The sequence below is a fragment of the Danio rerio genome, chromosome 25, assembly GCF_052040795.2.
Source record: "Danio rerio strain M-AB ecotype USA chromosome 25, GRCz13ab, whole genome shotgun sequence".
Lineage (NCBI taxonomy): Eukaryota > Metazoa > Chordata > Actinopteri > Cypriniformes > Danionidae > Danio > Danio rerio.
The window spans coordinates 30,919,769-31,042,538 of record NC_141045.1 but is presented as its reverse complement, the minus strand read 5'-3'; the positions used below and the strand labels follow the sequence as shown (position 1 = coordinate 31,042,538).

Genomic DNA, 122,770 nt, shown 5'->3' with positions numbered 1-122,770 from the left:
TGCACAGTGGTGGTAGGCCTATAATAAAATATTTAAAGACTCATTCACACCAAAGAGTGTATAAAATAATGATTCAGACCAAAATTTGTTAAAAGTATAAAATACTAGGAGGGCTTATATCCCAACTACAATGACGCATGATGCAGAACGATATAAAAATCAGTTTAGTTTATTTTTTATCAAATAAAACTTTGTCGAGCAATCTGAATCCATCCTGCTTTAACAAGCACAAACAATCCAGATGAAGTCCTTATTTTTATTAAACAAAAAGATATTGTGTGTTGGTGTGGGTGCTAATATAATATTATTATTGCTATCTTAGTCATTCTTTTTGGTGTAAACCTTTACCATAGCAGTTGCATATAATATGTCTATATTAGCCATATAGGCTGATATTGCATTACATTAAGTGTTTTTATTGAACTAATTTTAGGCTATTTTATTTTACTAATAAAATTTACTAATAAATTCAAAGCTGTTGATGTGCAGCAGAGGCTTTTGTGTTAGCGTTTTGATGCTAAATGCATTGAAAACCTTTCTATCTATGTATGCTTCTGCCATATATGCCTTTATCTAACTAGCTGAGTTTATGCAGCAACTTACAACTACTTATCTATAGCTATAGTGCTTTCATGACGCATCATCAGTCAGCCATTTTGGTCACACAAAATGTAAACAATGCCACTGAACCAAATGAAACTTGCATATTTTGCTGACTGTTGCTACTGAAAATGATAAACAGTTGTCATGTTTTGAGCTGTGCTAATCAGGTGAACTGTGGAAAAAGACATTTAGAGTACTATAGAATGCCAAAATGTATAACAAATCAAGCAGAAGAAAAAAATAAACTGTCTATTCATAAATAGTGTCAATTATTAGACTAATATCTTAAATAGTGCTCTTCATGCCTATATTTACAACCTATTAAATCCAGTTTGTCAAATTATGATAATTTCTTGATTCTAAGTCCCTATTTAACAGCTTCCACAGATCTCTTTCTGCATTTTAGACAACACAAACAGGCAGAGCATATTCAATACTACATACAATCCATGCTGTTGTTTACATCCGAGTATAGCCAGTGGCTGTATATAACTAACCAAAACTGGTTGTAAGTTCAAACCCTCTATTGTTTAAAGAAAGATTAACAGTACATACATTATATGAAGTAAATTTACCTGAATCGGTTGATTTTAACTGTTCATAGGTGGAGTTGGTATATGAACGTGATCCCTCTCGTGTAAATTTCAGTGATCAGGTCTGTGCTGAGAATGTAAATCTGACTGTTAAGTGATGAGTCAAGCAAAACCTGACTCTGTTTTAAAACTCTTACATTGTATATTTCACATCTGCAGCCAAGCACAGGGTAAAGGAATATAGTAACATCCTTTTTATGTCTAATAATGGCTAAAAGTGAAATGGCTTTTGTATACATAAATAAATCTTCTAATCTTGATTTGTTCTTGTCAACCACTTGAACACCTCATAGAATAAATGATTTAATAGCCTTTGGAGGTTTCAAAGTTTACATCATATTTAGACTTGATCGTTTAACTGACTTGATCCCATTTGTCACAATCAGTCTGTTTTCTACATTGTGAAGAGGTACTCAGTCCTTTAGGGTTGCACTCAAGGGTTCTCAATAGTCTGAATTACTAGAGGCCTCTCTGATAGTCCACTAAGTAGCTAAGACATGAATTATGTGAAGGATGACTTGTGAGTGCAATATTATCCAGTGTTGCATTTACTCATCCAAGTGATTTACTGCTTAAGGATAAGAGAGCATTATTCAATTTTGACAGGGAGCTAAATTTTATATAAAGTAGTCCTCAAAATGTTCTTAAACTATTAAAATATATAAAAAAAAAATTTGACAGATCATCATCTAACACATTTAAACAAAAAAGTGTGCTATTATTATTGTCTATTGTTGTTTTTTATTCATATATTATTATTAATAATGATAATAAATTGCACTCACGTGGAACATTACCCTTTTAATAACACATATTGACATAAAACTTAAAAAAAAATCAGTATGTGGTCAATGTGAAAAAAAGTCTATTATTTGTCATACTTTTTTTTTTTTTTTTTTTTGATGATGATTGAAATAACAGACTATCAAACTACCCACCAGGCTACAACATAAATTCCGATTGACGTCATACTCTACCATCACGGGGACGTTGCATTTGGAAATGAAAATCGGGTTGATGTCAGAACCTGACATCTAACCTAAAATCAACCAAATATCAATGTCTAACGATGTTTCAGCTTGATATCAGATGATGGTTGCCTTACCTAATATAAAAATGTCAGTATGTTGATGTCAGAAGTTGGTTTAAGATGTTGACTCAACGTCGGATTTTGGTCACTTTCCAACACAACCTAAAATCAACTTAATATCAACGTCATTTGACGTCGTTATTGGATGTCAAAAAACATTGTCCTTAGACACTGCTAGACATTGAATTTTGGTCCTCTGACGTCACACCTAATAAATCTTTCTTTTTATTAATATCAGTGTATGTGGTTCAGTGAAAAAAAAAATAAGTCTGCAAAATTGTTGCAAACACTTTATATGTGTTGAATTTAATCAAAAAAATAACATTTTGTAATGTTCAACTTAATTTGTTTGTTTAAATTCAGCCTAAATCAATTGTTTACAACCCCCTAACTTAAAAAAATGTAGAAAATCCAAGGAATCATCTTTAAATATTTTTTTATCAATGGAGGCCTAACGTTTTATCAAGACATTAACACACACACAAAAAAAACACTGTAAAAAAACATGAGTTCCACACGACTCCTTTGTGTTGTACCAAAACAAATCAATTAGGTTAACTTAATCATTTTTACAAATTTAAGTGGATTGAACATAAAACAATTAAGGTATCTCCACAAATTGGGTTGTATCAACTCATTTTCAAATATAATTTGAACAAGCAGCAAAAGTCTTTTCTGGAGTAAATTACATTTGCTGTTTGTTTAAACTACTTATTTATAATGAGCTGAAACAACACAATTCTTGAGGTTTTGGGGGGACAACTTAATAGTTTTATGTTCAATCCACTTAAATTTGTAAAAACTAATAAGTGAATTAATTCCTTTATGTTGTCCCAACAAAAATCAACTGTGTGGATCCGAACATTTTTTACCGTGCATAAATACATAAACAAATCAAACATACATATATATATGTTAAATGAAGACAAGAACACAACTATAAAAGAAATGCTTTTATTATCATTCAATTGAAATATCCAGACAAAGAAAAAAATCATGCTTTTGTGATAGCCCAAAACTACTTTAAATAAAATATAGACACAATATTTGGTACACTGTATATATTTTTAGCATGTTTTGAATCTTTTTAAGCTATGTACAATAACATTTTTCATCTGATGATTGGACAAACATATTTTCCATTCTTACTCTTAAAACTTTCCAGAGCGAGCACTTGACAGCCACTGCTGGCTTACCATAACCAAGTGAGTCTTATCTTTGGGGAGGTGCTTTGAAGTGCTCTCAGTTATGTATAAGTTTGTGACTGAGATAAGAGCTTAAATAGATGACCCTCAAATTCCTTTCCACACGACACCTTGAGGTTTGTCACAGCTCCACCTTCCAGCTCTGGAAGAAATCATTTAGCGGGATGGGGAGGAGCAAGCTGGATGTCATCTGGGGTGCTCTCAGCAACTAGCCGGGCAGAGGTGTCAGCAGAACACAGGAGCATCAAACACCACACGGCCACCAGTTTTCTTTTTTCTTTGAGATGAAAATACTTGAAGTAATGAAGATCAACAATTTGGCTACCTGGTAAGAAGGAAGACCTGTTCAATATTTTGTCATTTTTGCTTCATCTGGGGATTCATATCATTATAATCTTGACAAACCTTCAACATTGAAGGTTCAATATTTAGATTTTTTTAAATGCTCTTCTGTAATGCTATTTTAAGATTTGTTCTCTTAAGGTTCTTTGATGAACAAGAAATAGTTGTTTTGCATTTTAAAAATAAAAGTCATTGGCATTGACAGTAGTTGCAATAAGATCCTTCAACACTCATGTAGTATAGACCTTTCGTTGTGGAAAAGGGCTTTTATAGTCAAAAAACTCTTTTCAATTTTGAAAATGTTCTTTAGCCTGAGGATTTATTTTTCACTGAAAACGTTCCTCATTAATTAATGGTTACATACACAACCTTAAACATCCATACTTTGGATCCACAATTCTTTATTGACAATCAATGATTCTGTCAAGACCTTTAACTTACCAAGTTGGAAAAAAAAGGTTTCAAAAATAACCTTTCAATTGCAAAAAAAAAAAAGAAAAATTCTTTACAGTAAAGAAGGTTCCTTCTTTAGGTTAAATGTTAGGTTAAAATGTTCTTCAGACTAAGGAAAGTCTGTGTTAAATGATAAAAAAATGATTTTTAAATCAAATAATAATAAAAAAAAATACTAGCATACATATTTACTTACATGAATCCACTAAAAAAAGGTTTGTTTTGGCAAATCTTTTATTTCCATGTTTGGAGTGATGAACTTTCTCTGATGATGTCAGTTTGATGTATTCAGCCGCAATATTCTTAACAAAACTGTTCTTACTATTAGTTTGCCATGAGGAAATGATGCACAAAAAGTAAGCCCCACCCTCTTTCTTTTTCAGTTGAAAGGAAATTAACATAGTGAAATAAAAGTCTCAGCAACTTCCAGTTCATGCAAACTTTAATTTTTGGCATTGATGAAAACATGAAGAACTTTCAATATCAATAAAAACCTTCCATTGCCTGTTGAAAAATGTTTGCTAGATTTTAAGCTATTCTCCTGCTTTAAGCTGGAAACTTTCACTGGAAAGTAGAAGTGTTCACTGAAAGTCCTTTAGTAACCAAACTTGGTTGTTCTGATTTAGACTTCTGGAAAAAAACAACTACAACGACAATGGGTCTTGGCATTAATAGATCAACGATACCTTCATTCAGTCATTTATTTTCCTTCAGCTTAGTCCTTTTATTCAACAAATCTATTAACCTTTTCCGCTTCACAGAAGGTTTTAAAAAGGAAAATGGTTATGCTACAGAAAGACTCTGTTTGGTTTCATTAAAGGGTGTGGTGTCCACTCACTCCTGCAGGGCCGATGTCCTGCAGAGCTCAGCACCAACTTCCCTCAACAGACCTGTATGTAAATTCTAGTAAGCCAAGTATCCAACAAGAGCACCTTGATGTCAAATAGCACAAAAATAGCACAAAAAACTTTTACAAATTGGTTCTATGGTAAAAATACAAATTGGTTTAATGTTAAAATCTTGACATCCATTTGACGTCCACAAACTGAAGATATTTTTACCAATATAATAACATTAAAGTTGCATTCACCTGAAAGCTATATGCAATTCCTAATTCCAAATCTGCCTTTACCTATTGGTCAAAATGACATCAAATTGACAACTATTATAGGACAGTCCTGTAATCAATTTTAACATGTTTCCTGATGCCAATTTTAGATGTCAATAAGATGTCATATTGATATGAAGGTTTTTTGACATCAATGAACATCAACACTTGGTTTAGGTATCCGGAAGCAGGACAGAATCCTCGGTGTACACCATTGCTTGAAAAATCTCTTTCTGTAACTTAAAAAAAAAATATTTAAAAAACTTTTTTTTTCCCCAGAGACCATGATTTTGGGCCAAGAAGATGGGAAATGTTGTACGCGGTGCCATAGCCTTTGTGCCATCTGAGAGGTGTCAACGTTTCTTAGTAGGTGACTTAAAGGAAATGCCCCTAGATCGTACTCTGGACTTGAGCAGTCGACAATTGCGTCGCTTTCCAGTCAGAGCTTCTGCCTTTGATGAACTCGTCAAACTCTACTTGAGCGACAACCACCTGAGCAACCTTCCACTAGAGCTGCGCAACCTGCAGAAGCTCCAACTTCTAGCGTTGGACTTCAACTGTTTCGAGGAGCTTCCTCTGGTCATATGCAGCCTCGTTCAGCTGAACATCCTCTACCTCGGTAATAACCGACTGTACAGTTTGCCAAAGGAACTGCAGCAACTCACAGAGTTGAAAACCTTGTGGCTGGAGACCAACTGTTTCACCAGTTTCCCTCAAGTAATATGTGAGCTCCCCAACATCAAGACGCTCCATTTAGGCTACAATCAGCTACGGAGTTTACCCGCCGAGCTCGGGCGACTGGAAGAGCTGCGCAGTATCTGGTTAGCTGGGAACTTGTTAAACGACTTCCCTCCCGTGCTGTTGGAGATGCATTACTTGGAGGTGATGGATGTGGACCGCAATCGCATTTGTCAGTTTCCATCGCTCACCCATTTAAGAGGCTTGAAGCTTGTCATCTACGACCACAATCCTTGCATTAATGCTCCTGTGGTGGCCGAAGGTGTGAGACGGGTGGGCCGATGGGCTGACTGCAGTGATGATGAGGAAGAAGAAGGGGATGGAAAGGTTGCCAATGCAAGCGCGAAAGCTGCGGTGAACACTGGAAGTGAATGAGTGAATTAGTGACTTTTGTTTTTACATAGTTTTATGGAACTGAAGGAAGATGAAAATATGTTGTTTGTTTTCTTTTTTTTTTTTTTTTTACAAAAGTAGTATGTTTTATAATTTGTCTAAAATCTACGACAAATATTTGATAGATTTTTGAAGCAGAATGAAACATATTTGAATGTAAATAAAAGTGCTGGGCAAAGATTAATTACGTTTGTTTTGACATAAGATATGTGGGTTTATTATTTATATATATATACAATATATATATATACATATATATATATATGTGTGTGTGTGTGTGTGTATATATATATATATATATATATATATATATATATATATATATATACAGTATATATATACTGTAAAAAAATTCCAGCTGGGGTGCCGGAAAAAAACCTCGTAAAATAACGGCCGTTAAATTACAGAATTTTATTTTGAATTACAGAAATTTACCAGAAATTTAAGTGTATACACTGTAAAAAAAATCTGTAATTTTACGGTTTATTTCCATTAGCTAGGGTGCCAGATGCCAGACCCCCCCCTTAAAATAATGGGTAAAATAACAAATATTAAATTACAAAAATTACCGAAATTTCCTTAAATTTAAATTTCTGGTAAATTGCTGTCATTTAATTTGTGTTATTTTACAGTATTTTACCCCAGCTGCCAAAATTTAACCGTAAATTTACTGATTTTTTTTTTTTACAGTTACACTAACATAAAAACTAAACTGTAACAGCACCATTTTTATTAGATATTTAAATTTATATATAATTTATATAATGTACATATATATTTTGTATATGAATATAAATAATATTTATCTCAAATATAGGAATGCATGTTTCTATACATAATGAATACAGCACACACACATATATTATGTAAAAACAAACTTTTATTTTGGATGTGATTAATCGCCGTTAATATTTGTTCAGCAATCAATATAACTATTTATATAGAAAATAAATAATTCGTATACTCAGTTGAAGTCAAAATTTTTATTTAAAATTTTTTTTTTCAATTATCTCCAAGTGATTTTTAACAGAACAACTTTCCCCATGAATCTATTTTTGTTCTTCAGGAAAAAATCATATTTCTTTTAATTTGTCTAGAATAAAAAAAAACTTTATTTTTTTATATATTTTTGGGCCAATTTTATCAGCCTCTTTATGAATTAAAAAAATAAAAATAACAACAGAACAAACTGTTGTCCAGTGACTCAACTAATTTGCCTAACCAAGCTTTTAATCACATTTTAAGCTGAATGCTAGTTTCTTGCAAAATAATTCATTAGAATTTAATATTAGAATTTCTACTTACTTATGAGATATTAGTTATTGAAGCTAATACATTTTTCAAAGTGTTTAAAATTTGTTTTTTTGTTTTTTTAATTCTTCATAGCGCTTGGGATATAATTGAAAATTATTTCGTTTAATTTCAAATAAAGCACAAATAAATTTACCTTCAACTGTTTATAGACGTTTAAACATTATTAATTGAAACATTACACATTTATTGTATTTTACACATACTTCTTTCATTAACACAACATTTATATTATCCTAAATTAGATATGTATGCTAAATGCCATTATTTGTTTGATTGTTTAGTTAATTTCTTACAGTTTTTACTGTGATATTATTTTTAAGTTTCTTTCTTCATGTTCTAGTCTGTAGCACATCGATTCAGTGAATCAGTGAGGCTGGCCGTGTCAATGATAAATTGTACAATTCTAACTATGTGCCCCTGTTCATAAATAATGCAGGTTTCCTGTAACAGATTTGGGTCTCCATTTTGATGTAAGGCTCTTAATAGGTTTTAATCATCCTCTGCAATGCTCCTGCTCTGTAATGGAGTAAAGCAGGATATCGTTCACTGAATTTACAGGTTGAACATTTTGTGAAGACATTATGAACGATTGAACCATAATAACCGATCAAATGTTGCTCAGAATTGTGCACTTAAGTGTTTAAATAAATACAATGATAATGACAATGCTTAAATGTAAAATTTCTTAACGTTTTGTGTTTAAGCTTGTATACAGTATTCATATTCATTCATTCATTCATTTTCTTGTCGGCTTAGTCCCTTTATTAATCCGGGGTCGCCACAGCGGAATGAACCAACGACTTATCCAGATATCCAGAAGGACGGATGCCCTTCCATCCACAACCCATCTCTGGGAAACATCCACACACTCATTCATACACACACTCATACACTATGGACAATTTAGCCAACCCAATTTAGTTTTACCACATGTCTTTGGACCACGCAAACGCAGGGAGAACATGCAAACTCCACACAGAAACGCCGACTGAGCCGAGCCGAGGTTCGAACCAGTGACCTTCTTGATGTGAGTCGACAGCACTACCTACTGTGCCACTGCGTCGCCCCAGTATTTATATTTGTAAATAAATTAGTTTTAGGTTTACTTATTTCAGTATTACTTAAAGCTTAATTGTATCGGAACTGTTGTTGTGGATACTTTACATTATTTCTCTTGTTGTTTTATTGCTCTTGTTTTACTATATGTCCTTAATTTTCCAGAAAGGCACCTTTAAATAAAATGCATTACTATTATTATTATTATTTTTATTTTTATTTTTTTATTATTATATTCTTTAATGAGTAATATATTAGTATGAACAGGTAGGCTATTAAAATAATGGTATAATAAAAAATAAATATATATAGGCTTATATAAAATAATAGTGTTAATGAAATTTATAATAAATATACATACATAAGAACCCCACATATATTCAACGAATATTAATGTAAAGAACATAAACATGCTGATATTTATATTAAAGTTTATATTATAGTGTTTTATAAAAATCTAATGACTTATCTAATAATTATACCAATATTTTTACTAATAAACTATTGTTATTATTAAGAAAATAATATATGTTCTACAACATAAACACTGATATTTTTACCAATATATATATATATATATATATATATATATATATATATATATATATATATATATATATATATATATATATATATATATATATATATATATATATATATATATATATATATATACTAACATTTTTTAGCTATAGTTATAGCAGTAGAATTAGTATTAATTTATTATGAGACGAATCATTATTATAAAGAAAAATAAGAAGTCTAAAAATGAAATCATAAAGTATCAAACCACTTAATAATAATAATAATAATAATAATAATAATAATAATAATACTAATAATAATAATAATAATAATAACAATAATAACAGTGGCGCAGTAGGTAGTGCTGTCGCCTCACAGCAAGAAGGTTGCTGGGTCGCTGGTTCGAACCTCGGCTCAGTTGGCGTTTCTGTGAGGAGTTTGCATGTTCTCCCTGCCTTTGCGTGGTTTCCCCCACAGTCCAAAGACATGCGGTACAGGTGAATTAGGTAGGCTAAACTGTCCGTGGTGTATGAGTGTGTGAATGTGTGTGTGGATGTTTCCCAGAGATGGGTTGTATGGCGGCTGAAAGGGCATCCGCTGCGTAAAAACTTGCTGGATAAGTTGGCGGTTCATTCCGCTGTGGCAACCCCGGATTAATAAAGGAACTAAGCCGACAAGAAAATGAATGAATGAATAATAATAATAATAATAACAATAATAATAATAATATTTTTTTCGCAGCAGGTCTACGCGAAATTTTAATTTAAAGTTGTTCTCTTAATCATAATAACATATAAAAGGCTTATATTTTTTTTGCAAAAAATACATTTTACGTTATATCCAGCTGTTACAACAACAGCATTCTCGTGAACATATTTGTCAGGAAGAAAGCCAAAACGCTGAAGTTACGCAAGAGCTTTTATTTTGAAGAGCACGGCTTCAATCAGCCATTTGGAAAGAAAGCCCGATCGCTTCAACACACGGGGCTGTGATTGAGTGCGGAGCTCCGTTATTACAGCAGTGATGGGGAAGAAGACTCGAGCAGGCACCGGCAGGAGAACCATATTACAGCTTTCACCGCCAGGACCGAACCGTAGCGCCACAGGAGCTGCTCGAGAGGACGGGGCCGCTTCTGGATCTGAAGGTGGGAGAGGAAGCGATCTATAGATAGATTCAAATACACAATGTAACTTAGCTTGCTAACGTTAGATGAAACATTTTAGGAAAAATGAGCGCTCTAGTATAAAATTAATTTAATTAATAAAAACAGTAATTTGGCTGATCGTAATAAAAATATGTTGTTTGTTTTAAAAGTCTAATGTTAATACAAACTGTGGTTCAGTCATATCTTGTGAATCACCGTATGTCAAGTTAGCATTAGCCACCATTACCGACGAACCGAAAATTGTTCTTACAGATAGAGCTTGTCAAACAAGTTATGACGTAAAAAGCGTGAATCCACATTTTATCGGTTTATTGTAATATATTACGTTTGTTTGTTGATTGAGTCGTTTATAAGCCGTATTTTGAGTGAGCCGCGCTGGGCTTCAGACAAAGCGTTAGCCAACATGCTAATTCACTGTCACCTTAAAAGCCACAGCTTAGCTTGGTTGTAAGTGTTTTAATAAAACGTCACAAACTGTTTTTTTTTTCTTCTGTAGACGAAACAGATGGAAACACTGATGGGCAGAGAGAAGCAAACGTTAATGTAGTCATGAAGACACCAGCTGTGAAGGCCACACGTGAGTTATACTAACGTTACATTATTTTCACTAACGTTAAGGATGTATACTGTATGTATTGCATGCTTAATTAAATCACATCTATCTATCTATCTATCTATCTATCTATCTATCTATCTATCTATCTATCTATCTATCTATCTATCTATCATAACAAACATATACAGTTGAAGTCAGAATTATTAACCCCCCGTTTATTGTTATTCGTTCAATTTTTTGTTTAACGGAGAGAAGATATTTTTCAACACATTTCTAAAAATAATGGTTTTAATAACTTATTTCTAATAACTGATTTATTACATTTTTTTATCTTTGCCATGATGACAGCAAATAATATATTTTACTAGATATTTTTCAAGACACTTCTATATAGCGTAAAGTGACTTTTAAAGGCTTAACTAGATTAAATAGATTAACTAGGCATGTTAGGGTAATAAGTCAAGGTAGTGTATAATGATGATTTGTTCTGTAGTCTATGAAAAAAAATATAGCTTAAAGGTGCTAATACTTTTGACCTTAATGTTTAAAAAAAAACTTGTTTATTTTAGCCTAAATAAAACAAGACTTTTTCTAGAAGAAAAAATATTATATGACATACTGTGAAAATGTCCTTGCTCTGTTAAACATCATTTGGGAAATATTTAAATAAGAAAAAAAATTCAAAGGGGGCTAATAATTCTGACTTCGACTTACACACACACACACAAGGTTACATTATTATTTGTACATTATTAATATATTAATAAATGTATTGATGTAAACACATTTTTAAAATTAATTGTGATATTATATTAGTTTACTTTTATATCTATATTAGTTTGCAGTGCTTCCTACAGGTTTGAAATATACTTATGGTGGTAGCTAGATTGAAACACACCATTTACCTTAAGTACATAAATAGTTAACTTTATGCGACGCAAAAGATAATTAGATTCTGAACACTATTTTTATTTTTATCTGTTTTAAACTTTTTAAATGCTTTAAAGTAAAATAAAAAGACTGTTAAAATAAAAAAATAAAACCCACAATTTTTTTTTTTTTTTTTGAGATTTAGGAGCCACCTACAGGAAAAATCTCATTCAAAGTCAGGGGTCTGTTCTTCGTAGCTCGCTTAAATGATCTAAGATGATTTGGCAGATCCTGGATCTTTTAATATTGATAACATATCTCTGGCTAATTTGGTTCTTTAAACAAGTTTGTGAATCAAATAAAAATTTCTGGATGAACTTATCTGTGATCGCTGTGTTGTGAAGGACAGATCTATCATCCTCGAAATCAAGGTCAGCAATGCAACGATTGGCTGACGGCACAGCAGCCTAATAATGACATCATCTGATTAATATTCAATTATCCATGTGATCTAGTCCTGTTTATATGAATTGAACCTGCTCCCAATCAGGTTTGAGCTACCAAAACTGTTGCTATGACAACAACTCTTGGATCAGTTTTGAAGAACGAAACGATCCTGGATCATTTAAAATCGTCAGTAACCAAATCCAGCTAACTGAGTAATCCACGTTCGAAGAACGAACAAGAGGTTGCTTTATTGGCATGACATTTTATACAGTATTGCCAAAACATTTTAGATGTATAAACTATGTAATATATTGAAATCATCAAATTAATAAGATGTACAGCAATTAAGAAACAAACGACAGAAAAAAGGAATAAAAAGAAACATTCCCTAAAAATTACAATAATTGCAAGAATAAAACGTTTCTATTGATGTACAAATATTCTGCAGCCAATTTAGATGTAATTTCGTCCTCTTCGACTAATTAGTAAAGTTTTTCTGAGCCGTTTAGATTAAAGAATTCATTATTCATTGTTTCTCTCACTCTTGCAGCTGTGCCCATAAAATTAACGACAGCTTAGAAACCGCAAGCAAAACCAAATCCCGGCTGGCCAAATTTAGAAATCCCGGCCGGACACAAAAAGGTGCGGGTCTCTATGGGTCTGCAACACATGTGAGACTGTCTATGGGAGTGTAGACAGTCTTGCACACACAGAAAAAGCAGTATGAAATGGGTAAAGGAGAGATGATTTCTCACTAATTATTCGCTCCCGGATGTTTGTTTATATTGGGCAGATACAAAATAGTATAAAAGGTTTATAATAATAGAAAAAAAAGTGTCACGAAATATACTCGGGCGGTCGTTAGTATGCCTGGGTAGCCCGCCCAAGTAAAGTCTTGTGTGTGGGAAGCACTGGTATGTATTTATTTTAGCACATTTGCTTGTGTCATTTTAATAAAGCAATATATTTATCATAATTATTATAATGTGCTAAAAATTATTTTGTCATCTCTGTAGAGGGTTTATCTCTACTTGGAGCTTATGAAGACAGCGAAGATGAAGATGCAGTGGAAAACGCCTCTAAAGCAAAACATAACCAGTCTGGAGACATTGATAGCACACTTGCCAATTTTATGGCGGTGAGTGAGGTTCTAAATCTACTTTAGCGTGTATACATTTGGTTGTGCGCATAAACACCTGTCTATATTTTCTACTGACATGAGACATATTGTATGTCTCTCCCAAAGGAAATTGATGCCATTACAACCCAACCAACGGATGAATCTGGGACCGAGCCGAGTGCACCAGTCCCAACTCCACCTCGTCCCGAACCCAAAACAGACCCTCAGGCTCAAAACGGACCTGCTCAAGAATTTCAATACAACACGCAATATTCCCTCGCCGGAGGTGACATTTCTAGTTAACTGGTTTTGTTTTATAATGCAAGTGAAAAATGATTAAACCTAATTTTTGTTTTCCTGTACTTTGCAATATTGTAGCTGGGTTGGAGATGGGGGATTGGCAGGAGGTATGGGATGAAAATACTGGCTGTTACTACTATTGGAATACTCAGACCAATGAGGTGGCCTGGGAACTCCCGCATTACCTGGCAGACCAGATGCAGAATCTACATTACTCTGGCAGGTCAGTTCTTGATTGTGAGGTTGCCAAACAGACATTTTGCTGGCAGTCTAGTGAGGAATACATTTTTAGTAGTATGTAATAGCTGAAACTAATACATTTAAGCTGCAATATGCAGGTTTGTTCAGAAGTGAAGACCCTCTCAGTGTTTATTCTACATAATTCGACATTCTAGTTGACTATCCTACTTTCTTAATTACAGCAATTTTTTTGCATTTTTGAATTGTAATTATCTCACTCATGGAGATATTCAGCAAAGTGATTTTTAATTTAATGTTCATCTAAAATGACACATTCTATTGGATTGTTTTCCTTTTAATGATTGCAGAAATCTTTTATTAAATAAAATCACTCAAGCAGATATTCAGCAAAATAGTAAACATTTTAAAACATTTTTATATCATGCATTAACATTAAAAATCCCGTCTAATTTGTTTAAATCTAATCAATTTGTTTGTGGCTTTTAATTGTATATTAATAATTGAAATAAGTTTGCCAGGAAAGGTACTGTTGCTGAGATGGCATTAAAAATATTTGATGTGGAGCTTTTGGTAATGTTTATATGTTTGTTGAAGAACATGTAAAAATATAAACTCTTATCCTGAATTACTATGGGAGGCCTATAATTAGGGTTGGGCCGATAGACGATGCCATCGCCGATGGCCGACAGACACCACGATGCTGAGCCGGCATCGCGATCATCCCCTCGCGAAAAATACACACTCAGGCCCTGTTTACACTAATAGGTCTTAGTTTTTAAATGCCATTTTAGAACGAAAGTGATCCACATCCACTCTGGCGTTTCACCTAGAACTTCTAATCAGCACTCCTTCCACATACTGCTGAAAACGGACATCACGTGAACACAAACACAGGCACAGTCACACACACACTGTCATGCGCTTGCAGACAGCGGTTGCAGGCAGTCATTGGGTCAGTAGACTGGTTCAATCTTTCACTTTCACGCTTGTACTTAGTAATTTTAGCGAAAACCTCAGATACTGTTGGCTGGTTCCTGTTGGCTGTGCACTTTTTTTACCAACCAAATTTGTCAACGCCATTATGACGACACGGATCACTCATGCCTATTCACGAGTCCTGCAGAAAAAGTGATTGACAGGGGGTAATTATGAGTGTACTTTATCTTTATTCATTTATGATTTGGTTATGGGTAAAACAAAGACCATGTGGGTCAGGTAGTAATACTGTTGGCTACAAATAATTAAGTGGTTATAACTGAATTAACTATTCATAATTAATTCACTGTCGCCAATGAAGATGATGCCATCGTCCATCGCAAATTTTCATATTAGACATCGTACGATGCCAAATTGGTCGACATCGCTCAACCCTACCTATAATATGACAAAAGAAACTGTTAGCATGATGTAGTTATGTAATATTTCTTCAAATACATTTTAATTGTTAAGTATGAAAAAAAAGTTTAAAATAAACTGAATTTAATATAAATAAATATGTGTGCATATAAGGTTTTGCACATTTAGTTAATTTTGAATTGTATAATTTGGATTGAAGGTAAAAGTTTTAAATTGGTTCTAAACAAACAAGTCAAATGTATATTTTTGTATTACTGTTTATTGTATTATTAATATTAACCTATAATAATAAAACATATTTTTTATAATAATAAGCAACACTATTTTATTCTCCATATTATACATGTAATTGCATTAGATATGCAGTCAATTATTTGTAGTTGCGAAAAAACTAAGTAGGGCTAACCATTAACATGTTGCTATATAATATTTTATGTTCAATGTATTTATATGTTCATTCTGCTTTAAATGCATTTTTTACAGCTCATCTGTAAATGGCAATGGTGTGGCTCATAGCAGTTATCCTGAACCGCAATCTACTGCGGTTGCTCCTGCTGCTAAGAGAGAGCTCAAAAAGAAGGCAGGTGTTTTTTTTTGGCCCAATTTAACCTCTTTATTACATAAGATAAGTTTTCATTAGTTTCTCTATCCTCACAGGATGTAATCGAGAGTGTTGTGGCTTTGACCAGCGAGGAAGAAGAGCGGAGAGGGGTGGCAGCTACTCTCCTCGCACCTCTCATCCCAGAGGAGGTAAAGGAGGCAGAGGAGAAGTGGCGAAAGAAGACGCTGGGCATGGAGGAGACCCCAGAGGCCGCCCCGGAGCAAGAGAAAGACACCATTCCGTTTTTAGACTCGCCGGCGATCCGGGACACTGAGAGTCAGAGTAACCAACGCAGCAGGAACCAGTCAGCTGAATCTTCTGACCAGGAGGAGGAGGAACAAGAAGAAGACACCATGGAACTGGAACTGGCACTCGAAAGGAAAAAAGTGAGTTGCTTCTTGTGAACAAACTCCATCATCTATTATGTTCCTGTTCACTTTATTCTGCTGTGCCGATGTAACTTCTTTTTTGTGAAATTTATTAATTTTTTTAAAGATAGTGAATCATTTGCCTAGGAGCGAAATTAGTAGGAACAAAAGGGAGTAAACTGTAAAAAAAAAAAGTAAACAAATAAATATACAAAAGTGCGTTTATGACTATACATAAAAATATATATAATGAGAAAATGCTAGTTTGCAACATCCAGGTAACGAGCTGTTTTTGATGGGTATAAATAAATAGAAATTATGAAAAATTATGGAATTTGTGAACACTGAAATCTGCAGATTTTTTGCCGTTTATTAAAAAATTCATTTATTTACTCATGTAAATGTATGTTGTTTAATATACTCCAATTTTAGATTGTTTTCACTTCTATTATTGTCTAATATGTAAATGTTTATAGTTTTTTTTTTGCCCTACAGTTTGTAATAACATTTTCTGGCTTTTATGAGAGACTTTCTATATTTACCAAACAAATTAATCAAATTTCATTTGCATTGTAAACCTTAAATACATGTTAAAGTTATTGTTTTTAGTTACAAAAATGTAAAAATCATTGCAGATTTATTTATTTATTTTTTAAAACAATTATTTTACAGATTTACCAAAAAAAAACAGCAATTGGGAAGCACTAATACCATTTTTTTGGATCCGATCTCAACACCAAAATTCGGAGTATCGATCGATACAGATCCGATCCCAATACTGTGCTATTTATATATTTTTATTTTTTTTCTAAGCATAATAATTTTTCTATAGCTCTGGTGCTAAACTCAAATAATTTATCTTCTTTAGTAAAAAAAAATAAAAAATAACAGACCTACAGGCCTACTATATTTGACAGACCACACAATCTAACTAAAACATGCATGCTTGCTGTAAACCAGGCTACATTTGAGCATTCGTTATGACATTAATAAGATCTATTGTGGTCCAGCTTATGTTTCCTTTTCTAATATTAAGATTTTTCTTTGAAATCTGCAATAGGCTATCACTAGTGACACTAATTGTTGGTAAAATAACCAACGTTTTAGCAAAGCCTGATATTGTCCTGCAGGTTTGACGCAGACTAAACTAAACTTTCTGAGGCCAGTTTTACTTTATTCCCTCGCCAAATCTTGCCGTGAGTGAGATGGAGAAAATTCAAAAATAATATTTATTATTTAATACTGGTCTCCTATTTAAATGCACTGTTTTTATGCTGGTTTAACGGTATTAAAACTGACATGCTGCTATTTTTAGATCCCGCGGTATACCATATTATTGCCTAGCGCTAGGCCACTAGGCTATTGCGCCGACATGACCTTTTTAAAGCACATACTGGAATTTGTGCTGTAAAAGTGTTTCCTTCGTAGTTTATGTGCATCTTATCAAATAAAAAGATTATTATTATAATATTTATAATATTATTATTAGGGGTGTCACGATTTCGATTTTTAATCGAAATCGACTGAAATTTATGCTCAATTTCGATTATCGAATTAAAAAATAGAATTGTCAATGCTGCCACGCCCCCATGTCACGTCAGCTTGGCTTGCCAAGCGGGAAAAAAACAGGCTTGTTGAAGTGCTTGTTGAACTGCAGAAGCAGGAGACCCGTCGACAGAACTTAAACCCTCTCCTCTTTCAATGAAGTCGCCGGTGTGTAAGCATTTTGGATTTCCAGTGATTTATGTTGACAACATTCGTGTTGTTGACAAAAAACCCCACAGTTTTGCAAGCTCTGCTATGTACGTATTACGTACGGTTCGTCCGATAGACAACACTGGCATAGCGATCCTCCGCCCACCCCCGTTGCAAATCCACTCGCGAAAAGTACACACTCAGGCCCTGTTTACACTGTCTTTGTTTTTAAATGGCATTTTAGAACGACAACGATTTGACATCCACAGTGGCGTGTAGCATTTCCTGAGCAGCCCTCCTTCCTCTCTACCTCTGAAAATGCACATCACGTGACCACACAGACACAGACGCACACACAGCCATACGCTCGAGACAGCAGGTCCAGGCAGTCAGAGGACTGCTTCAATCTTTCACTCACTTGTACTTAGTCATTTTTGGTTGTGCCTCTTTTTACCGACGCCATTATAACGACACAGATCACTGCCTATTCACTACTAATAGCTACTAAAGGACAGAAAATTTTACTTTAGAAACGGTTTAATATCTAAATAATATAATCACTTGCATATTATTCAATAATATTACACAAATTTAATACATGTAAATTTACAGACATTTACATTTTTACACGGACAGATTTTGTGTGGGCTTACCCGTAGCAAATGAATTGGATGTCTGAAATCAATCCAAGAAAAGAACTTTGTGGTACACTGGAAAAAAGTTTAATTGTTTTGGAAGCTGATATTGCTATAATTCCAAAAAGGGCATAACATTTCCTTTAAACTATTTATTTATATATATATATATATATATATATATATATATATACACACACACACACACACACACACACACACACACACACACACACAGTTGAAGTCAGAATTATTAGACCGCTTGTTTATTTTTCCCCCAATTTCTGTTTAACTGAGAGAAGATTTTTTCAACACATTTCTAAACATTATAGTTTTAATAACTCCGCTCTAATAACTGATTTATTTTATCTTTGCCATGATGACAGTAAATAATATTTTACCTGATATTTTTCAAGACACTTCTATACAGCTTAAAGTTACATTTAAAGGCTTTACTAGGTTAATTAGGTTAACCAGGCAGGTTAGGGTAAATAGGCAAGTTGTTATATAACGATGGTTTGTTCTGTAGATTATCGAGAAAAAATATAGCTTAAAGGGCTAATAATTTTGTCCCTAAAATGGTGTTTAAAAAAATTAATAACTGCTTTTATTCTAGCTGAAATAAATCAAATAAGACTTTCTCTAAAAGAAAAAATTTTATCAGACGTACTGTAAAAAAAAATGTCTTGCTCTGTTAAACATCCTTAAAATGTCCATAAAAAAATTGGATGGACATTTTTTTTATGGATGTCCATCCATAAAAAAAGAAAAAAAAAAAGAAAAAAAATTCGAAGGGGGCTAATAATTCTGCATTCAACTGTGTGTGTGTGTGTATATATATGTGTGTGTGTGTGTGTGTGTGTGTGTGTGTGTGTGTGTGTGTGTGTGTGTGTGTGTGTGTGTGTGTGTGTGTATATGTATGTGTGTGTGTGTATATGTATGTATGTATGTATGTATATGTGTATATATATGTATATGTGTATATATATATATATATATATATATATATATATATATATATATATATATATATATATATATATATATATATATATATATAAATTTTTTTTTAGCTGGAACTATTTAAACACAGCATTATATTAACACTTAATGTTTTTTTTTTAGCAGTGACATATGACCTTTTCATTATTATTTTGTTCTTATAGTATATGATGTAATATTGAAGGGGTTTGTGATTATACAGGCTGAGCTTCGTGCCTTGGAAGAAGGTGATGCCAGTGCGGGTGGGTCGAGTCCCTGCTCTGAAGCCAGTCAGGATGGGCCCCGTACTTTACTTCTGAAGAAAAACAAATGGAAGACTGCTTTCCTCCGTGCACCAAGTCCTGACTCGAGCAGTCGGGGCTCAGACAAGGCAGGATGGGCCACTCCAGAGCAATCAGACACTGGTAAAGATTGACCGTAATAACTGAAGGGCTTAGAAATCTTATTAACTTGACTAGTTGTAAGGATTTGTGTATCATAAATAAATAAATAAATGAACGAGTGAACCATTTTGTTTCCAGCACATTCCAAAACAGCTGAGAAGCAAGGAGAAGATGATGAAAATGAGAAGCCTGTATCCAAAGCTGTTCAAAAGGAAGAAGAGGACCTCAAGGTAATTTCTATAAATTGAAGTCAGTGGATTCAACATTGACCCAATTTCATTTTAAGGGAAAGTGTGCCTAAAAACTGAAAATTGTGTCATTAGTTATCTTTTACTTGTTCCAAACCTGTCTGCTGAACCAAAAAAAAGAATTTCAAAAATAATGTTGGAAACCAGTAGCCATTGACTTCCAATGGTGTGTTTTGTTTTTTTCTATGGATGTCAGTGGTAACCAATTTCCAAAATTTTGTTTAGCATTAAAAAAAGAAACTTACTAAAAGGTTTAGTGAGGTTTAACTATGCATAAAAAAGAATAACTTAATTTTAGAGTGCATGAATAAAAGGGGGTGTTACTATTTTAAAAATGTAACAGTATAGTATGAATATGTTTGGTAAGTGTTTTTTTTTTTGTCTGTAAATGCTTTTAAAGATTGATAATCTGAAAAAATACAAAACAAAAAATAGGAAGTCACAAATCATTTAAAACTTATTGTGTATTTTAATTTATGTATTTTTATTAATGTTATATATTATTGTGATGGCAAAAGCAGGCATTAGTCTAATCTTATGCTAGTCAAACAAAAAGACAAAAAATTGTATTATTCTGATTTGGTTTATACATAATAAACATTTGTTTATTATTATTATTATTATCATCATTATCATGAGTGTTGATAACAGTAGTGCTGTTTTTCTGGCATAGCATTTAAATATATTTAAATGCCATGCCTTGCTTATTGTCACTTGTTCAATGTAATTTACCTGCACTACAAAAAGTAAGACATTGTAACCATAGACTGTAAAATATATGGACGTAGTATCCGTGACGTCACCCATAGGTTTCTGAAGAGCGCAAAAGAAGCCACAAGTAGGCGCGGCCAACCATCGCCATTTTGGTCACGCGTCATCACACCCATGGCGGGATACCAAACAAGGGCAAAGAGGCGGAGAGTGAGCGGAGCTACAGACACCTGCTAGCATTTAGCTTGGACCTGGTTCAGACACACTTTACTTTGGGAGAACGCTTAATACTTTATCACCTGTGACTCGTTTGTATTCTGACCACTTGTGCTTGGTTGTACACTACATCAATAAAGTGTTTAGACTTTTAAAAACACTGCTGTAATACACTGAGCCACTAAACATTGTTCTTATGACGTTTTTCAACAGGAGGAAAACGCGAATTACTTCCAAACACTTCAGATATAGTCTGTGTTAGTTAATGTAAGACTATTGATAAAATCCAGCATAACACTGTATGACAACGCTTCAGACGACTGTTCTAGAGCCTACAGCTAATCAATCTGACAGATTCTGGAGTGCATTACAGCTCTAAATATAAATATAAACGATAAATGATCTTAAATAAAACAAATACATGTACAGAGATGGTATATAAGTATATAACTTTACTCACATGGGAAACGGAGGCCACGTGAATGGTTTGTGAGCACAATTTAGTTCACTCAGCATGCCATGCCATCTAATAATTGTGGGAAACAAGTCCAAAAGGCAGTTGACTGTGTAAAGCCACATAAAACAACAGAAATACGATAAATATGCCGAGTTCAGTGGCTAATCTGCAGGATTTAGCTGAGGTGACGTGACGGCGACCAACGAGACCTAGCTGTCACTCAAGTGGCCACGCCCTTAATTATGCAAACTTAATATAAAGGAAACGGATGAGTTATAAAAAAATTCACCCCCCTCACAGTTGTCATGAAGGGTAATATTAGCTGTATTAACCAAAATCTTTATTTGTACCAGGCTGTAAACACCTTTTTTTCTGCTGTAAAGTTGGCCATTCTAACAGTGGGCTCAATTGAAATTTGCTCTGTTTTGGAGCCAGGAGCGGCCAGGACTAGCGGAATTTCGGATGAATTGCAGTTTTAGTTACTTCCGTATTGGCTTCCTGAGGGAGAGCGGGAGGTTGCCGCTTGATTGTAACACACTGAAACGAACATTAGTTTTCCCATTTTAAAATGTGGTTTTCCTAGTTTAATATTTTTGATTTAAAATTAACTTAGTATAAAATGTAGCGTGACCTAAATTATGTTTATCAAAACTTAACAACGTTCCTCTTTTAGTTTCAGATTGGAGAGCTTGCCAACACACTCACCAGCAAAATGGAGTTCTTGGGAATTGACAAAAAAGCCATCTCGAACTTTCAGCTTCTGTTGCTGCAAACGGAGGTAAGAAAACACTGCCATAATACTCATATAAACAGACTTTTTAGCACAATGTACTTTATAAGTGTAAGCTGCAAAGAAGGTCGTTTTAACAGGTATAATAGCCAAAAAATACTTTGAACATTTATCTTAAATAAAAGCAATACACAGAGCAAACTAATGTTTACAAAATGTTTACTCATTAATGCATTAAAATTAACAGTGATAATTATGTTAGTTTAGAATTTTATTAGTTAACTCTATTTTAAAATGTATATATTTAAGCATTAAAAAGAAATTACATTACTGAAGATGATGAAAAAAAAGCTAAATCATGAAAAATAGCTACAGATTTTTAAAAATAAATGTTAACAAATGGATTGTGAAAAACTGGCCAATGAATAGTAAACAAATAGCATTTTCAATCAATATTGTTTGCATGTCGTCAGACAGCCAGATTAACATGTGAAATGTAAATGTTCAGAAAACAACCACTGCCAATTATACAAATGAAATATTCTTAAATGTCATTTTAAAGTTTTAATTATACATTTTTTTGACAGTATTTAAAGCATCCATGATAACCATATTGTGTTCATGGTTATTGCTAGAAGAGATACAGCTGTGGCCTAAAGTTAATTAGAATTTTATATAATTAAATAAAATTGTATTTTATTAACGTTTACATCCAACCCTTACAGAAAGATAAAAACAGCAATTAAAACAAGAATTGTATTAGTTAATTTTTACATTAAATTGTATTGTATTAACATCTACTTCAATCCTAAACTTACATCTAACAGTAATTTAAAAATATCTGTTGTTGTGCGGCATCACAAAATGCTATATTAAGTGAAAATCTGCAGCGGTATCCTTTCTACATAACCACGATTTTGCATCATTGAATATCGACACATGTCTAAAGGCTGATTTATACTTCTGCGTCAAGCGCACTCGTATGCTCCAGTGCCGTAGTAGACGCTGACACGCAACTTTTAAAAAATGTAACCCGTCACAACGATGCATAACTCAAGCTCTGTGATTGGTCGGCTTGGTACTGGTGACGTGGGCGGTACTGAGAGCCGCGAGCCCAATGGAGTAAGTGTTTACAAGTGTCGAGCTCTAGATAGAGACGTTTGTATTTTGTTATGATTAAAGTTGCATATCCACCGGTTCCCGCCTCTGACTGAGCAAGTTTTAGCTACTTTAGGCTAGCGTTTCGGAAGTGTTATTGCAGAGCAACACAAACAGCACGCAGAAGTATAAATGCACAGCTACGTGCAAGGCGGGCACCGTGGGTCACATCAATTACTCAGAGTAAACATTAACCTCAAGTGATTTATACTGTCAATCTGCATATTAAAATTCGGCCTTTTTTTTTCCTTCTATCTAGACACGGATCGCAGACTGGCGAGAGGGCGCTCTGAATGGAAGCTATCTCCGACGCAGGCTGCAGGAAGCCGCCGAGCACATAAAACATTACGAACTTAACGCCACTCCCAAAGGCTGGTCCTGCCACTGGGACAGGTACGCGCTCCTTACCTTTCACATCCCTATCCCCCCTCCCCCCTCCTCATGTGGCGATTGACACTGCCTCCACCGCTCTGACAAACGCGCGACTGATTTGCACTTGTTTGTATTACTGGGGAGTGTTTTTTACGAGCACGGATAAAGACAGAAGGTAACCCTGATAAGGGAGCGCCTCTAAAGTACCAGCCCGGCCTCCACAGAATCAGGCCTCATCTCCTCCCCTCAAAGTCAGTCAAAAAGGGTTAGGAAGGTGGTTTTTGCGCGTGCGAGAGCTTTGAACTTTGCAGGACCACCCCTCAAATGATGGGAGAAATGAGTGACTCAGAGTGACCACATGGAAGCATCAGTAAAGGAAGACGATGCCTTGCCCTCGGAGCCTGAAGGTCAGACCAATCTATTTCATTGTTTACTGGATATCATTTTTCCATGCTCGATGCTATTGATGATTGTTAATTAAAGAAAATGTTGTCTTTTATTACCCTCCATTGAAGATGCCTACCTTAAGGCATCTAGCGGAGGGTTTTGTCACTGTAAGTGTGAGTATTGCCATGGCAACTGAGACTAAAATGAATTGTAACAATGTTGATAAACTTTTTCAGGATTGGAGATTTCTCTATTTTGTTTTTTGTTTTTTCCTGCCTTGTTTTGTTTTATAAAATAAGGTGGGTCGTTTTTCAGTGCACCCATTTTAATCTGGCTTCTCCTCTGGGCTCCCAGTGAGGCCCAGTTCAACATTCCCCTCATTAAGGAACTAGAGCCCTTCCCTTTGAACTCTCCAAGGGTCTCATGACCTTGAAAGCAGTCGAGAGAAAAGCTGTTAAGACGCTCTTGTGTGTTTGTTTCTCCACCTCTAGAGAGCACAGACGGTACTTCTACATGAACGAGAGGACCAGCGCTTCCCAGTGGGAGTTTCCAGTTGGGGGGGAGGAAGAAGAAGTCAAGCCGCCTTTGCCTTCTGCAACTGCGCACGGAGATAGTAGCCAACCATCTGCTGAAACCACTGGTGTTGTAACAGGTGAGAGTTGTGCGCTGTGACTTATTTAAAAATGCGTTAAAATATTATTTACATCATTGCTTGGTTACAGTTTTAAATGTAACACTACACAGTTTTTTTCGGAGATGGACTTCTTTTGCAACTCCCCCAAACAGTTTTATCATTCGTTCAGCTTTTCCCCCATGTCTAATTTGAACACTTTTAAATTAGCTTATCATAAATAATTGAATCTGATTAGACCATTAGAGTGTTGCTTAAAAAATGGATTATTCTGTAGACTTAGAATTGCATATTACACAACTGCTACCTAGCTAGTAGGGATGTGACGAGATCTCGGGAGACTAAAGGCTGATTTAAACTTCTGCGTCAAATGCCGGCGTATGCTACGACGTTGACACGTAGCCCTTCGCCATCGGCGTCACTGACATGCACCTCTGAAAAAAATTTAACTACACGTCGCAACAACGCGTAGCGCAAGCTCTGTGATTGGTCGGCTTGGTAGCGCTGATGAATCCGAGCTAGCCCAATAGAGCGATTGTTTACAAGTGTGGAGTCCCATGAAGGAGCTCCGGATGGAAAGTTTTGTTTTGTGTTTACTTCATAGTTAAAGTTGTTGCACGTCCGCATGTTCCTCCTCAAAATGAGCGAGTTTTAGCCACTTGTACAACCAGCGAAGAAACTCGAACAGCAGCGAAGAAACTCGACACAGGAACATTTACACCTCACTGCCAACTAGCGTTTCAAAAGTGTTAATGCAGACCAACAGAGACAGCGCGCAGAAGTATAAATGCACAGCTACGGCCGTTGCATGCGCCGTGGGTTACGCCGGTCACTTGACGCAGAAGTATAAACCAGGCTTAAATCGTGATGTGATTCCTCGTTGAGTTGGAAAGTTGTGATGTTACGATCGGCATGAGGGTGAATTTAGCATTGAGGATTGGAGGCAGGATTGGATTTGAACAGCACATCAAGTGCTTTGCACACACCTGGCAACCCAGGATGCCTCTGTTGCGCGTCACTCGTTTGCTTGGGCGGGTGTGACAACCGATTTTTTTTCATCAGAGCTCAGGGGTTGCCTTGTCCAAAAGCAAAGTCTGCTACAACTGCTGCTACACAAATTAACCGGTTCGTAACCATGCGATTGGAATTGCACTTTAGATATGCTTAAAGTCATAATCATCTTAAACACAAATCGAATGAAGTCGCATTATTGATGTGCAGTACAGACATATAAACGCCATAATCAAACTGTAACCATCATGTAGGACTGTTAGCTGCATTTTGCAACCGGATATTCCATACACACAAACGTGCAGCTGTTTGACCCTATTCTCTGCACCTGCGAGTCGGTGAAAGACCACAGACACACACATCTCCCCCGATGTGCACAAATCAGTCATCATTATCACTGAACACACGTTAAATTAGTAAAATATGTCATTAAAATTAGTTCTTATTTTTTTTATTTTGAACTTTCTTAGGAGATGTGCAGTCTTATTGGATGGTTCCCCCACCTCCTCAGCCACCACTACCTCCGCTTCCTCCAGAGCATCCGCCGCCTCCACCTACAGAACAACCACCACCACCCCCTCCACCACCCGAATCTCCTCCTCCACCACCTCCACCACCCCTTGAGGATGACGGAGAGATCGAGGAAGTGGAGATGGAGGATGAAGAGTCAGAGCCTCCAGCTCCTGGAACAGAAGAGTTCAAGGTCACTTTAAAATGTTTTGTCTTGATAGTAATGCTTACCTCTTAACATGACCACAGTTGATCTGCTTCTTCTAAATGCCTTCTTCAGTGAATCTGATCACTGCCGTTTTTGAGATTTACATGCAAACATCTCGATCAAATCCACCTAATTGAGTGAATTTTCTTTAAAAAAAATGTGAAGCCATCTTTCCACAATTTGATTAGCTTAATAGGTTTCAAATTTAGCAGGAAAGCTAAAGGAGTGCAAAATCCCACCTTCAGATCTTAAGCCAATAATAAAAGTCTATATTATCAACAAATGGCAAGCAGAATGGAATCAGTGCCCAGAAAATAAACTTTTTAAAATTCAGCCTAAAATAGGAAAAAAATCTAATTTATTTAAGTCAAGACACGATGAGATTGTGTATAGAAGATGCCGCCAGGAGAAGAACCACCAAAATATCTATATTGCAACAGAAACCAAACAGTTAAACATATTCAAGGTTTTTTTTCTTCACTCCCATCAGGTGAAGTTTTTTTTCCCTCTCCGCTGTCGCCACTGGCTCGCATGGCTCAGGATTGGTAGAGCTACGCATCGATAAATTTGCTCTTCAGTGTTTGAACTCTCAGTAATGTTTAAATCACACTAAACTGAGTTAAACTGAACTGAACTGAACTTAAACACTAAAAAACTGAACTACACTGTTCCAGTTACTATGACCATTTATGTGAAGCTGCTTTGACACAATCTACATTGTAAAAGCGCTATACAAATAAAGCTGAATTGAATTGAATTGAATTCTTGTGGAATTCCCCATTTTTAATGTTCTCAGACAACAGTTTTTATCTGGAGAGACTTTAAAGGAAATATTTTTAAATGTGAATCCATCTAAAATTGTAGAATTTTTATCAAAAGGAAATCTTAAACTGTTTTAGATTTTTATCTTATATATTATCATGACTATTATTATGTATTTTACCCTGTACATTATTTATTGCTGTTGATTACTTTTAATTGTTAAAATATTTTTCTAATTATAGAAAATTGCTGTTTTATAAAAAGTGATAAACTTGATCTATTTTCTTTTTGCCATGAAATAGCCATAAAAGCTAAAATGGCAATAAAATTTAAATTCTCTCTCTCTCTCTCTCTCTCTCTCTCTCTCTCTCTCTCTCTTTCTCTCTCTCTCAAATTTAGCCTAATAATTGCACAGGTTTGGCTAAAATTTTCTAGTGATTTTTATTTGCAAAATCATCTCAATATTTTATAATAAATCTAGAATGTCAATTTAAAAAATAAAATTATATATATATATTCATCCTCCATCTCCACATATATATGCACATTTCTTATGACCACATCAATTGATTTTAATGAAAATTACAAGCCTCAAGATTAATTTTTTACAGTTTAAACAGTTTGAAACGAGTGGGATAAACATTGCTTTAAACTGAAAAAAATAAAGTCTGCTGCTGATGCCAGTCTGGAAAAAAAATGGTGTGGAGCCCTAATAGAAAATTGATCAAATTACAAAACTAAATGACGTGCAATTGTAAATCATTCATTTGACTAAATATTATATTAAAATGTTAAATTGCATTGCCTTTACAGCACAGTAATGCTATTGTAAGCATATGTGTTTAATACATAGAAACGTCCTGTCAGCGCATTATTTCATCTGACTTTGTTTTACCAGTAAGCATGTTCAGTTCATACATAGATAAGTATACGTTTACATGAGCTGAATATCAACAGAGGGTAGAATATTGAACTATTTTGAAAATCTTTAAAAATTAGCTTTACTGTTCTTGCACTTTTCTCAGTGCAGCTACAAACAGCCACAAGCCATTGAAATAAATGGGTTTCATAGTGCAGTGCTTTCCACATCCAGTGTAAAAGCTGCTTCAGACCGTGAATGTCTGGAGGGAGCAAAACTAGCATACTGAACACTGTAAATTCGGCGCATCCCTAATAATCAGTCATTTTTTGATTATGCTGTGTGCAACATGGCAACCCTGGATGGTAAACTGATGCCCCAATTCTGTTTTTAATGGAACGTTTTCACATTTCTGTGTTTCTCAGCAGCGGACGTCTTCATAGTTGGGTGAACTTATAGCGCAGCAAAACACGATATATTTTCACAATCCTATTTGCTGAAATGATAAGAGAAAAATTCAGCAATAGTGTTATCAAGACTGCATATGTAAATACATATAAATGTACATAATTTTTTTTTTTTTAACAAAAATGTAAATATTTTAAAAACTTTTAAGCATTTGAATGCTTATCGAGAAGATTTTAAGGATGCTGATGACCATTATGAAAAGAGTCCACAACTACATTTTTTATTTAACACCTTTTGTTTAAAACTATACATGTTAATGACATTCATGACCATTTATTTAAGATTTATTATCTATTATTTATTATTTAAAGTATTATCAACAATTAATGCACCATAAAGCTGAAAATTTTGACGATTTTTCCCCCCTCAGGCTGCTGAGGCTGCAGCTTTAGGACTTGCTGCTAGAGCCCAGAAACGCAAGGCCCTGGGCTCAGTCCCATTGCCCAGCATGGCCACCATCGGCAGCAGCCCCATTCTTTACACTCAGACCATTGCCACGCCTGGTGAGGATAAACTGACTTTCTACATGTTATTGTTACCTTCAAAAAACTTCCTGTTATATGTGAAGATGTTGTTACTCATCTGTTTTCTCTTTCACAGCTCCACTTCTAGTAGGCAGTGCTTACTGGGGGATGACAGCAGCCATTGCGCCTCCTCTGCCTACAGAGAGCATAGTTCCACCAATGCCAGCTCTGCCACCACAACCACCCCCTCCTGTTTCACAGCCTCCCCCTCCCCTGGAACCAATAAGCAAAGTCCTCACAGATAAAACAAAGAAACTAAAGAAAGAGAAGGTGGGTTTGGGGGTTTTCAGATGTTGATGTTGCCTTTAAATGTGCAGTAGGTGATTGTCTTCAGAAGCATCTTTTGTTGTGCTGGTTGAAAGTCTCTTCACAGTCTAATAGTAATGATTAAAGTAAATGATCTAAATGTATTTATATGTATTTTTATATTTTGGGTAAGGCATACAACTAAAAAATGTTCATCCAATTAATAGAGTCGGACTGACTGAACTCTCATAATTCCGATAAGTGGCCCAATCTGTCTGTCAGCAAATGCAGATTTGAAGAACCATGCAGCCGTTTGTACGCAGCTCCACCGACCGCTGCACGTTCACGAGAGAGAGAGCATGTGTGCGCGCGAGGGGTATAAACCTGCTGAATCAAAACTTTTTAAAAACCTGAATCAATATTGGAGTTACCTTTGCACGCTGGAGAAAGAATGACACAATGTCTGACGGATTTCTCTAAGACAGGTAATGTTTTGTTTTAAAACATTCCTGCAAAGCTGATGTAACGTTAGATGATAAGACGGGTTATATCTTCACAGAAGTGTTGTTCAGCCACTAAAATCTTCCGATGAAAGATTGATAAGACTATTTTCAGTTTCATAAGGGTCCTTTCACAGCATCGATAATGCAGATTTTAATTAGTTTAACAACAAAACACAAGTAAATACTGCTATTCCGCCTAGTCTCTTCCTATATTGATTACCATGCAACTCTAAATATTTGCTCTGAAATAGCATGTCAGTTTGGCTTGCACGCCGCCGGACAAGCACTAGTCGCTTTTAACACATGAGAGAGGGTTCTTTTGCTGTGCTCGTGTTTCAGGAGGCGTGGCTCTAGACGGCAGGGGAGGGACTGTGGTTCAGAGATTTGTGCTAAGCTGTTAGCATTGTGGAGGATCACCTACTGCACCTTTAACTTATGTCTTAATTTAGATCAGGGAGAGTTTTGAGTTGTAATTATTTTTTGGCACTTATGTTTGTTATTTAGTTTTGTTTATATTTTATTTATTTTTATTATTATTTTTTGCTGTGTTTGGTTTTGTTTTAATTAAGGATGCTCCGATCAGGATTTTTGCACCCGATACCAAGTACCAATTCCTTGTCATAGTGATCAGCTGATACAGAGTACCGATTCTGATGCTTCAAGCTTTATAATACCTAAAGCACGTTTTCCCTCCAAGTATGATACTTAAGTGGAGATTTCTCCTCACCTAAAGAGAATAAATGAAGGATGTTGCATAAAATCCCTTAAACGCATCTCTTATAACCATTTAGTGTGGACTTGTTATGGTCAGATGCAGGTTTACAGAAAATAATAGATAAAACATGTTAAAAAATTGGTAAGAAATGACTAACAAAGCAATTTAGAGACACTACAAATGATGGAAGAAGAATTTAACATGTCTCAATCAAGAAAAGTTTGAAGCATGATGCAAAAGAAGTTAATGTACACCTATTAATACGTTACTTCTTTACTTTTTTACTGTTTATTGCAATAACAAGACCTATATTAGAAAAGGTTATATTATTAAATAAGTAAAGAATATTTATTTTATATTTGAAATAAATATTTTATTTTTTTATTATATTTAATACATTAATGTTTCCAGCCAGGTTTTAGTGAACTTGCAATACTATCAAAAACACAGAACTTTCAGTTCTTGTATGTAAACAGGGCCTAAATACATGCAGGCTATTCAATTATTTGCTCATCTCCAACTCTTGATAGCAGCTCTCTGATTGCAGTTGGATGAGAGAGCGGGATTTTCTTTACTGCTTTATTCGTTTCACCTAACAAATATAAAGCTTAGAACATCACTGTGCCTCTCGCGATCAGTTCTTTTGTTCATTCATTTCTGTCGCCATGATTTCTGGGATATTTATATTGCGGGCACCACAGCACCACTACGAAGAGGCCAATGTGGGAGAATCACAGAGCTTCCGTGTTTTGCATCGCTGCGGCCCAAAACACTGGACATAAAAAGGTTGCACTGGCAACAAACAGACCTTCTTCTTTTGTGGATTGTTGTAATCTTTTGGTCAACAGTTTGTTTGTTTACTGTTAAATTTTATTTTGCTTGTTTTTAGATATTTGTTGTATTGTGTTTTTTTGGAGATTTTATTTGGGAATGGTGCTTTGTAGGGTATTTTTATTTAGTTTTGTTGAGTTTTGAAGCTTTTTTTTTGTTGTTTTGTGGATTTTGTATTCTTTTTGGTAAACAGGTTTGGTGTATTTGTTTTTTTTAAAGGGGGTGGCGGCTTTTGTTATGTTTTTGTGTTTGTTTATTTCACTGTGTGCACATTTAGTTTTCTTTGATATGAATGTTTTGTCTGTAAAAATATTCTGTTTTGTTTGTTTTTTGTGTATTAGTTTATATCACAGTGTGTGAGTTTTGTGTTTCTTGATATGAGAGATTTGTCTGTACAAAATATTTTTTGCATGTGTTTCCATGTGCTACGTTTCCATGCGCATAATAAGCCAGTTGATGGAAACTCTAAGATGCTCATAATAGCATAAGCTTTTTAAAGATGAGCATAAACTTTGACGTAAACACCTTTACTGAACAAATTCCAGTATGCACAAAAAAGGACATGTGATTTTTGTTTTAAGAGATCATGTGATGATAAAAATGTGTGTGAATGGACAAACCAGCAGGCTGAGCACATTGTAAAACATCTGAAATGTTGTTTTGGTCATTCTAACACACCTTAATCGCTTTAGTATATGTGTTATTTTATTATTAATTACTTCCAGAATTGTTAAGAGCGTATGTGCTCTGCATCTGACACCTTCAATGGCCACCACATGTTCATTTATTCATTTTATTCAAGTAATTTATTAAATAATTTTCGGGTGTTTCATTTTTTAATATGTAGACTTTAACTGCAGTTCACTGTCATTCAGCATAATTTCATTCAGGATGTTTTAATGGAATTTGATACCGCATGGCAAACGGAAAGAAAAACCTCCGCATTTTGGGACTCGCGTGGTCATTTAAGATAATCAAAAATCGCTGTTTACGTGGTCTACTCTTGATCAGTATTATCTTAATCAGCAAAGCTGAGTATTGGCGTCCATTTGAATGAAAGTGCCAGATGAATTCGCAAGCTGTCAAAAACATTTCTCTGCCCTTAAGCTGCATCGCTCAAATGTTTCATTAAGTTTGACGTGTATCCCCCTTTTTGTAAAGCGTGTGCTTCATATTACTCTGTCAGAATCCTTGCTTCTTTTATTTTAGAATGCTTAGTTAAAGCAAATTTGATGTATGCGATAGTGCGTGTTGATGAATCTGAAGGGATCCCTCTCGCTCACCGGCACTGCGCACATTGTCTCTCTCTGTGTGTGCGTGTGCGTTTGTAGTCTACTTAGAACCCAACATGAAAAGCGCTTTTGTTTGTTATTGGCATGGATTGTTTTGAAATTTAAATGGCACTTACATGCCTGTGTTTTTACTTCTGTAATAAATACGCCATTTCGTGATTAAACATAATTATGTTTCGTGATTAATCATGATTAATTACAAAAAAGTGTGATTAATCACGTTAATTGTTTTATCAGTTGACAGCACTAGTTTTTTTGTTTTGTTTGTTGTAGTTAATATCACTGTGTGTGAGTTTAGTTTTTCCTTTATGATGGTTTTGTTTTGTCTGTTAAAATATTTTTTGTTTGTTTTAGTTTATATCACTGTGGGTGAGTTTGGTTTTTCCTTGATATGATGGTTTTGTCTGTTAAAATATTTTGTTTTGTTTGTTTTAGTTTATATCACTGTGTGTGAGTTTGGTTTTTCCTTGATATGATGGTTTTGTCTGTTAAAATATTTTGTTTTGTTTGTTTTAGATTATATCACTGTGTGAGTTTGGTTTTTCCTTGATATGATGGTTTTGTCTGTTAAAATATTTTGTTTTGTTTGTTTTAGATTATATCACTGTGTGTGAGTTTGGTTTTTCCTTGATATGATGGTTTTGTCTGTTAAAATATTTTGTTTTGTTTGTTTTAGTTTATATCACTGTGTGTGAGTTTGGTTTTTCCTTGATATGATGGTTTTGTCTGTTAAAATATTTTGTTTTGTTTGTTTTTTGTTTTAGTTTATGTCACTGTGTGCGAGTTTAGTTTTTTGGATGTGAGGGTTTTGTTTGTAACAATTTTTTTGAAAACAATTCATGGGAAGTCATTAGCTGTCACCTTTATTTTCTTAAAGGCAAAGAAGAGCAAGACAAAGATGCCGTCACTTGTAAAGAAGTGGCAAAGCATTCAGAAAGAGCTTGATGAGGAAGAAAAGTCAAGTTCAAGCGATGAAGATCGAGATCAGCTGAACAACAGACGCATCGAAGAATGGAAACAACAACAGCTTTCAACGTAAGTCGAAAGAAGGCTTTGCCAGTATGGGCAGAAAATGCAAGTTATAATGCCACTTTTGTCTTGATTTGCAGAGGGAAAGCTGGGAAGAACGCAAACTTTGAAGCGCTGCCTGACGACTGGAGGGAAAGATTGTTAAAGAAAAGAAAGATGATGCAGAGTTCATAACATTGGTCCTGGAAACACTAGAGCCTCTGGCAGGGCTGGACTGAACTGCATTGTGCTGTCGTGTCACTCTTACCATGTTTAAGAGGACAAATTTGAACGAATGTTTCTTTCTTTTTTTTTTAAAAACGGACACATTGCCCATTGGAGCCTATTTTAGGCCCACTTCATTTTGTTCTATTAAAATGCATCATCTTGTGACTAAACATACTTTGTTAGGGGTTGTTGTAAAATTATTTTGCATTTAACAGCCTTTAATATTCAGGCGTTCTCTTAAAGGTGCAGTGAACCTGAAACCAGTTAAAATATGTACAGAATATTATTATTGTTTTTTTAGTAACTCAAACTACAGAAGCTGTGCGCGATTTATCTTTAAATTAAACCGTAATGAAAACAATATTAAAGGACTGTCCATTACTTCAGTTTCTCCTACATTTTGTACATGCGTGCAAAGGGTATACAGTGAGCTCAGTACTACAGTGACATCAGACAGTGCATTAAATATTTTATACGCCATGCTTAACTATACATTTATCTTTTTATACAAACAGAAAGATCAATCTTTATCAGATCAGCTGACCACTGTTCAGAGCCATGCTTCCAAATTCATAGTTCAGACTTCCATGTTGGCCACTCAATCGCACTTTAAGGTTTGCTTCATATGTGAACTAATGATCTCCCCCCACCAACGATATTCTGTGAGGGTCAACTCAATTGTATCCGCTTTCTTTTTTCTTCAATAATGGCTCCGGTTCATAAATACAGTATGTCTTTTAAATTTTGTGACGTTCAGTGTAAATGTTTCTTGAGCTGGGCATTGACAAGCCATTGAACTTTTTTCTACACTGTAGATAATAAACTCTTTTCCACAAATATTTTGGTGATGTACTTTTTGACGATTTGGAACATTTGGTTTTACTTTAAATGTAAACATTTAATTTTTAGTTTGCTGTTATCATTACAGTTTTTCCTCAGTCACTTTGGTGCATTTCTCAGATTAGGATTAAAATTAAAACAAGGTGTCCAATTAAAGTCTCTGAAATATTGTGTAGGTCTTAAATCAATTTAAACAGGTCTTATTTTCCCTACCCAATTGGGCCAACATGCATTCAATCGCCAGTTATTCATTTAATAAAATCAGGGAAAGTAAACCAAAAACAATTACACAGTTCCTTGTGATAATAACAGAGCAACATACAGTGCATCTGGAAAGTATTCATAGCGATTTACTTTTTCCACATTTTTATGTTACAACCTTATTCCAAATAGATTTAATACATTTTTTTCTTCCAAATTGTACACACAAAACCCCATAATGACAATGTGAAATGATTTTTTTTTTAATTGTTGCAAATTTATTAAATAAAAAAACCTGAAAAATCACATGCATAAGTATTCAAAGCCTTTGCTCGATACTTTGTTGCTGAAACTTTGGCAGCAATAACAGCTTCAAGTATTTTTGAATATGATGCCACAAGCTTGGCACACCTGTCTTTGGGAATTTTTGCCCATTTGCAGTACCTCTCAAGCTTTATCAGGATGGACAGGGAACGACTGTGTACAGCCATTTTTAGATCTCTCCAGAGATGTGCAATAGGATTTAGGTCTGGGCTCTGGCTGGGCCACTCAAGGATATTCACTGAGTTGATGTGAAGCCACTCCATTGGTATTTTGGCGGTGTGCTTTGGGTCACTGTCTTGCAGGAAGATGAACTGTCGCCCCAGTTTGAGGTCAAGAGCACTCTTAAGCAGGTTTTCATTCAGGATGTCTCTGTACATTGCTGCATTCATATTTCCCTCTATCCTGACTAGTCTTCCAGTTCCTGCTGTTGAAAAACATCCCAACAGCATGATGCTGCCACCAACATGCTTCACTGTATGGATGGTATTATCCTGGTGATGATCGGTGCCTGGTTTTCTCCAAACATAACTCTTGGCATTCACTCCAAAGAGTTCAATTTTAGTCTCATCAGACCAGAGAATTTTGTTTCTTATGGTCTGAGAGTCCTTTAGATGCCTTTTGGCAAATTCCATGTGGGAATTCCACTCTGCCATACAACCTGATTGGTGGATTGCTGCACAGATGGTTGTCCTTCTGTTCACAGACGAATGCTGGAGCTCAGACAGAGTGACCATCATCTCTCCGTTATTGATCACCTCCCTGACTTAAGGCCTTTCTACCCCAAACACTCAGCTTAGATTACTTGCCAGCTCTAGGAAGAGTCCTGGTGGTTCCAAACATCTGGATTATGGAGGCCACTGTGCTCATTGGAACTTTCTGAGCAGCAGAATTTTTTTCTGTAACCTTCCCCAGCCTTGTGCCTTGAGACAGTCCTGTCCTCGTGCTAGGTTTGTGCTTTGACATGACTGTCAACCCTGGGACCTTATATAGACAGGTGTATGCCTTATGAAATCACGTCCAATCAACTGAATTTACCACAGGTGAACACCAATTAAGCTGCTGAAACATCTCAAGAAAGATCAGTGGAAACAGAATGTACCTGAGCTCAATTTAGAGCTTCACTGCAAAGGCTGTGAATACATGTACATGTGATTTTTCATCAACCAAACGCATTAGGTTGAATAGAAGTTATACTCAATCAATTTGGACCAAAAGCCAACAAATATATATATATTTTGATTCTGTAATTGTCTCCACAATAATTATACTTTTAACAAATTTTAAACGTGTGTGTGTGTGTGTATATATATATATATATATATATATATATATATATATATATATATATATATATATATATATTGTATTATGATGTATAAAAGTATATGCAAGTAGAGTTTTCTTGTTGTGACACAATAAGTCGCCCTTTTTTAATGAGACTTAATGAAACCTGCAGGAAACCTGTAGTATAGTTAAGACACTCAAATTTTTCTGGAGCCCATGGAGTGGACTCTCAACAGTGTACTCTAGAGCATTGGTTCTCAACTGGTTTGGCCATGGGACCCACATTTTTACATGGTCATCAACCCGCGACCCAAATTTTTAGGAAGTATAATATAATTTCAGGAATTATGATTAATAATACAATCAACAATACATCTCAATAACACTTAACTTTATATTTAAAAAATAGCATTGAATTACTTTCCTTACAGTAACATTTGCTTAAAAGTTGAGCTGACCTATATTTTTTATTTTTTAATTATAGTAGACTGAAGTCTTGGACAGCTATGTTTTGTTCTATTAATGGTAAGGGTTCTAGGGTTTGTGAATGGACATATTTGAAAATTATTTATAAGATTTATAAGATATTCACAATAAATTTTTATTATTCTATTATTAATTGTTTTGTTTTTAATAATTTTTGATAGGGTAAGTGAAAGTCTTTTCTAACTGGGATATTTGAAAAAATAAAATCAATCTTTAGCATTTGCAGGGCTAAAAGTCTAAAATTTCATTTATAATGGTCTTAAAACGTCTTAAATTCAACTTAGTGAAAGCTGTAGAAATCCTGCTCTGAGATGCACCTCCATTACAAAAAGTCAAGATTCACCTGGGAAAAATGTACCAATAGTAGACAGATTTTGGGGGAAAAATAGTAATGGAAATGTATAGAAAGATGCATTTTTATGCATTTTTATACTTTTATGCCATGAACAAATGATTAAATGCTGTGGGTGGTGAGACTATTCAACAGAGACCAAAATAATACATTTTGACCAACATGACATAAGCAACTGATTAATGTTGGAGGTATCAGAGAATTGCATCTGCATGGATGTACACAAGCATTTGCAACTTCTTCAAAGGAATGAGAAACTGCTTTTTTTGATGTGCACAGTTGACACGATGTGAGGATTGAACAGGTTGTTTTGAGAAGTTCAATATTGATTTGAGAAAGTAACTGAGAAAAATTAAATAAAAACGAGGCAATTCTTTAATTGATAAAATGTTCTAAGATACTTACTTAAAAATGATTAAATCACACAATTAATGCTGCGATAAAAACTGGCTCTTAAAGAAAAAGTAAATAACAGCCTACAAAATGACTAGTTATGGTGACCAGAGAGAGAGAGAGATAGATAGATAGAGGGATAGGAACACCCCTCACAGATCTCTCTTTTGAATTATTATTTTCTACAGGATGCTTTACATTAATATATTTGTGCATATACAGATTTTTCAGTACCAATGCAAAGTTTGGAAATAAAAAAAAAAAAAAAAAAAATATATATATATATATATATATATATATATATATATATATATATATATATATATATATATATATATATATATATATATATATATATATATATATTTAAATGGCATCAGAATATGGCAGGTGAATGTTAACATTACTTTGATTAGGCTTGAACTTAAGACTTAGCCTGAGAGTTAGCCTGCCCCGGACCAGGCTAGTTTCCCAGCATAAGTTGCCAGGGTAACTAAGTTTGAACTATCGTAAATTTGATTTATGAAACCGAATCCGCTATTAATACACCTGACTTACCAAAATAAGCCTGGCTTTTTCTGTAAGCTTGGTTTACGGAATAGCCCCCAGGACTCGCTGGTAGAAGATTGTATCTTAATGGGATTTGAATGAGTAAATAAATAAGAATCTAACTAGATGAACACTAGAAATGTTTATTTCAGTTGAGAAAATGATTTGACATTTTTAATGTACTTGATTACCCTATAAAATCACTGAAACATTTACTAAAATAAACAATCTAAGCAATTTCAATTTAATAAAAGACTACCCTGCTGAAAAAATAGCTTAAACAAGTCTAAGCTGGTTGGCTAGCTGGTCAACCAGCCTGGTATTAGAGGGGTTTTGCCATTTCCAGGTTTCCAGCTATTTCCTGCCTGGTCTTAACTGGTCAGGCTGGGAAATGATCAGCTAAACCGGCTAAAGCTAGCTTGACCAGGCTGGTTTAAGCTGGACATAGCTGATTTTGGCTGGGCTCCCAGCCTGGTCAAGCTGGTTTTAGCTGCATGGTCATCTCCCACTCCCAGCCTGATCAGCTAAGACCAGGTCGGAAATAGCCAAACCCCCTCTAAAACCAGCTTAGGCTGGTTTAAGTTGTTTTTTTAGCAGGGTGTTGAAAGGACTTAAAATTAAAATAAAAAAACATTATTACGTGTTTGATTAAAGAGGTGGCGTGGTGGCACAGTATTAGCATTGTCGTAGCATGCTCGGGTAGCATTGTCGCCTCACAGCAAGAAGGGTCGCTGGTTTGAGTCTCGGCTGGGTCTGTTGGCATTTCTGTGTAGAGTTTGCATGTTCTCTTTGTTCGTATGGGTTTCCTCCAGGTGCTCCAGTTTCTCCCACAAGTCCAAAGACATGCGGTATAGGTGAATTGGGTAGGCTAAATTGTCCGTATGAGTGTCAATGAGAGTGTAGGGCTAACGTTATATGTGTTTCCCAGTGGTGGGTTGCAACTAGAAGGACATCTGCAGCGTCAAACATATGCTGTATAAGTTGGCAGTTCATTCTGCTGTGGTAACCCCAAATTAATAAAGACACTGAGCAAAAAAAAAAAAAAAAAAGGTAAACGAATGAATGTTTGAGTAAAACATCTTTATTAAAGGTAAAGAAAATATCTAATTTAGAGGACGTGTATTCGTTTTTAAACAACACCGCACAATGTTTTTAATATAAGACGATGTATGAAATCAGATTTTTATTGAATAACTTTGATTTTTAACCAAAACTAATGAAAAGTTTGTTATTTTGACCTCTGAAACAATTACGTTAACTCTTGTTTTCTCTGTTTTAAATGCACAAGTTTGTCATATTTGTAATAACAACGAACTAACGCAAAATAAAGATTAACCGACAAGACTTCTGTTCTTTTCTGCGTGCTTCCTGCAGGAAACGTGCGTCGTGTCCATGGCAACCATGACACAAATGGCGCCTGAACAATAATTATAACCTAGAGATTTCCTTTTTAAAAAAACTGTAGTTATTTAACAGGCTACCAGGAACATATTAAACTCTTTAAAAAACTAGTTTAGAACAGTATGCAGCTTTTCTTATCGGTTTAAAGCAATGTGCTCTTAACTAAAGGAGCGCTGTCACTCGATATATTTTTCCAGGCGCTGGTAAACTGTAAGGTTATTTGGCGTTGTTTACAATGACTTCATGACTTGCGTGCAGCCGCTCTTACGGTTACAGGAATGCAGGTTAGTGAACCCACAAAATTTGCTCCTGCCTTTTGCACTCTACGGTTACAGTCTAATATTACCTTGTTGTTAACATACCAGAACATTGATACTCAATGCCTTTTAACCTTCTGCCCTATTTCTTGTGTTTAAACTCACTTCAATGTTCTCTTTTCGCGTCGAAAAGAAGAAATCAGACGATCCTTATGAGAGGTTACTTTTGCTGCATCTTCAGCATTATGGATTCCTCTCAGGTAAGCTCCACTTCTGTATGGTTTTACTTCATTTGACTGGTTTAAATTATGTTAATGTTAGAAAGCCATAATATTGACCTTTCTATGCTTATGGCGTAAAAATTCTGATGTCAACTGTAATTAAGTTGTAGGTCGTAATCTTGACTCAATTGTGTTATTTCTTTTTAATTTTAAATCAAATTACTTTTTCATTGTGTACTAACTTCGTTTTTAACGATGTAATTCACCTAAAACAGAAAATTCAGCCATAATCTACACATCCTTCTCTTGTCACAAATCTGTATAAGTTTCTTTCTTCTGCTGGACCTAAAAGAAGATATTTTGAAGAAAGCTGGAACCGGTAACCATTGACTTTCATTGTATTTGTTTTGCCTACTATGGATGTCAATGGTTACAGGTTGCTAGATTTCTTTTTTCCTGCTTTCTCCAAAATATGTTTATAAAAAGTTAATAATAATAATGTTCGGAAAAAGTTAATATGTTCACTTGGGTGAACAAACCTTTTTAATAATATCATCTTTAACTAAACTTTCACCATAGAAAGTCATGTATAATAGAAGAAGTTAAGCAATCATGGCTGTTTTGTGTGTTGGTTAACATTCAAACAACCACAGCATTACTGTAAATATACCACAGTAAACTATGGTGAGTGTGGCAAAACCATGGTTGATTTTGTTTATTTTTTGCTTAATTTAAAGTAAAACCATGATTAACTTTTGTAAATGTTTTGGTTATTTAAGCAGACAACAGCTCAGGCATTCCCATCAAAAGGGAATGGGAGGGAATCCAAGATTCTACTGCCTCAGACATGATTAACTCATCATCTCCATCTGAGAGCAGTGACTCTAATTTAGAAGAGGAGCAAGAGGAATCCAAGCCATGTTCAAGTAAATATGTTAAAGTCTGTCTTATATCTATTTCAGTTTGATTGCTGGAATTTCATTTGCAAATGCAATACAGTATCAGGATAAAATAAAATACAGTACAATCATTATAGGGTCAGACGATATGAAAAAAACTTGTAACAATGTTTCACAATGTACTGCATCTTCACATCAACTCTATTTTGTCTCATAAGCTAGAATATTTAAATTAACATTTAACAGACATATTATTGAATATACTGTATATAGTTATATACTGTATAACAAGACACAAATTTCATATCACTATATAATTCATACAGCTGGGAAAATGAGTATTGAGCACTTCACCATTTTTTCTCAGAAAACATATTTATAAAGGTATTGTTGACTCAACATTTTCTGTGATATTAGTAACAACCAAAAAATGAATATATCCAAAAAGAAAACCTAAACTATTTAGTTTACAAATTACGTTATCTGTAATTAATCATCTAAAATTAACCATGAATAAAAATGGAAAGTGTTGAACACATGAAGAAAGGGAGATGTAGAAAGCAGTGAAAGCCCAGATAGCAGCTGAAATCTCTCAGTAGTTTTTCAGCAACCCTCTGCTCTTCATCACTGTAAATGATTATCAGCTGATTCAATCCAACCTCTACATTATCAGGATAGTGAAGATGAAACCAGAGTGGACATTTCAGCAGGACATTTATCCAAAACACAGCCAAGACAACTCTCAAATGGTTTCAGAAAAACAAAATCAAACTTTACAATTACTCAACCAATCACCTCACTTGAATCCAATATAAAATTCAACTTAAAGATCATTCGATACCCTTGAACCATTAATATTTGTACACTTGTCTGTGAAAAAAAATCACCCCTGAATAATTCATGTGACTTCATTCTTCATATGAGACATCTTTAAGCTGCCATCACCAAAAAAGCCTTTTATATGAAGTATTAAATACATTTCAATAGTTCAGTACTTTTCCCAGAGATGGGTTGCGGCTGGAAGGGCATCCGCTGCGTAAAAACTTGCTGGATAAGTTGGCGGTTCATTCCGCTGTGGCGACCCCGGATTAATAAAGGGACTAAGCCGACAAGAAAATGAATGAATGAATAAATATTTGCAAACCCCAGCTGTTTATAAAGATAAATGTTTGTTGCTGATTAGTGAAGTATTTATGAAGTCTTAAAAATAGTTTGATAAGTTGTCTTTTAAAAAATGTGTGATATATTCAACAATACATCTATTAAATTTTAATAAAAATTTTCTACCTCATGAGACAAAATAGAGATGATGTAAAGATGCAGTATTATGTGTAAAATAATTACCACTGCCACCTTAATTATGGCATTCCTCTCATTTGTCAAGTTGTCATTCGAAACTTAACACTTGGGTCTAAGTAGCTAGTTCCCATTTGAAATTCATAGCCTTTATAAAAGATTCAGACTGTAAGAACACATAATAGTTTTAGGGAACATGTACCAGTGAATTAATTGTGCGTCTTGGTTACAACACAGCTGCAACAAATGCTCCTCGTATATCTTTTAACTGCAGCCTGTTTGTTGGCTGAGAAATTAGACTGCAATAATACGTCTGTGTTTTATTTATTTATTTTCCAGACTTTTTCAGTTTAAACAAAGCACTCAGGACCCGGCAGCTTGTGTTTGACTTTGATGGGGAGCGTCCTATTCCACGTCTAAGGGACCCTTTGGACCTCTTCACAATCCCATCTACCTCCTGTCCGTTCCAGGGCGTCCGCTGGCCCATAGAGTGTGATGTGATCTGTGACAAAATCCAGCATATCGGTATTAAGGCTTTTCTTCTATTATTAATGCAGTATATTGTTAAATTTGAGTTAGTGATAAAGTGTGAAGACAACACACTTTTTAACAACAGAATATTTAAATAGCAATATGTTGAATATTCCAGTAGACCTCTTTGATCATGGATTTTTATGTTTTAAAGTTGTGAATTGATTCAGGAAGTAGCTAAGTCATCACTCATTTAAACGTTTTTGTTTTGAAGTTTTTTATCACTTTACATTCTTATGAGAAATAAAACCACAAACGTTTCAAATGCCTTCCTACGTGTTTAAAGCAATTACACCCTCCACCCTCTTTTTAAATTGTTAATCACATTTACGTCATCAATTATTTAAATTTCAATCATTCGAAACATAGCCATGTTGTTTCCATATATGGACAAAATACATTATGAGTAATATGTTTGTTGCTGATTAGTGACAATGAAATTTTAAAATAGTTAATAAGTTGCTTTAAAAAATTAAAGAGGTATTGAAATCAGCTTATACAATGATATTCCACCCAAAAATGACATTTTTTTCATTATTTGCCCAAAGCTTTTGAGTTGTTTTTGTTTTGTTATACACAAAAGAAGATATTTTGAAGAATGTTGAAAACTGGTAACCATTGGTCTCCATTGTATTTGTTTATCCGGCTACGGATGTATCTGTAGTAAATATGTCTGAAATACGGATGTTTCTGTAAATAGAAATATCTTCAAACAGAAAATAAGATATCTTTAACAAAACAAAAAACCCTCAAACTGGTTTGGAACAAGTTAAGAATGAGTAAATAATAAATAATGATAAAATGTAATTATTTTGGGTGGACTGTACTGTAAATTAGTTTTAACACATGCAGTTGAAGTTTTTTTTTATTATTTCTGTTTTTTCATGATGACAGTAAATAATATTTTACTAGATATTTTTCAAGACACTAACTGGACTTAACTAGGTTAATTAGGTTAACTAGGCAGGTTAGGGTAATCAGGCAAGTTATTGTATAGCGATGGTTTGTTCTGTAGACTATTGAAAATAAATATAGCTTAAAGGGGCTAATAGTTTTGACCTTAAAATGCTTTTTAAAACTGCTTTTATTCTAGCCGAATGAAACAAATGAGACTTTATTCCAGGAGAAAAAATATTATCAGACATACTGTGAAAATTTCCTTGCTCTGTTAAACATTTCTTCATTTTTTTTTCGGCTTAGTCCCTTTATTTATCTGGGGTCACCACAGCAGAATGAACCGCCAACTTATTTAGCATATTTTTTATGCAGCGGATGCCTTTCCAGTCGCAACCCATCACTGAGAAACATCTACACACTCTCACATACAAACACGGGGAGAACATGCAAACTCCAAACACAAATGTCAACTGACCCAGCCGAGGCTCGAACCAGCGACCTTCTTGCTGTGAGGCGAACATGCTAACCACTGCGCCACCACATTACCCCTGTTAAACATCAGTTGGGAAATATTTTAAAAAATAATAATTCAAAGGGGGGCTAATAATTCTGATTTCAACTTTATTTAAAAATAGGGATGCACCGATAGGGATTTTTTGGCCGTTACCGATAACCGATAATTCTTCAGACTTGGAGGCCGATAGCCGATATATATAGGCCGATAATTATAAATAATTCAAAATGCATATTTTTATACAGCAAACTTCATAAAAGCTGAAACTCCGCTTTTTTGAACTGAATAGCCTATACTCAAAGCAAAAAAGCTATGATTTCAAAATTGGAAGGTGATTATATAGACCTGTATTCACAATTTCGCACAAATCAGCTTGCAAAAAATACATTATTTTATTTTCTTCATTGCAAATTAACATGCAAATTGACTGTTGCATAAAATTAAAAAGGTTAAATAACAAAATGACGTTTAATCAACAAGGAAGTTAAATATATTTTAAACAAAACGAAAATGAAAGAGCTAAGGACTAAGACCAGCTTATCACGTGTTACAGTGATGTACATGTGTACAAATATGTCATGTCCGAAAAAGCATTTTTTAGAGCCACAGTACAAGTGATAAGCTAGATACAGAATGTATTATTTTTTAAAAATGCGACATAAATTCATCGTATTTGGCTTTTTAGATTATTTTGAACACATGTAGCATCAACGCTTCTGTGTTTGTTCTTGCTGTCAATCGTGGGGAAAATGATCGATGAAAAGTTTATGATAAACCGTTGTGAGGGCACAGATTTGCCCTCGGATTTTGATACAAACCTGATCATTGAGCTCAGATGACTTTACGACAAACACAGAGCAGAATATAAAGACAGAACGTGTGGCTCGTATGCTGGATTCAGTGACCAGTGCACCTAGGCTCTCCCCTGTTGATCTGTGAAGGCTCAAGGCTGTCAGATCTATGTGTGTGTGCGCGCGGTGAAAGCTCTCACGCGTGTTCGTTATAATCAACATATTCCGATCAAACTGAATACAATCTTACATCAACAACACATGGGAAGCAAAGCGTTGATAATAACAAATAATTATGTTAGATTAAAAACCTTCAGTAAAGTTTTTGTTTAGCGTGTCACGTGTGCAGGTCAGTTTGGTGTGTGTGTATGTGTGCGTGTGTGAAGCGAAGAGGGAGAGACAGAAAAGTGGATCGCTTTTTTCGCAATGAGACCAAGTGACACGGGTCCTCGTTCATTCACCGGCTGCAACTAAAAGAGTTCACCCCGAAACTAATATTATTCGGCCCTGGAGTAATAAGTAAATCTCCCTGCTATCTCTAACACAACAAAGAGACAGAGCAGGAAAGGCTTACATATGTAATATTTTTTCCTGAGGCGATTTAAAGCAAAATAAACAATGACACTCAATCAAACATATCTACAATGATAAGGATAATGGTTACTTACTGAGTTATTAGCTCACAGCAATACCACGTGAAGAAAGGACGGACTTTGAAGTAATAATCAGTTTGAGGAGAGATCCATGAACAAGTCTGAACATGTTCCGGCCATGCGTGCGCGGCAACAATTACGTAATTTATCTGCTTAAATATATCAGCCTAATTTAGACATTGGATCGATAACGATAATTTTAAAAATAGCATTTATCGGCCGATAACGATATGGCCTCCGATATATCATGCATCCCTATTTAAAAAGTTATATTATGTCAAATCTATCACCCAAGTAACATGCCGCGTAAAAAAAAGATAGAAAGATAGAAAGCAAAGATATCATTCTGACGATCCCTTCTGACCCTCTTGAATGTGTCATTATTAATATTAGATCATTAAAAATTTTTATAACAAAGTAAAATTGCTCAAGTGTCATATGGTGCACGTTGAACCAATTTGCTGTTTATAAATTCATGGAAAAAAATCATAAAAATATTTTAATAACTATATTATATTAACTATATTAAACATAATATTTAGAAAATAATAAATATTGGGTTTTATGCAGTTTTAACAATACAAAATTCTGATATAGTTTATCTCTTGAAATTGAAAATAATTTGACTTCTTTATGACAAGACAATGGAGGTCTATGTGTTAATGTGGTAATGTGTAAATTGATGTTTATGGATTCAATTTAAAAAAAGTTTTTTTTACGGAAAATATTGTTAATTGGGCAAAATTTGTTCCCCTTTTTTATTTATTTTCACCGTACTGGTAATTATAACTGTACATATAATTAGATATAATTGTCTGTAGTTTTATGTTTCTAAAAGTTCTGGTACACGTAGACTTCAAAGTCTTTGTTTTCTGTTATGTTTTAGATAGCACTGCTAGTTTAAGTTTTTGTTTTGTAATTTTCCCCTCTATTTTTGATCTTTCTCCACAATTATTGCTACTTTTATGTGAATTTTTATTTTATGTATTTTTGTTCTAATACAAGTTTTAGATCTGATTAAGTTTCAAATAAGTGTTTTTTTTACATCCACACAGGTGTTTAAATGATTATAAAAATAACATATAATCTTATTTTAATGACAGTATTTTAGTGATTTTTTAAAATATCAGATTTATGTTTTTTTTTATAGCAGGAAAATGTGTTATGTGGTGATACAAAATTTATATTAAAAAATGATATAAAATATTTATATATATATATATATATATATATATATATATATATATATATATATATATATATATATATATATATATATATATATATATATATATAACCCTTTCAAAATGTCACCTGTTTTTTGTGTCTTAAATTTCTAAAAATAAAATCAGAATGGGACCCCTCAGAACCAGAGACGTTCTATCAGCCAACAGGCAATGAGCAAACTCCCATGCCAGTTGGAGAAGTGAGAGGAAACACTGTCTACTGCATAGACCCAGGTAAAAATATTATATTAAATACATTTTTGTGTGTATAAAACCCTTTTATTTTTATATCAATTACATTTTTATTTTTCTCATTTTAGCCACCAAAGCTTCCTACTTCACCTACTCCCGTGTAGGTGGAAGCAGAGGACCTATCAAAAGTGCCACGTCCTGTGCCAACAATCAGAAGGAGCCTACGCTAGCATTCGAGTCCCGTTTTGAGTGTGGAAATCTGCAAAAAGCAGTACAAGTGTGAGTCAGCTTTTTTCCATTAATAGTTATGGCTTTTCCGAAACATGAGAATAACGTTAAGCTTAAAGTCAGCATGAAGTGGAAGTTGCAGATAGTTTTCTTTTAGTATGGTAATTTACTTTTAACATAAGCGGAATATTGAGTAGGGGGTGGGGCTTTCTTTTAGCAAACTAATGGTAAGAAGGGCATGGTTAAGGATATAGCTATCCAGTTGCTATGGAAACCCTCAAGTTGACCTCAAGAGAAGGAGCGCCACACAATAGTTTGAGATATGGTAAAAATCGATGTGACTTAATAATTCGATTTTTTTGGTGTAGTGTAGTGTTCCTTTAATTCAAATTGCCTTTTAACATTCAATGGATGAACTGTGAGGAGAATAATAGTACCTCATTATACACCGTTTTTAAAGAAATGAAAGTTACTCCCATAATCCATGCAAAGCATTAGGGGGCATAGGCAGTGTTGAGTGTTACTAGTTATTGTAATTGAATCATTTATCCGCTGAAAATAGTAAAGTAAGGTATTGCTGTTAATTTTTGAGCAATCTAATTGCAAGTGTTTATAATGTACTTGCCTTAAATACTGTAAGCAGTTCTGCATAAATACATTAAGTGAAGCAGAATAATTTTTATCTTTATATATTTATTCATATTTTTGCAGAATTATTTTCTTTTTAACTAAAAAAGGTTACATTTATTTAAGACAATTGCACATGCTTAAGAAACAATCAATTCAGACAGAAATTAGTTAAAAGTAACTAAATATATGACATAAATTCAGAGATGCAAAGTAATTTCTTTATTTTTTAATATTTATTTATTAGGATTAGTAAATTACAATCAAAGGTTTTTATGAAATAGGGTGTCACTGTTTTGAAACATTTTATGTTTTGATACAAAATTTTTGGCCTCTATTTTAGCGATCTAGGTGCAAAGTCTAAAGCGAATAGCTCAAAAGCATTATGAGCATGTCTGAATTCACTTTTACTATTTTAAGGACAGAAAAATGCGCTTTACGTCCTGGCGCATGGTCTAACAGGGTTGTGCTTGTTCTCTTAATGAGTTTAGGTATGTTTTGAGCATAACAGAGTCTCATCTGACATTCCCTTTAAGAGTCAGTTGCAACGCGCGATGGCACATTTGCTATTTACATGGCGGACTTTGTTAGTTAAACAAACCATTTGCAGCGCGAGGAGAAAGAATGAGCTTTCTCCATTCGGCCTCTTTACTTTCTCTTTATTTTACTTTTATTCTACTCCTTTATATTTGTGGATAAAGAAACAGTGTTGTACGCACTCCACTGAAGACATTCATCAGCCTGCATATTTTATTTTGGTTGTTAAGAGCAAAGATTTGTTTCAAAACTAGTACTAAATTCACTTCTAATTTCCAGCAAATGAATAAATAGACAATAATAACGAAGTGTTTGTAATCAGAGTTATATCCAAACACGTCCTATTTCTATTCCCCATATGGTGATGCATACGTCTCCAAAACCGGACAAGTGGACAAATCTAAACTTGTTTTATTAAAACAAATAAAAATATCCATATAATAAAAGATAAAATAATAATAATAATAATAATGATAATAATAATAATAACATTATACAAATGCAAATTGTCATAAATAAACTGAATAAAATAAACAACATGGAGACATGGAGGTAGTGGTTTTTATATTTATGTAGAAAATTATCATTTTTGTAACTCTTTAATCCTTTAATTTTTTGATATGTAAAGATATTTGTGTATTGCTCTACATCCTGTGTGTATTAAGCAATGTGTAAGAATTTTAGACCTGCATCAGTGCATAACTAACGTGCTCTGTGGTGGACTTTAGACCAGGTATTAGTTGGTCAATGGCCCAGTCTATTTCAGTTCTTCAAAATAGCAAGCGCCAACAATGCACCATAACACACCTCCTTTTCAGATCAGCACACCGATAAGTCCACAAAGTAGCGCAAATGGATTTGCTATTTAAACAATGTGGTGCAAAAAGTTGAAAATTAGGGTTGTGCTGGTCTGAAAATAGCAACAAATTTTACTAAACACGTCTTGCGCCTTGTTGTGCCGGGTGTTATGATAGGACCCATAATGTTAGGCTTCTATTTGTTAAGTTTAGTATTAAATGCTCAAACATTCTAAATTAAAACAACATTAAAAGGCCATATTTGACTCAAATTTAAAGAATTATTAAATATTGTTTCATTTAAATAGTTTATGCATTGATATTTATAGGGATTTAGCAGTATTGAGTAAAGTAAAAAAATCTTTTTTCAGTAATTTAAATTACTTTTTAGACATAGTAAATACAAAAGTAAGTTAAATGCAACTTTAATAATGCAATTTGTGATTAATAGATTTTTTTTAAATAACTAAACCCAAACACTGGTCATAGGAAATATACAATATATAGGCTATATAGGCTTTATAGATTGATTTAATGTAAAGTACTGTCTCATCTTTGTCTTCCAGTGGTCAGTATGACTATGAGCTGACTTTGCGGACCGACTTGTACACTACTAAGCACACTCAATGGTTCTACTTCCAAGTGAGGAACATGAAGGCAGGCGTCACCTATCGCTTCACTATCATCAACTTGATGAAGTCCAGCAGTCTGTATGGTGCTGGTATGTGCCCACTTCTCTACTCTGAAAAAACTGCCTGGCTGAAAGGAGAAGGATGGAAGCGAACAGGAAGCAGTATTAGGTGACACACAATGATTTCTCAATGTTTCTCAACAGTAGTTTACTTAAAAAAATTAAATAAATCATCAAGTCTTTGTTTTGTATAATATTAATTTGATTTAAAATAGTAGATATGACATGTAAAACACAATTTTAGATATAAATTCTTTCAACTTTTGTATGTAAATGCGGTTGTCACTTCTGAAACTTTACAGAGTATACCTGACCTTTAGGTAATAATAATTAAGGATGCTTATTTTATCATTTTATTCGGTATGCCAGTTTTGGCATTCTTTTTTAAATCTCATAGTTGACATTGAATGACATATTTTTTTCTAGGCCTATGCCATAACTTTGGTTATGTCACAGCATATATTTTTCCATATGTAGTTGAAAAAGGTTTTTCAAGACAAGCTTCTTTAATGATAAAATATCATGTGGTGTAAAGCATCATGTAAGAAGTTAATATTGTACCATTTACATTTAAATATCATCAATTATTATTTCATAAATATCAAGTTTTGTGGAGTCGACCACATACCATTTAATATTTTTGTCAAAGTAGCTTATCTTTTTTTAAATTTTTTTAAAAAGATTTATTATTGGCCTTTTTGCCTTTATTAGATAGGACAGTATTGAGACAGGAAGAGAGAGAGAGAGAGGGGGTAGGTTAGGGAAATGTCGTCGAGCCGGGAATCAATCTCACGACGCCCTGACGTGCTATTGCACCATATGTCGGCACCAAGCGGCAACCTCCCGCTCTCTCTCAGGAAGCCAATACGGAAGTAACTAAAACTGCAATTCATCCGAAATTCCGCTAGTCGTGGCCGCTCCTGGCTCCAAAACAGAGCAAATTTCAATTGAGCCCACTGTTAGAATGGCCAACTTTACAGCAGAAAAAAAGGTGTTTACAGCCTGGTACAAAAAAAGGTTTTGGTTAATAAAGCTAATATTACCCTTCATGACAACTGTGAGGGGGGTGAATTTTTTTATAACTCATCCGTTTCCTTTATATTAAGTTATATTAATTCTGCATAATTAAGGGCGTGGCCACTTGAGTGACAGCTAGGTCTCGTTGGTCGCCGTCACATCACCTTAACTGAATCCTGCAGATTAGCCACTGAACTCGGCATATTTATCGTATTTCTGTTGTTTTATGTGGCTTTACACAGTCAACTGCCTTTTGGACTTGTTTCCTACAATTATCAGATGGCTTGGCATGCTGAGTGCACTTAATTGTGCTCACAAACCATTCACGTGGCCTCCGTTTCCCATGTGAGTAAAGTTATATACTTATATACCATCTCTATACATGTATTTGTTTTATTTAAGATCATTTATCGTTTATATTTATATTTAGAGCTGTAATGCACTTCAGAATTTGTCAGATTGATTAGCTGTAGGCTCTAGAACAGTCATCTGAAGCATTGTCATACAGTGTTATGCTGGATTTCATCAATAGTCTTACATTAACTAACACAGACTATATCTGAAGTGTTTGGAAGTAATTCGCGTTTTCCTCCTGTTGAAAAACGTCATAAGAACAATGTTTAGTGGCTCAATGTGTTACAGCAGTGTTTTTAAAAGTCTAAACACTTTATTGATGTAGTGTACAACCAAGCACAAGTGGTCAGAACACAAACGAGTCACAGGTGATAAAGTATTAAGCGTTCTCCCAAAGTAAAGTGTGTCTGAATCAGGTCCAAGCAAACTGTCTGCAGGTCTCTGTAGCTCCGCTCACTCTCTGCCTCTTTGCCCTTGTTTGGTATCCCGCCGTGGGTGTGATGACGTGCGAACAAAATGGCGACGGTTGGCCGCGCCTACTTGTGGCTTCTTTTGCGCTCTTTAGAAACCTATGGGTGACGTCACGGATACTATGTCCATATATTTTACAGTCTATGGTCGGCACGCTAACCACAAGCTAACCAAAAGCGCCGACACTAGCTTATCTTTTTAAGAAATTTACTGACATTAACATATAATCAAGGGATTGTTCATCCCCAAAATAACACTCTGTTATCATTTACTCATGCTCCACTTGTTTTCACACCTGTTTGTGTTTCTTTATTTTGTTGAACAAAAACAAAAAAATATATATTTTGAAGAATATTAGTAACTGTCTTCCACAGTATACACTGTAAAAATGCTGGGCTCTACACATTTTCCTTCATGTTATCCCGACACAAATCAATTAAGCTAACTTAATCATTTTGTGAAGTTTATTCATGAACTAATTTCGAGAGGATCACGCGCTTATGATTTATCACGGCCGGTCTCGCATTTGCTAATCACTATCTTCCAATCATATGAGCCCTAAGCTACTATAAATAGCCACAGTTTTCAGTTCACTTTATCTTCGTTTGGAAGAAACCCCCCTCCTCCCTTATTCTCCTCCTTTTCCTCTGATTGGGCGGCACGGTGGCCTAGCTGGTTCCACAGGACCAGTGGGTGTTTCTGTGGGGAGTTTGTATGTTCTCCCCGTGTCCGCGTGGGTTTTCCCCGGGTTCTCCGGTTTCCTCCCACCATCCAAAGACATTCAACATACTTAACAATCAAGCTTTTGTCTAACCCCTTTTGTTCCCTTAGCGACCGCAGCAGGGGAGTTCTGAGATCCACCGAGCTCAGGCTTCCCTCTCGCTCTGCCAACGGGAGGAAGCCCAGGGCTCGAGGAGCCCTTGAGCTCGGGGCTCTCTCCTGGGACAGCATGCCAAACAAGCTTTTATAAATCATCAGCTAAGTGTGAACTCTTGAATGCAAATTTAAGAAGATTGAGCATACAATTCACTTCAAACAATTAAGATGTCTCAAATAAAACCCTTAAGAACTATGTTGTTTCAACAAATTTTAAATCAGTTGTTTAAACAAGCAGCAAAACTCATTTTTGGAGTGTATTTTTCCTATTATGGATGTCAGTGGCTAACAACAATCTTTAAAATACATTTTCTTGTTGTTTCCAACATAAAAAAGAAACTCAAAAAGGTATACATTTTGGGGGGCAATATTGCTTAATTTAATTTTCCTTTGGCTTAGTCCCTTTTTCCACCATTGGTTGCCACAGTGGAATGAACAGCCAACTTATTCAGCATATGTTCGATGCTCTTACAGCTGTAACCCAGTACTGGGAAACATGAAATCATTCACACATATACACTACAGTCAGTTTATTAAATTCACCTGTACTGCATGTCCTTGGACTCTGGGGAAAACCGGAGCACCCGGAGGAAACCCACACGAACACGACGAGAACATGCAGACTCCTCACAGAAACGCCAACTGGCCCATCGCCCTTCTTGCTGTGAGGCAACAATGCTAACCACTGAGCTACCGTGACTTCCAAAATATTGCTTTAAATGATAAAAATGCAAAACAAATGGCATCAATAAACCAACTCTGTCTTCTACAGGTACTACAGAAACAACATTGAGCAAGACGGTAAAGCGCTGTACTCCCTCACCTGGACTCTAGAGTTCCCTTATGATGGTGACACCTGCTACTTGGCCCACTGCTACCCTTATACATATTCAAAGCTACAGCATTACCTGCGTGAAGTCATCTCAGACCCTGTTCGTGCAGCCTACTGTAAACTGCGGGTGCTGTGTCGGAGCCTGGCAGGAAATGCGGTGTATGTGCTAACTATAACAGCACCGTCCAGCAGCTTAGCAGAACGCAAGGCGAAGCGGGCTGTTGTTGTGACAGCACGGGTGCACCCAGGAGAAACCAACGGCTCTTGGATGATGCAGGGATTTCTGGAGTTCCTGCTGAGTGACTTGCCTGACGCTCATTTGTTGAGGGAAACTTTCATCTTTAAGGTGAGGGAAGGAGTGCAGGGACTGTGTGGAGAATGGGTCTTGGGGAAAATTCGATATATTTTTATTTCAAGTGCTTCATGTCATGTAAACAGCTGGATTTACAGATGTTCTGGCCACAGGTTATTCCAATGCTAAACCCTGATGGTGTGGTTGTTGGAAACTACCGATGTTCACTCGCAGGTCGCGATTTGAACCGAAATTACCGCAGTATGCTACGCGACTCTTTTCCTTGCATTTGGTACACTCGCAACATGGTGAAAAGGTGAGTAATGCCCAGAACACACCAAGCCGACATTAAGAAACAAGCAGTGATGAAAATCATCTGTGTTGTTGCCAGTGTTGGGTAAGTTACTTAGTAATCGATTATAAAGGTAATTTACTACTACTACTTGAAAATTGTAATCTGATTACGTACATTACTAATTACTACATGTAAAAAGTAATCAAATTACTACTTTGAAGTTACTTTTAAAACATATAAAATATACAAAATAAACTGCAGCTCTTTCAGTAATTTACCATCCACTGAAAAAACATTACAATGGGTTGATTACAGCAGCTTGACATATTCAAAAGACTTAAAGGGCCCTATCTCTATCTCTTTTGCTAGTTTCAGCTTGGCGCAAGAGTCGTTTTGAGGCAATGCGCTACGCTGTTTAAATAGCAAATGCATTTGCGCTCATATGTGTGCCCATAGGCGTTCTGGTCTAAAAAGGAAGGCGTTCTGAGGCGCACTGCTGGTGCGTTGCTATTTGAGAAACTAAAATAGATTTTTCATTAGACCAAAACAAAACCGGTCTAAACTCCAGCGCAGAGTTGCGCCTCGCTTACGCACTGCTAAATACACACAAGAGAGCAATAGGCAAATATCTTTACATATGAAAAAAATTAAATATTAAGCATATATATATATATATATATATATATATATATATATATATATATATATATATATATATATATATATATATATATAGGATATAATAAGAATAGATATAGGATATAATTATAAAGGATTAAAATATTACAAAACATTATTTTCTAGCCTACATAAATATGAAAAAAAAATGCTTTTATGTCTTTTATGAACTGTCTTCAGTTCATTCATAACAATTTGCTTTTGTATAATGTTATTATTATTATATATTATATTATATTATATTATTATATAATAGTTTATTATATCCACATTTATATTTGTTTTATTAAAAACAAGCTTAGATTTGCCCACCTGTCAGGTTTTAGACCATATGGGGCACAGCATGTGTTTTAGGATATAACTCAGGTTTTTGAGCACACTTTGTTATTATTGTTTATTTATTCGTTTGCTGGAAATTAGAACTGAATTTAGAAATAGTTTTGAAACGAATATTTGCGCTTAACAAGCAAATTATTTATTTATAGACTAATTGATGTCTGCACGTAAAGATTTCCCCTTTCCAAGAGCGAAAGTTAAAGTAGATTCATTATCTCTCATTCTCCCGCAGTAGATGCTCTGTTTAACAGTTTTCTGTTAAAAAAACTGTTAACTGTTAACTGTTTGTTAGTGAAAGGCTCAGCTTTTCCACTTAGACTTACTTTACGTCCTGTAAATAGCGAATGCGCTTATGGCGCAACGCAGCTGACTCTTAAAGGGAATGGGAGATGAGACTCTAATTGGTTTATTCTCAAAACACACCTATAACTCATTAAAAAATAAACTCAACCCTTTTAGAGCATGCGCCACGGCGCAAAGCTGATTTCCCGTCCTTAAATTAGCAAAAATGCATTCTGACACGCCCTGAAAGCGTTTGCGCCCTGCGTTTTGCGCTCTGCGCATGGACCGTCAAAATAGAGCCCAAAGAGTTCACCCAAAACTTAAAAATCTCTCATCAATCACTTGTTCCAAACCCGTTGGATTTTTTAAACATTTTTTGAACACATGAAGAAAACTGGACACCTTTGACCACTGCCATCCATAGTATGAAAAGCACTGCAGTGTTTGGGTGTTCTGTATTTGTCTGAAGTAATTAGTCTACCGGGTCACACTTTATTTTGATGGTCCGTTTGTTAAGTTTAAGTTACATTGCATAAACATGCCAACTAATTCTCATTAGATTATAGGTAGACTGTTACGTTGGGGTTATGGTTAGTGTAAGTTGACATGTACTTGCAAAGTTTCTTGTAGTCAGTTAAATCTCTGTTGAAGGAGCAGTATCAACAGAAATTAAGCAGACAGTTTATTAATACTCAAGTGGACCACTAAGTGTTACCAAAATGTGTATATTCCATACAAAGTATGAAGCTGATTGGTCAGTTCTTGTCACAATACTCACTGATTTCAACTGGGCGCACATGTAAAATGCACAATATGTGTTCCAAATTTGCGTGTGCGCAAAAGACGAGAAATGTGAACTGTAGCAAACAATACACTTCTCTTCACATTCAGAAGACATCTTCATTCCTGATACTGCACAAAAATCTAATTTAGCTGTTTTAGGCTGGGTTGGAACGTCATGTTTTTGGGTGCTGATGTCCTCCTAGGTGATGAGTTTTGTCTTTGCTTTCTATTCAATAGTTTGAAGAAGTTGCTGGTCCAGTTAAAACAGTCGAAAGAGACTAGACATAGACTCATAGGGCCCTATCATACACCCGGCGCAATGTGGCGCAAGGTGCGGCGAAATAGTCTTTTGCTAGTTTTAGCTTGGCGCAAGAGTCGTTTTGAGGCGTTGCGCTACGCTGTTTAAATAGCAAATGCATTAGCGCTCATTTGTGCGCCCACAGGCGTTCTGGTCTAAAAAGGAAGGCGTTCTAAGGTGGACCGCTGGCGCGTTGCTATTTTGTGAAACTATAATAGATTTTTCATTAGACCAAAACTCGCTCGGCGGAGAGTTGCGCCTCGCTTACGCACTGCTTAATACGCCCAAGAGGGCAATAGGCAAATATCTTTACGTATGAAAAAAAAAAATATATTAAGGATATATATAGGATATAATAATAATAATAGATATTATTATATAAAAATAAAGGATTAAAATATTACAAAACATTATTTTCTAGCCTACATAAAAAAGAAAAATCACTGCTTTTATGTCTTCTTCATCTCGGGAGGCTTTTTTAGTTCATTCATAACAATTTGCTTTTGTATAATGTTATTATTATTAGCAGTATTATTTATTATATCCATATTTATATTTGTTTTATTAAAAACAAGCCTACATTTGCCCACCTGCCAGGTTTTAGTCCATATGGGGCACAGCATGTGTTTTAGGATATAACTCAGGTTTTTGAGCACATTTTGTTATTATTATTCATTTATTCGTTTGCTGGAAATTAGAACTGAATTTAGAAATAGTTTTGAAACGAATATTTGCGCTTAACAAACAAATTATTTATAGACTAATTGATGTGCGTAAAGGTTTCCCTATCCAAGAGCGAATGTGAAAGTAGTTCCATTATCTCTCATTCTCACGCAGTAGATGCTCTGTTTAACAGTTTTCTGTTAAAAAACTGTTAACTGTTTGCTAGTGAAATGCTCATTTTTTCTACTTAGACTTACTTTGCGTCCTGTAAATAGCGAATGCGCTCTTGGCGCAACGCAGCTGACTCTTAAAGGTAATGGGAGATGAGACTCTAATTGGTTTATTCTCAAAACACACCTATAACTCATTAAGAAAATAAACTCAACCCTTTTAGACCATGCGCCGCGGCGCAAGGCAGATTTCCCGTCCTTATATTAGCAAAAACGCGTCCTGACACGCCCTGAAAGCGTTTGCGCCCTGCGTTTTGCGCTCTGTGCATGGACCGTCAAAATAGAGCCCATAGAGTCATTTAGCAACTTTATTTTTGTTTTTACGCTCAATGAAATCAAAGTAATGTCTGTATTTCTACTTGAAGAAGCAGCCACTCTTGACAACAACCATTTCAGGTCGCGTTTTCTAGCAATTTAGAAGCGTTTGCTTGCTAACTGACATTGCAGCGGAAAACGTGATTTAAAAGAAGTATTTTTTCTTCTAAACTATAATTGAAACGTAAGTAACAAAATTACATTGACTTTAGTAACTGAACAAATCACACAAATGTAAAATGTAATTCGTTGCATTACTGCTTTCCTCAAAAATGTAATTAGAATACAGTAACGCGTTACTGTGGAATGTGTTACACCCAACTCTGGTTGTCACCTCGCGTCATATCTGTCTGTTGGGAAAAAGCTGAGCATAAACACACCAATTAAATGACAGCTGACAAAAACGAGAACACTGCAAAAATGCTTTTCTTTATTCTAGTCCAAATATCTAAAAACTCCTAAATTAAGAAGATTTTTCTTGAAAAATAAATTGTATCACAATTATTCAGAAATAATGAGTAAAACTTTCCTTAAAACAAGCAATATAATCTGTCGTAGGGGTAAGCAAAATAATCGTATTTATTTTAAAGCCAAAAACAAGATATTTTTATGAGCAGATTGCACATGAGTGAAATCTGCATGGATTTTGTTCATTCATGTGACTGTACCCATATACCCAGCTAATTTCATCCAACAGGTTGCTTGCAGAAAGAGAAGTCGTAGTCTACTGTGACTTCCATGGTCACAGCAGGAAAAACAATGTGTTCATGTATGGATGCAATGAACGGAAAGATGCCTCGCAGTGTCTTCAAGAACGTGTTTTCCCACTGATGATGAGCAAGAACGCCAAAGACAAGGTTAGCTGGAGCCGCATAACCGAACATGTGGTCTATCATGTAATGATATTTGTATGAACGCTTTTGTCTTAGTTCTCTTTCAGGAGTTGCAAGTTCAAAATGCACAAAAGTAAAGAAGGTACCGGACGCATCGTCATGTGGAGGCTAGGCATTAGAAATAGCTTCACAATGGAGTCTACCTTTGGAGGCTCAACATTAGGTGCTCACTTCAACTTATTATAAATGTTTGACTTTGTGTATTTTACAATTGGTGATTACTGTTTCATATATATATATATATATATATATATATATATATATATATATATATATATATATATATATATATATATATATATATATATATATATATATATATATATGAGCAATATCACACAAGTAGCAGTGCGATATGGATGTATATCGGCACTGGTGGGAGGCATGCGTTAGTGCCCCCACCAGTGCCGATATACAGCCATTTCGCACTGCTACGAGTGTGATATTGCGTTTATACAACAGTTTGACGGCATAATTCAAACACAGAGAATTTCAAAAACCCTTATGTATGTGGAACTACTTTCTTTCTCATTGGATTGAAATCATAAGCTGACAGTTAAACAGTTGAGCGTGCATCTTTTAAACTTTAGATCTGTAGTGTCTGCTTTTTGCTGGCTGTATGTGGGCGGAGTAATACACAAAGGCTACAGAGGCTCTAGGAGTTCTGATATTGCAGAGTATCGCACGGCTATCAGCCAATCAGATCTGAGAACCAGACAGAACTGTTGTATAAATATATATATAATAGTATATAATAATATAATAATATAATAATAATGATATATTTATATATATATATATATATATATATATATATATATATAAATATATATGTATATAATACTCACACACAGTTGAAGTCAGAATTATTAGCACCCCTGAATTATTAGCCCCTCTTTTTTCCCCTAATTTCTGTTTAACGGAGAGCAGATTTTTTTTCAACACATTTCTAAGCATAACTGTTTTAATAACTCATTTTTAATACTTGATTTATTTTATCTTTGCCACTATGAAAGTAAATACTATTTTAATAGATATTTTTCAAGACACTTCTATACAGCTTAAAGTGACATTTAAAGGCTTAACTAGGTTAATTAGTTTAACTAGGCAGGTTAGGGTTATTAAGCAAGTTATTACATAGCGATGGTTTGTTCTATAGACTATTGAAAAAGAAATTAGCTTAAAGGGGCTAATAATTGTGTCCTTAAAATAGTGTTTGAAAAATTAATAACTGCTTTTATTCTTTCCAAAAAAAATAAAAATAAATCAAACAGGGGCTAATAATTATATATATATAATTTTATCATTTATTTATTTATTTTTTAAAAATAAAATTGTAACTTCAAACTTGAATAGATAAGAAGTGTTTGGAGTGTGCAGTATTGTAGCACACAAAAAAAATCAAAAATACAAAGACCGTTGTGTATAATGGCAGTGTTTTTGTTTTGTAGGAGACAGGAAGGGGACACATTTCAGCACACTGGACCTGAAATCAATGGGCTATTGCTTTTGTGACACTCTGCTTGACTTTTGTGACCCCGACCCAGCCAAGGTGGTCTGTCTTTGTGCTTCACTCCTTTTTAATACTCGTATTTAATCAGCTTTAAAACAGCACGATTGACTAAAAAATGCATTTTAAACAGATGACACGCTGCCTAGAGGAGTTAGGGGTGTTATTGAAACAAGAAATCAGACGGAAACTGGGAAGAGAAGTGGACTCTTTAGAGAATCTGTCTGACATTGATATTGAGTCCAGGTAAAACATATATATTTTTAATGGTTTAGTTCATGCCAAAATGAAAAGTCTGTTATAATTACTTAATTAGACATTTGTGCATATTCGGAACACAAATTCTAGCTCTGGGATTTCATCTAAAATGTCTTGATTTGTGTTCCAAAAATGACCAAATTTCTCAGGTGATTGGAACAACATAAAAGTGCCTAAATACTAAAAGAATTTTCATTTTAAACTCTTTAAAACGTATTTTAATCATAAAAGTGTCATTCATTTCACAATCTTCATTTTTTTTTGTGCAGCACAAGTGGTTCAAATAGTACTGAATCAGATGGACTTCCTGTTCATCTTTTAAATGTCACAAACCAGGTATGGCATGACACTGTGTGACCAAAAGAGAATTTTCTTTTAGTTGTCCTTATCATTTTGGGGTTTCTGTTACAAATCAGGGCAAGAAAAAGCTCCTGAGAAGCCGTAAAGAAAGAAACAGACTCCGGCAAGGACGAGTACAGAGCGCAGGACCCAAAATCTTTCAAAGGAACATCAAACATTTGGTAGGAATTCTTAATTTTGCTTATTGTTAATGATTGAAAGTTTGCAGAATAAAGAGAAATGTTTACTTACATATTTGGATACATAAATGCATCATTCTTTAAAAAAAAAAGAGGACTATACTATATTACTATTATCGGTTTTCTCAATAATAAGTATGATTTGAGTAAAATTTGTGTTTTATTTGAAAAAAAAAATGCTATTATTTAGAGCATTTATTTGCAGAAAATGACAATAGGTGATTCTAAAATATTATAAAGTGTGTATTTGTAACACATAATATCTAAAATATTTTTAGACTAAAATACTTGGAAAAGATTCAGATTTACATGTTTTATATTTATAGTTTTCTCTTTGTTTAAGCTTATTATTATTATTATGAAAAAAATTCTATTATTATAGGTTCCATGAAATTGATACATTTTTTTAAATGTTAGAATTAGTATTGTTCGTTTTAAAATATCTATAAGCTAGTGTGCTCCAAAACAGTGACACAATTTGTGTTAAGAAGATGTAATAAGATGGTTTTATTCATGTCAACCCATACTACGGTTTCCCATCACATTAAACCAATCAAATGCTCTCTTGTATCTGAAATACCCCACCTTCTTTAAGATGCTTCTCGTTTGCTTTTCATTTGACGCACTTGAGCTCAACCACTCTCACTGGCAGACCTTTGATAAAACAAAATGATTCATTTGAGATTGTCAAACATCAAGTAAAAATGCACATTCAAAAGCACTTCACGGGAGCTTTAAATTCTATAAATAGTAGTATTTGTATCTGATGTTTAAAAAAAATAAAACATGATGTAATGCTATTTTTGAAAACAGAAAAAATTAAATATTTTCTCAGAGGATCAACCAAAAATTTTTTCAAAACATGGGACCCTCTAATAATTCATATTGAGACTAATGTACTCCTCCAACCATAAATTCCCAACCCCACCCCCACCCACCCTTTTTTTTTTTCATTTATTTTTTATTTATTTATTTTTTCTGTAAATTTATTTTATTTTCATTTTTATTATTATTAATATATTTTTTATTTAATGCATTTCCTTTTCATCAATTTTTTTATTATTATTATTTTTTTTATTATGTCAATTTGTCTTTTCTTTTTTTCAATTTATGTATGGTTAAAAAAAGAAGAAGAAAAAAACGAAAATACCTTTGTAATTGAATACCTTTAATGTATTGTACCTTTTGTCAAAAACACAATAAAGAAAAATAAATAAAAAAATAAAATAAAACATAATTGACTCAAAACACTAACTGATTATTTAGAGCCATATCTGCTAATACCAACACCAGTAGTTGGATAGTTCAGCCTCTTTCATCTTTATTTTTAATAATGAAAACAAATGACACAGTTTGGAAAGAAATGTGATCAAAAATGGTTTTCCTCTTCCATTTCAACAGACTGTTTAAGAGTAACTGGTCTCAGCCTCTCGGAAACTTAATTCCCAAGATTAAACTAAACATTTTGAATTCATTTTAACATTGTTAAAAAAAAAATCCTTTTAAAAATTGCATTTATTCACCACAAACAAAAACATCTTAGTTTTTATGTAAACAGAATTTGATGTGTTTTTTAATGGCTTATATTGATTATTATTTTTTATCAATCAATATTTATAATTGGTTAATATATATATTATCATTATCATTATCATCATTATCATTTATATTTAAAAAAAGTAATAAGTGTAATGAGTAAAAAGATAATATCCCTCATACATGTAATTTGAATCCTGATCCCTACATGAAAAATAATAATAATAAAAAAATAATAATAAATAAAATAAAATACAATTGTATTTAAATAAACAAACAAATTAAAAAAACTAAAAGATAAAAATAATGGCATAAAAAACAAAATTATTTTACATAAAGGGTCCTAGGTTTGATAAAATAGAAAAAGTTTGTTCTTTATAGCTGTGGGGAAAGCCTCAAGTGAGATTATATTGCAGACTGCAAGCAGCCATTGATTTGAACTGGTGGTTCTTTATTAATCCACTTTACAAGGATACATTTCTGAGCAAAGTAAACCAAAATATGTTGAAGGTCTCTGTTCCGAAAATTATAAGGTATATCATCATTGAGACTCAGTAAGCAAGTCCTTGTGACAGTTATAGAAAGATCCAATGTCCAATTTACATTATACAAACAGCTAAGACAGACTTGGATTCATTTTATGTCTAACCTCAGGTGGTCTATGTAAAATTGTTATTGTCTTTCCTAAGCAGAAATTGAGGCTAACACACCAAGAGGGTTGCTACATAGATCCAGCCAGCATTAATTATCAATTAAACTACCCAGCTTCTCATTTACACTTAAGTGAGTCAAGGTTATCAGTTTTAATATGACAAAGTGTGTTTTAGGCGCATTGTGCATACACTTAACCTGTTTATCAATGACCAGAAGTGATTCAATTGGGGAAATACCAAATCCTACTGGGTAATCTCTATATTTTGTCAAAATAATATTTCGAACATGTAGATACATAAAAAAGTCCACATTAGAAACTGTGAACTTGTCCTTAATCTGTTGGAATTTGAGAATCGTACCATCCTGAATAACACCACCAATCACTCTAATACCCTTATCACTCCAGTCTTCCAGCCCAGCTCTAAGGCCTGGTGGGAAATCTGGATTTTCACGGAGAGTAGTTAACAATGGGAAACAATTCTCACAACCTTCCCATTTTCTAATTTGTCGCCACATGTCTAACATATTTTAAACTCTGCGGACCCGGTACAGGGATCAGATTTAAAGGGCTAGCGTTGCACCAGACCCCCGTAAGTGGTGTCGTTTGAAAGTGTAGAATCTATATTTTATGCACATATGCATCACTTTGGTTTTTATCCCACTGTATAAAAGTTATTTACACGTAAATACACAGTATTTTGGATACCCGAGCTAGGTATTTTACATTGGTTCATTTTCATATTTTTTTATATGACACATGTACAAGTTATAGCTCAAATATAAGCTCTTGCCGGTGCTCATACAGTTCTAGCATTCTTTTTACTGAATTATGTTCATATGCCAAACAGTTGTTGAATGAATTGTGGTGTTTCCGTGGCGCAGAAATGTAAACAATACATTCATGATCAATAAGCAGCCCCAGATAGCACAGACAGCTGTCATCTCTTACCTTATGCTGTACCCTTCAGGCCCATTCTCCTCTGTTTTTGAGGTGATGTACATAAGTAATCCTTTTATATGTCTGATGTGGTCCAAACACAGTGAATTATGTTTGATCAAACAAAAGAATAGTGAATTATGTAAACAAGGATCGGTCTCTGTGGCTTGTACAGCACCTCTCATCCGTTGGAATGCAATAACTTTTGCATAGATTATGGTAGAGACATTTTTCTTTTTTTCCATGATTACAGACATGTGCAGGAACCACCAAAATTAATTACAGCATGCTAGACCACACAGAACCTAAAAGGTACACTTTCAAATTTGAGTTTATAAAAAAAAATACAAAAAGCGCCTAACACAGACGACATATACAGTTATTTTAAACACTTTCAATTATGTTTTTTGAAAATTCAAAGGGTTTTCTTTAAAATGATACCAAATTTTTGCATTTACACCTTTTTATGTGGATTTGGGAAGCTTTTAAATTTGGGTAGGCAAAATCCAGGCAGAAATCCTCAAATAGCAACAGAGTTTAAGTGGTTAAAATACTATAACTTTTGGTCAGAGCAGAAAGTTTCGCAGTTGATATGTAAAGCAAATAGTAGGGGAATTCCATTCAGGAAATCCATTCCAAGTGGATCCTGGGTCATCTACAAACCATTCTAAAAGAAACCTAGACTGAACAGCCAACTAATAATATAAAAGTTTGATTTATTTAAAGTGTTGCTTAAACTGTATTTAAAGTAAAGTTTAATTTAGAAGTGTGGTAATAACACCTGTCTTTCCCAAGGATCCTGTACCCTCAAATGAAGATGCTGTTAAAGTAAGAATTCAAGAGAAACCCATGTGCTATGTGAAGGACGCTAAGAAACAAAAGGTGATTCCACATTTTTTGTTTGAGAATAAAAATGTTAAAATAATGAGCAAAAAGCAGTGTTATGTAATGTTTAAGATGAAAGAAATAAGATTTAGAGGAAGTAGACAGTAAGTGTACTTTTCTGTGTGAAAAGGTGCCATGTTCGGGGAGGGCAAATCAGACGGTGAGGTCTTGGATCCCTCATCCCACCACTCACATTGGTGTTATAGATAATGTTCCAGATATTTGGGAGAACAGACTGGATAAGGTAAACTGATATGGATAGATGCTATGAAAGGGAATCCTGGGTAACAACACTTGTATGCCTTAATGTAATGTAAATGATGCCTCTTTGTGAAACATGTAGAACTAACACACCACATATTTAGGTTATTCCAAAAAATAATAATAATAAAAAATCACATTTACTTTTGACCATGGGTGCTGCATTGATTTCGATAAGGTAATTTGGGTGCTCCCTCTCTGGCACTCCATCTGTTTCTATTGTAAATGCAGCACCAATGGGGACACAGAATAATGAACTGATGCCACCCATGGTCCAAAGTAAATATGGCTTTTTTGGAATAATGTATGATATTGTTTGTAGTGTGCTTTTCTACATATTTTAGAAATGTACATTGTATTAAGACATAGAAGTCTTGATACCCAGGGTCCCCCTTAATAATTTATTATCTTGTAGACACACATTAATAACAAACACTATTTAACTGTTTATTCCAGATTTCTCCTGCCACCAATTTGCACAATGGTTTTTCAGCTTTTCGCCATTCTGTCTCAGGTAGATATACTCAAATTTACTATATCATTCCTTTTTCATTTATTTCTTTAACCTTAATTTTTTTTGCAAGAGTGATCTGGACAGGAAAGCAGCAACAAATAACATCAATATGCAGGTTTACATAAAGACAAAACTGAAATCAAATATTACAACAATCAATTAGATTAGAGTATCAATTAGAGTAGAGAACATATAATTTGTTAAAATGATCTTAAACTAATTTAGTGACGAAAGTGTTGTCAGCTTTAAAATGATTTGTAGATTTTTTTAACTCCAACCTTTTTTTAGTTTTGTACAAACCTTAAGAGTCAATTATATTATATTTTTTCTTAAACTTTATTTACCAGAATAGAAGATAATTTAAGACACGTCTTTTAAATAATAAAAAAAACTGTTGCTAATTCACCAACGTCACTTCAGAGCTTGTATTTGAATGATTCTCTAGCGTAATGTCTAAAGTGATGACAAAACAGGTCATTTTTGCTCACATTTTAAGATTATAAGGCTGATTGACACGAAATGCCATCAATCAACAGAGAGTTCCTAGTATTTCTCTGTTGCAATCAGGATATCACAATAATTAACCAAAAAAGCAGAAGCAAAGTAAACACTACCAGTTTTTGTGGGATAAATACAAAGAGAGAAATCAACTTAGAATGTCACTTACCTGATTTATAATGATTTGTTCAGCTGTAGTTTGAAACTTGAGCTGTGAAAATGCTGGTTTTGTCCCCTAAGGACTTATTATGCAGTCTAGGTTGCTATCTTGTGGCGGAACGTCAAACGTCACTTTCTTTGGCCTGCTCAGACAGGCCGATGCACTGAATCAGATGCTTCGAAATTATAAATATTTTAAAATAGGTACTATCCTTATAAATAAACTGCATAGTTGCAATCTAAACAACTACATTCCTGACTAAAAAAGCCTCAAAAGTACATTATGTTGTCCAACAGCAGCAATATTTGTCAATATTAATAATGGATTGTCCTCTGCTTGTCGCTGTAAGTGTGTGGAGTAATACACAAGGGTGAAGAGGCGGTACGAGTGGTTTTGGTCCAATTTCTCAAGTGTGCCTGCCTATAAACAGGGGTTGAACAATGAAATTGAAACACTGGCCAATTTAGTGTTGAAGGTTTTATGGTTAAATTTGACCAGCCTGGCGGCCAATCTTTATCGATTGCGCATTCCACCAGTAAAAGCAGAGTTTGAAGGTTTAACTAGTTGAGTAATAGCACCGTTTCAGACTTTACGTTCCAGTTTAAGCAAGAACTTATGAACAACTGGTGCAACTCATACCCAGATCTCAATATCATTGAGTCACTTTGGTGTGGAGCGAGTTAGAAAACGTTTTCCTCCACCAGCATCACTAGTTACCTGGCCACTATTTTGCAAGAAGAATGGCTGCACGATTTGGGAAAAATATCACATTGCGATTATTAATTTCAAAATTGCGATTTACGATTGCGATACGATAAACAAGTGGTATGACTCGCTTGTTATAACTAGCTTGTTATCAAGAAAAATGCACACACAGATTACTAATAATGCTGAAATTTTTATTTTTCAACTGAGATGCAGTATACAGTGCAATCTAGCCACAACTAAGAATAAACAATGTTTTCAAATTAAAACAAAATTGTACAAAATTAAATAACAGTAACATCTTTACATTACTGAATTAAATTACATTAAATTAACTAAAATAAAATTAAAAAGTCAAATGTACAGATAAATAAAACAAGTACCCTTTTTTAAAAATATATTTTTTACATTAGAACTCCTGGCTTTTATCGCCATGCATTCATCATACTTTTCTCTGTGTTGCTTCAGATGCTGATATAAATTAGTCGTGTTGCCACGTGATGTAGCAATTTTAGTTTGCCAAATTTTGCACAGTACCTCTTTCTGCTCAGTGTCCGATATCCTGAAGCCAAAATATCGCCAAATTACAGAGGTAGCATTTTTTCTGGGCACAAGTTCAGTGTCGGTCTGATCTGTATCCATTTTCTCCCGTCTCCACACTGTGCTGCGGAAAGTCACGTGACCACAAGCACACGCGCTACATGAGACTTTAGAATGAATGTCTTGTTACATCCACAAATGCATTCGTTTATTCAATATAATCGCAAGATTGGCTGTAATGTAATCGCATAGGCTGACATTGCGATTTCTTGATTGTGATATGATTAATCATGCAGCACTAATATATGTATATATATATATATATATATATATATATATATATATATACACACACACACACACACACACACACATATATATATATATATTGTAGCGAGGCAGAGGGAAAACAGCGGCACAACAGGATGAGTTTACAGACAAGTCCCCGGAGGGTGCTTTATTTACAAAGTGAATGTGCTGTAAAAGGTGCTCTTCTTTAGGGTGAGGTGCTCTGGTGCTCCGGGAAGTAGGTGAAGGACGGTGAGTAGTCGGGTACAGGATCGTCACGAGCTGGAGTCCGCTAAGGAGAGACAGAGAGACAAGCATTAGCACAGGGAGTCATAGAAGGAATGAAGCTCATCTTCTCCTGGCGTAGGTTGGGCTTATATGTCTCTCCGCTTGATGTGCTCCAGCTGTGTACGATCCTGGCTTGATGAAGGTCCAGCTGGGTGCAATTTGCGACCAGGGCGACGTGGCATATAATTGCTCGTTACATTCCCCCCCCCTTAGCGTCGTCCTGGTCCTGGGTGTCCTGCGGAGAAAAGGTAGAGTATTGTGAGGGGGGGTAGAATGGTTTGACAGACCTGCCCATCCTGACCATAGCCTTGAGAGCCCGTCGGCGTTTCCGTGGGAGGCCCCGGCTCGATGTTGTACCGTGAAGTTATAATCCTGGAGCGACAGGAACCATCTGGTGACTCGAGCGTTGTTATTTTTCGCCGTTGACATCCATTGAAGTGGAGCGTGGTCGGTCACCAGGGTGAATCTTCTTCCAAGGAGATAATATCTGAGCTCCAGGATTGCCCACTTGATCGCCAGGGCCTCTTTCTCCACCGTGGCGTACCGGGTCTCTGCAGGGGTAAGCTTCCGACTCACGTACATGATGGGGTGTTCTTCATCGCCGTGGACCTGGGAGAGGACCGCGCCCAGGCCCGAGTCGGAAGCGTCTGTTTGTAGGATGAAGGGGCAGCCGAAGTCAGGTGCGTGCAGTACCGGAGAAGATGTTAGTGCCGTCTTCAGGGCTTGGAACGCGCCATCTGCTTCCCTGTTCCATTGTATCTTCTCTGGCTGCCCCTTTCTGGTCAGGTCTGTCAACGGGCTGGCTATGGATGAGAAATTGGGAATGAAACATCTATAGTAGCCCGCTAACCCCAGAAATGCACGTACCTGGGTCTTTGTGGTGGGTTGTGGAGTTTCTTGTAGTGCTCTGATCTTGTTCTGTTGTGGCTGTATGAGACCTCTACCGATGTGGAAACCGAGGTATTTTGCTTCTGCTAGACCCAGGTGGCATTTCTTGGGATTAGCTGTGAGCCCAGCCCTACGAAGATCAAGGAGCACCCTCCGCAACCGGGATAGATGTTCTTCCCATGACTCGGAGTGGACGATTAGGTCGTCGAGGTATGCTGCTGCATACGGCTGGTGGGGTCTCAGCAGGATGTCCATCATACGCTGGAATGTTGCTGGAGCCCCGTGGAGCCCGAAGGGAAGAACCCGGTATTGCCAGTGCCCACCGGGAGTGGAGAAGGCGGTTTTCTCCTTGGCGCTTTCACTTAGTGGTAGTTGCCAGTAGCCTTTGGTGAGGTCGATCGTGGATATGAATCGGGCTCCACCCAGCCGATCCAGCAGCTCGTCCACCCGAGGCATGGGGTACCCGTCGAATTTGGAAATTTCGTTCAGCTTCCTGAAGTCATTGCAGAAGCGGAGGGTGCCGTCGGGTTTGGGGACCATCACTATGGGGCTGGACCACGGGCTACGAGATGGTTCGATGATTCCCAATTTCCTCATCTTTTGGATCTCATCGTTGATAGCCAGCCGGCGAGCTTCTGGTACTCGATAAGGCCTCTGCCGGACGATGGTGCCAGGTGGGGTGATGATGTCGTGCTGGATGATGGTGGTTCGGCCCGGTTTCTCTGAGAACACATCCCTGAACTGACCGACCAAGGCTTGCAGCTCCGCCTTCTGATTCGGTGAGAGTTGCTCACCTATATGGACAACGGGAGAAGTTTCTTCTGAGAAGGCAACTAGATGACCTGGAGCTGCAACCCATTTCTTCATCAAATTGATGTGGTAAAGTTGTTCTTCTCTTCTTCGTCCCGGCTGACGGACTCGATAGTTTACCGGCCCTACCCTTTCTACCACTGTATATGGCCCCTTCCAAGAGGCCAAGAACTTCGAAGTGGTGGTAGGTATCAGGATCATTACTTTGTCCCCTGGTTGGAACTCTCTGGGTTGGGCGGGCCGGTTATATAATCGCTGTTGGGCGCGCTGGGCTTCGGTCAGATGTTGCTTGACAATGGGCATGACTTTCTCTATACGTCCTCTCATGTCCCGTACGTGCTCAATCACTGACCGTTGTGGGGCTGGCTCTTGCTCCCAAGCTTGACGAGCCACGTCCAATAGCCCTCGTGGTTGACGGCCGAACAGCAATTCAAAAGGTGTAAAACCTGTAGATCCTTGGGGAACTTCTCTGATCCCGAAAAGCACGTACGGGATCATGAGGTCCCAGTCGCGCCCATCCTCTGCCACCACCCTGCGGAGCATCTGCTTCAGCGTCTTGTTAAAGCGCTCCACCAAGCCATCAGTCTGCGGATGATAAACAGAGGTTTTTATTTGCTTTACCTTTAGGAGGCGGCAGAGGTCTGCCATCAACCGGGACATGAATGGGGTGCCCTGGTCGGTCAGTATCTCTGCTGGTATTCCTACTCGGCTGCACAATAAAAACAGCTCTTTAGCGATTGCCGATGACGTGGCTTTTCTCAGAGGTATCGCTTCTGGATATCTGGTGGCGTAGTCGAGGATGACAAGGATGTGTTCATGTCCCCGGGCCGACTTCGGCAAAGGCCCTATCAAGTCCATGCCAATGCGGTTGAAGGGCACCTCAATGATGGGTAATGGTATCAGAGGGCTGGGGGGTGGTCGTTGGGGAGACGTTCTTTGGCAGATGTCGCATGCCTGACAATACCTCTTAACTTCTCCATCCAACCCGGGCCAATGGAAACGATCTCTGATCCTCTTGATCGTGTTGGCTGCTCCTAGATGTCCTGCCATCGGGTGAGTATGTGCCAGTTCCAGAACAGTCTCCCTTTTGGTCCTTGGGACGACCAATAGCGTCTTTGTTTCCCCCCGCCTCTCTGCGACACAGTACAGCAGACCATTTTGAACAATAAAATGTGGGAGGGGGTGAGGGCTGGGAAACCGTTCGTTACCGTCTATGATCCGGACTTGTGGCCAGCAGTGCTTCAACGTTTCGTCTTCACGTTGTGCTCTCCCGAAATCGCCACCTGCGGTAATCTGTTGAAAAAGATCATAGTACAGGTTAGCCGATGATGACTCACCCCCTCTGTCGCTCTCGGTGGCCATCAGCGCTGTTTGGCGGTCCCGTTGAGCCCGTCCCTTGCTGTTCTTCTTTGTCCGAGCCGATCGAGCCTGATGGTGGGTGAGGAGATCATCGAACCCCGGCCAGTCTCTACCCAGAAGAAGGGGTACTGGAAGATCTGGAACCACTCCTACTTCGATGCGCCAGCTTCCCGACTTCGTCGCTATGGTGACTTTTTGGGATGGTACGTGGCGGGTATCCCCGTGTACGCATGTAATCGGGATTCGGCTTTTTCCTTCCTGATGATATTTTAATGTTTTTGGATGAACCAGGGTTATTGCACTTCCTGTATCCAATGTGGCCGTCTGTGTTTTCCCGTCTATGCATACTTTACGGGTGGGAGCTTCGGGAGGGACGTTGCGATGTACCACGCACCCTGCCATCCAGGCCGGGGTCGAGTGAGATGTTGGCTCAGTGGGCATCGGCTCGTCGACTGGGCTGGGGACCGCCGGTCTGCTGCCTGGTCTTGTTGTGCCCTCCACTGGTCGCCATGGCGCATTTACCCTCCGGGGTGGCAGAGCCGCTCTCTCCCCAGTCTCCCGGGCCACATGAGCTTCCGCCAGCTCCACCGCCTCCACCAAAGCGGCCAGCGAGTCGGGGTTCCTCATGCTGGTAAGTGTGCGGAGCCGTCTGGGTAGCGCCCTCATCATCTTTTCAATGACTACTTTCTCAGCGACCTGGACTGCGGTTGGATCTCCTCCCAGTAACCATAATCTTCCCAATCTGGATAAGTTGGCTGCTTGGGTCCGAACCGGCTGTTTGTCATCATAGGACCACTGAGAAAATTGTTGTGCTGCGCTTATATTGGAGAGTCCCATTCTGGCGAGTATCTCCTTTTTTAATGCTTTATAGTCGTCATTTTTCGGTGTCTCTAATGCGAAATAAGCTCTTTGAGCTTCTCCAGTCAGGAATGGCGCTAGCATCCTTGCCCAACTTTCCTTCGGCCATCTCTCTCTTTCCGCAATTACCTCAAAGGTGTGCAGGTAAGCATCAATATCATCCAGGTCGCTGAGTTTTGTGATAAATCTATGGGCGCTCACCTCAGAGAACTGGCTGGAACCGGCCGCTTGGCGGAGCTGTTGTTCCATACGGTCTTGTCTGGCGGTGAGTTGTTCAGTTATCACTTGTTGTCTTCTTGAGATTTCCGCTAGATGGCGTACTACCTCTTCGATCGACATGACTCAGGAGGGGATGACAGCCGAGTAAGAGAGCGTGAGTGAGAGAGAGAGCGGATGCCTGTCTGTAAACAGAAGAAAAACAGAGAAAATTCAGTGGTTACTTCTTCTTACTGGTAAGTGCTGAATTTTTTTCCCTCTGAAAAAGCGCGCATTCTCCACCAGTTGTAGCGAGGCAGAGGGAAAACAGCGGCACAACAGGATGAGTTTACAGACAAGTCCCCGGAGGGTGCTTTATTTACAAAGTGAATGTGCTGTAAAAGGTGCTCTTCTTTAGGGTGAGGTGCTCTGGTGCTCCGGGAAGTAGGTGAAGGACGGTGAGTAGTCGGGTGCAGGATCGTCACGAGCTGGAGTCCGCTAAGGAGAGACAGAGAGACAAGCATTAGCACAGGGAGTCATAGAAGGAATGAAGCTCATCTTCTCCTGGCGTAGGTTGGGCTTATATGTCTCTCCGCTTGATGTGCTCCAGCTGTGTACGATCCTGGCTTGATGAAGGTCCAGCTGGGTGCAATTTGCGACCAGGGCGACGTGGCATATAATTGCTCGTTACAATATATATATATATATATACACATACATATATATACGGGACTAAGCCGACAAGAAAATGAATGAATGAATGAATAATTAATATTAATATTAATATTAATCAAAGAATTGAATGAAGCCACTGGTGATGAGGGTGGCCTGTAAATGCTTTTTATAGTTAAACGAAGAATAAGATAAGTAAAATCAATGTAAAATAAGACAAAATAAAAAAACAAGACAGTGTAAAGGATCAACTGAAGGTATAACCAACTCAGAAACAAGACCATTAGAAACATAGATAGTCACACCACCACTCATGGAGCACCTATCATATCTATAAAGAACACAATTGGTTAACATGTTTCACTTTCTGAAACTATTTACTGTTATTTAGCCATGTCTCAGAAAGGGCAATAATATCTGCCTTGTTTGAATCAACCCATACACACACAGTAAAGATTTAAAAGCACACACTGAGTATTTCCATTAGCAAAAAACATTAAACAGCATTGAATGAATGATGTACATATGAGTACAGGCCTTTCCATAAGGAGATGTGCTTGTTTTTTTTTTTGTTGTTGTTCTTTTGTCATTTTTATATATGTTTTTTTGTTTTTCAGTTGATAATGGGCACAAAACATACCAGAATGCTACCTCATCTGCGCCTCAGGGACAATTGCAACGACAGACCCACTTAGTTGCTGGCAGTCATAAAAGATGCCCGTCTGTACCAGCCTCCCAAGAAAGAACTCTGACTGTGCCAGTTCCGTCATACACAATGTCCTTCTACCCTGAATTCAGACCACAGCCAGAATTGAAAGGTATGTCTTTTATATTTCTTATAGACAGCTTTTCAACAGCATTTTAACCAAATAGATGACATTTACAACCTTGCTGTGTCTCACAGGAAGACCTCATATTTCAAACATTATGGCGAGGAGGTAAGTTTGCTAGCTAAGTAGAAAGTGCATAGCAATTTCCTGGCAGCAATTTTGTATGTTTTCTAATGTGTATTTTAAAGGCAAATTTACAACACAAAGACAAACACCAAAAAACAGGTTGTATTAAGAACAGTGTCGCCAGATGTAGCGGATTTTTCCAGCCTAAAAGCTGTCTGAAACACAACCAAGCGCACAAAAAAAATCAATTAATATTTTATTTAATTTTAATTCATTTAAAGAGCCCCTATTATGCATTAATAAAGGTCATATTTTGGTTTTGGGGGTCTCCAACAACAGTCTGATATGCATGCAAGGTCAAAAAACACTTTCAGTGTCTTATAATATGCATTTATTTTTAACCAATTCATCCCAACAACTCACATATGATTGGTTCAGTTATTCATTTGTTGCCAAACCCCTCCTTAGCATGATGCTAATTTACACTGATTGGTCCGATGACCCAGTCTGTTGTGATTGGTCTACTGCGTTCAACGCGAGACAGAGGCTGTTTCTCAATATGCGTTCTTCAGCGGTCTTGCGTCCTCGTGTTCTCGTGAAACGTCATCATCAGCTGCATAAGTTCAGTTCCAATACTCAAGACCGCAAGTACGGAGGACGCTTGAAACTTTCCGGATGTGATCTTGATATCGAGGACGCAACGATGCAGACTTGAGCACCAAACTCGCTCTGGAAGTCCCAGAAGTCATTGCGACTGGAGGTGGGAAGCGCTGCATTTTATTTAGATTTATTATTAAAGTTCAGAGATATGACTTATTTACCTCAGGAGTTTCACTAAATGAAACGGTGAATATAAACATTACCATGGACATCTTAATAAAGGAATAAACACATTAAGGGTGTTTGTTTGCTGAAATTCGTATTAAAAACTGTTTTATTTATATTGTGCAACATATAATTATTATGTTTTCATGCATAGTATATATTTTGAAAAGGGGAAAAACAATAAATCGTTGTATGAAGGCTGTAATGTTTAAATAATTTACCATTTAAAACACGTGAAGGTCATGTGACCATCAGGAAGAACGCAGCATTTCAATTCTCAAAGGACGCGTTCTCTGCCCTCACGGTCTCCTGAGTTCGTTCTTCCGAGGACACCCGGCAAGACCGGTCTCCACAAGAACACAAGTCCGTTCTCTGCGTTCTTGGAATTGAGAAACAGCCAGAGTGAAATGCCCACCACGGCTTATCAACAATTTTGAGGTAGTCAGAGTGCAGAGAGTATGTGTGAACCCAATGCAGGAGTGCATTAAAGCAACGCAGTTTAACACCAGCATATTGCCCTATTCTTAATCATAAGTAAAACAGTAAAACACATTCAGTATTAATCCACTATTTTTAAATTTCATCGCAGCAAATGTGTAGGAACAGCTTATGGTGACCATATCAACGACAAACAGCAGTAGATTGCGAGATAAATTCGTAAACAAAGCGACACGCGTCGTGTTTTCAACGTTGTTTTAGACGCGATATGAGAATATAAAGAGTTAATCAGATACAGTACAAGCAATTTCAAGTAACAAAACACAATTACAGTAGATACATAATTTGCAAGCTAGAGAAAACATAGAGGCAACCATTTTAATCACACTTACTTACACTTGTGAAATGGAGGAAGAAACTGATCCATGAACTGTGTGCTGTAAAGCTTCTGTCAAGCTCTGACAAAGTCCCATACATCAGCACATCAAGTTTTTTCTGGTCCTTTCACACCATTACACCACCACCACCAGCCTAAACCATTAATACAAGGCAGGATGAATCCATGCTTTCATGTGTTGACGTCAAATTCTGATCCTACCAATGTCACAGCAGAAATCGAGACTCATCAGACCAGACAACATTTTTTTCAATCTTCTATTGTCTAATTTTGGTGAGCCTGTGCAAATAGTATCCTCAGTTTCCTGTTCTTAGCTGACAGGAGTGGCAAGATTGGACATGTTGTGCGTTTAGAGATGCTCTTCTGCATACCTCGGTTGTAACAAGTGTTTATTTGAGTTACTGTTGCCTCGAACAAGTCTGGCCATTCTCCTCTGACCTCTGGCATCAACAAGGCATTTGCACCCACGGAACTGCCGCTCACTGGATATTTGATCTTTCTCGGACAATTCTCTGTAAACCCTAGAAATGGTTGTGCGAGATAATCCCAGTAGATCAGCAGTTTCTGAAATACTCAGACAAGCCAAAGTCACTTAAATTACGTTTCTTTCCCATTCTGATGCTCGGTTTGAACTGCACCAGATCGCCTTGACCATGTTGCTGCCATGTGATTGGCTGATTAGAAATTATTGTTAACGAGCAGTTGGACAGGTGTACGTAATAAAGTGTCCGGTGAGTGTATGTTCATATGTAATATATAATTTATTTAATATACATTGCAGTGAAAATGGCATAATAAAAATCGGATAGCAAGATATTATAATGCATATCATTTCTATGCACAGACACATTCAAATATATTAAAGTATAAATAAAATCTGAAATATGACCTAAACCTATGTATGTAAATGAAGATATATGCACTTACATCATAAATCATATAGATCACTAGATATATTGATATATAATTTTCATATTTAGATCTTAAAAGATTCAATATATTATCATAATCATGTAATATTATCATATATTATCATCAAATACAATGCTCAGCATAAATGAGTACACTCCTTTTGAAAAATTTATATTTGGATCTATTTTCAGTGAATATAGCCAGTGATTTTTGGCCTTTTTGTACAGTTACATCAGTTAAAAGAGTTTAGTCACAGAACATCTTTGGGAATAGAAAGATAATACATTAAATTGAAATGAGTTTTTGAAAATCAAACTACAAAATTTCATCTAATTTTGATTTTTTTATGTTTCTCTTGATTTATCTCATTTATTAACATTTTATTTAGTATTTTTCCCCAACATATCAATTTGCGTGGTCTAAATTTTGGACTCTGCTCTTTTTTTTGTTAGATTAGATGGGCTTTGGTACTGACTAATCTAATTTATTTACACAACTATATCTATATATAATATATCTATATATAATATGTTTATTTACACAACTATAGCTATATCTATATATAATATGCTGGTGTTATATCAACTATATCATTGTAAAAATCTAGCAATAGAAAATATTAATTTAAATGAGAGATCTGTGAGGGGTGTACTTATATATGTATTTATTTATTTTTATTTTTTTCCCTCTCCGCTGTCGCCTCTGGCTTGCATGGTTCAGGATCGGTAGAGCTACGCATCCATGAATTTGCTCTTCAGTGTTTGGACTCACAGTAATGACTTTAAACCACACTGAACTGAGCTAAACTGGACTGAACTTAAACGCTAAAAACTGAACTACCCTGATCCAGTTACTATGACCATTTATGTGAAGCTGCGTTGACACAATCTACATTGTAAAAGCGCTATACAAATAAAGCTGAATTGAATTGAATATACTGAGCACTGTATATTACGCAAGTAATATTAATATGTGATAAAATTATGCATTAATGTTTGTTGAAATGCATGAACATCCTTGTAAGGAAAATGTAATGTATATATGGCTTTTTCCAGTCAACAGAAACTCAGGCAGGAAAGACAGATGCAAGTAAACCATATTCCAGTCAAACACTTAATGCCACTAGACAACATGGGGACACTGAGGATCAGTCATAAAACAGATGGACAAAGTAAACATTTTTATATATATACATATTGACATACTGCAACAAAAGCAATTAAAATTGGGTATTATATGTGCATGAAACTGAAATGTAATATCATGCACTGTATTGTATTTAGACACCTGTAATCTGATTCATTTTCCCATGTTAGCAGGTGCTGGGGCTGTTTTTGCGTCACCACATACCGAGCAGACCAGAAGGGCCAATCAAATCAGTAAACAAGAGCTTTCCTGTTTCCTCCCTGACATGCACAGGTCCGACTCATTATTTTTAAGGGAGTTGACACTGACACCTGTCATATAGATTTCCGAATGCATCTGTCGTTCTTGCTGCTGTCACTGTGTGCTCACTGCAGGGGTATAAAACTAAAAGTACTCAGATATGATGCTCAGAAACAGTACTGAGTATCTGGCCAATAATGTACCTTGCTAAAAGTAAAAAAAGCTTTAAAATTGTGCATAAATATTAAAAAGTAAAAGTAGCCGAGCCAAAATAAAAATTAGAGGGGAAATACATTTTGTCCTATTTAATCTGTTTAACATATTGACAATTTTTATATATATTTTTAAATGTCAACAAATGATATTCAGTATATTTTAATTATACTACCATGTATCCACTCTTTGTAAGATCACTAAGCATGATTTGCAATTGTTTTGGGGATTTATATTACATAAAAATATAAACTACAAAAACAAACAAAAAAACTATATTTCTTGTTTATTTTTATTTTTGACATCCATCCTATTTAATATATCCCGAATATTACAAAATCCCGAATTATACAAAAAACAGGCTGTTAGATATTAGTGTGTTGTAGAATTTTCTGTTTTCCTGGATAATTAGGTATGAGTTTGTGTAAAATGTTGGTATTGCTTTATTGTATAAAGGTCTGATAACATTTCTTCTTATTTTCAAATAAACCTACACTGTAAAAAGTGGAAACTTAAACAAATTACTTTGACTTGTTACAAGTAAATGAATTAAGTTTGACAAACTTAATTTAAAACAGTTTTCAGTAATAAATAAAGTTATTTTATGTGTAACAGGTTTTAGTAATTTATTTATGGCAAGTATAAGTGTTGTTCACTATTAATAATGAGCAATACTGGTATTATTATTATTAAGTATTATTATTATATTAACATGGGAAGATATTTATTTGTACTGCAGTAAAAGTATTTTTACTAATAATATTTTCTTAACAATATTAAATTGAATGATTTTTACTGTACTGTATGTACTGATCTACTCTTGTTTTTTAAATAAATTACTAAAATTGGTAAAGGACTAACTTAATTTATTACTGAAAACTGTCATGAATTAAGTTGTCAAACTTGATTCATTTAATTGTAACAAGTCGAAGTAATTTGTTTGAGTTTTCACTTTTTACAGTGTATTGTCATTTAGAGCTTTTTTTTTCATTTCAAAACCATATTCTTACTTTTATTTAAAATCTGCATGAACCGAAAGTTGCTGTGGACTTTTTTTCATCATGTTGGTGTATTGGCGGCGCAGTTTTATTTTCTGCACGAAATGGAAACTTTGAATAATGTTGGAAATCTTAACCATTGACTTTTATAGTATCTGTTTTCCCTACTTTGGATGTAAATGTTTACCGGTTTCTAATATTCTTCATAATATCTTATTTAAAAAATTAAAAAATAATAATAAATAAAAATAAAATAAAGGCCCGGAACCACTCTCACACAATCTCTTTAAGACTAACATTGTGTGCTATCAAAATAAACAGTACATTTTTAATATTTTAGTCACTGTAAATTGTAAATCTAGAGAAAATTAGGAATTTCAAGTTGTCTCTTTATATTTTTATAACTGCAGGGTGTCAGCGGCAAAGGATTAAAGATTGATGAATTAATGTAGAGGAATTTAAAGCTCATAAAATGTATTAAAAAGTCTTAAATGCTATTTTGCCAGGTATTAAATTTTATATCATTTTTCATTATGCAATTTACGGTTGTATGCTAAAGTTTACCTGAATTAAATCTGCTAATATCAAGATGCTGCGTAGTTTATTAAATCTATGAAATCCTACTAGATTTGACAATATGCCACTTTGTTTACTGCAGTTACCAAGCCAACATCATTGTTTCTGCAGTTCTATAGGCGCCAACCTGCTGAATTAGCTAGATTTAATAGATTTTTAATTCAGTAAATGAATAATGTTTTAGTTTTGGATTAATTTGTTACATTAATATTTAGTAAATATAGTGTAAGTTAAAATCTTGCCTGTTTCTGCTTGAAAGGTGGTTATAAGGTCTAATGATGTATAGAATGAGTCTTAAAAACGGTCTTAAAAGGTATTGAATTTCACTCTTTGATTCCTGTATATACTCTGAACTGTAAGCTAAAACAAAGCTGGATAAAAACACAAACATAAATTGTTCTTTTGTGTTAAACACAAACATTTGATTGTCTGTTTACAATATTTAATGTGGATAAGATGCAATTTAAGAAATTAAAACAAACTTTAATTTTTGTTTAAATAGAATTGTAAGGAGTAAAAAAATACAATTTATTCAGAAACATACTCAAATAAAAGTACAAATCTTCTAAATAATACTAAAAGGATATGGTTTATTTTGCTTGCGCATTTTACAAGTCTTAAGGTGAACAATTAATTCCAGCATTTTCTAATGATGTCAGCTTGGGCGAAATATGCTTAGTCACGCCCCTCCAACCATCTTTGCTACAAGTGAAAGATGAGAGGAGGAGCACAGAAATAAAGCCCCACCTTCAGCTCAATATTCTGCATCAGTTGGAAATAAGTCATCATGCACTATAAAAGTATATGGCAACTTCCAGTACTGTAATCAGAATCACTGAAATATTTTCAATTCTAATAGTACATTTTTATAAAAAGTATTTCAATGTGTGTTCCTCTGTAGTCATGCTCAGCTGTTCGGGAACCAGGCTGCCTTTGGAAATCTAAGCTTAGGACGGCTGCCCAAAGGAAGCAAATCTCAGGTTTTCCTAAAAAATGCTGCTTCACAAGACGCTCTGAGGAGTGAGGAGAAGTAGGTCGCAACACAGAACATTTATATGGTTTGCTTAATCGCAGCATGTTCACTCATCAGCTCATTTGCTTCATAAGGTTCCATGTGCGATTTCTACAAGAGTCCATGCAGGTGGAAGACGAGTCCGATGGTGTTCTGCCTCAAACATCTCACTCGCTGGAGTCTCAGGAAAAAACAGACAAAAGCACAAGGTGATACGAGCAGGGGGCCTTTTCTTGCAAAGCCAAGTGCCTGAATGCTGAAATATTCAGATTTTCTTTCAAAACTCGTTCGTCACTTCAGGTGTGCATTTCTATACATTTAATAAATGCAAAAGTTAATACTAAAAAACAAAACGTCTCTTATTTGTAATTATTAATTTTATAAAAATAAAATGGTACATTAAAGCTATTTTAATTCTTAGTTCCTATGTTTTGAAAATATGTTCTTATTTAAAGTTGCCATGTGTGATTAAGCATGATTTGTTATTGTCTATAGAATGTCTAAAAGTGTTTTTGAACTTGATTTATCTACAATATTTTGTGTCATTTTGTTAAAGGGAAAGTTCACAAAAAAAAACCTTAATGTTTTTAAACCTTTATGAGTTTATTGTCATATTCGAAGATATTTAAAAAAAAAATGCTGGCCCCCATTAACTTTCATAGTAGGTAGTGGTGGGCCAAGCGAGGCTTCTTGAAACACTAAAACAAATGTGTCGACGCTTCGAAAGGTTTCAAATCTAGTGACAGGTAGTGGTCATTTTCTATGTACTGTTCTGGAATGCTTCAGCAAAGAAACAGTTAAGTAAATTGAGAAATTATACCTAACTTTGTAGAGTTGAGGTTTCAAGTAATTTAGTGGAGCGGTGGGAGTTTCTGACCAGGATGCAGAGATAATGGAATCTAGGGTGATGCAGATGTAGAGATTTCAATAAATGCTCTAACAATTGCTCTATTCATCTAACACGTTTTGTTTTAACATTGGTCCGACATCCAAATAAACACTTTGTGAATAAATATGTCTTGTTTTGGTTATAAAAATTAACATAATTAAAATACAGTCATTATTTCAGAGAATTTGCACAAGTCGGGATTGGAACTCTGGATTTTTACAGCACAGTTACTCTGTGCACATGCACGGTCCACTAGGCTACATGATATAAAGTTTTTTTGACCCTGTCAGTCAAACGCAGATTTATGAGGTCTCCAAACGCTTCTGAAATGGCCGATGCTTTAAATTACTTTAGTCACATTACCTGGTGTTTCTAAACACTTTAGTCATGTGACCTGGGCGACTTTGTTGCTTCGGGATTTCGACATTATTGTCGAAACGCAAGTTTCACGCCAGCCATCCCTAATAGTAGGAACAAAATTTGTCTATGAGTCAATGGGTCCCAGCAAGCAACATTTTTCAAAATTTCTTCTATTGTGATGAACAGAAGAAAGTAACTGACACCAGAATTTCCGTTAAATTCAGATTCATTATTAAATATTATGACTCACCGGTTTAAACTGCTAGAGTTTGTTTTGTCTTTGACTTTAAAAGCATCTAACAATGTTTTTCCTTTTTTATTTTGTATACAAAATATAATACAAACATAATTTTTTGTATAAAATAAGGCACCAAGACATGCATTAAATTTGCCACTGATAATGGAACAAGTCTTTTAAATACAATCTAATTGGGTCAGCAGAAGGGATACTTCAAGTCCATCAGTGAAGGCATCTCATCACGTTCTTAGTTCTTGAATCCCATGAAACTGTCGCAGATGGAAGCGACTTTCAGTGTGTCTGACCATTGTACGCAAGGCAACAAATCCAAAAAGAACCTGAAAAAGAAAAGAAGGAAGTCATTAAGTATTTTTATTACATAGACACTTCTAATCAAAATCTTTAGACAAGGAGAAAAATGACAAATATTCCCATTTTGTGCTGAACTATCATAGTATGATGCATTGTTTGGGAAAAGAACAATGTAGTGATAAGTGTTTCCCAAAACACAGTTTTTTTCTGTCGCAGATCCATCGTTTGAACCACTTTAGTTATAATGTAAAATGCCCATAATGACGCTCTAAACAGGTTGGAGTAACAACTTCTTTAGAGAAATAAAAACATCAATTTTTGTGCAAATTATATTGTTTTACACAATCACACATTAAAAAAAAACATAAAAAAATACAATATTGGTTTTAGTAAAAACATGCACCAGTTTTCATATTAATTAAAATAAATATAAACGACATATATAGGACCTATTTATGTTTCTTTTACAAATATTATATTATTATAAGGTAACACATATTCTAATGTCATATATAAATCGTTAATGGTTGTAGGCCTAATTTACAGTAGGGTATTTATTAAGAAATGGGGAAAAAAAACCTACCTAATATCATATTTATAACTATTGTAGTGCGATATTGTTTATTTGTTTCATTTTTTTTAATAAAAAGTCTACTTTTACAATTGACATATTTAAACTACTGCAGAAATGTTCAAACAAACAGGCCCATGTACAGTACAGATACTATTCTTAATAAATAACCAACTATAAATTAAAACCAATAACGTTATGCTCGGCCTATATTTTTGTTTTCACAAGATTTGGAGACGCAACATAAAAACTGCTTTATAGTAATAGTCACCTGTAGCTTTCGTCAGGAGCCATGGCTGTATTCAAAATGTCAAAAAAAAATTCAAAGTGCACCACGAAGACAACTCAATTGTCAATATGAAGATCAAAGAACTGTAAAATACTTTAAATGCAAATTACACATAAGACAGATAACTTTAATGTTTTTTTAATCATTCCAAGTTTAAATGTTTGAACATTCTAAATGTATAAGGCATAGGAGGGCGAACGGGAATAGAAAACAACCAGGAGCAATGCATCTAACTACAGCCCTAGAGGTTTAGTTGTAAGCTTACAAGTTTGTGATGCAGTTTGCGAATGTTCAATGGAACGACGGATTTGGGAACCGCCAAATCAAAAAACTATCTTTGTAACGATGGAACTTGTGACCTTAGTTAGCTAACAATTGTTTTCGGAAAAGCACCCCAGGTTGTAAGTACTGCGTCTAAATGCTAAAAGAAGAAATCGGAGAAGTGACAAAAAAGAAATACCAGGCAATATATTCAAAATTAAATTTAAACAGATTATCCTCATCAAAAGTTTAAGATCATAGCCTTAAATGAAACGCTCAACATTTAAAAAAAAATAAGTTTAAACAGTTGAGTTTTAGCATTTTTTATTCAATTCTGTTGATCTTCAGGTCTGGTGTGAGCACTTTTAGCTTAGCTTAGCATAAATCATTGAATCAGATTAGACCATTAGCCTCTTGCACAAAAACTTAAAGTTATATAAGTTACACAAGATAATTTATATTTATATATAAATATATATATATATATATATATATATATATATATATATATATACACATATATATATATATATATATATATATATATATATATATATATATATATATATATATATATATATATATATATACATACATACATACACGCACACTCTTCTATAGTTACATTATGTACTAGGAACTATACTCTTATTCTAAAAAATATTTCCCATCTAGATAACAGTGCTACATATTAACATTGTCCCTGCTGCAGCCTTGGTATGGCAGCTAGTCCCTTGATTATTACACCAAAATGAGAGTATAGTTCTTAGCCATATCAACATATCACTTGCGCTTGACGCTCCTTCCACGTCTGGTGTGAACAGCATTAGTATACAATGTGACTAGAAAAGTGTCAAGCTCTAAATAGAAAAATTATCTCCAGTTATTATTTGTATTTTTGGAGCAAGATGCTAATGGTCTAATCTAATTTAATGATTTATGCGAAGCTAAAAGGGTTTTCACCAGACCCAGTGATCATCTAAAAGGATTAAAAAATGGCAAATCTTTTCTGTTTAACTCTTATAAGTTGAGCCTGTTCCTCCTGAAGTGGAGTGTTTCATTCAAATCTGCATAAAAATATGGCTTTCGTGCTTCCCTCCTGAGTGAAAATCTGTACTGAAGATGTAGTAAAATCAATCGAGACAAAAGCAGTTGTAGGCTTTGGAAATTAAAGTTGTAATCTTTATGTTACAACCAATATCATTGCTGTTCTTAAACTCTAATCACTGTGTTTTGCACAAAATAATGGCTTTTTGTCAAAGTGTCTTGAGTGTTTTATAAAACACTGTTCTGTTGGTACACAACTGAAATCCCTTCAAATTCTGAACAATGAGGAGTTAAAAATTCTACATAGTCACTTAAAATAGTTGTAAGATAGACAGATAGATACCTCAGCAAAGATAAATAAGGCCAGTATTATATGAACTCCTCTCTCTAGTGGTTGAACAAGAACAGCCTCATTGAAGAGCTGGAACAAAATCAGAGGAAACTGAAGTAGAAAAGTCAGAAGCCAAAATCCAGCCAATTCTGGAACCTACTGAAAAACAACAGATGCATAATGGGACCAATTATAGGATATTACATGATATTACATTAAATTAAGATTGACCTTTTCTTGCAGATTTCCAGCATTGCCCAAATACAGCCTAATAGCCTCAATCAGGGTCATTACAATGAGAATTGTGATCAGGATGAACTTGTAATAATCTGCAAGGGCTGAGTACTAGAAGAAAAAGCACAATGATTATTAGCTGTAATATCTAACAACAGTAATATGATTAAACAGCCATAAGATCATATTGAAATGTTAAAAATGACAAAGACGAGAATCACCTTTAGGTCAAGCATCACAACCTCACTGATCCACCAGAAAGGAAAGAACCACATGTTAAAGTAGAGTGACATCTGAAGAGGGAGACTCGATACTACATCCTTATCTGAGAAATAATAGTGCATAAAATTAAAATGACCAATTAGCTTTGAATAAAGTTCATTTTTCCTATTCTTTGGCATCCTAAATAACCTGATTCGGAACTGATTCTTTTGAACAGTTCGTTTTAAATGAGTAACTTTGTTCACTTGGCTGTTTTACCTAACTTATGTTTTTGATACTTAATTTGGCTAAAGATATCCAAAATATTTCGATTCCGTCAACCTATTAAATCATCTAGTTGCGTTACTTTAAGTAGTTTTTGACTAATCACGTTTTATGAAAAGGTCCATTAAGAAGATCCGATTCAAACTAACGTTAACCATTTATTATCCTGTTAGGTAAAGCAACGTAGTTTCGTAGGTCCCAGACAGGAATAACGCCAAATGTTATCAACTCCCTTTTAAGATTAATGCTACCATAAAACATTATTATATCTGCATATGACGTCAGAAAAAATATGTTTACTAGCAAAAGCTACATTACATGATAACGTACAACTCGGCTAACCAGATAAGTTAGCCCAACAGCTAACGTTCACGTAGCAGTTCAAATGGAAGCTCAAACACACTTACTTTGGTCTAGAAAATTTGCGTGCTCTTCGAAAGAGGGTTGTGTACGGCTTTGGTCCACAAACACTGTTCTGGAGAAATCTCCAAGCCGTCGCCTGATGGGTTCAGGCAGGTCCATGTTGGGAGAAGCAGACGTGAGTCCGTAGCAACCAGTCTATGGTAGCAACGAAGGCGGATCTTCTTGAGCGGTTGTGATGGTCCAGCTGTGACCACCGGGGGTGTTTTTCACTCTCACTCACACACACTGCTCAGCTGCACTTAACAGGTTTGCTTGCTTTGTATGATGGCGAAATAAGATACATTATGCTGAGTTTTATCCTGCAATGTGTATAAAGAATAATATTAATATTCCTGGCTTAAACTATCACTTTAAGTCAGCATGAAGTAAAAAAATGTACAATGTTTATTTTGCTAGAGGACATTGGTAGTGTTAAGGTGAACAATTAAGTAAAGTCGCTGATCATTTTTATTGTAGGTAATCTTTAATCAAAAACCTCCTATTTGATTCTGCTCTGGTGTGGGAGTCCTTCTCTGATGACGTCAAGTATGAGAACTAAAATAAAACCCTGCCCACTACTCAATGTTCAGTTTATTCAGTCTTGAGATCCAGGGTTTCTATTAAAATTTAGACCTTTATTTTAAAGAAGGTTCTTTTTGGGTTCTTCACTTTTGAGAAACAATATATATATATATATATATATATATATATATATATATATATATATATATATATATATATATATATATATATATATATATATATATATATATTTTTTTTTTTTTTGCAACCCAAGGTTTATTCATTCATTTTCTTTTCGGTTTAGTCCCTTTATTAATCCAGGGTCACCACAGCAGAATGAACCACCAACTCAGGGCCGTGCACAGACATTTTGAGGGGCAGGGGCCTAAACCAAAAAAAGGGGCACTAAGTGGGTGGGTTCTTGCTTATACAAATTTTCTAGTTGTTGTAAAAGTACAATTAAAAGAAAAAACAGTACACTCTGTAATAATTTCAGAACTATTTACCATTTTACATTTTTATATTTACCTGTACCTTTAAAAACAAAACTTTTTTTGTCCTGAAAGATCTTGATAAGCTCATCTTACATGTATGTGATTCACATTTACACATTGCGGATAATAACAGAAACTATTTACTGTTGGATGGACAGTCTGAACATTTTCTGTCTCCATCACCTTTACTTTGCTGAGTTGATTCGGAGGGAGTTTCATCTTAGAATGAATAACAAAGCATTTACAATATTTAAATTATTTAAATGTCCATCTATCTTTGTATGACACTCTAGCATATCCCTTCCAGATTAACAGTCTTACCTGTACCTGTGTGATTTAGCTCATGCTCGGTGGTCTCCCTCATTTTTTGAACCTGCTTCTGCCTCATCTTCAATGGAAAAATAAATATTACACGTTTAATTTAATATTATACACCATAAATTTATATTAACTTTTAGAATATTATTATTGCATTTTTTTTACTATTTATAGGCCTACTGTTGACATGGTTTTAATAAAATGATTTGCTGTAGCCTGTGATTATAGTGATTATTATGGAAAATATAGGCCTACTTAATTAGACAAACACAGCTAAATGTTCCATATGATGATTTACCTGCTGGAGCTATGAATGTTTTCAGTGTTAAACTACCTTTATCAGCCTTCCTTCGTTCTTTCTCTCTCTGTCTCTGTCTTCTTTTTTGTAAAGGCATTGTTTTTTGAGAATTTTTTTTGTCAACAAAGTGTTCCAACAACAGAAAAATTAAATTTATTTACAGGCTGAAAGGGGCACCTCTGCCAATGGGGGCAGAGGGGGAGTGGCTCTAGCCACCAGGCCACCCCCCTGTGCACGGCCCAGCTCTGCACATTACTGTGCATTCATGAAACATGACAAAAAGTCTTGGTCTGTTGTAATTTTTTAGTTGTTAGGATCACACAAAATCATATTCTTCTCCCTCAGATGCTGTGAAGTGATGGAGTCCAGATGCTACAGGCACAGAAAAAGATGCAGCAATGGAGGAACACAGCGAGCACCTTCCAGGAAGAGCTGGAGAATAGTAGAAATAAAGACTCTAAAATAAAATTTCACTTGTGTTGTCAGGGGCGGACTGGGACAAAAATTCAGCCCTGGCACTGTAGCCACATCAGCCCGCATTACCACACCGACATAGCCCCACCCACGGACACGGACATTCACTATTTATTTTGGTGTACAGATGGTGAAATAATATGACATTCTTGCCAGATTTTGATTGCGTCCAGGTAACCTCGGATTGGATCGGCCCATCTTGAAATCAGACGGCCGTCGCCGATTGGTCCAAATGCTTAACATTTATTATTATTTTTTTTTTATTATCATCATCATAATATCACATCTAGCAAGAGATAAAAGCTGCCTCCACGTAAAAATAACACATATAAAAAATAAAATAAAAACTGACCGGCCCACATTTAAAAAATGGTCCGGCCCTTCTGGCATTTGCTAGAACTGCCAGATGGCCAGTCCGCCCCTGTGTGTTGTCCATATTTCTGTTTTGTTGTTTTTTTATTTATTCTTATGAGATGTGTCTGTTTAACAGTGATGTAAATCTGTTACTATATGCACAATAAATAGTTTGCTTAATCTTAAATCTTTTTTTGTGTTCAGCAGAAGAAATAAACCCAGAGACAAAATTTGAACACATGAATGTCGGGCTGTGGAATTAATTAAAATTCATTTAACATTAATGGAGGTTTTCCCAGGGATGGGTTGCGGCTGGAAGGGCATCCGCTGCGTAAAAACTTAAGTTAACGGTTCATTCTGCTGTGGCGACCCCAGATTAATAAAGGGACTAAGCTGACAAGAAAATGAATGAATGAATTAATGGAGGTTAAAATGATCATTGATTCATATCCCAGCCCCTTGTAAAGCAGTCAGCATTAATTTCTACACAAAGCTGGAAATCAGGGAAATCAAGTAGTGGGACTTTTGCAGCATGGGACGTGCTTGATTTATTAGAGTGTATTGACCTTATTCTAAAATGCGGAAGTGCGCCTGTTTTCGCGATTGTCTTAGAACTTCCGTTTCAGTCGCCGATGGGAGAAATGACAAGGAATAATAAACGGCAAAAAACGGTCAAACTACTTGCTCTACAAACAAATGTTTGCATGGACTATACAGACCAAGTAGAATAATATAAGAAGAAAATATCAGTTTGCAACATCAAACAGCGAAACGAGCAGTTCTTAATGTCTAAAAATGAATGGAAGTGAATGAGACCGGAAGTCTCGTGCCAAAAAGATTCAAATGGCAGCGCCCGCTCGTCTGCGGAGAATAAGGTCAATATGAGTCATTCAGAAGTGCTAACGAGTTCTTGTGCTGTTGTGTGCATGTGCTCAGCCTCAGAGACGGACAGAACACACACATGTAGAGTCCTCTTTTAGCTTAAACTGCAAGACTGAATGCTCAAATGCAAGCAAAAATGTGTCAGATCATGGAGCTTAGTGATTATTCACATACTGAAGTTTGTGTTACTGTACTTTGTGCCATTCCGCTTTGGTAATGTCTTTTGAAATCTGTTTTCTTTCTAGGATGGTCATTCCAAACCTGTGCTTGCTGAAGTGGCGATGATGATTAGGTTGATGAATGCTCCGCGATGTCCAAACATCATCAGATTACACAACTGGCTTGAGATTGAGGACAACTTTGTTCTCATTCTGGAGTACGCAGAGTCATGCCAGACCTTGCATCAGTACATCAAAGATACAGCGGACATTGAAGAAAACCAAGCACGCCAGTTAATGCGTCAGTTGATCCGAGCTGTAATGTTCTGCACTGAGCGTGGAGTTTTCCATGGTGATATACACACAGCGAACATCCTGGTGACTCTACCCCGATTAGAGCTCAAATTGATCGACTTTGGTTGTGCTCAGCCAATTACCCAAAAGCCTTTCAATAAAAGTGACTATCGAGGTGAGTTGACATTTTGTGTTAGTTTCTTTGCTCACAGTATTGTCTTATGAAACGACTGAATTCTGGAAATGTCTCTCTTACAGGAGCTGGACATGGCATGCCACCTGAGGCTTTGAGGTGTCGTGTATTCCATGCTAACCCGGCATACGTCTGGACAATAGGCATCATGGTGTATGAAATAATGCATGGACGACTGGCCTTCAATAACAGACAGTCAATAATGTTTGGCTCAGTTCAGATACACCCCAGGTTATCCACAGGTAAGCAGACAGCTCGGAACGATCTCAGCCTCAGTGACAGAATAAAACATGCCAGTCATAAGTCAAATGGATGAAATATAATGCTTACAGGACCTGTAGATATTAAAGTCACTTAATTGTGGATGTTTTGTAACATTTGATGTTGTAAGATTTAAAGACGTTCATGCATCTTGAGTATGCAGCAAGCGGCAACCTCCCGCTCTCTCTCAGGAAGCCAATACGGAAGTAACTAAAACTGCAATTTATCCGAAATTCCGCTAGTCCTGGCCGCTCCTGGCTCCAAAACAGAGCAAATTTCAATTGAGCCCACTGTTAGAATGGCCAATTTTACAGCAGAAAAAAAGGTGTTTACAGCCTGGTACAAAAAAAGGTTTTGGTTAATACAGCTAATATTACCCTTCATGACAACTGTGAAGGGGGTGAACTTTTTTATAACTCATCCGTTTCCTTTATATAAAGTTATATTAAATTTGCATAATTAAGGGCGTGGCCACTTGAGTGACAGCTAGGTCTCGTTGGTCGCCATCACGTCACCTCAACTGAATCCTGCAGATTAGCCACTGAACTCGGCATATTTATCGTATTTCTGTGTTGTTTTATGTGGCTTTACACAGTCAACTGCCTTTTGGACTTGTTTCCTACAATTATTAGATGGCATGGCATGCTGAGTGAACTTAATTGTGCTCACAAACCATTCACCTGGCCTCTGTTTCCCATGTGAGTAAAGTTATATACTTATATACCATCTCTATACATGTATTTGTTTTATTTAAGATCATTTATCGTTTATATTTATATTTAGAGCTGTAATGCACTTCAGAATCTGTCAGATTGATTAGCTGTAGGCTCTAGAACAGTCGTCTGAAGCGTTGTCATACAGTGTTATGCTGTATACTATTCATCAATAGTCTTACATTAACTAACACAGACTATATCTGAAGTGTTTGGAAGTAATTCGCGTTTTCCTCCTGTTGAAAAACGTCATAAGAACAATGTTTAGTGGCTCAATGTATTAGAGCATTGTTTTTAAAAGTCTAAACACTTTATTGATGTAGTGTACAACCAAGCACAAGTGGTCAGAATACAAACGAGTCACAGGTGATAAAGTATTAAGCGTTCTCCCAAAGTAAAGTGTGTCTGAACCAGGTCTGAGCTAAAAACCAGCAGGTCTCTGTAGGTCCGCTCACTCTCCGCCTCTTTGCCATCTTGTTTGATGACGCGCGAACAAAATGGCGACGGTTGGCCGCGCCTACTTGTGGCTTCTTTTAGGCGCTCTTTAGAAACCTATGGGTGACGTCACGGATACTACGTCCATATATTTTACAGTTAGTGGTATGCAGACATATTTCACACTCTCTGTGACACTTTTCAGCATGCGTGGACCTGATTTCCCAGTGTTTGATCCGTAATCCAGCTAAACGGCTACAGTTACACCAGGTAGAAGAGCACTGCTGGTTCAATCCAACGACCCCAAATCCTGTGAAGCAGTTATACAAGAGGAGGTAGAGGAACACACATAGTTTTATTTGACAGCCTTTCATATTACTGCTTAAATAACTTTGTCTTATTTCTGATTGTTTTTCTTTCACTTTTAGAAAAAACTAAAGAAGCGAGGAGGAGGAGCGCACCATTTCCAGACATTTCACAAGACTGTTAAAGTTCTTAATTACTCCCTCATGTCATTCCAAACCCCTAAGACCTTACTTTTCTTCAGTGTCAGTTCATGACGTGTGTTGAAGAGAGCTCTGTCCTGCGCTGTATCTGTGTCGCACTGCTGACGTCTACCTCAGATGTGCCCACGCTTTGTTTAAATGAGAGGAAGTCGCGCAGGCCTCTGGGTTAAACATCAGCAGTGTGACACACATACAGTGCAGTACAGAACTTCTGAAGTCGTATTTCTGTTTTATTGTTTTTGTGTTTTTCTTTCTGCACGAAAGAAGTTTCACTTCAAAATGACAGCTGTAGCTCCAAACCCCTGACACCTTTCTTCATCTTCAGAAAACAAGTGAAAATATTTGAGATGAGCTGCGAGAACTCTCTGATCCTCCATAAACCACAAGAAGAAAGAAATGTTTAAATCCCAGAAAACTTCATCAGACCATGAGAGCTCTGTCCTGCGCTGTATGTGTGTCGCACTGCTGATGTTTACCTCGGATGTGCCCACGCTTTGTTTAAATGAGAGGAAGTCGCGCAGGCCTCTGGGTTAAACGTCAGCAGTGCGACACACATACAGCGCACTGTGCTCTTATGAACGTGCGGTTTGAGGGTCAGAGAGCTCTCAGATTGCATCTGAAAAGTTTTATTTGTGTTCTCAATATGAAGTAAACATGAATTTGAACTAAGGACATGAGGCGAGTAATTAATGACAATAATGGTAATTAATGGTGCCTAGACTGCAGCTCTGCACAAGATGTTTGGCCAGAGGAGAAATGGTCGTGCCCAACTGAGTCTGGTTTCTCTCGAGGTTTTTTTCCTTCACTTTAGTCAATTGGTGAAGTTTTGTTCCTCGCCACTGTCGCCTCTGGCTTGCTTGGTTTGGGACTTGTGGAGCTGCGCATCGATGGATTTGCTCTTTAGTGTTTGGACTTTCAGCAGTGACAATTAAACCACACTGAACTAAACTGAACTTCAACTGTGAAAACTGGACTGACACAGTTTCAATTTACTTCTCTGTTAAGCTGCTTTGACACAATCCACATTGTAAAAGAGCTGTAGAAATGAAGATGAATTGAACTGAATTAATGCTGAAACTCCATTAGGAAGTCCAGTGCTGTCACAGTTTTCTCCTCTAAAGTGTCATCAAAGATCTGCTGTACTATTTTCTACCTCATAAATTAATCTGGTGTTCTGTCATAAGGGAGAGAGATTGTTTTATAATTAAGTGTTTATAATTGTTTGTAATGAATTGCTTTTATATATTGTTAATAATTCAAATAAAATCATGTGAATCAATCTGAAGCTCTGATCATCATTTCTGTGACTTTTCTAAATGACTCCTTACTCAATTAAAGAGAGAGTTCTCCATAAGTGAAGTTTCATAAACTAATTTCGAGAGGAGCACGTGATATGATTGTGCACCGCTGGCCACTCATCCGTAATCAGTAATAATCCAATCAGAATGATCTTAGCTTAATATAAATGGATCACTTTCTCCTTATTGCACTATCTTCGTTTTGGAAGAGTCCCCCCTTCCACCCCATCTCCTCCTTTTTTTCCCCTTTTAAAGGGGGAGCGATCGAGACCTACCTGATCTCGGTTCTCCTGATATGCTTCTAGACCGGGCGGGAGCCCTGGGCTCAAATATCTCCGAGCTCAGGGTTCTCTCCCGGGACAGCATGCCAAACCTGCTATGCTAAGTGCCAAGCATATCTAAGTGGGAACTCTTGAAACTATTTACTCAAGTGCTTCCTTACCTATGAGTTTTTTTCTTCTGTTGAACACTAAAGAAGATACTTTAAAGAAATCTGAAAATCTGTAACCACTTATGTCCATAGTAGGAAAGCAAATGCAATGGAAGTCAATAGTTACAGGTTTCCAGCATTTTCCAAAATTTTGTAAAAAAAATTTCATTTTCCTTTTTTGGGAAAAACAGAAGAATCTCATAGTAAGTCATTTTGGAAGGGCACTTTCTATCCAAGACTAAAAAGGGCATGTGCACTGCACAGGTTCAGCCCTATGTGTGCACATGCCTGCACCAACTTATCCAGCATATGTTTTACACAGCGGATGCCCTTCCAGCTGCAACCCATCACTGGGAAACACCCATACACATTCACACACATACACTACGGGCAATTTAGCCTACCCAATTCACCTGTACCACATGTCTTTGGACTGAGGGGGAAAATGGAGCACCCGGAGGAAACTCACTCAAACGTGGGGAGAACATGCAAACTCCACAGAGATTTATCCAGCTGGAGGCCCGCAGCACACACGTTCTAGGCACACACAATCTAGGACACACGATTTAGGCAAACCATATATGGTCGCCACCTATTGAATTTCACAAGTATGGTTTCCCATTTCAGTCATTATTAGGGGTTCGAGCGCGAAGCGCTGAAACCCTATTGTTTTTGTAAGGATTTTTAGGGGTTCGAGCGCGAAGCGCTGAAACCCTATTGTTTTTGTAAGAATTTTTATTATTATTATTATTATTATTAGGGGTTCGAGCGCGAAGCGCTGAAACCCTATTGTTTTTGTAAGAATTTTTATTATTATTATTATTATTATTATTTTACTTCTGCCATAATCACTATTGCCCAGGCCAAACCGTAAGGCCTATTGGCTTCAAACTTGGTCAGATGGTAGTACTCCTCACCGCTACTCAGATCCAAAGGCTCGTCAAAATCGGGCCATAGGTGGCGCTACAGCGCTAAAAACAAAAAAAAATTTGTAATTTGGCCGCCATTTCTAAACCGTTTGTCGTAGGCTCAAAAACTTTACATATTTGGAATGGTTGCGTCAGCACGAACAAAAGTGGAGTGACTCAGATTTTCTCTACGACGCACCGTTTTTCCGCTACATCGCGATTTGTCCGACACCTACTTATGCAAACTAGTCCTAGGGTTTTCACCCAATCTGAACCAAACCAGTGTAGAAATGTTCTCTAGACACTGAATAGCAAAAGTTATTGAAAGAAAGTTGAAATGTTGATTTCACGCGAAACCGTACACAAGAACGTAACATGCTAATGTAAGCTAAAAGCTAATTGTAGCTGTAACTTTTGAACGGATTGAGATATCTTCATCAAAGTTGGTACACACATGTATAAGGTCAATTTGAGGTCACAGTGCAAAACCCGCAAACTTTGGCCACATGGTGGCGCTATAAAGCTTAAAAAACATAAAAATTACTCTAACCTCACAACTATTTGTCCAATCAGCTTGAAATTTGGCATGCAGTGTCTTTGTCTAACGTGTCATGACATACTATAAGGACATTGGCATATCTCAAAAAACATGGCCGCCATTAGCCAATTAAGATTAAACAGCCATTAAACTAGGTTAACGATGAGTGATCAAAACGAAACTCGGTGGGCATGTTCGACTCATGGTCCTAGAGGTCTGAAAGAATTTTAAAAGAAATCCGCCACTAGGGGGCGATTTTGTGTTTTTTGAGGTTGTAATTGATTGGTTATTACACAAAGTTTTGCACAGCCACACAAGATACATATCATATGATAGGGCTGCTCATACCGAACAGTCTGACACTAAAACCACTGATGTCACTCAATCTGTTCATTAAATATTAATTAATATATGAAAAAACTACTTTTGCAAACTAGTCCCTGGTTTTTCGCTCAATCACCACGAAACCAGTATTGTATGAATCTCTGAACTGAGCAGATCAATAGTTATTGAAATGAGTTGAACTTTCCTCTTTTGGGAGCTATAAATGGCTCATTTACAAAAGGGGTGTGTCTTATATTGACCTAAATGCATGTAAATGCATAAGGAAAACTGAAAACTTCGTGAAATCAGGTATGCACATCTGAGATGTGATTCTTAACAAGCATGCAAAATTTTGTGAAGATAGGTCAACAGGTGGCGCTATAACTGTAGAAAAGGTCTCAAAAACACTCATTTCCATTGCTATTTGACCATAATTTGTATAATATGTGTTTATTGTAGACAGCTTTTCACAAATATACTTGATCTGAGATATTATATGACAGGCCTGTATATTCTGATCACTTTGGCATTAAATCCACTGCTGTAACTCAGACCATCCATTTATTATTCACCATTATTTCAAGCAATACTTTTATGAACTCGTCCCTGCTTTTTTGCTCAAATTGAACAAAATCAGTGTTGTACAAATGTCTGCACTGTCTAAATCAGTAATTATGAAAAACAATTGAACTTTTGTGCATAAATGAGCTTGATATATTTATCTAAAGAGCAGAGTGTGTTCATATGCTTCCACAAAGGATATAAACATGCATTACTAATATAAACCACTAGATGACAGCTCAACACCTCATAATGTTGGTTTAAAGTCACTAAATTTCCATTTAAGATCATTCTGAATCACATCTTGACATGGCATAAACTGTGTTATTGCATTTAAAAGCTGATTTAGTCCCAGGTTAACACTTCATTCATGTAGGCTTTATATTTTTTTCCATTTATTACATTACATCATGGATTTCTTTTGGGTCAGCCTTAAATGTTGGGTTGTCCTACATCTAAATTGCCTAAATGGCTATTAGGTTGCCAAATGCTCGAACCCCGTTAATCGCCGCTTGCGGCTATATTTATTATTATTATTTTACTTCTGCCATAATCACTATTGCCCAGGCCAAACCGTAAGGCCTATTGGCTTAAAACTTGGTCAGATGGTAGTACTCCTCACCGCTACTCAGATCCAAAGGCTCGTCAAAATCGGGCCATAGGTGGCGCTACAGCGCTAAAAACAAAAAAAATTTTGTAATTTGGCAGCCATTTCTAAACCGTTAGTCGTAGGCTCAAAAACTTTACACTTTTGGAATGCTTGGGTCAGCCCGAACAAAAGTGGAGGCACTCAGATTTTCTCTACGACGCACCGTTTTTCCGCTACATCGCGATTTGTCCGAAACCTACTTTTGCGAACTAGTCCTAGGGTTTTCACCCAATCTGAACCAAACCAGTGTAGAAATGTTCTTTGGACACTGAATAGCAAAAGTTATTGAAAGAAAGTTGAAATGTTGATTTCACGCGAAACCGTACACAAAAAAGTAACATGCTAATGTAAGCTAAAAGCTAATTGTAGCTGTAACTTTTGAACGGATTGAGATATCTTCATCAAACTTGGTACACACATGTATAAGGTCAATTTGAGGTCACAGTGCAAAACCCGCAAACTTTGGCCTCATGGTGGCGCTATAGAGCTTCAAAAACATAAAAATTACTCTAAGCTCACAACCATTTGTCCAATCAGCTTGAAATTTGGCATGCAGTGTCTTTGTCTAACGTGTCATGACATACTATAAGGACATTGGCATATCTCAAAAAACCTGGCCGCCATTAGCCAATTAAGATTAAACAACTATTAAACTAGGTTAACGATGAGTGATCGGAACGAAACTCGGTGGGCATGTTCGACTCATGGTCCTAGAGGTCTGTAAGAATTTTGAAAGAAATCCGCCACTAGGGGGCGATTTTGGGTTTTTTGAGGTTGTAATTGATTGGTTATTAGACAAAGTTTTGCACAGCCACACAAAATACATATCATATGATAGGCCTGCTCATACTAAACAGTTTGACACTAAAACCAATGATGTCACTTAATCTGTTTATTAAATATTAATTAATATATGAAAAACCTACTTTTGCGAACTAGTCCCTGGTTTTTCGCTCAATCACCACGAAACCAGTGTTGTATGAATCTCTGAACTGAGCAGATCAATAGTTATTGAAATGAGTTGAACTTTCCTCTTTTGGTAGCTATAAATGGCTCATTTACAAAAGGGGTGTGTCTTATATTGACCTAAATGCATGTAAATGCATAAGGAAAACTCAAAACTTCGTGAAATCTGGTATGCACATCTGAATTGTAATTCTTAACAAGCATACACAATTTTGTGAAGATAGGTCAATAGGTGGCGCTGTAACAGTAGAAAAGGTTTCAAAAACACTGATTTCCATTGCTATTTGACCATAATTTGTATAATATGTTTTTATTGTAGACAGCTTTTCATAAATATACTTGATCTGACATAATATATGATAGGCCTGCACATTCTGATCACTTTGGCATGAAATCCACTGCTGTAACTCAAACCATCCATTTATTATTCACCATTATTTCAAACAATACTTTTAGGAACTCGTCCCTGCTTTTTTGCTCAAATTGAACAAAATCAATGTTGTACAAATGTCTGCACTGTCTAAATCAGTAATTATGAAAAACAATTGAACTTTTGTGCATAAATGAGCTTGATATATTTATCTAAAGAGCACAGTGTGTTCATATGCTTCCACAAAGGATCTAAACATGCATTACTAATATAAACCACTAGATGACAGCACAAGACCTCATAATGTTGGTTTAAAGTCACTAAATTTCCATTAAAGATCATTCTGAATCACATCTTGACATGGTATAAACTCTGTTATTGCATTTAAAAGCTGATTTAGTACCAGGTTACCACTTCATTTATGTAGGCTTTATATTTTTTCCATTTATTACATTCCATCATGGATTTCTTTAGGGTCAGCCTTAAATGTTGGGTTGTCCTACATCTAAATTGCCTAAATGGCAGTTAGGTTGCCAAATGCTCGAACCCCGTTAATCGCCGCTTGCGGCTATATTTATTAGGGGTTCGAGCGCGAAGCGCTGAAACCCTATTGTTTTTGTAAGAATTTTTATTATTATTATTATTATTATTATTATTATTATTATTTTACTTCTGCCATAATCACTATTGCCCAGGCCAAACCGTAAGGCCTATTGGCTTCAAACTTGGTCAGATGGTAGTACTCCTCACCGCTACTCAGATCCAAAGGCTCGTCAAAATCGGGCCATAGGTGGCGCTACAGCACTAAAAACAAAAAAAAATTAGTAATTTGGCAGCCATTTCTAAACCGTTAGTCGTAGGCTCAAAAACTTTACATATTTGGAATCCTTGGGTCAGCCCGAACAAAAGTGGAGTGACTCAGATTTTCTCTACGACGCACCGTTTTTCCGCTACATCGCGATTTGTCCGAAACCTACTTTTGCGAACTAGTCCTAGGGTTTTCACCCAATCTGAACCAAACCAGTGTAGAAATGTTCTTTGGACACTGAATAGCAAAAGTTATTGAAAGAAAGTTGAAATGTTGATTTCACGCGAAACCGTACGCAAAAAAGTAACATGCTAATGTAAGCTAAAAGCTAATTGTAGCTGTAACTTTTGAACGGATTGAGATATCTTCATCAAACTTGGTACACACATGTATAAGGTCAATTTGAGGTCACAGTGCAAAACCCGCAAACTTTGGCCTCATGGTGGCGCTATAAAGCCTATAAAACATAAAAATTACTCTAAGCTCACAACCATTTGTCCAATCAGCTTGAAATTTGGCATGCAGTGTCTTTGTCTAACGTGTCATGACATACTATAAGGACATTGGCATATCTCAAAAAACATGGCCGCCATTAGCCAATTAAGATTAAACAACTATTAAACTAGGTTAACGATGAGTGATCGGAACGAAACTCGGTGGGCATGTTCGACTCATGGTCCTAGAGGTCTGTAAGAATTTTTAAAGAAATCCGCCACTAGGGGGCGATTTTGGGTTTTTTGAGGTTGTAATTGATTGGTTATTACACAAAGTTTTGCACAGCCACACAAAATACATATCATATGATAGGCCTGCTCATACTAAACAGTTTGACACTAAAACCAATGATGTCACTTAATCTGTTTATTAAATAATAATTAATATATGAAAAACCTACTTTTGCGAACTAGTCCCTGGTTTTTCGCTCAATCACCACGAAACCAGTGTTGTATGAATCTCTGAACTGAGCAGATCAATAGTTATTGAAATGAGTTGAACTTTCCTCTTTTGGTAGCTATAAAGGGCTCATTTACAAAAGGGGTGTGTCTTATATTGACCTAAATGCATGTAAATGCATAAGGAAAACTCAAAACTTCGTGAAATCTGGTATGCACATCTGAAATGTGATTCTTAACAAGCATACACAATTTTGTGAAGATAGGTCAATAGGTGGCGCTGTAACAGTAGAAAAGGTTTCAAAAACACTGATTTCCATTGCTATTTGACCATAATTTGTATAATATGTTTTTATTGTAGACAGCTTTTCATAAATATACTTGATCTGACATATTATATGATAGGCCTGCACATTCTGATCACTTTGGCATGAAATCCACTGCTGTAACTCAAACCATCCATTTATTATTCACCATTATTTCAAACAATACTTTTAGGAACTCGTCCCTGCTTTTTTGCTCAAATTGAACAAAATCAATGTTGTACAAATGTCTGCACTGTCTAAATCAGTAATTATGAAAAACAATTGAACTTTTGTGCATAAATGAGCTTGATATATTTATCTAAAGAGCACAGTGTGTTCATATGCTTCCACAAAGGATCTAAACATGCATTACTAATATAAACCACTAGATGACAGCACAAGACCTCATAATGTTGGTTTAAAGTCACTAAATTTCCATTAAAGATCATTCTGAATCACATCTTGACATGGTATAAACTCTGTTATTGCATTTAAAAGCTGATTTAGTACCAGGTTACCACTTCATTTATGTAGGCTTTATGTTTTTTCCATTTATTACATTCCATCATGGATTTCTTTAGGGTCAGCCTTAAATGTTGGGTTGTCCTACATCTAAATTGCCTAAATGGCAGTTAGGTTGCCAAATGCTCGAACCCCGTTAATCGCCGCTTGCGACTATATTTATTATTATTATTTTACTTCTGCCATAATCACTATTGCCCAGGCCAAACCGTAAGGCCTATTGGCTTCAAACTTGGTCAGATGGTAGTACTCCTCACCGCTACTCAGATCCAAAGGCTCGTCAAAATCGGGCCATAGGTGGCGCTACAGCGCTAAAAACAAAAAAAATTTAGTAATTTGGCAGCCATTTCTAAACCGTTAGTCGTAGGCTCAAAAACTTTACACTTTTGGAATCGTTGGGTCATCCCGAACAAAAGTGGAGTGACTCAGATTTTCTCTACGACGCACCGTTTTTCCGCTACATCGCCATTTGTCCGAAACCTACTTTTGCGAACTCGTCCTAGGGTTTTCACCCAATCTGAACCAAACCAGTGTAGAAATGTTCTTTGGACACTGAATAGCAAAAGTTATTGAAAGAAAGTTGAAATGTTGATTTCACGCGAAACTGTACGCAAAAATGTAACATGCTAATGTAAGCTAAAAGCTAATTGTAGCTGTAACTTTTGAACGGATTGAGATATCTTCATCAAACTTGGTACACACATGTATAAGGTCAATTTGAGGTCACAGTGCAAAACCCGCAAACTTTGGCCTCATGGTGGCGCTATAAAGCCTATAAAACATAAAAATTACTCTAACCTCACAACCATTTGTCCAATCAGCTTGAAATTTGGCATGCAGTGTCTTTGTCTAACGTGTCATGACATACTATAAGGACATTGGCATATCTCAAAAAACATGGCCGCCATTAGCCAATTAATATTAAACAACTAATAAACTAGGTTAACGATGAGTGATCGGAACGAAACTCGGTGGGCATGTTCGACTCATGGTCCTAGAGGTCTGTAAGAATTTTGAAAGAAATTGGCCACTAGGGGGCGATTTTGGGTTTTTTGAGAATGTAATTGATTGGTTATTACATAAAGTTTTGCACAGCCACACAAAATATATATCATATGATAGGCCTGCTCATACCGAACAGTCTGACACTAAAACCACTGATGTCACTCAATCTGTTTATTAAATATTAATTAATATATGAAAAACCTACTTTTGCGAACTAGTCCCTGGTTTTTCGCTCAATCACCACGAAACCAGTGTTGTATGAATTTCTGAACTGAGCAGATCAATAGTTATTGAAATGAGTTGAACTTTCCTCTTTTGGTAGCTATAAATGGCTCATTTACAAAAGGGGTGTGTCTTATATTGACCTAAATGCATGTAAATGCATAAGGAAAACTCAAAACTTCGTGAAATCTGGTATGCACATCTGAGATGTGATTCTTAACAAGCATACACAATTTTGTGAAGATAGGTCAATAGGTGGCGCTGTAACAGTAGAAAATGTCTCAAAAACACTGATTTCCATTGCTATTTGACCATAATTTGTATAATATGTGTTTATTGTTGACAGCTTTTCACAAATATACTTGATCTGACATATTATATGATAGGCCTGCACATTCTGATCACTTTGGCATGAAATCCACTGCTGTAACTCAAACCATCCATTTATTATTCACCATTATTTCAAACAATACTTTTAGGAACTCGTCCCTGCTTTTTTGCTCAAATTGAACAAAATCAATGTTGTACAAATGTCTGCACTGTCTAAATCAGACCTCATAATGTTGGTTTAAAGTCACTAAATTTCCATTAAAGATCATTCTGAATCACATCTTGACATGGCATAAACTCTGTTATTGCATTTAAAAGCTGATTTAGTACCAGGTGACCACTTTATTTATGTAGGCTTTATATTTTTTCCATTTATTACATTCCATCATGGATTTCTTTAGGGTCAGCCTTAAATGTTGGGTTGTCCTACATCTAAATTGCCTAAATGGCAGTTAGGTTGCCAAATGCTCGAACCCCGTTAATCGCCGCTTGCGGCTATATTTAGGGGTTCGAGCGCGAAGCGCTGAAACCCTATTGTTTTTGTAAGAATTTTTATTATTATTATTATTATTATTATTATTTTACTTCTGCCATAATCACTATTGCCCAGGCCAAACCGTAAGGCCTATTGGCTTCAAACTTGGTCAGATGGTAGTACTCCTCACCGCTACTCAGATCCAAAGGCTCGTCAAAATCGAGCCATAGGTGGCGCTACAGCGCTAAAAACTAAAAAAATTTAGTAAATTGGCCGCCATTTCTAAACCGTTTGTCGTAGGCTCAAAAACTTTACATATTTGGAATCCTTGGGTCAGCCCGAACAAAAGTGGAGTCACTCAGATTTTCTCTACGACGCACCATTTTTCCGCTACATTGCGATTTGTCCGACACCTACTTTTGCGAACTAGTCCTAGGGTTTTCACCCAATCTGAACCAAACCAGTGTAGAAATGTTCTCTGGACACTGAATAGCAAAAGTTATTGAAAGAAAGTTGAAATGTTGATTTTACGCGAAACCGTACGCAAAAACGTAACATGCTAATGTAAGCTAAAAGCTAATTGTAGCTGTAACTTTTGAACGGATTGAGATATCTTCATCAAACTTGGTACACACATGTATAAGGTCAATTTGAGGTCACAACGCAAAACCCGCAAACTTTGGCCTCATGGTGGCGCTATAGAGCTTCAAAAACATAAAAATTACTCTAACCTCACAACCATTAGTCCAATCAGCTTGAAATTTGGCATGCAGTGTCTTTGTCTAACGTGTCATGACATACTATAAGGACATTGGCATATCTCAAAAAACATGGCCGCTATTAGCCAATTAAGATTAAACAGCCATTAAACTAGGTTAACGATGAGTGATCGGAACGAAACTCGGTGGGCATGTTCGACTCATGGTCCAAGAGGTCTGTAAGAATTTTGAAAGAAATCCGCCACTAGGGGGCGATTTTGTGTTTTTTGAGGTTGTAATTGATTGGTTATTACACAAAGTTTTGCACAGCCACACAAACTACATATCATATGATAGGCCTGCTCATACCGAACAGTCTGACACTAAAACCACTGATGTCACTCAATCTGTTCATTAAATATTAATTATTATATGAAAAACCTACTTTTGCGAACTAGTCCCTGGTTTTTCGCTCAATCACCACGAAACCAGTGTTGTATGAATCTCTGAACTGAGCAGATCAATAGTTATTGAAATGAGTTGAACTTTCCTCATTTGGTAGCTATAAATGGCTCATTTACAAAAGGGGTGTGTCTTATATTGACCTAAATGCATGTAAATGCATAAGGAAAACTCAAAACTTCGTGAAATCAGGTTTGCATATCTGAGATGTGATTCATAACAAGCATGCAAAATTTTGTGAAGCTATGTCAATAGGTGGCGCTATAACAGTAGAAAAGGTCTCAAAAACACTGATTTCCATTGCTTTTCATTGCTATTTGACCATAATTTGTATATGTGTTTATTGTAGACAGCTTTTTACAAATATACTTGATATGACATATTATATGATAGGCCTGTATATTCTGATCACTTTGGCACAAAATCCACTGCTGTAACTATAACCATCAATTTATTATTTACCATTATTTTAAACAATACTTTTAGGAACTCGTCCCTGCTTTTTTGCTCAAACTGAACAAAATCAGTGTTGTACAAATGTCTGGACTGTGTAAATCAGTAATTATGAAAAACAATTGAACTTTAGTGCATAAATGAGCTTGATATATTTATCTAAAGAGCAGAGTGTGTTCATATGCTTCCACGAAGGGTCTAAACATGCATTACTAATTTAAACCACTAGATGACAGCACAAGACCTCATAATGTTGGTTCAAAGTCACTAAAATTCCATTTAAGATCATTCTGAATCACATCTTGACATGGTATAAACTCTGTTATTGCATTTATAAGCTGATTTAGGCCCAGGTTACCACTTCATTCATGTAGGCTTTATATTTTTTCCATTTATTACATTCCATCATGGATTTCTTTTGGGTCAGCCTTAAATTTTGGGTTGTCCTAAATCTAAATTGCCTAAATGGCAATTAGGTTGCCAAATGCTCGATGCGAACTAGTCCTAGGGTTTTCACCCAATCTGAACCAAACCAGTGTAGAAATGTTCTTTGGACACTGAATAGCAAAAGTTATTGAAAGAAAGTTGAAATGTTGATTTCACGCGAAACCGTACGCAAAAATGTAACATGCTAATGTAAGCTAAAAGCTAATTGTAGCTGTAACTTTTGAACGGATTGAGATATCTTCATCAAACTTGGTACACACATGTATAAGGTCAATTTGAGGTCACAGTGCAAAACCCGCTAACTTTGGCCTCATGGTGGCGCTATAAAGCCTATAAAACATAAAAATTACTCTAACCTCACAACCATTTGTCCAATCAGCTTGAAATTTGGCATGCAGTGTCTTTGTCTAACGTGTCATGACATACTATAAGGACATTGGCATATCTCAAAAAACATGGCCGCCATTAGCCAATTAAGATTAAACAACCATTAAACTAGGTTAACGATGAGTGATCGGAACGAAACTCGGTGGGCATGTTCGACTCATGGTCCTAGAGGTCTGTAAGAATTTTGAAAGAAATCCGCCACTAGGGGGCGATTTTGGGTTTTTTGAGAATGTAATTGATTGGTTATTACATAAAGTTTTGCACAGCCACACAAAATACATATCATATGATAGACCTGCTCATACTGAACAGTTTGACACTAAAACCAATGATGTCACTCAATCTGTTTATTAAATATTGATTAATATATGAAAAACCTACTTTTGCGAACTAGTCCCTGGTTTTTCGCTCAATCACCACGAAACCAGTGTTGTATGAATCTCTGAACTGAGCAGATCAATAGTTATTGAAATGAGTTGAACTTTCCTCTTTTGGCAGCTATAAATGGCTCATTTACAAAAGGGGTGTGTCTTATATTGACCTAAATGCATGTAAATGCATAAGGAAAACTCAAAACTTCGTGAAATCTGGTATGCACATCTGACATGTGATTCTTAACAGGCATACACAATTTTGTGAAGATAGGTCAATAGGTGGCGCTGTAACAGTAGAAAAGGTCTCAAAAACACTGATTTCCATTGCTATTTTACCATAATTTGTATAATATGTGTTTATTGTAGACAGCTTTTCATAAATATACTTGATCTGACATAATATATGATAGGCCTGCACATTCTGATCACTTTGGCATGAAATCCACTGCTGTAACTATAACCATCCATTTATTATTCACCATTATTTCAAACAATACTTTTATGAACTCGTCCCTGCTTTTTTGCTCAAATTGAACAAAATCAGTGTTGTACAAATGTCTGCACTGTCTAAATCAGTAATTATGAAAAACAATTGAACTTTTGTGCATAAATGAGCTTGATATATTTATCTGAAGAGCACAGTGTGTTCATATGCTTCCACAAAGGATCTAAACATGCATTACTAATATAAACCACTAGATGACAGCACAAGACCTCATAATGTTGGTTTAAAGTCACTAAATGTCCATTAAAGATCATTCTGAATCACATCTTGACATGGCATAAACTCTGTTATTGCATTTAAAAGCTGATTTAGTACCAGGTTACCACTTCATTTATGTAGGCTTTATATTTTTACCATTTATTACATTACATCATGGATTTCTTTAGGGTCAGCCTTAAATGTTGGGTTGTCCTACATCTAAATTGCCTAAATGGCAATTAGTTTGCCAAATGCTCGAACCCCGTTAATCGCCGCTTGCGGCTATATTTATTATTATTATTTTACTTCTGCCATAATCACTATTGCCCAGGCCAAACCGTAAGGCCTATTGGCTTCAAACTTGGTCAGATGGTAGTACTCCTCACCGCTACTCAGATCCAAAGGCTCGTCAAAATCAAGCCATAGGTGGCGCTACAGCGCTAAAAACTAAAAAAATTTAGTAAATTGGCCGCCATTTCTAAACCGTTTGTCGTAGGCTCAAAAACTTTACATATTTGGAATCCTTGGGTCAGCCCGAACAAAAGTGGAGTGACTCAGATTTTCTCTACGACGCACCGTTTTTCCGCTACATTGCGATTTGTCCGACACCTACTTTTGCGAACTAGTCCTAGGGTTTTCACCCAATCTGAACCAAACCAGTGTAGAAATGTTCTCTAGACACTGAATAGCAAAAGTTATTGAAAGAAAGTTGAAATGTTGATTTCACGCGAAACCGTACGCAAAAACGTAACATGCTAATGTAAGCTAAAAGCTAATTGTAGCTGTAACTTTTGAACGGATTGAGATATCTTCATCAAACTTGGTACACACATGTATAAGGTCAATTTGAGGTCACAGTGCAAAACCCGCAAACTTTGGCCTCATGGTGGCGCTATAGAGCTTTAAAAACATAAAAATTACTCTAACCTCACAACCATTAGTCCAATCAGCTTGAAATTTGGCATGCAGTGTCTTTGTCTAACGTGTCATGACATACTATAAGGACATTGGCATATCTCAAAAAACATGGCCGCTATTAGCCAATTAAGAATAAACAGCCATTAAACTAGGTTAACGATGAGTGATCGGAACGAAACTCGGTGGGCATGTTCGACTCATGGTCCAAGAGGTCTGTAAGAATTTTGAAAGAAATCCGCCACTAGGGGGCGATTTTGTGTTTTTTGAGGTTGTAATTGATTGGTTATTACACAAAGTTTTGCACAGCCACACAAAATACATATCATATGATAGGCCTGCTCATACCGAACAGTCTGACACTAAAACCACTGATGTCACTCAATCTGTTCATTAAATATTAATTATTATATGAAAAACCTACTTTTGCGAACTAGTCCCTGGTTTTTCGGTCAATCACCACGAAACCAGTGTTGTATGAATCTCTGAACTGAGCAGATCAATAGTTATTGAAATGAGTTGAACTTTCCTTATTTGGTAGCTATAAATGGCTCATTTACAAAAGGGGTGTGTCTTATATTGACCTAAATGCATAAGGAAAACTGAAAACTTCGTGAAATCAGGTTTGCACATCTGAGATGTGATTCCTAACAAGCATGCAAAATTTTGTGAAGCTATGTCAATAGGTGGCGCTATAACAGTAGAAAAGGTCTCAAAAACACTGATTTCCATTGCTATTTGACCATAATTTGTATAATATGTGTTTATTGTAGACAGCTTTTCACAAATATACTTGATATGACATATTATATGACAGGCGTGTATATTCTGATCACTTTGGCACAAAATCCACTGCTGTAACTATAACCATCAATTTATTATTCACCATTATTTTAAACAATACTTTTAGGAACTCGTCCCTGTTTTTTTGCTCAAACTGAACAAAATCAGTGTTGTACAAATGTCTGGACTGTCTAAATCAGTAATTATGAAAAACAATTGAACTTTTGTGCATAAATGAGCTTGATATATTTATCTAAAGAGCAGAGTGTGTTCATATGCTTCCACGAAGGGTCTAAACATGCATTACTAATATAAACCACTAGATGACAGCACAAGACCTCATAATGTTGGTTCAAAGTCACTAAAATTCCATTTAAGATCATTCTGAATCACATCTTGACATGGTATAAGCTCTGTTATTGCATTTAAAAGCTGATTTAGGCCCAGGTTACCACTTCATTCATGTAGGCTTTATATTTTTTCCATTTATTACATTCCATCATGGATTTCTTTTGGGTCAGCCTTAAATTTTGGGTTGTCCTAAATCTAAATTGCCTAAATGGCAATTAGGTTGCCAAATGCTCGAACCCCGTTAATCGCCGCTTGCGGCTATATTTATTATTATTATTATTATTATTATTATATCGTTACGATGATTTTAACATCTCTGCAATTTCTCAACTCAAATTATGTAAATAAAAATAATTGGTTAAAGACACTTATGACTTTATTCATGTGTCCACATACACAAAGAAATCATAGACCGTCTAATTGTTGGATTAAGTGTAATAAATTAATTCAAGATCTTAATATTATCATACTTGGTTAAAATCACTTTGTTGTAAAATATAAAAAGCAAACAATAATATGTCACTTTAAAATAAATTAGCCTACTATAGTTAATCATAAAAAATAAATAAATAAATAAATAAAAAAGTTTATATATAAACTACTATCTTTTACCAAACTGTCACAATTGTTAGTTATATATATATATATATATATATATATATATATATATATATATATATATATATATATATATATATATTTAAATTGTTCCTATGGCTAAATTTTGGGTTAAAAACAATTTATTGCTTACTATAAATTACTACAGTATTAAATGTGGGAAATCATTAATTAAAAGATTATTTAAGCTAAGCAAATAAATAAACACTATTAAATCGCTTGAGTAAAATATTAATATAGTGGTATACATTTGTTACATGTAAAAATATTTTGAAAACATATAATGTATTATTGCCTATATTAGCTTGCTATTATTTCCTTCATCAAAAATGAATGCATTATATAAATTAAACCTGTCCAAATTAGATCGTTCAGCAAGGCCAGCAAACGAGTATCTGCCATATTATTGTCAGATAATAATGACTGATCAGCAATAATGACTGATTAAAAACCGTTCAGTCTATTATATTGAATGGCGATCGGAAACAATGCTCCCCATTCGGCCGTCTCGATTGCAATATTTGTGAAATAAAGTAAACACTATTGTTTATTGTGTACAATATTTATTAACCGCATATATTAAAATATATCGATAACGATGTTCAAAAAGACGTTAATAACATTAACATCCATCGTAACCATATATGGTTAGCCTAGATTGTGTGTGTCTAAAACGTGTGTGGTTCTGCGGGCCTGCAGCTGGATATTATTGACTCCACACAGAAATGCCAACTGACCCAGCCAAGGCTCGAACCAACGACCTTCTTGCTGTGAAGCGATCATGCTACCCACTGCGCCACTGTGCTGCCCCACAGGAACTCTTGTCATTTAAACCTGATTTACTTTAAAACCGAAAAGCTCAGAGATTTCAAACTCAAGGATGTGCTATTGCACTAAATAACCCGTAGATTGATCATTACTGTGATGCATGAAAAGAGAAACACGACTTGAAATAAGGAAAAAAGTACCATTACAATCATTTACTTTTACTCTGTGGGACAAGGTCCCGAAATCAGCTGATATTTGGCAGCTCTATGAAGGGATGCATGCTGAATGTGCTGTTATAGCCTGAAAATCAAATGTTTTCAGGGCTTCAGGAAAATCGCTTTGGTACTTTCGTCCCACATTACTTTCATCCCAGCTCTCCCCTACTTATGTATTTGCTGACTTGATTATCTTTCTTAATTATGGTCGCCCACTGAAGCTAAACAGGGCTACGCCTGGTCAGTACCTGGATGGGAGACCACATGGGAAAGCCAGGTTGCTGCTGGAAGTGATGTTAGTGAGACCGGCAGGGGGGTGCTCAACCTGCGGTCTGTGTGGGTCCTAACGCCCCAGTATAGAGAAGAGGACTGTTTACTACTCAGTGAGCACCGTCTTTCGGGTGAGACGTTAAACTGAAGTCCTGACTCTCTCTGGTCATTCAAAATCCCAGGATGTCCTTCGAAAAGAGTAGAGGTTTCACCCCGGAGTTCTGGGATTACCCCATTTTGCCAACTGGCTTCTGTCCATCATGGCCTCCTAACAATACCCATATCATAATTGGCTTCTTCACTCTGTCTCTTCTCCACCAATCAGCTGGTGTGTGGTGTGCAGTCTCATGCAACATGGCTGCCGTGGCATCATCAAGGTGGATGCTGAACACTAGTGGTGGATGAATAATTTCCCTCCCAATGTGTAAAGTGCTTTGAGTACCCAGAAAACCATTATAAAATGTAAGGAATTATTATTATTATGTTGGCTTGAGAAAGCCAACATACTGTTATACTACTCTGTCCTTGAAAACAAACGTATCTCCTCCTAGGCCGTTCATGCCACAAGGCCCAAATGTGGTCAAAATGTGCCTTCTGCATTCAAGATTGTTGCTATATCTCCTCATGCCTATAAGACTTAGCGTTTTTTTAATAAAAAGTTTTAAATATTAAATTTTTATAATCCGAGCATATAAAAAATTATACAAGCCCCAAATTTGGCCAAAAGCTGTATTTAGATGCGTTAGATTTTGTTGCTATATCTTTAAGGTTTATCAGACTTATAGTTTTCCAATAAATAACTAGAACCTAAAGTTCGTTGACGAACTTTGATGTTGGCTTGAGAAAGCCAACGTGACTGCGCCGGGGACTCAAAGGCAGTTGGCAGGAAGCACAGCGGTTGAGAAGTGGTTGCTAGGCGGTTGCTAAGATGTTGCTAAGGCATTCCTAGGTAGTTGCTAAGGTGTTCTGAGTGGTTTCTAGGCTGTTGCTAGGGTCCACTGGACTGTTAATCGGAAGGCCTCATTTACATTTTTGATCAAATCGAGAGAGAGAGAGGACTGATTTGTTCAGGTTGTTTAATGCAGATCACTATAGTATAGTTAGTATTTATAGTATATATTATAATCTGAACAAAATTACATTATAATAAACATCATATGAAGAAAAATATTAAATTAAAACACTAATGAAACAACAGCACATACATTTAGTTAATTTGTCTATTATTTAATCAGTCTTATCAGTTTTGCAGTTAATATAGAGTATAGTCAATTTACAGTAATTTGCAGCGTTATATATATAGTTATAGTTATATAGTTATATATACAGTTTACAGGAAGAAAATCGCATTAAATACAATATTATAGGACGTCTTCATCACGTGGTTAATTCTGACCAATGACGTTGTTCCACCCCACTGGCCACTAACACAATGTTATAATCGTAATATTTAATTGTCATCACCTGGGTGATTTTATTTTTTTTTGGTACAGCATAGGCCAAAAGCTTGGCTTTCATTGTCATTATCACAAGTGAGGAGAAGGCTTTTTTGCGGTACAGAATATTCTGTTTTGAAAGAAATATCTGAAGTAAACTTATGTTTTTGCCAACATAAAAGGGGGATAAAATAATCCTTATAACACTAACCATAAATGTGTGTATGTGTGTGTGTGTATGTGTATATATATATATATATATATATATATATATATATATATATATATATATATATATATATACATACAGTTGAAGTCAGAATTATTAACCCCCATTTGATTTTTTTTCCCTTTTTTAAATATTTCCCAAATGATGTTTAACAGAGCAAGGAAATTTTCACAGTATGTCTGATAATATTTTTTCTTCTTGAGAAAGTCTTATTTGTTTTATTTCGGCTAGAATAAAAGCAGTTATTAATTATTTAAAAATCATTTTTGGGACACAATTATTATCCCCTTTAAGCAATTTTTTTTTGATAATCTACAGAACAAACCATCGTTATACAATAACTTGCCTGATTACACTAACCTGCCTAGTTCACCTTATTAACCTAGTTAAGCCTTTAAATGTGACTTTAAGCTGTATAGAAGTGTCTTGAAAAATATCAAGTCAAACATTATTTAATGTCATCATGGCAAAGATAAAATAAATCAGTAATTAGATATAGGTTTTTAAAACTATTATGCCTAGAAATGTGCTGAAACAATCTTCCCTCCATTAAACAGAAATTGGGGAAAAAATAAACAGGGGAGCTAATAATTCTGACATCAACTGTATGTATATATATATATATATATATATATATATATATATATATATATATATATATATATATATATATATATATATATATATATACACACACTTTATTTTTACTGTTTGTAAATAATTGTTGTTAACATTTTTGCATTAAAACATTATAATACTGTTTTTGCACAATAAATAAAATGTGATTTAAAAAGTGCAAACATTGTCTTTGTTAGAATTTACACGTGATTACAACGGTATAAAGACGTTCAGGTCCGACCGCACCGAATGGAAAGAAATTGTAGGTTTTGAAGATGGATTATTAGTTTTGTGGCAAGGACATAGCTGTTTTAGAGGGTTAAAATACAGATTAAAAATAAAGTTAGAATGATTTTATATTAAATATGTTTATTGTATAATATACGTGAATGTTACCACGGATCTCTCTGCCTCTTAAAGGAACACTAAATAGTGTTGTAATACTTGTATTTGTGTATTTTCGCTGAGAAATTTTAATGTAAACAGCTTCAAATGTTGTAACAAGCACGTCTGAAATGAGCCGAACTTTCTGTAGAGCAAAAACAGTCAGCCCGGATATCTCCGCCTCTTAAAGGGCCATTACTAAATTACAAAGGGCTCAAAAATGGTTCTCTGGCGCCATCTCGTGGACACTCAGACAAGCTTTAGGTTTGAAATTAACAAATTTAATATAAAAAAAATATTTATAGGAAAACTGTTATTTATAATTACACCAAATAAATATGATAATTATCTTCAATTTAAAGCACATCTTTTGGCCAAATTTGAGGATTGTATACTTTTTTATATGCCCCAAATACTCGATTGTAATATTTACAATTTTTTAATTCAAAAATTTTTTAATTAAAAAACTACAAATCTTATCGGCATGAGGACATACAGCAACCATCTCATGGGCAATAGACAGCTTTTGAGCAAATTTGGGGCTTGTAGCATCTAAGCCCTGGGAGGAGAAGCGATTGCTTTTTTTTGGTCAGAAGCCGGAATAATAATAATAACTAGAACCTAAAGTTCGTTGACGAACTTTGATGTTGGCTTGAGAAAGCCAACGTGACTGCGCCGGGGACTCAAAGGCAGTTGGCAGGAAGCACAGCGGCAGTGGTTGTGTGGTTGCTAGGCGGTTGCTAAGGTGTTGCTAAGGCATTTCTAGGTAGTTGCTAGGGTGTTCTGAGTGGTTCCTAGGCCGTTGCTATGGTCCACTGGACTGTTAATCGGCAGGCCTCATTTACATGTTTGATCAAATCGAGAGAGAGAGAGAGAGAGAGAGAGAGCGAGAGAGAGAGAGAGAGAGAGAGAGAGAGAGAGAGAGAGGGCTGATTTGTATATATATATATATATATATATATATATACTTTATTTTCACTGTTTGTAAATAATTGTTCTTAAACATTTTTGCTTTAAAACATTATAATACAGAGAGAAATTGATGCAGCAACAGCAGAGCATTTTAAGGGCATATAAAAATTCTTCATACATTGTATATATATATATATATATATATATATATATATATATATATATATATATTGTTTATGCAGTGCATCACGAAAAGTAATTAAAACTTGATACTTAAATTATCTAAGAGAAATACATTAGTATGTGCTTCTATTCTAATGTGTTACCCTACGTGAATCAATTGCATCTCAGGTTCAAGCTGCAATTAGTGCATGTAAAACTGAATGTCTTAAAGCCGATTTTGATGGGGGGTGTTTTTGGTTATAGACAGTTATAAATTGATTAAAATGAATGGGTAACAAAATTTTTTGGTTAAGTCCTATTCTTGTTTGCAAAGGTTGTTGAGGTCATTTTGCAGCACATCACAAAGACAAAAGATGGCACCATCTTATGAACATGTGAATAGGCATGTTATAGTTGGGTGCTTAAAGTTCATTAAAAGCTGTAAACTGCTGATACATTTCCAACACACTTGAGCAATTCAGACTTTACATTATTAATTGCTTCACAAACAGCTCGTTGTTTATTGTTATTGGCTATCATCATCATCATCATCATTAAACATTTTCCACACGGGTAGATTAACAGTGTTTAGCAACTTGCAACTATCTGATTGGTTTCATGAACTTGTTTGTACATGAACATGTATTGTTTTGTCTTTTATCTGACTCGAAGTAAATCAAAAGCATCTGTAATCGTACAGTGATGTCTAGGTTTTAAATAGAATGTTTGGGCTTCAGCTCAAGGGGGTATAATGTTTATTTCGTGTTTTTTTTTCTGGATTGTTGTCATTAATGTTTACATTGATTCTAGTGAAGATAAAAAAAACTATACACTTTTGTATGTTTGTTTCTTTGACAGTCCACAACAAGATCCTTGAGTAAGATCAAACAAGCTCGGCACAGAAGAGGTCAGTATATCATGACTGAAAATTATGAATTTTACTCTTGATCACTACTAATTACCTGTATATCTTTTAATCACAGATGCAGTGATGATAAATGTCCATACTAATAAAAAGGCATTACTAGGTGGCTACAACTTCCTCCCTCCATCCCTGTCAGGAGCAAGGAAGGAAGAAGAGAAAGCCAATGTGGCAAATGTGTAAATCACAATTTTGTAACACCATTTTTTAAACAATATTATATATATATTATATAATATATTATACAATATATATATATATATATATATATTAGTTAAAGTCAAAATTATTAGCCCCCCTGAATAGCCCGTCTGTTTATTTTTCTCCCAATTTCTGTTTAACGGGGAGACGATTTTTTTTCAGCACATTTCTAATCATAATAGTTTTATTAACTCATCTCTAATAACTGATTTATTTGATCTTAGCCATGATGACAGTAAATCATATTAGACTAGATATTTATAAAGACACGTATACAGTTTAAAGTGACATTTAAATTAATAGGTTAATTAGGTTAACTAGGCAGGTTAGGGTAATGAGGCAAGTTAATGCATATTGATAGTTTGTTCTGTAGACTATCTGAAAAAAAAATTGCTTAAAGGGGCTAATAATATTGACCTTAAAATGATGTTTAAAAAATTAAAAACTGCGATCATTCTAGCAGGAAAAAAACCCAAATAAGACTTTCTCTAGAAGAAAAAAAATATATTATCAGACATACTGTGAAAATTTATTTGATCTGTTAAACATAATTTGGGAAATATTTAATAAAGGAAAAAAAAAATTTAAAGGGTGGGCTAATAATTATATATTTCAACATATATATGTTGATATATATGTGTGTGTGTGCGTGTGTGTGTGTGTGTGTGTGTATTTATATATGATGACAATATGCCAAATCTTTAAACGTTTTCATTTTGTATTTGTGGTAATAGTATTGACAGTTTACAGTTTAAACATTTAAATGAAATACTTTTGATCGCACAATGATACATGATGGAAAATACACTGACTAATTCTAACATATTATTTTTGGTAATATGGTCTTTAAAAAATTATGAACACATTTTATAAATATCCTAACATGTAACAATGTAACGTAACATTTTTTAAAAGCTGAAAAAAGGATGGCTTTGGTCACTAAAAGTACCTGCAACTATAGAATTACACATATAGTTCATGGAGAGCAACATATTTTTCTGGAGTTCTCTTGCAAAACTTGGCAAACATCACTTAAGCAAGCAAACACTGAGATAAATATAATGTGCAGCACAAACTGTGCAGTAAATAGTTAAAGTACAGTAATAGTTTTAAAATAACAGTTAGTTTGCTCTTATTAAAATGACAGAGAAAATTTGAAAAGATGAAAACATTAATTTTAAAATGCTATAAATTATTGCCTTCAAACTAATTGTTGTCTTTATATATAGACACACACACACACACACACACATATATATATATATATATATATATATATATATATATATATATATATATATATATATATATATATATATATATATATATATATATATCTGACTTTACGGTCAGTTTCTTATGATCTAATGTGAACCATGCTCACTGTGCCTGAGCTTGATTCAGAGCATTCACGCTTCACAAACGATCCGGGAATGAGCGATAGTGTGAGTGTGCTTTAAGTTATTGTCATCAATAGGCTGTTATATCAAAAGAAAGACACAATAGGTGTTGATTGTGGTCAGACATGCTATCTGTAATGAGGGAGAAAGGAGAGCAGAGACAATGAAAGTGTAAAAGTGTGGGGACAGGGCATGAGAGGGCATATTGTTAGCTTATGATTAAGTACAACAGACACAATATTACAAGGATGTGTGTAAGAAAAGTGTAGTATTGTTATAAAGAGTAAATACAAAACCGATAATGTATATTTGTTAAAAAAGTAATGTGAAAATGTAATCTGTGAAAAAAGTCCAGTAAAATGCATAAATGTACATCAAACTGGTAAAATGAAAGAGAACGTCTACATGTTTGATAAGAATTTCAACTACTTTGTTTTAAATGCAATCATATAGTGAGGTAGGTTTTTTGTTAATCATAGTATTGAAGTGCTTGATTATAAATGTATTTAATAGGAGACGACAACTGAAAAAAATCTAGAATTTTAATTGTGTGCTTGTGGTAGTAAAACAGGATATTGTAAAGGAGTGTTTCTCAAACTTTTGATTAAGTAGGGTGGTGGCTCAGTAAAAACATGTCTCTCCAAGTACCATCATAAAGCTACAGTATTAAAATACAGCTGCGAAGCAGGCCTAATTAAGCAGTTATAGCTCAGCACAGTTTAAAAACAAGGCAGATTAATTCCTATTATTATGAATATTGACTATTGTCAGCCACTATAATATCATTATAAATTTTTGAACATTAACACTGCACTGTGTCTAGAGGTAAAAAATAAGTAGTTGTGTAAAATGTGGCTTTTAAAAGTTAATTAAAATGACACTGTTCTTATAAAGTAAAAAAACTTCTGTACTTTAATGTAAAGAATCATCATAAAGTAGCCTATTCATCAAAATCTGGAAATGTTCCTTGGACCTCTTAAATATATTCTATGTCATCATATTTATATAAACTTTTTGGAAAAATTTTCAAATATAGGTTGCATGTATATTTGACTTATTTGTGTATCTTTAAAATTTAAATATTAACTTGTATTTTAAAAATATTAATTGAATTAACTTGCTGTGCTGTAGTTCTCATAGAATCTTTTTTATGCTAGATCTTTCTTTCTAAACACGTACATGTTCATAAAATAGCGCCTCAGCACGTCAACGTCCTGCCGCTGGGAATAATTTGTTACTTCATTCTAGTTGTGTAACTATTAGATTGTTTAAATTCAAAATAGTAATATATTTATCAGTGTAAAACCTATGAATGGTGGAAAACATGTTCTGTAATTGTGTATTAAAATTACATATATCTCCACTGTTGCATGGCTTCTCTTTTTGGTTTCAACAAACTTATCCCTCAAGTTTTTCTAAACTTTTGTACAAAAACTTTCCTACGGTTTTTGCAATTTCTAGCCAATCATTATTGGTCATATGGTTCTCCCTCTGATCAGGCATGGACGGATCATGAAGATGTCTGTACAGGTGTACCTGTTGTCAGGCAAAATCTCTTCAAAGTGATTCATATTTAACTCAAATCAAATGCGGCGCTGTGTGAACTGTTCGCTCGAGTCATCAAAAATTTCGTGCGCTTCGCGAGCTGAAATCTCGCGCACAAAGGGAACTTCCGGAAACACCGCGATGACGTCACATTCGCCGCGCCCACTCAAGCGAACTAGCGGACGCGTCGAGTATAAATTAGCCTTTTAACAGAGGTAAGTTGTCGTGTACTCGTCAAGGATTGTTCGTGGAGGCAGTGGAAGAAAACATGTAAGTTACACTACTTGTATTATTTTGTACGTGATTTTCGTACTGATCTAATCAGTGGACGGTTATAAGCTGTATTATGAACAACATAACGTTAAAGCGACGGTATGTTAAAAAAACGTAGAAAAGTATGTTTTTGTAACGTTGTATAACGTGTGAGCAATATAAAGAAATGCGTGTTAACACTAATTGGTCTACTTATTTATTTTTATAGAATATTAAAAGTTTGTAAGATTAGCACGGGTTTGTCACGGTCAATTTACAACGCTCAGCTTGAAAAGTGTTTAATGTGGCTTAATGTACAGATGAGAGAATTGTTTTGTGAAACTTTATAATTAACTCTAACTATTGTAAAAAGAGTGTGTCCTTATTCAAAAGATAATGTGAACAATATCAAATTTAGTGTTTTCCCCATCGAAGCCTGCCGATGTATTATAAGTAGTGGTTTAATGTACTTCAACCAGAAGCTGGCCATGTTGGTTTTAGCTGGTCATTTCCCAGGCTGTCACTGTTTTTAAACACTAAGGTGATTGTGTTAATCGTGTCTTTATAACATGGATTCATATTGAAGAAGAGAAGGTTAAAATGTTTATGTTGAAATGCTTTGTTTAAGTGCAGATATTGTCGGCAACCATTTAACTGGGCTACGTGAGTGGCTTTGTTTATATGTTGATCTTGATATGCGTGCGTTATAAGAGATGGTGTGCTATTTTCGGCCGCGATTCGTTATCTATACTGTGGCGGCAAGTATCTATATTCATCAAATGTACCAACAAATCTGAACCCAGCCGCCACCAGGTGGTGATTTCCGTAGTCGCGGAGGCTTTATAGTAACGTGACAAGAATATAAACTGTAAGTATTTGATTCCGGCAAAATGTACATTAGATAAACATATATCAATAGGAAATGGATATATAATATGAATTACTTAACTATTACAAATTTGGATAAAGTCTTGTAGATATTATGAAAATGTCAAAAGTTAAATTCGGTTGAAAAAAAAAACCTGTTAAAAAAGATGTACTTATTAATTGAACAAAAAAAATTGATAGACAAGCTTATATTGAGTAATTTAGCCTGAAAATAAGTACATTTGTAAAACATATTTGTGTTGTTCATTGTGTGCATTTTGTATGTCAGTGTTAACATTTTCAATATAAATGTATTGAATATTTTCTAAAAGCTGATAATGAAGTAATTTTCAGGTCATACGTTTGTGGGTATTTAGGGTTTAGTGTATATCTTATATAATGAAGTAAATATATTTGTTATTTATGTACAGTTATATCAGTTTGCATTGAACTGTGACTAATGCTAATTTTTTATATGTGTGTTTGTCCTCACCTGTCGTATCCTTTCCTGTTCATACCTTTATTTTCACATTCAAACTTTTATCTAGCATACTAATTACATCTATGCTTCTGTCTGGTTTCATTCTTTCTCATGTTTCATGCTCATGCTACTGCACTGCTTGCCTTGCAACATTTTGCTTCTAACTCATAGACCATCTAAGCTAAGCTTTCTTAAGTATCTTTAAAAGGGGGTCATAAAATTATCCCAAATATTGATCTATGATTACTTATAAATGTCAATCTGAAAAGATTGTACCTAAACCTAAATTATGATCTCAAACAGAGGTAAAACATTTCTTTAAAATTGTAAAAGAGAGGTAAATTTGCACTCTCCTCAAAGGCTGTTGATTTCACAAGTGCATCAACTTGTCATCATAATAAATAACAAACAGTTTTAAAGTTTAATACATTTTCAGCATATATTTATACAAATTGTACTAAACACTTCGGTTGTATATTGTTTGCAATCAATTTCCAGTGTTGAAACAATACGATGCCACGGAAAGGAAAGCGCAGTGAAAGTCAAAAACAACGCAGAAAATTGGAAGCTTCATTAGGCACCAGTAGCAGTACCAGCTCCCTATCAGGTAAGAATGATGCAAACCTGTATGTTTCTATTGCAGCATCACACTGTCAAACTGATCTTAGGTACAAAGAATATTCCAGAGGCCGCCAGTGTACCTGTAATTCATTAATGTTCTTAGCAGTTCATAATGAATGCAATGAGATAAAGAGTCGGGATTTAGATTGTATTTTAGAGAAAGGCGATGCTGTTTACACTAGTGTTAAACAAACATTGTTGAGTAAAGGAAAATTTGTGGATAATTATTTAAATTTTGACGAGCTCCCAGACACAATTGAAACAAACACTTTGTGCTATAAGATCCTGAAACATCCAGTGAAGTTTGGACTTTTGAAAGATACACCAACTTTAGGAGAATATGGAAATCTTGAGAATACTCTGGAGTGTCTCAGGAAGGATGTTAATGATGCGCTACTGCTGTGTGGACAAACGTGTATTGCTGTGTTTAGAGATCGCTTTGGCAGGTTTGGTTATTTTGATTGTCATAGCAGAACAAAAGATGGCATGTCTGCTGATGTGAGCAGAGGTACAGCTGTGATGCTGACCTTTCATCATTTGAAAGATATGATAGACAGGCTCCTGTTGCTGTTTCAAGGATGTTTGTCTTTGAAGGATCAGGAACAATTTGATATATTGCCAGTCTCATTTATTAACATATTAGTCGAAAGTCATGGAGGCTCCCTGAAGAACTGTGAGCAACCTAATGTACAGTTTTCAGTCAACAACATAGGTCTGTTAAGCAATCAAGATACTGCTGATATTTCACAGCCATGTCAACAACAACAAGATTCAGCTGAACAGCTTACTGATAAAACCTTAATTAGAACCACATTAACTGTGCCACACCAAGCTGAACAGCTTACTGATGAAACCTTTATTAGACCCACATTAACTATGCCACACCAAAATCAGCAATTAAAAAAACTGAACCAGAACCAAAAGAAAAAGGCTTACTATAGAGAATGGAGGAAAACAGTGGTTAAAAGAAACCCTGTTCATGAGAAAAAAATGAAAAGTAATGATTACAGGAAAAGACATAATGATGTTGTGAGGAATGCTTATTGGACTAATAGTATATATAGAGAAGCACACAAAAAAGCAGTGAAACTTCATTATAAAAGTAATGAGGAATGTAGACAAAGAAAAAAGAGTTGTGCAAACGAGAACTACAGAAAGAATGAAAAATATAGAGAGCAAAAGAAGAAAACACAGACCTTCATGTACAGGAATAATGAAAAGTTCAGGGAAAGACAGAAATATTATATAATTAAAAATTACAATAATGATGATCAATTCAGAAAGCGACAGAAAAGTTATATAACTGAAAGTTATAGGACAAATGATCAATTTAGAGAGCGTCAAAAAAGCTATATGACTGAAAATTATCGGGAAAATTATCAATACAGAGAGCGTAAAAAAAGGTATATTACTGACAATTACAGGGAAAATGATCAGTTTAGAGCGCGTCAAAAAAGGTATATTTCTGACAATTACAGGGAAAATGATCAGTTTAGAGCGCGTCAAAAAAGGTATATTACTGACAATTACAGGAAAAATGATCAGTTTAGAGCGCGTCAAAAAAGGTATATTTCTGACAATTACAGGGAAAATGATCAGTTTAGAGCGCGTCAAAAAAGGTATATTACTGACAATTACAGGGAAAATGATCAGTTTAGAGCGCGTCAAAAAAAGTATATTACTGACAATTACAGGGAAAATGATCAGTTTAGAGCGCGTCAAAAAAGGTATATTTCTGACAATTACAGGGAAAATGATCAGTTTAGAGCGCGTCAAAAAAGGTATATTACTGACAATTACAGGGAAAATGATCAATTTAGAGAGCGTCAAAGGAAACGTATGATGCAAATGTACTGGACTAGTGCAAAATATAATGTACAGCATAAGCAATATATTGTTGATAAATATTTAAAAGATCCTATATTTAGAAAAAGTCAAAAGGGTCATTATACAAGTAGATGTAGAAATGATTCTAAATTCTATGCACAAAGAAAGGAAATTTTTAAAAAGCGTTATCACTCTGATGCTCATTTTCGGTTTCGTCAAAAACTATATTGTTTATTCAAAACACAAAAAAGTAGATCTTTCTTCCAGACACTTCACAAGATACAATGTGCAAAACACATACAAGAGAAATACAGAAAAATTTATCTCATGCAGCAATGTAGAGAAATATTACAAGATACTCAACCTAATGTAGTACTAGAACCAGAATTGTTAAGAGCATTGAGTACTTTTAAGGAAGCTATAAAACAGGGGCCAACTTATGTTTGTACATGCTGTGCAAGAGCACTTTTCTTAAATCAAGTGCGTAGATGTAATCGTGAGAGTTATGAAAAGAATCTGATGGTAGCTTCACTTTGCTT

General features: G+C 35.5%; 6 protein-coding genes and 1 long non-coding RNA gene across 50 annotated transcripts in view; 5 read left to right on the top strand and 2 right to left on the bottom strand.

Moving 5' to 3' along the window:
* Positions 1–3,726: 3,726 nt before the first annotated feature.
* lrrc10 (leucine rich repeat containing 10) lies at positions 3,727–6,553 on the top strand. Its single transcript, NM_001009559.1, is given in 2 exon segments — positions 3,727–3,819; positions 5,674–6,553. A coding segment is annotated over 1 exon segment (810 nt). The 5' UTR covers positions 3,727–3,819; positions 5,674–5,697; the 3' UTR covers positions 6,508–6,553.
* A 3,812-nt stretch (positions 6,554–10,365) lies between these two features.
* Positions 10,366–35,031, top strand: fnbp4 (formin binding protein 4). 2 transcript variants are annotated; one of them, XR_015525607.1, is made up of 17 exons: positions 10,366–10,564; positions 11,082–11,162; positions 13,475–13,596; positions 13,705–13,864; positions 13,957–14,101; positions 15,919–16,015; positions 16,093–16,422; positions 19,939–20,140; positions 20,258–20,349; positions 22,425–22,529; positions 23,899–24,418; positions 24,890–25,050; positions 26,511–26,743; positions 29,218–29,350; positions 29,448–29,641; positions 33,836–33,993; positions 34,068–35,031. XR_015525607.1 is itself a non-coding variant. In NM_001305621.1 (17 exon segments), coding segments are annotated over 17 exon segments (2,562 nt in total). In that variant the 5' UTR covers positions 10,366–10,443; the 3' UTR covers positions 34,162–35,031.
* LOC147837868 (uncharacterized) lies at positions 31,870–35,421 on the bottom strand. The gene is made up of 3 exons (XR_015526644.1): positions 33,733–35,421; positions 33,404–33,643; positions 31,870–33,240 (listed from the first exon to the last, which is right to left on the bottom strand). It is a non-coding gene; the product is annotated as an uncharacterized LOC147837868 (long non-coding RNA).
* A 4,585-nt stretch (positions 35,422–40,006) lies between these two features.
* On the top strand, positions 40,007–81,357 carry agbl2 (AGBL carboxypeptidase 2). 32 transcript variants are annotated; one of them, XR_015525825.1, is made up of 25 exons: positions 40,007–40,308; positions 40,478–40,541; positions 41,285–41,428; positions 43,037–43,222; positions 47,436–47,543; positions 47,630–47,780; positions 50,257–50,490; positions 53,872–54,277; positions 54,397–54,539; positions 58,801–58,960; positions 59,033–59,159; positions 60,448–60,548; positions 60,640–60,752; positions 61,034–61,100; positions 61,181–61,285; positions 63,532–63,622; positions 65,226–65,312; positions 65,446–65,559; positions 66,033–66,090; positions 73,969–74,169; positions 74,256–74,289; positions 77,875–77,990; positions 78,139–78,238; positions 80,894–81,022; positions 81,100–81,357. XR_015525825.1 is itself a non-coding variant. In XM_087311033.1 (24 exons), exons 1-24 carry the CDS (start codon positions 40,303–40,305, stop codon positions 81,215–81,217), a joined length of 3,072 nt encoding a protein of 1,023 aa, XP_087167159.1. In that variant the 5' UTR covers positions 40,007–40,302; the 3' UTR covers positions 81,218–81,357.
* Positions 80,560–86,593, bottom strand: tmem17 (transmembrane protein 17). The gene is given in 6 exon segments (NM_001098391.3): positions 80,560–81,492; positions 81,526–82,829; positions 85,315–85,458; positions 85,534–85,647; positions 85,758–85,861; positions 86,430–86,593. Coding segments are annotated over 5 exon segments (576 nt in total). The 5' UTR covers positions 86,545–86,593; the 3' UTR covers positions 80,560–81,492; positions 81,526–82,730.
* LOC107197950 (PKc_like domain-containing protein) lies at positions 86,175–93,609 on the top strand. Of its 2 annotated transcripts, XM_087310285.1 has the most exons (6): positions 86,175–86,691; positions 88,402–88,498; positions 90,012–90,393; positions 90,477–90,653; positions 92,026–92,155; positions 92,249–93,609. In XM_087310285.1, the coding sequence occupies exons 2-6, from the start codon at positions 88,415–88,417 to the stop codon at positions 92,256–92,258; spliced, it is 783 nt and encodes a 260-aa protein (XP_087166411.1). In that variant the 5' UTR covers positions 86,175–86,691; positions 88,402–88,414; the 3' UTR covers positions 92,259–93,609.
* Positions 93,610–118,405: 24,796 nt separating this feature from the next.
* The window catches only part of LOC147837867 (uncharacterized), a 9,704-nt gene continuing 5,339 nt past the window's right edge, over positions 118,406–122,770 (top strand). For 3 of the 11 annotated variants that reach the window (XM_087312746.1, XM_087312745.1, XM_087312744.1), the window contains exons 1-2: positions 118,406–118,453; positions 120,282–120,390. Coding sequence is in view for 9 of the 11 variants with exons in the window: in XM_087312744.1 (XP_087168870.1) it covers positions 120,297–120,390 (94 nt within the window). In the remaining 2 variants the exon portion in view is untranslated. The other 8 variants (XM_087312742.1, XM_087312741.1, XM_087312738.1 and 5 more) reach the window with 8 other exon arrangements.

Coding starts and splice junctions, on each gene's coding strand:
- agbl2 (XM_087311019.1), top strand. Junction 40,542..41,281: donor GCATTATGGATTCCTCTCAG/GTAAGCTCCACT, acceptor TGGTTATTTAAG/CAGACAACAGCTCAGGCATT. Junction 74,290..77,874: donor TCAAACATTATGGCGAGGAG/GTAAGTTTGCTA, acceptor GGCTTTTTCCAG/TCAACAGAAACTCAGGCAGG.
- LOC107197950 (XM_087310285.1), top strand. CDS start 88,415: ATGGAGTCCAGATGCTACAGGCACAGAAAAAGATGCAGCAATGGAGGA. Junction 88,499..90,011: donor CCAGGAAGAGCTGGAGAATA/GTAGAAATAAAG, acceptor TTTTCTTTCTAG/GATGGTCATTCCAAACCTGT. Junction 90,394..90,476: donor CAATAAAAGTGACTATCGAG/GTGAGTTGACAT, acceptor TCTCTCTTACAG/GAGCTGGACATGGCATGCCA.